The sequence below is a fragment of the Syngnathus typhle genome, linkage group LG13 (assembly GCF_033458585.1).
Source record: "Syngnathus typhle isolate RoL2023-S1 ecotype Sweden linkage group LG13, RoL_Styp_1.0, whole genome shotgun sequence".
NCBI classification, from domain to species: domain Eukaryota; kingdom Metazoa; phylum Chordata; class Actinopteri; order Syngnathiformes; family Syngnathidae; genus Syngnathus; species Syngnathus typhle.
The window spans coordinates 457,367-579,262 of NC_083750.1; the positions used below are offsets into that span (position 1 = coordinate 457,367).

Here is a 121,896-nt window from a genome sequence, read left to right on the forward strand (position 1 = left end):
ATTTATTTATTCATTCGTTCAGTCATTCATTTATTTATTTAATTTGGTGTTGCACACAATGGTCCACAGTGTGCACAGGGAGCCTGTGTGTTTGCACAGACACTTGAAAAATTAGAGGAAACATCGGTTATAACAAATGTTTATTAAAATAATAATGATAATAATAATAATAATATTAATAATAAGGTGACGACTCATGTAGTCGTCACCTTATCATGGTGGAGGGGTTTGCGTGCCCTTATGATCCGAGGAGCCATGTTGTCTGGGGCTTCACCCATGGCAAACGGGTCCTAGGTGAGGGGCCAAACAAAGCACGGCTTACACAAGCCCCTTATGAAGAAAAACGTAAATGGATTTCGTTTTCCCTCGCCCGGACGCGGGTCACCGGGGCCACCCTCTGGAGCCAGGCCTGGAGGCGGGGCTCGAAGCCGAGCGTCTGGTGGCCATAGTCGGACTTGCCTCCACGCACAGTTTGGGTTCTGGTACAAGCCCTCTCGAGCGGGGCTAGACTCTCGTCCACTCTGGAGTGGCCCATGGTGAGAGGCGTCGAGCAGGTGTGGGTATACTTATTGCCCCCTGGCTGGGCGCCTGCACATTGGGGTTCACCCCGGTGAACGAGAGGATAGCCTCCCTCCGCCTTCGGGTGGGGGGGACGGGTCCTGACTATTGTTTGTGTCTATTGTCAGGTTTAATTAGTTGACTGAATAACTAGAGCAACAGCAAACAAACCACAAGTGAGACGGAATATTAATTATTTTCTCGCGAGGAGTGCAGTACAGATCACTTACAACAATCTCACTACACTAACTATCTGTATGCACTCCTGCTCTTTTTATTTGGATTTGCCCTACCCACAAAATGAGACAAGGCCCCTAAAGGGGAGGGGGAAAGCACGTGGGCTTTGTCTCGTAAGAAGAAAAATCACAAGGTGTTACATACTGATATGGAACAGTGTGATGAGGAGTATGAGTGATCAGCAACCATTCTTTGTGTCTGTGATGAAATCAGGAAACATGATCAGTTGTAGGTTCATTGGGGGGTGCGAGATAGCGATGAGGCATGTTGTTGATCGGATCAAAAGGGTCTTTGTTAAAAAGGAACTGTCTTGGTAAATGTCTTCATTTTGCTGAGTTGTCAGCTGCGACCTGTCTGACCCAGTAACCTCTCTCTTCTGTGGTACATCATAAAAACAGCAAGGCCAAACAGCAAGCATATATTTCAGTAATATTGCGGTAAAGCATTGATTAGAGAACGCATGATAACATATATATACATTTTTCTAACATCTATGCACCAAACGGCAGCTCAGAGTGTTAGGGTTTACAGATTATCTTCATCGTATGATTATGTTGGAATGTAACCTGTAATAATTTACCTAGCTTGTTCTGTCTTAACAAAAGTAGTAGAACAAAGTGCTAAGATCTTTTGAACTGATTGACTAGCTGCAGAGGAAGCAATCAAAGTTGTTTTGTTTACACAATGTCGTAAAAGACCCCCTGCTATGCTTTGATCAGCAGGCCAGGGGCTTCAACCCCATCCTGTCCACTCTCACCCCCACTCTCAACCCCACTCTGTTTGTCTCGGTAAAAATGCTCCTGCATGCGGCCTGAGTCAGACCTCATTCTATCATCGCTGAACGCACAGCGACGAAATGGACTCTTCACCTGCAAGTGTCTAAAAGGACTTACTTGTCTCCCGTGTGGTTCTTGCAAAATAAGTTAGAGTGAGCGCCACCCTAACATTTTGGTGCCGAAACCCGGGACCTCTCATACCCGCCATCTGGCTGACGGAGGACGACACGCTGTACACCGTCGACGGGCCAGCGTCCATTAGGAGGACCTGGTAAAGAAAGACCTGGGAAGGAAATTCTTCGCTGGGCCAGCATCTTAGGTCTGCCTTCGTCTGACAGAGGTGGATTGACGGGATCCGGCAGTGCCACGAACCAGGGGACAAGTACCGTATTTCGCGCCCTATTAGGCGCACCGGGTTATAGGGCGCACCTTCAATGAACGGCCCATTTTAAAACTTTGTCCATCTATAAGGCGCACCGGACTATAAGGCGCATAAAATAGAAGCTATACTGCAACAAACTGAGGTTGACAAGGGTTGCGGTATGCACCCACTAGCCAATAACCAACGGTAATAACTAGGGGTGTCACGATACATCGATACATATCGATTAATCGATATAATGCTCTACGATTTATTGGCATCGATGCTAAACGTAAACATCGATTTATATCGCCGTGTTTGACCTCGGACATTAGACGCGACTTTATTTTGAAATCCAGTTCATTGTTGCTTGCTTCCTTTTTCCGGGAGCAGTGCGCCCGGCGTTGTTGTGTTGTGAGCAGAGCAGGCACGTGAAAGGGGAGTACGCGGCTCCTGGGCTGGTGCTATGGCTACTAGGGGTGTAACGATACATCGATACACATCGATTAATCGATATAATGCTCTACGATTTATTGGCATCGATGCTAAAGGTAAACATCGATTTATATCGCCGTGTTTGACCTCGGACATTAGACGCGACTTTATTTTGAAATCCAGTTCATTGTTGCTCGCTTCCTCTTTCCGGAAGCAGGGAGCAGTGCGCGGCGTTGTTGTGTTGTGAGCAGAGCAGGCACGTGAAAGGAGGGGGAGTCGACAACTAGTACGCGGCTCCTGGGCTGGTGCTATGGCTAGTGTCCAAAAAGACGAGGAAATTTGCTCCTCTTTAGGCTTCAAGTCATTCGTTTGGAAGCACTTTGGATTCCAAAGAAAAGATGGCTCAACGGACAAGACACGTGCAGTTTGTAAATCCTGCCATGCGGGGATCAAATATTCAGGGAGCACAAATCTCGCCGCACATTTAAAGAAAAAACACGACATCAAAGTTCAGTGTTAAGGTAAGCAATTTTACGGAAGAGGATTAGGGCCAGTGAAGAAGAAAAAAAACGAGGGGTGACAGGATTCTGACTTTTTTCTCAGAATTCTGAGAATAAAGTCGGAATTCTGAGAATAAAGTCAGAATTCTGAGAATAAAGTCAGAATTCTGAGAATAAAGTCAGAATTCTGACTTTAAAGTCAGAATTCCCACTTTAAAGTCAGAATTCTGAGAATAAAGTCAGAATTCTGACTTTAAAGTCAGAATTCCCAATTTCTGACTTTAAAGTCAGAATTCTGACTTTTTTTCTCAGAATTCTGACTTTAAAGTGGGAATTCTGACTTTATTCTCAGAATTCTGACTTTATTCTCAGAATTCTGAGAATAAAGTCAGAATTCCCACTTTAAAGTCAGAATTCTGAGAATAAAGTCAGAATCCTTTCACCCCTCGTTTTTTTTTTCTTCACTGGCCCTAATCCTCTTCCGTAATACTGTCATAAAGTCATGTTTTCAAAATGCCCACTGTTGTGTTTGACAAATTGTAATTGTTTTTACTTTGTTGTGCAGATAAAGTGACTGATGGAGGGTGCAACTCAACCAGTGCCTGAAAAGCTGGATTTGGATGACTTAATCAAGCTATGCTTTAGACTTGCATTCAGCAACAAGGAAATACTTGCAGTTTTAGCACATAATGCTCAGACTATTATAAGTATTCGGACTCTGAAGAAAACTTGTAAAAGACTTGGTCTGTTCCGAAGAAAGAATCAGTCGGACCTGGGAGATGTGTTGGCTTTTGTCCAGCATGAAATCCTGACTTGTGGCCAGATGCAAGGTTATCGCTGGCTTCATCTACGTGCGATACAAAAAGGATTTGTTGTCTCACAAGATGCAATAAGACAAATTATAAAATTGGTTGACCCAGTCGGCGTGGAATTAAGAAGAGCACGACGCCTTAGAAGACGCCAGTACAGCTGCAGAGGCCCAAATGCTCTTTGGCACATGGATGGCTATGATAAATTAAAACCCTATGGGATTTGCATCCATGGTTGTATTGATGGGTTTAGGCGGTATGTGTTATGGGCAGAGGCCTATACCACAAACAATGATCCCAGGGTGATTGCAAGTTATTTTATCAAAACAGTTTCGCGCATTGGTGGATGTCCAGAGAGGATCCGTGCAGACAGGGGCACAGAAAATGGTTGTGGTGAACAGATGCAAGTGTTTTTGCGACAAAACCACTGACAATTTTGCTGGGGAGAAAAGTTTTCTTTACGGGAGAAGTACTGCCAATCAGCGCATTGAAGGGTGGTGGTCCATCCTTTGCAAACAGAGCGCACAGTTCTGGATTAATTTATTTCAAACTCTTCAGGAGGATGGTCACTACACAGGAGATTTTCTGGATAAAAATCTTATCCAGTTCTGCTTTCTTAATCTTGTGCAGGTAAAATATTTTATCTCTCCCATCATGTTTTTGAAGTTGAAATGAATAAATTGAATAATAAAAAATAACAATGTACTTAAATACTTAACTATGCTGCTCTTGTGCAGGATGAGCTGGATGAAGTTGTGAACACATGGAACTCACACAAAATAAGACCAAGGTCGAACGGTGATACAGCTTCAGGCCGGCCAGTCGTCATGTATTCATTCCCTGCCATGCACAGTGCCGAGGATCGACTGAAACCCACTGAAATGCAAGATATCACTGTGTGTATGGAAGAGTGCACTCCAAAATGCCAGTTTCCTTGCGATGAAACTGTATTTGAACTGTGTTGTCTGCTAATGGAGGAAAATGAATGGCACGCTCCAACAGATCCATTGCATGCAAGTGACTTGTATCTTATGTTGAGAGAGGAATTACTGAAGATTGTTTGACAAGCGTATTGATGTAATACATATAAACTCCTCAGAAAATAATTGTTCTGATTTTTTTTAATCAGTAGTCTGTATACTCAGTTACTATGTTTTTTTTAGTCCTACAATGCCTTCTTGACCTTTAAATATTCCTTAATGACCCAAATTAAACAGAATAATTCATTGCAAAATTGAATTTTCTTTAACTATGCTTACCGGATCTATGGTTATTCTTTTCCATTTGTGACTAACAAAAACCAAGATGTTACATTTTGCTTGAAATGTCCTGAACTTGACTGCTTAAATATGTATTAAGTATTAATGTATTACTTGTATATTAAAAATTGTGTCTTTTCATAGAAGGCATCTGTACAACATAATACTTTATTTTTATATACCAACATTCAGGTGCAGTCTGGAAATACATAGTGGATGAAGAGTGAGTTTATTGAATGCAATAAAATATTACCACTCTTCATTACAGAAGCATTCACTTAATACTATGTAGCTGCTGAAAACAACCATCCAATGGTTATGCATAACATCTTGGGTCATTTTAAGAAAGCCCTAGAACTTTTATATAACTGGAACACAATGCCAAATGCAAGCTGTTTCTATAAAACTCTAAAAACAGTGAAGGAACGAATACAAAGTTTGTTTCTATTTGACCAATACGAACAGTGAACAAAATATGTTGTGTTGATGCAACTTACAACGGATAATTAACGGAGTTATGGTTATTGACAGAATTAAACAATATCCATGACCCAGATATTGCTTTCGAGAACGGCATTGAATTCTGATCGGAAGTCTGGGAAATTTTCATAGCTGTCAGCAATGTACAAAACCTTTCCACACGTGTGCCCCACTGGTCTTCTACTAAACTCTGTCATTTGTTGAAACTCCACAAGGATGGTGTCGGTGACAATAAGATCAGATCCAGTGCAAAACCGGAGAAATTTCTGAAGCTTGAGTTCATCCAACTCTCTGATGAACCTTTTCAGATGATTTACCACTTCCTTCTGCTTTGAGGTTAAATCATTTGGAAATTTCAGCAGTTGGCAGACCTTTTTGGAAGTAGGTTGCAAGTCAGAGCACAACTTGTTAAGTGCGTCAGGACTTATGAAGTCATGGTGAAAAGTAACCTCCCTCCAGCAGTCAATAACAAACATGGGCTTTTGGACAAGCTCTTTGTGCGCTATTTCCTGCAGTATTGTGGGAAAGGTTTCAGGTGTGATAATCTTTCTACACCCATAGCTGTCAAGAACTTCCACAAGATCATCTTGGTCCACTTCTGAAAAGTTTTTCATTGCGTCCATCAAAACGTCACGCTCCTGGCTGCTCACAAACTGCAGAAAGTGGGCCTTTGGATCACTGTAGACACAGTTGAAAAGCACTTGCTCGAGGAAAGGAAACGCAAGTTTGTTTGGGAAATAGCAACACTCTTGGTAACCTTTTATAAGTATTCTCCCAACTGCTTTCCACTTTTCTGCAGAAAAATCATGACGGATAAATGGCACCTTAATTGATGTACCAAGGGTGCATCGGTCATAGAATTCCTGCCAGAAACAGGTGAGAACATCTCTCAGTAATCCAGACCCAACACCTGCTTCTTCTCTATCACCTGGGAGTATGCGTTTCACACTGAGTGGTTTGTTCAGTATTTCTTCTTTGCAGAATGCTCTTATCATATCATTCAATGTGTCAGTGGAGTGGACAGTTATAGTCAACACATCTTGTGGATCAGATGGATTGAGGGGCATAGCAGGACCATTGTAGATCATTGTGACTTCTGTATCTTCCTGTGTGTCATATGTGGGACCAAAGGTAATTTCTGAATCAACAGAAATGTTGAATAGCTGGTAGACTTCATTTGAATAAACAGAGACCTCGTCACTTTCTGCGGCATTGTATTCACTGCCATTGTCTGACGTAACTTCCTCGTGTGTGTGGATATCATCTTGGTTCTCTTTTGGTCTTGTTGCAATGTAAAAACGCAACAATGTTAGCTTTGCAGCCTCGTACATATAGCCGATGGAATGGCAGGTGTCATCAGTGAGGCAGTTTTGTTTGAAATCCCAAACCTCAAACTCAAAGTCCAATTGTGATCCTTTGGGAGAAATTCCATCTGGGAAAAATAGTTTTTTTCCTTCCTTGAGAATGTCTTTCAACCCAGCTTCTGTGGACATATGAAGTTTTCTGGTACCCCCTCCCTGCTTCTCCCTCACCTGTTTGGTCATCTTTCCATCACTGTGTATCCATCCGATCGCAATATTTCTTGTTGTTTTCTGCTTCTTTGTCTCTTGTGGTTGTGTCTTTGAGGTGGTGTCCTCTTTGTCACTGTCTTTCCTGAGTTTCATTTTTTCACGTAGTTTTTCTAAAAGTCCGTTTTTTCTTTTGGATGTAGGCTGTTTCGTCTTGCAAAAATTAAAGAGTGCAATGCGGTCTCCATAGCGAGGGATGTAATTGGCAAGAGCGGCATCGTCCATCAGTGCGATGACATCACTGTCAATCTGCACGATGACAGAAAAAGAAATCTGTCACACACAATCACTTAATTTGAAAGAATGAAGCACAAATATAATACTTATTGTAAATCAAATCCACACTCGACAAACATGTTGCAACTGTTTAATCTTTAAGAATTTATTAAGCCACATTTATACCTGAAGTCTATGTGTTTTTTATTTCATTTTATACACTATTTCAATCATCAGTTGACTTAATGTGAGTGTGTAAATACTTAAAATGATCTAGCGTTGGATTGTGATATGGAGAGTCAGCAAGGCATAAGGGGTTTTATCGACGCTTTGTGACGTTGCCGTGACGTGTATATATATTTATAATCGTGCATTACGTCATCGGTTTAATGAAACTGAGTACTGAATGAACAAAAATACGCATAATGCTTCTTTACGTGTAAATGCGGCGCGTACCGTCAAGAGCTATCAATTAGCAACGGAGCCACATGCTACACGGAGCCAGTTATATACGCAACAGTCACCAAAAGGAACACAATGCTTTATTTACTCACCCCCTGCTCCTCCAAGTGTGAAATGATGTCCTCCGGCAATCTTCTGGCACGCAAAAACTCACTCGTTGACGACATAATGTCCTCTCTGGTCAAAACCACACCACACTGACTTTCCCTCCGCCACCCCATGCCATAAAGTCAGAATTCTGACTTTATTCTCAGAATTCTGACTTTATTCTCAGAATTCTGACTTTAAAGTCGGAATTCTGACTTTAAAGTCAGAATTCTGAGAATAAAGTCAGAATTCTGACTTTAAAGTCAGAATTCCCAATTTCTGACTTTAAAGTCAGAATTCTGACTTTATTCTCAGAATTCTGACTATTCTCAGAATTCTGACTTTAAAGTCGGAATTCTGACTTTATTCTCAGAATTCTGACTTTAAAGTCAGAATTCCGACTTTAAAGTCAGAATTCTGAGAATAAAGTCAGAATTCTGACTTTAAAGTCAGAAATTGGGAATTCTGACTTTAAAGTCAGAATTCTGACTTTATTCTCAGAACTCTGACTTTAAAGTCAGAATTCCGACTTTAAAGTCAGAATTCTGAGAATAAAGTCAGAATTCTGAGAATAAAGTCAGAATTCTGACTTTATGGCATGGGGTGGCGGAGGGAAAGTCAGTGTGGTGTGGTTTTGACCAGAGAGGACATCGGAATTCTGACTTTATTCTCAGAATTCTGAGAATAAAGTCAGAATTCTGAGAATAAAGTCAGAATTCCGACTTTAAAGTCAGAATTCTGAGAAAAAAGTTTGAATCTTGTCACCCCTCGTTTTTTTTTTCTTCACTGGCCCTAATCCTCTTCCGTAGCAATTTGTATACTACAATACTCTTGTAATTTCCTAAATAAAGAGTTTGCAGTACCTTGTTGATTTTGCGTATGAATTGTTATAAATCAGGAAATTGTTCTATATTTTTTATTAAAAAAAAAAAAAAATCGATCGTAGAGCACTATATCGCGATATATCGTGAATGAATCGCAGCAGGCTTTAAGATATCGGCAAATATCGTATCGCAGTTCTTTATATCGATATTATATCGTATCGTGACAAAACCCGCGATTTACACCCCTAATGGCTACTGTCCAAAAAGACGAAGAAATTTGCTCCCCTTTAGGCTTCGAGTCATTTGTTTGGAAGCACTTTGGATTCCAAAGAAAAGATGGCTCAACGGACAAGACACGTGCAGTTTGTAAATCCTGCCATGCGGTGATCAAATATTCAGGGACCACAAATCTCTATATTTATATTTAAAGAAAAAACACGACATCAAAGTTCAGTGTTAAAATAAGCACTTTGTATACTGCAATACTCTTGTAATTTCCTAAATAAAGAGTTTGCAGTACCTTGTTGATTTTGCGTATGAATTGTTATAAATCAGGATATTGTTCTATATTTTTTATTAAAAAAAAAAAATCGATCGTAGAGCACTATATCGCGATATATCGTGAATGAATCGCAGCAGGCTTTAAGATATCGGCAAATATCGTATCGTAGTTCTTCGTATCGATATTATATCGTATCGCGACAAAACCCGCGATTTACACCCCTAGTAATAACCAATAAGCTCTGTAAACAATCGCGTTTCTCAAATGATTTCCTGTAAAATGATTGGAACTGACTAAAGTTCGATTTAACGCATTGGTACTACTTACCTATGTTTCCCTTCCATATCGATCCGTAGATTTACTCGAAACATTAACAGAGCAGCCTATTTTGACATGAAATAGCCTCGCGCGTATAGCAGCTATTGTTATAGCATTAGCCATCCGCAAAAACCCATGAGCCTCAGCTCGCAATCTCCCATGAGCCTCAGCAAAGTGTTAACAATCGCGTTTCTCAAACGATCTCCTATGAAATGATCGGAACTGACTAAATTTCGATCTAACGCATTGGTACTACTTACCTATGCTTCCCTTCCATATCGATCCGTAGATTTACTCGAAACATTAACAGAACAGCCTATTTTGACATGAAATAGCCTCGCGCGTATAGCAGCTATTGTTATAGCATTAGCCATCCGCAAAAACCCATGAGCCTCAGCTTGCAATCTCCCATGAGCCTCAGCAAAGTGTAAACAATCGCGTTTCTCAAACGATCTCCTAGAAAATGATCGGAACTGACTAAAGTTCGATCTAACGCATTGGTACCTATGTTTCCCTTCCATATCGATTCGTAGATTTACTCGAAACATGAACGGAGCAGCCTATTTTGAAATGAAATAGCCTCGCAGGTACAACAGCTATTCGGTGAAGCCCCCTGACTACAGTTACCGTAATGTTGGGAAGCGATGCGACCTTGTAATCTACTAGTCGTACTAAAACGTACTAAAGCATTTTGGCAGAGCACTGTGTACAACCAGTATGGATCAACAAATTCATCAATTGATCCATATATAAGGCGCACTGTCGACTTTTGATAAAAATTTAGGTTTTTAGGTGCGCCTTATAGGGCGGAAAATACGGTAAGTTAAAGCCTTAAAGATGCGCTGATGCGGCTTTGGTTTGTCCGAGCTATGAGATACGGCTTTGCTTTGTCCGAGCTATGAGATACGGCTTTGGTTTGTCCGCGCTATGAGATACGGCTTTGGTTTATCCGAGCTATGAGATACGGCTTTGGTTTTTCCAAGCTATGAAACAGCTAGGATTCTAGTCCCAGTGGAAGGAACGGGCTAAGAAAAGGGTTAGTTTCTTTTTCCTAATTGAAGAAGGTCAAAGCGCTGGAGTTTGTGTGGTTTAGAGTGGATCGACTGGTAGGATAAATTGACTGCAAAGAGAATTTGTTGGAAGGTCAATTTAAACCTGCATTGAGGATCCTCAAAGAAAGATAAAAATTTTTGCAAAAAATTGTATAAACTTAAAATACCAAGTTAAGATGGGAAATAAAAACGGTAAATCCCTAGCTCTTGATGGAGATGAGAAGTACGTACATGGCGAGTAAATTTCTTAATTGTATCCAATACATGCCGAAGTAGAAGAAAAAGTATGGAGTAGAAGGGAAGTTGAAAGTTGAAGTGTGGAAGATAGTGGTTGATGTTTTGGAGGAGAGTGTAGGTAGGAACACAAAGGGACTGAAAAAGAAAAGAAAAGAGTGAGAGTTGAATTGTGCTAGACTGTGGTTGAAAGCTTCACAAGAGAGAAGAGAACAAATCCAAAAGACAAAAGATAGAAAGTTGAAAAGTGATGAGGCTGCGACTATGTTTGTCAGGCCGGAAGACAATGAGGCCACAGTGCGCAGGTGCACTGTCCCGGCCACGGCTCCAGCCGCAACTGGAAGCGCAGCTCAAGCAGAGGAACAAGAGGGACCTTCTGCTCGTATGCTAAACTTGTATCCAAGTTTAACAGACCTGCACCCTCCCCCATATAACAGAAAAAAAGTCAGGGTCACATTACTAGAAGTCCTGTACAAACAAGAGGTCTAACCACTGCTGCTAGATTTTCCCAAAATTTAGACAATGTGTGCCCAATGATACAGGTGCCAAACCATATTGTAGGAGAAGGCCAACCTCAACATACGTATCTTTTTCGGCCATGGACTTTGGAAGAGGCAAGGAAAGCAGTTGAAGGGGTTACCCCTGTTGCTGAAGACCCAGATAAATGGGCAGAAGACATGGCTGGAATCATACATTCCTATAGACCAGTGGTCGCCAAACTACGGCCCGCGGGCCGGATACGGCCCACGGGACCGTTTAATCCGGCCCACCAACCCTGAACAAATTGTATTATTAAACTTTTTTTTTGGTCATTTTGCCTGCAATGACTGCATTTCCCCAGTAGATGGGGAAGCGCTCGCCTGCGCATTTACTACCGGAAGCCGTGTCAGAAAGCTCGGTGCACACTCACAAGTGCGTGTATGTACTCAGTAGTACGGACATGGCGCACTCGCGCTCTATTTGTATCAGTCCCGAATTTAGAGCGTGGGCTGTGACGACAGCATTCTTGTAATTCGCGCGCAGAGCTTTCAGATGCAGTTTTGCGCTAAAGCCACCCACAAACCTTCCCCTGGAATCCTTCCATTAAAATGAGTCGCCCAAGGAAAAGCAAGGTGGACACAGTGCCGAGCGTTTAAAAGAGAGTGGCCAATTTGGCTCGACGTACACGACGTGACGTTCAGCCACATGAACGTCAACATCAACCCGTCACAGATCGAGGTAAACGGACCAACACCTCGGATCTCGCCTAAGAATTGCCACAACAAATTTTACTCTAGACTATGACGCACTAGCAAACTTTAACAAAAAAGACAGCGGTATCTACAAGCCTACTGGAACCTACAAAAGGATTATAAGGAAGGAACACAAGAACTTTAAGAGACTGCTCATGTGTGTCAGAGAGGTTCTGCTCTGACAACTGAGCTGAACTTTTATCTGTTAAGATTGTGCATGGCACAACAGAAAGTTAATGTTCCATGGCTTTTTTTTCTATGAAGAACCAAGAGAGAGTTATTTAGTTATTATTTATTTCCTGGTTTTTCTGTGAAGAACTCAGAGAGGGTTATTTAGTTATTATTAATCATTAATAGTGTTATTATTTGTTTCCTGACTTTCTTTCTGTAAAGAACCTGGAAAGGGTTCGTTATTTGGTTATGTGTGGCTTTCTGGAAAACAAATTTTTTAAGCTCCCCTACGATCGTCACACTTTTTCTGTTACAAACCGACACCGGCCCCCCATCAGAGAAGGGAAAAGTTATGTGGCCCTCACAGGAAAAAGTTTGGGGACCCCTGCAAACAAACCACAAGTGAGACAGAATATTAAGTCTTTTCTCGCGAGGAGTGCAGTACAGATAGCTTAATACAATCTCTACACACACTGAATATCTGTAGGCACTCCCGCTCTTTTTATTTGGATTTGCCCTACCCACAGTGTGAGACATAAGACACTAAAGGGGAGGAGGAAAGCATGTGGGCTTTGTCTCGTAAGCAAAAATCACTAGGTGTTTACATACTGATAAGAACATCTGGGAAGAGGAGTTTGAGTGGACTGGATACAGGAGAAAAAACCTTTGACCTCTAGTTAAAACATAGCAAGGGAAGTTTTACGACATTGTGTAGGATGCAACAAGCTAAGTTATTTATTACTGGTTATATACATTCCAATCTAATCCTACGATCAAGATAGTTGGGAAACCCTGACTTCAATGGTCACTTGGAGGTTCATCTGGGGTGCAGGACAGCAATGAGGCATGTTGTCTAACAAAGTGGTCTTTGTTAGAAAGGAACTGTCCTTCTGTGGTACATCATAAAAACAGCAAGGCCAAACAGCAAGCATATATTGCAGTAATATTGTGGTAAGGCATTGATTAGAGAACGCATGATAACATATATATACATTTTTCTAACACACTCCCACTTCAGAAGGGCTAACACCTTTTGAAATCATCCATGGGAGACCATATAGACTACCTGTGTTCCCTGCAGATTTACAAAAGGCAGATGAAGAACAGTCTTTGGCAGATTACATGATCAGAACGCTCAGACTGACAGAAGTGTCAAATGCAAATTTACTGCCGCCTGATCTTTCATCCTCACAGGTCGACAACCCCATCAAGCCAGGAGACTGGGTCTACATCAAAGTCATCAAAAGAAAGAACTGGGCCAGCCCACGATGGGAGGGACCATTCCAAGTCTTGCTGACTACCCCCACCGCAGTGAAAATTGCTGAACGGCCCAGCTGGATTCACCTCAGCCACTGCAAGCTACAGGGAGTGCTAGACCCCTCATTTCAGCGTGGTGGGGAAGCCTGACTTCAAACTAGCCTCATTGTTTAGGGTTAGGCGTCTCAATGTTGGTGAAGCGAACAACAATTCCCAATCCGCTAGGCGAGGCTACCGTTTTTTTCCGTGTATAATGGGCCCCCATGTATAATACGCACCCTAAAAATGGCATGGTGATGCTGGAAAAAACCCTGTACCCATGTATAGTACGCACCCAAATTTTTTTTTTTTTCTTTTTTTTTTTAAGTCCCAATGATCGTCACACACGCAGGGAGGCAATGGGTCCCATTTTTATAGTCTTTGGTATGGTCTTAACTAGGCTGGATGTATTTTTTTTTGTTGGCGTTGATTTCTCCGACTGCCCGTAAAGGCACCACCGCGATCAGTGCGGACATGTGAAAAAGGCGTGCGGACATGTGAAAAAGCCGGCTCTGTATGAGAGAGACGTTGAAGAGGAATAAAAACACCCTTGGAAACCAAAACTTGCCCCTCGTCGTGACTCGGAGCCGCAACAAATGTTTCGGATTTGTGTAGGGTACATTGTGACAGCAAACGAGCAGGTGATCGAGCAAGCGTCTGATACGAGAGCATTGCGTTCGTATGGAGCGTGTTTGAAGTGAACAGCAGAGACGAAAGGAACAAGGCAAAGTGTTGTGAAATAAAATATTACCTGTAATATGCATTTTGTTATTTGCTGATTGAAACTGCTAATTAAACTGTGAATTGAAACTAATAGGAAGAAAACTGAACTCTCGCTCTTTATATAGCTGACGTGTCTTGCGCATTCGTTCTGCGCATCGGATCCATAGTGCGCATGCGCAGTGATACTGCCTCCATATGACGTCCGGTCTGCGATGGAGATTAAAAAACAAACAATATTTGACAATAACACACCATCAAGGATCGCATCAAGCGATGTGTCGTCAATTATGAATTTTACTGACTAAGTGTGTTGGGCAGGATGGCTGAATGCGATGCGTGATTGACAACAAACAAGAAGAAAGGTGATTTCAAGTTTTATTTCGAGGGAGATTTGTCATGTCTCGTCCCCAGTTTTGCTATGTGTCTAGGTTGCCATAGTTGTTAGGGTGGTGCTCACTCTGACTTATTTTGCAAGAACCACACAGGAGTCAAGCAAGTCATTTTAGACACCTGCAGGCGGAGAGTCCATTCATAGCTGTGCTTACAGCGATGGTCAAATGGAGGTCTGACTCAGGCCTCATCAGGTGCTTATTTATTGAGAGAAACAGAGTGGGGTTGAAAGTGGGGGTGTGGGAACACACAGGATAGGGTGAGGCCGGTCCCCTGCTGATCAAAGCATAGCAGGGGGCCTTTTACGACTTTCTGTAAACAAAGCAACTTTTATTGCTTCCTCTGCGTCTAGTCAATCAGTTGAAAAGATCTTAGCACTTTGGTCAACTACTTTTGTCTAGACAGGACAAGGTAGTTAAATTAATACAGGTTACATTCCAACATAATCATACGATGAAGATATTCTGCAAACCCTAACATATCCCTCCTGTTTTATCATATGATTATGTCAACCCCGAACAGTCAAACATAAGTAAGAAAATACAATGAAAGCAATACCTTCCAGTGAAGATGAGGTTTTTCCTCAATACTCCAGTCCAAATTGTGTGTGTAATTTAAAAACCTGCGGCCAGATTAAATGCAGGAAAAGAGTTACACGGTCCCTCTGCCTTAGGCGACCAGAAAGCTATCAATAATAACAGTTCAATACAAAAATTGCTCGTGATTGTTCAGCCGTTGGGGGCTTGGCACGCCCACTGGTGGAGGGTGAGCACGATTCTCACCCCCTTCGCAGATCTGCTCCGTAAATTTTAACTTAATAGCATGACGCCAAATGTGTTAGAGAATCCATATGTCGTAAAGTGCTGTATTTTTACTATCTTTCACTATCTGTCCTACTCACTCCCCCCTTCTGAGGCTTGGCATCGCCAATGCCTCACACCTTGACAAACCTTTTTGGGAGAATGTGTTCTTTACTACATATGAGTCCATCATTTAATTTGACTTTCTTTCCAAAACGCTTCTCAATTTCCCAGTTCACACATCTTCTGCATGTGTTACTGGTTCTCCAGTTTTTTCTCTAGTTAATTATCACTCCAAAAGCAACCTTTACTTTTCTTTCATTTAACTTAAATTTCGTTTTACGTGTTACAATGACAAATAAAGATCTATATATCTACCGTTTTTTTCCGTGTATAGTGCGCCCCCATGTATAGTACGCACCCCTAAAAATGGCATGCTGATGCTGGAAAAAAGCTTGTACCCATGTATAATACGCACCCAATTTTTATGAATCTTTTTAAAAAAAAATGTACTTTTTTTTTTGTTTTTTTTTTTAAGTCCCAAAGATCGTCACACACGCAGGGAGGCAATGGGTCCCATTTTTATAGTCTTTGGTATGGTCTTAACTAGGCTGGATGTCATTTTTTTTGTTGGCGTTGATTTCTCCGACTGCCCCTAAACGCACCACCGCGCTCCGTGCGGGCACGGGAAAGAGGCGGCTCTGTATGGGAGAGACGTTGAAGAGGAATAAAAACACCCTTGGAAACCAAAACTTGCCCCTCGTCGTGACTCGGAGCCGCAACAAATGTTTCGGATTTGTGTAGGGTACATTGTGACAGACGGCAAACTAGCAGGTGATCGAGCGAGCGTCTGATACAAGAGCATTGCGGTCGTATGGAGCGTGTTTGAAATGAACAGCAGAGACGAAAGGAACAAGGCAAAGTGTTGTGAAATAAAATATTACCTGTAATACGCATTTTGTTATTTGCTGATTGAAACTGCTAATTAAACTGTGAATTGAAACTAATAGGTGGAGAACTGAACTCTCTCTCTTTATATAGCTGACGTGTCTTGCGCAACCGTTCTGCGCATCTGTAATGGCGGCCTCCGTATGACGTCCGGTCCGCGATGGAGATTAAAAAACAAACAATATTTGACAATAACACACCATCGAGGATTGCACCATCGCATCAAACGATGTGTCGTCAATTATGAATTTTACTAAGTGTGTTGGGCAGGATGGCTGAATGCGATGCGCGATTGACAACAAACAAGAAGAAAGGTGAGTTTCATTTCGGGGGAGATTTGTCATGTCTCGTCCCCAGTTTTGCTATGTGTCTAGGTTGCCATAGTTTCTGTTCGCGTCACCCCTCTCTTCCTGTGTCACCTCAATCGATGTAACGTGTTTTGTATTTAAGTCCTGTCTGCCCCTCGCTCACCGTTGGATCATTGCATGTGTTACTGTCATTCTGTTCTTGTCTTTGGTAATGTCACCCTGTCTTTTTGTTCCACGACTTTGTCGGTCAGTCCTGTTGTTGGTTTTGTTGTACCATGACTTTCTTTAAAAAAAAAAAAAAAAAAAAATTTTTTTTTTTGTACCCATGTATAATACGCACCCCAGATTTTAGGACAATACATTAGTTAAATATTGCGCACTATAAACGGAAAAAAACGGTACTCAAAATCACTCTTCCTTCAAAGGCGTGCCAAGCCCCCAACGGCTGAACAATCACGAGCAATTTTTGTATTGAACTGTTATTATTGATAGCTTTCTGGTCGCCTAAGGCAGAGGGACCGTGTAACTCGCTATGTCGCTATGGACAGACTCTCCCACCTCAGCTGTAGTTATCTGCAGTTCATCCAGAGTGATCATGGGCCTCTTGGCTGCATCTCTGATCAATCTTCTCCTTGTTTGAGATGAAAGTTTGGAGGGACGGCCGGGTCTTGGTAGATTTGCAGTGGTCTGATACTCCTTCCATTTCAACATAATTGCTTGCACAGTGCTCTTTGAGATGTTTAAAGCTTGGGAAATATTTTTGTATTCAAATCCAGCTTTAAACTTCTCCACAACAGTATCTCGGACCTGCCTGGTGTGTTCCTTTGTCTTCATGGTACTCTCTGCCCTTTAAACAGAACCCTGAGACTATCAAAGACCAGGTGCATTTATACCGAGACTTGATTACACACAGGTCCATTCTATTTATCATCATCAGTCATTTAGGACAACATTGGATCATTCAAAGATCCTCACTGAACTTCTGGAGTGAGTTTGCTGCACTGAAAGTAAAGGGGCCGAATAATATTGCACGCCCCACTTTTCAGTTTTTTATTTGTTAAAAAAGGTTAAATTATCCAATAAATTTGGTCCCACTTCACGATTGTGTCCCACTTGTTGATTCTTGACAAAAAAATTAAATTTTATATCTTTATGTTTGAAGCCTACAATGTGGCAAAATGTTGAAAGGTTCAAGGGGGCCGAATACTTTCGCAAGGCACTGTATGTGCAACAGGAAGTCCCAATGATGTGGCACACACTACCTTGTGCTGTAGTCATCAAGTCCAGAACCATCCTGTTTTGCAAGACCATAAGTCTAATAGCCTGAATCTCTCTATTTTGTCCATCATCGACTTGCAGTGAGAGATTCACAAAGGATTGAAAACGATAGTTCAGTGTCTCAATGAAGAGTGATTGTTTTCAAGAGATTCAAGAGTTTTTATTCGCCATGTTTGAGCGTGCCAAACAAGGAATTTGACTTCGGTAAAAACACACCCTCTGTTCAACATTTAGGTGACTAACAACACTCAGGACGTGTGAATAATGGCAAAAACAGTGTAGACAAATTTAAAAAGGTGTGAAGAGTAGGATGTTATTCCACAGTAATGACTCTGAGACTCTATGAGTGGTGTGAGTTCATCAGAACAACAGCCTGGGGGAAGAAGCTGTCTCTATGTCTGCTGGTTCTGGCGTACCGAGCTCTGTAACGCCGTCCGGAGGGGAGTAGTTCAAACAGACTGCAACCTGGGTGAGATGGGTCTGTAGAGATGTTCCTTGCACGTTTCCTGGTCCTGGACAGGTACAAGTCTTGGATAGACGGGAGGTTGATTCCAATGATCTTTTCTGCAGTTCTGATTGTCCGTTGTAGTCTGTGCTTGTCTTGTTTGGAGGCTGATCCAAACCAGACAGTGATGGAGGTGCAGAGGACAGACTGGATGATGGCAGTGTAGAAGGTCTTCAGAAGCTCTCGCGGCAGGTTGAACTTCTTGAGCTGTCTCAGGAAGTACAGCCTCTGCTGGGCCTTCTTCCGGACAGAGTATCTGTGGCCGGTCCATTTCAGGTCCCGGGAGATTGTGGTTCCTAGGAACTTGAAGGTGTCTGTGGAGAGAATAGTATTATTGCGGATAGTGAGGGGTAAAAGTGGTGAAGGGTCTCGCCTGAAATCCACTGTCATCTCCACGGTCTTGAGCGGGTTCAGCTCCAGATGGTTTTGGCTGCACCATTAGACCAGCCGCTCCACCTCCTGTCTGTACGCAGTCTCATCACCGTCCTGGATCAGTCCGATGAGAGTGGTGTCGTCTGCATACTTCAGGACCTTCACAGGAGAGTCACCTGAGGAGAAATCATTGGTGTAGAGAGAGAAGAGCAGTGGGGAGAGGACGCACCCCTGAGGGGCTCCAGTATTGGTGGTCCGGGTGTCAGATGTGATGCCCCCCAGCCTCACACGCTGTCTCCTGTTGGTCAGGAAGCTGGTGATCCACTGACAGGTGGAGGCAGGCACCGCAAGCTGGATGAGCTTCTGTTGGAGGATGTCAGGAGCGATGGTGTTGAACGCCGAGTTGAAGTCCACGAACAGGATCCTGGCGTACGTTCCTGGGGAGTCCAGGTGGTGCAGGATGTAGTGCAGTCCCATGTTGACCGCATCATCCACTGACCTGTTTGCCCGGTAGGCAAACTGGAGGGGGTCAAGCAGCGGGCCCGTGACCTCCTTCAGGTGGTTCAGCACTAACCTTTATGACCACAGATGTCAGTGCGACGGGTCTATAGTCATTCAGACCTGTGATGGCGGGCTTCTTGGCCACTGGAACGATGGTGGAGCTCTTGAAGCACGAGGGCACCTCACACAGCTCCAGAGAACGGTTGAAGATCCGTGCAAAGGTGGGCGCCAGCTGCTCAACGCAGACTTTCAAGCAGGAAGGTGACACGCCGTCTGGGCCTGGTGCCTTCCTGGTCTTTTGTCTCCGGAACATCTGGCGCACTTCCTCCTCGCGGACCTGGAGTGCGGGCGCGGCCTCTGCAAGAGAGAGAGTGGGTGACAACGATGATAGAGGTGTGGACAGAGCAGTTGTGGGGAGAGGTGAGTATGTAGATTGTGCTGCAGGAAGTCCCGTTGTGTGGGAGGACCGATTAAACCTGCAGTAGAACTTGTTTAGCTGGTTAGCAAGCCTTGGGCTCTCCACAGGACGCGGGGTTCGTTTCTTGTAGCCCGTGATGCTCTGCAGACCTTTCCACACCGTTGAGGGATCAGGATTGGCAGAGAGGTGTCTCTTCAGGTTCTCCCCGTAACACCTCCTGGCTTTCCTGACCTCTCGGTTCAGTGTGTTTCTGGTCTGCCTGAACAGGTCGCGGTCGCCGCTCCTGTAGGCCTCCTCCTTGACTTTGCGCAGCCTCCTGAGGTTCGGTGTAAACCAAGGCTTGTCGTTGTTGTACGTGCAGAAGGTCTTAGTCTGCACACACAGATCCTCACAAAAACTGATGTATGATGTGACAGTGTCACTGAGTTCATGCAAGTCTGAAGTTGCAGCTTCGAAAGCTCCCCAATCGGTGCAGTCAAAGCAGGCTTCGAGGTCCTGCCTTGACTCCACTGTCCACTTCCTCACAGTCCTCACCACAGGCTTAGAAGTTTTTAGTTTCTGCCTGTAGGCCGGGATCAGATGGACTAGACCAGGGGTGGGCAAACTACGGCCCGCGGGCCACATCCGGCCCACGGGACCGTTTAATCCGGCCCGCCAACCCTGAACAAATTGTATTATTAAACTTTTTTTTTTGGTCATTTTGCCTGCAATGACTGCGTTTCCCCAGTAGATGGGGAAGCGCTCGCCTGCGCATTTACTACCGGAAGCTGTGTCAGAAAGCTCGGTGCACACTCACAAGTGCGTGTACGTACTCAGTAGTACGGACATGGCGCACTCGCGCTCTATTTGTATCAGTCCCGAATTTAGAGCGTGGGCTGTGACGACAGCATTCTTGTAATTCGCTCACTGAGCTTTCAGATGCAGTTTTGCGCTAAAGCCACCCACAAACCTTCCACTGGAATCCTTCTATTAAAATGAGTCGCCCAAGGAAAAGCAAGGTGGACACTGTGCCGAGCGTTTAAAAGAGAGTGGCCAATTTGGCTCGACGTACGCGACGTGACGTTCAGCCACATGAACGTCAACATAGACCCGTCACAGATCGAGGTAAACGGACCAACACCTCGGATCTCGCCTAAGAATTGCCACAACAAACTTTACTCCAGACTATGACGCACTAGCAAAAAAAGGAGACCAACAACACTGTTCCCACTGAAAATGAAGGAGAGGCTCTCAAGTTTGTTGTAAAAAAATGCATTTTGAATATGATTTGTACACATAGCAGGGATTGAAACTAGCGACCATTCTCATTTTCAAACAATGCAGGATGCTCAAGGACATTGATGCACCACCTGTTTGCGACTAATCTTAACCTGTAAAGTTCTTAAGGCTTACTTTAAGGAAGTGTTTCTCGTTTCCTCGCCTCGGTTACCAGGTGTTTGTGAGTTAAAACTCTGCTCTGATTTTCAGATACCCCTCACCGTGTTGCCGTTTTGATTACTTTATTTGGATGTATGCTTTTACCGATTCTTCAAGATGATATATTTGGTCAGAATGTTTGCCGTTTGATGTGATCTCATAAAATAAACATCTTTCATTAATCCAGTGCTTCTCAATTATTTTCTGTTACGCCCCCCCCTAGCAAGAAGAAAACTATTCGCGCCCCCCACTCCCCACCGTGACTATCCTAACTTGTCTTGTAAGTCGTAAAATGTTGCACTGTCGCAAACGTGACAGAAGTAACAATGAGAGCGCCACTGCCGCCTACTGTAGTAGATGCGCAATTACACTTTATTCTAGTACTGCCAAAAAAAAGCCTGTTCCCCAGGGTCACACGCGCCCCCCCAGGTATGGCACCACGCCCCCCAAGGGGGGCACGCCCCACTATTTGAGAAGCACTGCATTAATCTGACCTGCAGGCACTGAAGTTATTCATAATAACAGTGTCGTATTTTATGAGAATCACTGATAGCAGTTTTTTAGTGGATTATTATTATAATTTTTTAATGCTGTTAATAAATGCATTTGTTTTCAGAAAACTTGTTTGGAATATCCATGCTTCACTACCTACTAAAGGCCAAAATCTTTTATGCAATGACCTTTACAGGTCGCTTATATTACTTCACACAAACACTACGTCCATCTTCTCCTGGTTCGGCCCTCCGGTCCAAATTTAGAACCCAGTTCGGCCCGCGAGTCAAAAAGTTTGCCCACCCCTGGACTAGACAGTGGTCCGAGAGTCCTAAAGCTGCACGAGCCGCAGAGTGGTGATACCGATACTAAGTGCTGTTAATTCTTTGGATACATTAAAAAAAAAAAAAAAAAACAAAGACAGAAAATTTCAAAGAAAGACCGACGTTTTTTTTTCCATGTATAATACGCAAAATTTAACTAAGTTATTGTACTAAAATCTTGGGTGCGTATTATGCATGGGTACAACAATTTTTGAAGAAAATCTCCCTCGAAATAAAACTTGAAATCACCTTTCTTCTTGTTTGTTGTCAATCGCGCATCGCATTCAGCCATCCTGCCCAACACACTTAGTCAGTAAAATTCATAATTGACGACACATCGTTTGATGTGATGATGCAATCCTTGATGGTGTGTTATTGTCAAATATTGTTTGTTTTCTAATCTCCATCGCAGACCGGAATATCATACGGAGGCCGCCATGACAGTATGCGCAGAACGGATGCGCAAAACACGTCAGCTATATAAAGATCTTTAGTTCTCTACCTATTAGTTTCAATTCACAGTTTAATTAGCAGTTTCAATCAGCAAATAACAAAATGCGTATTACAGGTAATATTTCATTTCACAACACTTTGCCTTGTTCCTTTCGTCTCTGCTGTTCACTTCAAACACGCTCCATACGAACGCAATGCTCTCGTATCACCTGCTCGTTTGCTGTCACAATGTACCTTACATAAATCCGAAACATTTGTTGCGGCGCCGAGTCACGACGAGGGGCAAGTTTTGGTTTCCAAGGGTGTTTTTATTCCTCTTCAACTTCTCTCCCATACAGAGCCGCCTTTTTCACATGTCCGCACGTCACTTTCCTCTCTTTTCATTTTAACCTAACTGATCGCGGTGGTGCCAACAAAGAAAATACATCCAGCCTAGTGAAGAAATCACCAGAAAGATCACCATGACAATTGTGAATAATAATAAATAATTATTATATATATTATTATTATTATTATTATTATTATAATAAATAGTTGTGATAAATAACTGGAACATCACTCAAATATTGGTGATTCTGTTGAGAGTCTCACATATTTCTTCGCTATCGAGTTTGCTACTGCATGCGCAGTGATGCTGACCGGCAGAATAACATCCGGTTGTTCCCAAAGATGATCTTTTTCTGAAATAATTTTACGTTTACGGACTTAAGTAACCCGACCGGGTCATACCAAAGACTATAAAAATGGGACCCATTGCCTCCCTGCTTGGCACTCAGCATTAAGGGTTGGAATTGGGGGGTTAGATCCCCAAATGATTCCCGAGCGCGGCGCCGCTGCTGCTCACTGCTCCCCTCTCCCGCAGGGGATGGATCAAAATCACACGGGGATGGGTCAAATGCAGAGGACAAATTTCACCACACCCAGATGTGTGTGTGACGATAATTGAGACTTTAAATAAAAAAAATTATAAAAAAGTCAACATTTGGGTGCGTATTATACATGGGTACAGGCTTTTTTCCAGCATCGACATGCCATTTTTAGGGTGCATATTATACATGGGGGCGCATTATACATGCAAAATAACTATATGTGTTTTACGTTGTTATACGAGATGGTGTCCCCCAAAATAACAAATCTCGGCATAACGTTATTTCTTTTTTTTCAACCTTTTATTCAAACACAAACACATTTGGTATAATAACACCATCAACTACAAGCCAACAAATACAAAATTAAAACATCAATGTTGGCATAACGTGTGTTGGCTGGCAATGGCATAGCAGCAATGCTGTCTGTCACTCAATCACTCATGAAGACCAATCAGCAGCGCCAGCGAGCGTTAGATGGAGGGACTTTACGATGGAGGGAGTTTACGGTGCAGTGACGTAACTTCCCGTTCACGAACGAGTCGTGAATTGCATTTCCCGTTCATCAATGAACAAATCTGTGAGTAATAATAATAAATAATAATACATTTTATTTGTAAGGTGCCTTTCGGGTCACTCAAGGTCGCCGAACACACATAAAAAATAGCAGGCACAATTAAAAGAAAAGAGAGTCTAAAAGCAAAGAACATCTGCAGCAGAGTAATAAAATTAGACATATGCCTGTCACGAGCGGAGTGGAGAAATGGAGCGAGGCGACCAAGTGCAGCTTGGACCAGGGTTTATTGCAGGAACTCAAAAGACATACTCGGCAACTAACATAACTTACTGACAAAATCAATAGCAGGAACCGAACAGCGCCGTGAGACAAAACGGACAGGGTAGCATTCCATGACAGCAGCAACAGCATGCCCAATGCTCCGACATCAAGTGGCACACAAACAGAACTTAAATACAATACAGGCAACAAGAGGCAGGTGAGTGTGATTACACTAATCAAGGGCACACAGGAAGGGAGGGGCGAGCAACGATGACACATAACCAAAATTGGGGACGAGGCATGACAATGCCTGCCTAAACAGGTGGGTTTTGAGGTGGTATATGAACAGTTGGATAGAGTCAATGTCTCTCATGTCCGTGGGAGGGAAGTCCAGAAGCGAGGTGCAGCGCAACTGAAGGCTTTGGCCCCATAGTTGACAGACAAAATGGGGGGACAGTGAGGGTGATACTGGAGGCAGACCTAAGAGACCGGGTGGGAATGTGTATGTGAAGGAGGTCTGACAGGTATGGAGGGGCAAGGTTATGGATCGCCTTGAATGTATGGAGGAGGATTTTATAATTAATGCGCTGTTTTATGGGGAGCCAGAGAAGTTGGTGTAGAACAGGAGTGATATGATGGTAGATAGGGGTTCCGGTGACAATGTGAGCAGTAGCATTCTGGACCAGTTGCAATTTATGGAGGAGTTTGTGAGGGAGACCGACATGGATGGAGTTACAATAATCCAGATGAGAGGTGACGACAAGAGAGTGGACTAGGATAGCAGCGCTGTGTGGAGTCAATGATGAACGGAGGCGATTAATGTTACGGAGGTGAATATAGGAAGAACAGATAGTGTTGTTTATGTGGGTACTAAATGATAGGGTACTATCAAGGACGACATCCAGGCTCTTTGCCTGAGGGTAAGGGGAAATCGAGGAGGTGTCAATAGTGAGTGTGAAACAGGGTTGTTTGTTGAGAGAAGCTTTGGAACCTATGAAGACTACCTCAGTTTTGTCACTGTTTAGTTTAAGGACGTTTGAGGTGAATCAGGATTTAATTTCTTGAAGGCACGCACTGAGGGAGGTGGGTGGGAGGCTGGAAGGGGTTTTTGAAGAGACGTAGAGCTGGGTGTCGTCCGTGTAACAGTGAAAAGTAATGTTATATTTACGGAAAATCTGACCAAGTGAGAAGAGATAAATGACAAATAGGAGGGGACCAAGGACGGAACCCTGAGGAACACCAGAGGACACGGGGGAGCGGTAAGATGTGAATGATTTTAACTGGATAAGTTGAGAATGGCCGGATAGATAAGAGTGAAACCAGTGCAGGGGTGTGTCAACCAGTCCAATAGAGGCTAGTCTACCTAGGAGAATGGAGTGAGAGATGGTGTCGAAAGCTGCACTTAGATCAAGAAGAATGAGTATGGATATGAGACCAGAGTCGGCTGCAATCAGGAGATCATTGGTGATTTTAATAAGGGCTGTTTCTGTACTGTGTCGAAGGCGAAAACCGGACTGGAACTGTTTGTATAGATTATTATTAGTGAGGTGGGTGTGGATTTGTGATGCAACGACTTTCTCGAGAATTTTGGAGAGAAATGGCAGGTTGGAGATGGGACGGCAGTTACTGAGGATATAGGGGTCTCAGCCAGGTTTTTTTTAAGAGTTGGTGTGACTGTAGCAGATTTGAAAGATAGAGGGACAGAACCAGAGGTGAGGGAAGAATTGATGAGCAGTAATCAGGGGGAGCAGAGAGGGGAGGGAGGCTAAGACCAGGGAAAAAGGCATGGGGTCAAGTTCACAATGTAGATGGCTTTAAATTTCGAATGAGTTTAGATAGGTCAGCAGCAGAGGGAAGTTGGAAGCAGGAAAGAGAGGGGGGGTGGGATGAGGAAGGAAAGAAGATGACTGCTAGACATGTTAGGGGTCAGTTGTTGGTGGATAGTGGCTATTTTACTGTCAAAGAAGGACATCAGGGTGTTGCAGTGATCAGTAGAGTAGAAGTGTTGGGGGAGAGAGTCACGGGTGTGGGTTGAATTATTAATTATGGAGAACAGGACTCTTGTGTTCCCCGCACCAGCTGTAATTTTCTCCGCAAAATAGTGTGATCTTGCGGAGGAAATTGCATCCTTATATTGCATTATGTGACTATAGTACAACTGTTTATGAATTGTGAGTCCAGTTTTGCGAGAAAGCCGCTCCAGCTGTCGTCCTTTGGCTTTCAGTTGACGTAGATGAGGGGAGAACCAGGGAGCAGAGTGGGGGAAAGAAACAGTTCAGGTTTTGAGGGGGGCAAATGAGTTTAGCAGAGTTTGTAGTCCATTGTCGTAAGTAGAAGCAAGCTGATCCGGGGTGTATGGGGGGGTGATGGTGGGGAGACTGCCAACGGCTGTGGTGAAATCTGCTAAATTGATGTTTTTGATATTGCGGAAGGATATGATACGTGACTGTTTGATTTTGGACAGAGTGAGACTAAGATTAAAATAAACTAACAAATGATCAGAGAAGCCTGTTCCCAGATCAACAGAAGAGCAGTCAAGAGGAGTGACACCGGAGCAGCAGACAAGATCTAAAATATGTCCTTTGGTGTGAGGGGGAAATCAAGGTGTTGTTTAAGTCCAAAGCTGTCCAGGCAGAAAGTAAAATCCTTAGTAAGAATAGTGTTGGAGTTGTCCATGTGGATATTTATGTCACCTAGCAGAATGATGTCGGATGAAAGTGAGCAGATGTGAGTGAGGAATGTGGTAAATTATATTAATAAATTCCTTATTTGGTTTGGGTGGGCGGTAGATATTTGCTAAAATAATTGGTGTGGGTCCATTTAGCTGCAGAGCCGCAGATTCAAAAGAACTGGTCTCTGGCACTAAAACGGACAAGCCCTTTGAAGGAATGGGGTCAAAATACAAAAAGTCCTGCCTAGCTACAAAAACAGATATGCTCGAACCTCATTGAATAAAGTACATAAGCAGAAATTTACTATATTCACATATTAAATCAATAAAAAAACAATTTTAAGCATATAATTATACCTACACACCAAATCAATAAAGAAGACATAACTAGACATTTCTGATAGGTGGTATTGACAAAGGTTTTTATAACTTCAAGATCTGATATGTATTTCTGAGCACTTTGAAATAACAAACGTTTTTTGATATATTGCCTGAATAGTTTAAATGACCATTAAGGAACTGTTTAATGCATGCCTGATGATTTTCTAAATCACGGACACTGCCAAAGTTGTCTAAAAATGTTCAGTATTTGACTGTATCTTATGTTTTGACTAAAGCTAGACGCCAGTTTTCAATTACTACTGAACATTCTGGACAGAGGGAAATATTTTGCCTAACAAAGAAAAGATATGGTTGAAAGCATGATTAAACTAAGAATATGATGACGTAAGCAAGTACATGGAGTATCAAAAGAACAAACAAACAAAAACATGGTAAGTGGTGAGTACAAACTTTGCATAGTCAGGGAACATTAATAAATTGATGATGTCACAGCCAAAAGCTCACATAATTCCGTACAAAATGATAAAATTGAAAGAATGATGAATGGATGAGGTGCGACAGTGTATGTGCAAGAATGGAGGAGAATGTTTACGGGAAGGTCACTTGGAGATAAAACCAGCAGTTGTCAGAGGGAGACAGCCAAGAACCCGGCCAAAGATAATCGTCAAGGCCGAAAGACGGAAGGAAAACAACAGCCCCCACATACATCGAATCGCCCATAATCACCCCCACCCCACGGAACCAGCTCTCACCGAACCAGCACCCACTCCCATGGAATCAAACTCTACTGCAAACTTGCCCCACCCCAAAGACTCATCACCCATCAAACTCGGCCCACACCGGCATGTGCAACTGAATATAAGCTGACCAAAGAACCTTGAACGTTGTCTTTTTTGAATGGAGACTTTCTGCTCTTGAGCATGGTCGCACGAAAGGCCCAGCGCTGTATTGTACTTTCCTGAAAACAGAGCTTTCTTAACAAGAATTGTGATTGAATTCAACCAACCTGTGTAAGTCTAGTTTCTGCTTCTGCTGAAGAAATCAAACGAGCACACAGTGAGTAAATTGCATAACAGGTGATTGGCAATGGCTTTTGCCGTGAGGCGCAGATAGCGCGCTCCCTAAATTGTGGACAAAATCCAACACCTTCCAAGTCTCACGGTAAAGTATTGCAAGACCTCCTCCTCGACCAGTGAGACGTGGTTTGCACATGTAAACAAACTTGTTGAAGTGAACGAATCACTCAGCAAGTGAATCACTCACTGAGTGATTCGCATTTCCAGTTCACCGCGAGAACGGATCAGTGAGGGAATGAATCCTGGCTTTCCCGTTCGCGAACGAGTCAATGAGTGAACTGGCTTCCTGTGCATCAACGGATCAGTCAGTGAATATGTTGTGTCTCCTGGCGTGAACTATGTAAGCCAGAATGTAGATTTACGATTTACTTATAGTAGGTTTTAAATAACGTGTATGCATATAGTACATACCTAAATGTTGTTATCCAATATATCGACTGCAGTTTCACATTAGGTTGCTGGTTTGAGATGTACTTTTATTATTATTATTATTATTATTATTATTATTATTATTATTATTATTATTATTGTTTTACGTTGTTATATGAGTTGGTGTCCCCAAAATTAACAAATGTCGGCATAACGTTTTTTTTTTCAACCTTTTATTCAAACACAAACACATTTGATATTATAATAACACCATCAACTGTAAGCCAACAAATACAAAATTAAATGTCGGCATAAAGTGTGCCGGCTGGCAATGGCATAGCAGCAATGTTGTCTGTCACTCACTCGTGAATCTTGGCGAACGACCAATCAGCAGCCCCAGCGAGCGTTAGATGGAGGAGGGACTTTACGAGTCAGTGACGTAATTTCCCGTTCACGAACGAGTCAGTGGCGCAACTTACTGTTCACGACCGGGTGAGAGACTGTTGCCAACGGATCAGTGTGTAGGTGTTGTATTTGTTAAAAACAACAACATTATTATATTGTATATTATAGAAAGAAATTTGTTAATTACCCGAGCCAAATGTTATTGTGTGAAGGCGAAGGCCTTCACACATTGATATTCTACTTTATTGTGTGAAGGCGAAGGCCTTCACACATTGTTATTCTACTTTATAATTGTGTGAAGGCGAAGGCCTTCACACATTGATATTGTACTTTATTATTAAACAACTTATTCCTCCCACTTTTTTGACATCCAACTACTCCCACATGCTTCAACCGATTCACCTCGTTCAAACTTTCACACGTTCCAAAAATTCATGGCACGCTTGCCAGTATTTTTCGCGTTCATAACATTTACCGTTTTTAAGTAATTAGCAAATTTGTGCCTTTTATTTCCCCATTCATTCTTAATAGAAATGTCAACCCGAGCCAGTTTCCTGTAGTGGGTTCGATTCCCACATTGGGCGTCATTAATTATTTTACTCTTTATTCTTCCCGCTTATCATTTTCAACGCTTATCATTTGTAACTAACATTCACATTCAACATTCATTACATTAAGCAATTTCCACCACTTTGATTACGTATTCGCATTCAACAAACACATTCATTACATTAACCAAATTCAACCGGTATGTAGACAGGGACACAATTAGCTCGTGGGAAACACAAGTGATTCCAGTACACGAGCATCTTTCCCGAGTGGTATCAAAACCCGCGTCAGTTCGATTCCCACATTGGGCGTCATTATTTATTTTACTCTTTATCCTTCCCCTTATCATTTTCAACGCTTATCATTTGTACCTTTTTTGTAACATTTGTAACATTTCATTTTTAACGCTTATCATTTGTACCTTTTTGTAACATGTATTTGTAACATTTTCCCATTTATTTCACAATAATTTATTTTCCCTTTCTATTCTTCCCGCTCATCATTTTTAACGCTTAACGTTTGTAAATTAACATCTGCCTTCGCCTTCACACGCAATTTCTTCCGAAATTGCAATTCTAGTTTTTATTAAACAACTTATTCCTCCCACTTTTTTGACATCCAACTACTCCCACATGCTTCAACCGATTCACCTCGTTCAAACTTTCACACGTTCCAAAAATTCATGGCACGCTTGCCAGTATTTTTCGCGTTCATAACATTTACCGTTTTTAAGTAATTAGCAGATTTGTGCCTTTTATTTCCCCATTCATTCTTAATGGCAATGTCAACCCGAGCCAGTTTCCTGTAGTGGGTTCGATTCCCACATTGGGCGTCATTAATTATTTTACTCTTTATTCTTCCCGCTTATCATTTTCAACGCTTATCATTTGTAACTAACATTCGCATTCAACATTCATTACATTAAGCAATTTCCACCACTTTGATTACGTATTCGCATTCAACAAACACATTCATTACATTAACCAATTTCAACCACAACATAGTAAGGGACTCAATTAGCTCGTGGGAAACACAAGTGATTCCAGTACACGAGCATCATTCCCGAGTGGTATCAAAACCCGCGTCAGTTCGATTCCCACATTGGGCATCATTATTTATTTTACTCTTTATCCTTCACGGTTATCATTTTCAACGGTTATCATTTGTAACTTTTGTCATTCGCATTCAACATTCATTACATTAAGCAATTTCCACCACTTTGATTACGCATTCGCATTCAACAAACACATTCATTACATTAACCAAATTCAACCAGCAAGAAGGAAGGATCCTCGTTAGCTCAGTCGGAAACACAATGGAAATGTCAACCCGAGCCAGTTTCCTGTAGTGGGTTCGATTCCCACATTGGGAGTCATAAATTATGTTACTCTTTATTCTTCCCCCTTATCATTTTCAACGCTTATCATTTGTACCTTTTTTGTAACATTTGTAACGTTTCATTTTTAACGCTTATCATTTGTACCTTTTTGTAACATGTATTTGTAACATTTTCCCATTTATTTCACAATTATCTATTTTCCCTTTGTATTCTTCCCGCTCATCATTTTTAACGCTTAACGTTTGTAACTTAACATCTGCCTTCGCCTTCACACGCAATTTCTTCCGAAATTGCAATTCTAGTTATTGTGTGAAGGCGAAGGCCTTCACACATTGTTATTCTACTTTATTATTGTGTGAAGGCGAAGGCCTTCACACATTGTTATTCTACTTTATTATTGTGTGAAGGCGAAGGCCTTCACACATTGATATTGTACTTTATTATTGTGTGAAGGCGAAGGCCTTCACACATATGTTATTCTACACCATTCTCTATTATTGTGTGAAGGCGAAGGCCTTCACACATATGTTATTCTACTCCATTTACTTTATTATTATTATTATTCTATTTTATTCCCGCCACTTTTTTGTCCCGCTTCTTTTTCCACAAAATTCATCCGATTCACTCCATTCCACTTTTCACGTATTCCAAATATTCACGACATGAGCGCTTGTATTTTTCTCATTCCGAAAATTTTCCGATTCCGCAAGATTCCCAAAATTCCGACAAATTTTTCCCCATCCATTCTTAATGGCACATTCCACATTTCACAAAATTTCGTGTTTCACCTCTAACTTCTACATTTTTCAACCGATTCAACCCATTCCAACTTTCAACTGTTCATCTTTTGCCTACCTATTCCACAACTTCCCACTTACCAAAAATTCCAAATTCTCAAATTTGAAATTCAACCAAAATTCTCTCAAATTCCGTTATTCCACTCTAATTTCTACATTTTTCAACCGATTCAACCCATTCCAAATGCATTCACCTTATGCTTCCCACATTCACTCCCATTCACCCCCACTTCCACTACGCCTACACATTCAACCCTTGACCCCCAATTCCAGTGTGGCGGCCATCTTGGATTGACCCTCAAGTGCCCCCAATGAACCCAAAATGAACCGGAAGTGCCCCAGATCAAACCGAAAGTGACCCCAAATAGACCGGAAGTGACCTCAGGTAAACCGGAAGTGACCCCAAATCAAACCGGAAGTGACCCCAAATGTACCGGAAGTGGCCTTTTTAGACCGGAAATGACCCCTAATAAACCGGAAGTGACCTCAGACGAACCGGAAGTGACCCAAATTAAACCGGAAGTGACCCAAATAAACCGGAAGTGACCCCAAATAGACCGGAAGTGACCCCAAATAGACCGGAAGTGACCTCTGGTAAACCGGAAGTGACCCCAAATCAAACCGGAAGTGACCCAAAATGAACCGGAAGTTACCTTTTTAGACCGGAAATGACCCCAAATAAACCGGAAGTGACCTCAGCTAGACCGGAAGTGACCTGTTTTAAACCGGAAGTGACCCAAATAAACCGGAAGTGACCCCAAATAGACCGGAAGTGACCCCAAATAGACCGGAAGTGACCTCTGGTAAACCGGAAGTCACCCCAAATCAAACCGGAAGTGACCCAAAATGAACCGGAAGTGACCTTTTTAGACCGGAAATGACCCCAAATAAACCGGAAGTGACCTCAGCTAAACCGGAAGTGACCTATTTTAAACCGGAAGTGACCCAAATAAACCGGAAGTGACCCAAATTACACCGGAAATGACCCGAATCAAGCCGGAAGTGACCTTATTTCAACACTAAGTGCCCCAAATGGCTACATTTGCGCTAACGTCTTCGTTTTTTGTCCGATTTAACCCGTTTCAACATTTTTACCCCAAAAGTGAACCTCCTGAGGCCGTTTTTTTTGGTTTTGTTCCAAATTTAGAAAGATTTTGGCGCAATTGCTTTTTTTTATTTTCCCATTCATTCTCTATGGGGATTCAACATTTGCTCTAACTTCTACATTTTTTAACTGATTCAACCCGTTCCAACTTTAAACTGTTCATCTTTTGCCTACCTATTCCACAACTTCCCACTTACCAACAATTCCAAATTTAAAATTCAACCAAATTCTCCAAAATTTCGTTTTTCTACTCTAACTTCTACATTTTTCTACCGATTCAACCCATTCCAACTTTCAACTGTTCATCTTTTGCCTACCTATTCCACAACTTCCCACTTACCAAATATTCCAAACTTTCAATTTTGAAATTCACCACAAATTCTCCAAATATTCTACATTTCTCAAGTAATTCAACACGTTTCAACATCGTTCGGCAGCATTCCCCGAAAAAGTTATTCATACATTTCGCCTTCACACGCAATTTCTCCAGAAATTGCAAAATTCTAGTTATATTTTATTCTCCTCACTTTTTTGTCCCGCTTCTTCTTTCACAAAATTCACCCGATTCACTCCATTCCACTTTTCACGTATTCCAAATATTCAGGAAAGGGTGGCTTGTATTTTTCTCATTCCGAACATTTTCCGATTCCGCAAAATTCCCCAAATTCCGACAAATTTTTCCCCATTCATTCTTAATGGCACATTCGACATTTCACGTTTACGTCGTTCCAATTTGAAATTCACATCATTCAGCACATTCTAATCACATTCGGAAGGATTCTCGACATTCCCAAAATTCCCAAATTCAGAAATTTCACGTTTTCACGTTAAAAATTCCGACAAATTTTCACAAAATTTCGTTTTTCAGCTCTAACTTCTACATTTTTCAACCGATTCAACTCGTTCCAACTTTCAACTGTTCATCTTTTGCCTACCTATTCCACAACGTCCCACTTCCCAAAAACTTCACATCTTTTATTTTGAAATTCAACCAAAATTCTCTAAAATTTCGTTTTTCCACTCTAATTTCTACATTTTTCAACCGATTCAACCCATTCCAACTTTCAACTGTTCATTATTTTTCTACCGATTCCACAACTTCCCACTTACCAAAAGCTTCACATCTTTTATTTTGAAATTCACACCCAATTCCTTTTCCCTTCTCATTTCTACATTTTTCAACCGATTCAACCCATTCCAACTTTCAACTGTTCATCATTTTTCTACCTATTCCACAACTTCCCACTTACCAAAAACTTCACATCTTTTATTTTGAAATTCACACCCAATTTCCTTTTCCCTTCTCATTTCTACATTTTTCAACCGATTCAACCCATTCCAACTTTCAACTGTTCATCATTTTTCTACCTATTCCACAACTTCCCACTTACCAAAAACTTCACATCTTTTATTTTGAAATTCAACCAAAATTCTCTCAAATTCCGTTTTTGTACTCTAATTTCTACATTTTTCAACCGATTCAACCCATTCCAACTTTCAACTGTTCATCATTTTTCTACCTATTCCACAACTTCCCAAATACTTCACATCTTTTATTTTGAAATTCACACCCAATTCCTTTTTCCCTTCTAATTTCTACATTTTTCAACCGATTCAACCCATTCCAACTTTCAACTGTTCATCATTTTTCTACCCATTCCACAACTTCCCACTAACCAAAAACTTCACATCTTTTATTTTGAAATTCACACCCAATTCCCTTTTCCCTTCTCATTTCTACATTTTTCAACCGATTCAACCCATTCCAACTTTCAACTGTTCATCATTTTTCTACCTATTCCACAACTTCCCACTTACCAAAAACTTCACATCTTTTATTTTGAAATTCACACTCAATTCCCTTTTCCCTTCTCATTTCTACATTTTTCAACCGATTCAACCCATTCCAACTTTCAACTGTTCATCATTTTTCTACCTATTCCACAACTTCCCACTTACCAAAAACTTCACATCTTTTATTTTGAAATTCACACCCAATTCCCTTTTCCCTTCTCATTTCTACATTTTTCAACCGATTCAACCCATTCCAACTTTCAACTGTTCATCATTTTTCTACCTATTCCACAACTTCCCACTTACCAAAAACTTCACATCTTTTATTTTGAAATTCACACCCAATTCCCTTTTCCCTTCTCATTTCTACATTTTTCAGCCGATTCAACCCATTCCAACTTTCAACTGTTCATCATTTTTCGACCTATTCCACAACTTCCCAAAACCTTCACATCTTTTATTTTGAAATTCACACCCAATTCCTTTTTCCCTTCTCATTTCTACATTTTTCAACCGATTCAACACATTCCAACTTTCAACTGTTCATCATTTTTCGACCTTTTCCACAACTTCCCACTTACCAAAAACTTCACATCTTTTATTTTGAAATTCACGCCAAATTCTCCAAATATTCTACATTTCTCAAGTAATTCAACACGTTTCAACATCGTTCGGCAGCATTCCCCGAAGAAGTTATTCATACATTTCGCCTTCACACGCAATTTCTCCAGAAATTGCAAAATTCTAGTTGTGTGAAGGCGAAGGCCTTCACACATATGTTATTCTACACCATTCTCTATTATTGTGTGAAGGCGAAGGCCTTCACACATATGTTATTCTACTCCATTTACTTTATTGTGTGAAGGCGATGGCCTTCACACATATGTTATTCTACTCCATTTACTTTATTATTATTATTATTCTATTTTATTCCCGCCACTTTTTTGTCCCGCTTCTTCTTCCACAAAATTCATCCGATTCACTCCATTCCACTTTTCACGTATTCCAAATATTCACGACATGAGCGCTTGTATTTTTCTCATTCCGAAAATTTTCCGATTCCGCAAAATTCCCAAAATTCCGACAAATATTTCCCCATCCATTCTTAATGGCACATTCCACATTTCACAAAATTTCGTTTTTCACCTCTAACTTCTACATTTTTCAACCGATTCAACCCATTCCAACTTTCAACTGTTCATCTTTTGCCTACCTATTCCACAACTTCCCACTTACCAAAAATTCCAAATTTTCAAATTTGAAATTCAACCAAAATTCTCTCAAATTCTGTTTTTCTACTCTAATTTCTACATTTTTCAACCGATTCAACCCATTCCAACTTTCAACTGTTCATCTTTTGCCTACCTATTCCACAACTTCCCACTTACCAAAAATTCCAAATTTTCAAATTTGAAATTCAACCAAAATTCTCCAAAATTCAGTTTTTCCACTCTAATTTCTACATTTTTCAACCGATTCAACCCATTCCAACTTTCAACTGTTCATCTTTTGCCTACCTATTCCACAACTTCCCACTTACCAAAAATTCCGAACTTTCACATTTGAAATTCAACCAAATTCTCCAAAATTTCGTTTTTCCACTCTAATTTCTACATTTTTCGACCGATTCAACCCATTCCACATTTATTCCCTTTATTCATCTTATGCTTACCACATTCACTCCCATTCACCCCCACTTCCACTATGCTTACACAATTCAACCCTTGACCCCCAATTCCAGTGTGGCGGCCATCTTGGATGACCCTGAAGTGCCACCAATGAACCCAGAATGAACCGGAAGTGCCCCAAATCAAACCGAAAGTGACCCCAAATAGACCGGAAGTGACCTCAGGTAAACCGGAAGTGACCCCAAATCAAACCGGAAGTGACCCCAAATGTACCGGAAGTGACCTTTTTAGACCGGAAATGACCCCTAATAAACCGGAAGTGACCTCAGACGAACCGGAAGTGACCCAAATTAAACCGGAAGTGACCCAAATAAACCGGAAGTGACCCCAAATAGACCGGAAGTGACCCCAAATAGACCGGAAGTGACCTCTGGTAAACCGGAAGTGACCCCAAATCAAACCGGAAGTGACCACAAATGAACCGGAAGTGACCTTTTTAGACCGGAAGTGACCCCAAATAAACCAGAAGTGACCTCAGCTAAACCGGAAGTGACCTGTTTTAAACCGGAAGTGACCCAAATAAACCGGAAGTGACCCAAATTAGACCGGAAATGACCCGAATCAAACCGGAAGTGACCTTATTTCAACACTAAGTGCCCCAAATAGCTACAATTGCTAACTTTTTCGTTTTTTGTCCGATTTAACCCGTTTCAACATTTTTACCCCAAAAGTGAACCTCTTGAGGCCGTTTTTTGTTTTTTTTCCAAATTTAGAAAGATTTTGGCGCAATTGCTTTTTTTATTTTCCCATTCATTCTCTATGGGGATTCAACATTTGCTCTAACTTCTATATTTTTCAACTGATTCAACCCGTTCCAACTTTCAACTGTACATCTTTTGCCTGCCTATTCCACAACTTCCCACTTACCAAAAATTCCAAATTCGAAATTCAACCAAATTCTCCAAAATTTCGTTTTTCTACTCTAATTTCTACATTTTTCAACCGATTCAACCCATTCCAACTTTCAGCTGTTCATCTTCTGCCTACCTATTCCACAACTTCCCACTTACCAAATATTCCAAACTTTCAATTTTGAAATTCACCACAAATTCTCCAAATATTCTACATTTCTCAAGTAATTCAACACGTTTCAACATCGTTCGGCAGCATTCCCCGAAAAACTTATTCATACATTTCGCCTTCACACGCAATTTCTCCAGAAATTGCAAAATTCTAGTTATTATTATTATTCTTCTATTTTATTCTCCTCACTTTTTTGTCCCGTTTCATCTTTCACATAATTCATCCGATTCACTCCATTCCACTTTTCACGTATTCCAAATATTCAGGAAAGGGGTGCTTGTATTTTTCTCATTCCGAAAATTTTCCGATTCCGCAAAATTCCCAAAATTCCGACAAATTTTTCCCCATCCATTCTTAATGGCACATTCGACATTTCACAAAATTTCGTTTTTCACCTCTAACTTCTACATTTTTCAACCGATTCAACCCATTCCAACTTTCAACTGTTCATCTTTTGCCTACCTATTCCACAACTTCCCACTTACCAAAAATTCCAAATTTTCAAATTTGAAATTCAACCAAAATTCTCTCAAATTCCGTTATTCCACTCTAATTTCTACATTTTTCAACCGATTCAACCCGTTCCAACTTTCAACTGTTCATCTTTTGCCTACCTATTCCACAACTTCCCACTTACCAAAAGTTCCAAATTTTCAAATTTGAAATTCAACCAAAATTCTCTCAAATTCCGTTATTCCACTCTAATTTCTACATTTTTCAACCGATTCAACCCGTTCCAACTTTCAACTGTTCATCTTTTGCCTACCTATTCCACAACTTCCCACTTACCAAAAATTCCAAATTCTCAAATTTGAAATTCAACCAAAATTCTCTAAAATTTCGTTTTTCTACTCTAATTTCTACATTTTTCGACCGATTCAACCCATTCCACATTTATTCCCCTTATTCACCTTATGCTTACCACATTCACTCCCATTCACCCCCACTTCCACTATGCTTCCCACATTCACTCCCATTCACCCCCACTTCCACTATGCTTACACAATTCAACCCTTGACCCCCAATTCCAGTGTGGCGGCCATCTTGGATGACCCTGAAGTGCCACCAATGAACCCAGAATGAACCGGAAGTGCCCCAAATCAAACCGAAAGTGACCCCAAATAGACCGGAAGTGACCTCAGGTAAACCGGAAGTGACCCCAAATCAAACCGGATGTGACCCCAAATGTACCGGAAGTGACCTTTTTAGACCGGAAATGACCCCAAATAAACCGGAAGTGACCTCAGACGAACCGGAAGTGACCCAAATTAAACCGGAAGTGACCCAAATAAACCGGAAGTGACCACAAATAGACCGGAAGTGACCCCAAATAGACCGGAAGTGACCTCTGGTAAACCGGAAGTGACCCCAAATCAAACCGGAAGTGACCCCAAATGAACCGGAAGTGACCTTTTGAGACCGGAAATGACCCCAAATAAACCGGAAGTGACCTCAGCTAAACCGGAAGTGACCTGATCTAAACCGGAAGTGACCCAAATAAACCGGAAGTGACCCAAACTAGACCGGAAGTGACCCGAATCAAACCGGAAGTGACCTTATTTCAACACTGAGTGGCCCAAATAGCCAATGTCTGATTTAACCCGTTTCAACATTTTTACCCCAAAAGTGAACCTCCTGAGGGCGTTTTTTTTGTTTTGTTCCAAATTTAGAAAGATTTTGGCGCAATTGCTTTTTTTTGTTTTCCCATTCATTCTCTCTGGGGATTCAACATTTGCTCTAACTTCTACATTTTTTGACTGATTCAACCCGTTCCAACTTTCAACTGTTCATCTTTTGCCTACCTATTCCACATCTTCCCACTTACCAAAAATTCCAAATTTGAAATTCAACCAAATTCTCCAAAATTTCGTTTTTCTACTCTAATTTCTACATTTTTCAACCGATTCAACCCATTCCAACTTTCAGCTGTTCATCTTTTGCCTACCTATTCCACAACTTCCCACTTACCAAATATCCCAAACTTTCAATTTTGAAATTCACCACAAATTCTCCAAATATTCTACATTTCTCAAGTAATTCAACACGTTTCAACATCGTTCGGCAGCATTCCCCGAAGAAGTTATTCATACATTTCGCCTTCACACGCAATTTCTCCAGAAATTGCAAAATTCTAGTTGTTATTATTATTATTCTCTTTTATTCTCCACACTTTTTTGTCCAGTTTCATCTTCCGCATAATTCATCCGATTCACTCCATTCCACTTTTCACGTATTCCAAATATTCACGACATGAGCGCTTGTATTTTTCTCATTCTGAAAATTTTCCGATTCCGCAAAATTCCCAAAATTCCGACAAATTTTTCCCCATCCATTCTTAATGGCACATTCGACATTTCACAAAATTTCGTGTTTCACCTCTAACTTCTACATTTTTCAACCGATTCAACCCATTCCAACTTTCAACTGTTCATCTTTTGCCTACCTATTCCACAACTTCTCACTTACCAAAAATTCCAAATTTTCAAATTTGAAATTCAACCAAAATTCTCTCAAATTCCGTTATTCCACTCTAATTTCTACATTTTTCAACCGATTCAACCCGTTCCAACTTTCAACTGTTCATCTTTTGCCTACCTATTCCACAACTTCCCACTTACCAAAAATTCCAAATTCTCAAATTTGAAATTCAACCAAAATTCTCTAAAATTTCGTTTTTCTACTCTAATTTCTACATTTTTCGACCGATTCAACCCATTCCAAATGCATTGACCTTATGCTTCCCACATTCACTCCCATTCACCCCCACTTCCACTACGCTTACACATTCAACCCTTGACCCCCAATTCCAGTGTGGCGGCCATCTTGGATTGACCCTCAAGTGCCCCCAATGAACCCAAAATGAACCGGAAGTGCCCCAAATCAAACCGAAAGTGACCCCAAATAGACCGGAAGTGACCTCAGGTAAACCGGAAGTGACCCCAAATCAAACCGGAAGTGACCCCAAATGTACCGGAAGTTACCTTTTTAGACCGGAAATGACCCTTAATAAACCGGAAGTGACCTCAGATGAACCGGAAGTGACCCAAATTAAACCGGAAGTGCCCCAAATCAAACCGAAAGTGACCCCAAATAGACCGGAAGTGACCTCAGGTAAACCGGAAGTGACCCCAAATCAAACCGGAAGTGACCCCAAACGTACCGGAAGTGACCTTTTTAGACCGGAAATGACCCCTAATAAACAGGAAGTGACCTCAGACGAACCGGAAGTGACCCAAATTAAACCGGAAGTGACCCAAATAAACCGGAAGTGACCCCAAATAGACCGGAAGTGACCTCTGGTAAACCGGAAGTGACCCTAAATCAAACCGGAAGTGACCCCAAATGAACCGGAAGTGACCTTTTTAGACCGGAAGTGACCCCAAATAAACCGGAAGTGACCTCAGCTAAACCGGAAGTGACCTGTTTTAAACCGGAAGTGACCCAAATAAACCGGAAGTGACCCAAACTAGACCGGAAGTGACCCGAATCAAACCGGAAGCGACCTTATTTCAACACTGAGTGGCCCAAATAGCTACATTTGCGCTAACTTTTTCGTTTTTTGTCTGATTTAACCCGTTTCAACATTTTTACCCCAAAAGTGAATCTCCTGAGGCCGTTTTTTTTGTTTTGTTCCAAATTTAGAAAGATTTTGGCGCAATTGCTTTTTTTTATTTTCCCATTCATTCTCTATGGGGATTCAACATTTGCTCTAACTTCTACATTTTTTAACTGATTCAACCCGTTCCAACTTTCAACTGTACATCTTTTGCCTACCTATTCCACAACTTCCCACTTACCAAAAATTCCAAATTCGAAATTCAACCAAATTCTCCAAAATTTCGTTTTTCTACTCTAATTTCTACATTTTTCAACCGATTCAACCCATTCCAACTTTCAACTGTTCATCTTTTGCCTACCTATTCCACAACTTCCCACTTACCAAATATTCCAAACTTTCAATTTTGAAATTCACCACAAATTCTCCAAATATTCTACATTTCTCAAGTAATTCAACACGTTTCAACATCGTTCGGCAGCATTCCCCGAAAAAGTTATTCATACATTTCGCCTTCACACGCAATTTCTCCAGAAATTGCAAAATTCTAGTTAAACAACTTATTCCTCCCACTTTTTTGACATCTAACTACTCCCACATGCTTCAACCGATTCACCTCGTTCAACCTTTCACACGTTCCAAAAATTCATGGCACGCTTGCCAGTATTTTTCGCGTTCATAACATTTACCGTTTTTAAGTAATTAGCAAATTTGTGCCTTTTATTTCCCCATTCATTCTTAATGGCAATGTCAACCCGAGCCAGTTTCCTGTAGTGGGTTCGATTCCCACATTGGGCGTCATTAATTAATTTACTCTTTATTCTTCCCGCTTATCATTTTCAACGCTTATCATTTGTAACTAACATTCGCATTCAACATTCATTACATTAAGCAATTTCCACCACTTTGATTACGTATTCGCATTCAACAAACACATTCATTACATTAACCAATTGCAACCACGACATAGTAAGGGACTCAATTAGCTCGTGGGAAACACAAGTGATTCCACTACACGAGCATCATTCCCGAGTGGTATCAAAACCCGCGTCAGTTCGATTCCCACATTGGGCGTCATTATTTATTTTACTCTTTATCCTTCCCGGTTATCATTTTCAACGGTTATCATTTGTAACTTTTGTCATTCGCATTCAACATTCATTACATTAAGCAATTTCCACCACTTTGATTACGCATTCGCATTCAACAAACACATTCATTACATTAACCAAATTCAACCAGCAAGAAGGAAGGGTCCTCATTAGCTCAGTCGGAAACACAATGGAAATGTCAACCCAAGCCAGTTTGCTGTAGTGGGTTCGATTCCCACATTGGGAGTCATAAATTATTTTACTCTTTATTCTTCCCCCTTATCATTTTCAACGCTTATCATTTGTACCTTTTTTGTAACATTTGTAACGTTTCATTTTTAACGCTTATCATTTGTACCTTTTTGTAACATGTATTTGTAACATTTTCCCATTTATTTCACAATTATCTATTTTCCCTTTGTATTCTTCCCGCTCATCATTTTTAACGCTTAACGTTTGTAACTTAACATCTGCCTTCGCCTTCACACGCAATTTCTTCCGAAATTGCAATTCTAGTTATTTTTATTAAACAACTTATTCCTCCCACTTTTTTGACATCCAACTACTCCCACGTGCTTCAACCGATTCACCTCGTTCAAACTTTCACACGTTCCAAAAATTCATGGCAAGCTTGCCACCTTTTTTCCCGTTCATAACATTTACCGTTTTTAAGTAATTAGCAAATTTGTGCCTTTTATTTCCCCATTCATTCTTAATGGCAATGTCAACCCGAGCCAGTTTCCTGTAGTGGGTTCGATTCCCACATTGGGCGTCATTAATTATTTTACTCTTTATTCTTCCCGCTTATCATTTTCAAAGCTTATCATTTGTAAGTAACATTCGCATTCAACATTCATTACATTAAGCAATTTCCACCACTTTGATTACGTATTCGCATTCAACAAACACATTCATTACATTAACCAATTTCAACCGCCACATAGTAAGGGACTCAATTAGCTCGTGGGAAACACAAGTGATTCCAGTACACGAGCATCATTCCCGAGTGGTATCAAAACCCGCGTCAGTTCGATTCCCACATTGGGCGTCATTATTTATTTTACTCTTTATCCTTCCCGGTTATCATTTTCAACGGTTATCATTTGTAACTTTTGTCATTCGCATTCAACATTCATTACATTAAGCAATTTCCACCACTTTGATTACGCATTCGCATTCAACAAACACATGCATTACATTAACCAAATTCAACCAGCAAGAAGGAAGGATCCTCATTAGCTCAGTCGGAAACACAATGGAAATGTCAACCCGAGCCAGTTTCCTGTAGTGGGTTCGATTCCCACATTGGGAGTCATAAATTATTTTACTCTTTATTCTTCCCCCTTATCATTTTCAACGCTTATCATTTGTACCTTTTTTGTAACATTTGTAACGTTTCATTTTTAACGCTTATCATTTGTACCTTTTTGTAACATGTATTTGTAACATTTTCCCATTTATTTCACAATTATCTATTTTCCCTTTGTATTCTTCCCGCTCATCATTTTTAACGCTTAACGTTTGTAACTTAACATCTGCCTTCGCCTTCACACGCAATTTCTTCCGAAATTGCAATTCTAGTTCTACTTTATTATTTTTTTTTTTATTAAACAACTTATTCCTCCCACTTTTTTGACATCTAACTACTCCCACATGCTTCAACCGATTCACCTCGTTCAAACTTTCACACGTTCCAAAAATTCATGGCAAGCTTGCCACCTTTTTTCTCCTTCCATAACATTTACCGTTTTTAAGTAATTAGCAAATTTGTGCCTTTTTTTTCCCCATTCATTCTTAATGGCAATGTCAACCCGAGCCAGTTTCCTGTAGTGGGTTCGATTCCCACATTGGGCGTCATTAATTATTTTACTCTTTATTCTTCCCGCTTATCATTTTCAACGCTTATCATTTGTAACTAACATTCGCATTCAACATTCATTACATTAAGCAATTTCCACCACTTTGATTACGTATTCGCATTCAACAAACACATTCATTACATTAACCAAATTCAACCAGTATGTAGACAGGGGCACAATTAGCTCGTGGGAAACACAAGTGATTCCAGTACACGAGCATCTTTCCCGAGTGGTATCAAATCCCGCGTCAGTTCGATTCCCACATTGGGCGTCATTATATATTTTACTCTTTATCCTTCCCCTTATCATTTTCAACGCTTATCATTTGTACCTTTTTTGTAACATTTGTAACATTTCATTTTTAACGCTAATCATTTCTACCTTTTTGTAACATGTATTTGTAACATTTTCCCATTTATTTCACAATTATTTCTTTCCCTTTTCATTCTTCCCGCTCATCATTTTTAACGCTTAACGTTTCTAAATTAACATCTGCCTTCGCCTTCACACGCAATTTCTTCCGAAATTGCAATTCTAGTTATTTTTTTTATTAAACAACTTATTCCTCCCACTTTTTTGACATCTAACTACTCCCACATGCTTCAACCGATTCACCTCGTTCAAACTTTCACACGTTCCAAAAATTCATGGCAAGCTTGCCACTTTTTTTCTCGTTCATAACATTTACCGTTTTTAAGTAATTAGCAAATTTGTGCCTTTTATTTCCCCATTCATTCTTAATGGCAATGTCAACCCGAGCCAGTTTCCTGTAGTGGGTTCGATTCCCACATTGGGCGTCATTAATTATTTTACTCTTTATTCTTCCCGCTTATCATTTTTAACGCTTATCATTTGTAACTAACATTCGCATTCAACATTCATTACATTAAGCAATTTCCACCACTTTGATTACGTATTCGCATTCAACAAACACATTCATTACATTAACCAATTGCAACCACGACATAGTAAGGGACTCAATTAGCTCGTGGAAAACACAAGTGATTCCAGTACACGAGCATCATTCCCGAGTGGTATCAAAACCCGCGTCAGTTCGATTCCCACATTGGGCGTCATTATCTATTTTACTCTTTATCCTTCCCGGTTATCATTTTCAACGGTTATCATTTGTAACTTTTGTCATTCGCATTCAACATTCATTCCATTAAGCAATTTCCACCACTTTGATTACGCATTCGCATTCAACAAACACATTCATTACATTAACCAAATTCAACCAGCAAGAAGGAAGGATCCTCGTTAGCTCAGTCGGAAACACAATGGAAATGTCAACCCGAGCCAGTTTCCTGTAGTGGGTTCGATTCCCACATTGGGAGTCATAAATTATTTTACTCTTTATTCTTCCCCCTTATCATTTTCAACGCTTATCATTTGTACCTTTTTTGTAACATTTGTAACGTTTCATTTTTAACGCTTATCATTTGTACCTTTTTGTAACATGTATTTGTAACATTTTCCCATTTATTTCACAATTATCTATTTTCCCTTTGTATTCTTCCCGCTCATCATTTTTAACGCTTAACGTTTGTAACTTAACATCTGCCTTCGCCTTCACACGCAATTTCTTCCGAAATTGCAATTCTAGTTATTAAACAACTTATTCCTCCCACTTTTTTGACATCCAACTACTCCCACATGCTTCAACCGATTCACCTCGTTCAAACTTTCACACGTTCCAAAAATTCATGGCAACCTTGCCACCTTTTTTCCCCTTCATAACATTTACCGTTTTTAAGTAATTAGCAAATTTGTGCCTTTTATTTCCCCATTCATTCTTAATGGCAATGTCAACCCGAGCCAGTTTCCTGTAGTGGGTTCGATTCCCACATTGGGCGTCATTAATTATTTTACTCTTTATTCTTCCCGCTTATCATTTTCAACGCTTATCATTTGTAACTAACATTCGCATTCAACATTCATTACATTAAGCAATTTCCACCATTTTGATTACGTATTCGCATTCAACAAACACATTCATTACATTAACCAATTCCAACCACAACATAGTAAGGGACTCAATTAGCTCGTGGGAAACACAAGTGATTCCAGTACACGAGCATCTTTCCCGAGTGGTATCAAAACCCGCGTCAGTTCGATTCTCACATTAGGCGTCATTATTTATTTTACTCTATCCTTCCCGGTTATCATTTTCAACGGTTATCATTTGTAACTTTTGTCATTCGCATTCAACATTCATTACATTAAGCAATTTCCACCACTTTGATAACGCATTCGCATTCAACAAACACATTCATTACATTACCCAAATTCAACCATCACTGACGTAGGAACCTGATTAGCTCAGTTGGAAACACAATGGCTATGTCAACCTGCGTCAGTTTCCTGTAGTGGGTTCGATTCCCACATTGGGCGTCATAAATTATTTTACTCTTTATTCTTCCCCCTTATCATTTGTACCTTTTTTGTAACATTTGTAACATTTCATTTTTAACGCTTATCATTTGTACCTTTTTGTAACATGTATTTGTAACATTTTCCCATTTATTTCACAATAATTTATTTTCCCTTTCTATTCTTCCCGCTCATCATTTTTAACGCTTAACGTTTGTAAATTAACATCTGCCTTCGCCTTCACACGCAATTTCTTCCGAAATTGCAATTCTAGTTATATATAATAATTTGGTGTGGGGGGAGGGGGGATGTGTAGTTTTATTGTTTGAGGTGTACGTGTTCCACTGGATGTTGGATGTTGGAAAAAAAAAAAAAAGCCGGATCCGTGTATGTGTGTGGGTGGGGGGTGGGAATTTATGAACGATTTGTTTGAACGAATCTTTTGAGTGAACTGATTCTAAAGATTCAGTTCACCTAAAAGAACTAGAATGCACATCACCACACGCTTTATTCTGCCAATGGCAACGCAGCTCAACGGCAGCGCACGTCAGTTTGGAGTTTATGTTAGGAGCACTCGTTTTAATGCTTATGTTAACCCGGCAGGGGTAGCTATTTGCAAAGTGTATCAAGAACCTGAATCGGTGACCGTCAGGTATTAGAATTTAACGGACTTCCTATCAATACATCGAATTGTTTGATTGGAAGATCCAACCAAAACATTATGAGCAAAAAACACATTACCTGTTGAGGTTTACAACAACAACAACAACAATAATAATAATAATAATAATAATAATAATGATAATAATAATAAAAATACAATACTTCATTGTGGGCTCAGACTGCAGTCTGCAGAATTTCAGCCGTTAATGCAATAATGTATGATTGTGTTTTCAACATGCGATTTATTCTTAGTGTCACTAGATGGCTTAATAATAATAATAATAATAATAATAATAATAATAATAATAATAATAATAATAATAATAACAATAATAATAATAAATTATATGGGCGGCTCGGTGGCGCACTTGGGTAGCACGTCCGCCTCACAGTTAGGAGGGTGCGGGTTCGATTCCACCTCCGGCCCTCCCTGTGTGGAGTATGCATGTTCTCCCCGGGCCCGCTTGGGTTTTCTCCGGGCACTCCGGTTTCATCCCACATCCCAAAAAACATGCTTGGTAGGCCGATTGAGCACTCCAAATTGTCCCTAGGTGTGAGTGCGAGTGCAAATGGTTGTTTGTCTCTGTGTGCCCTGCGATTGGCAACCGGTTCAGGGTGTCCCCCGCCTACTGCCCGATGACGGCTGGGATAGGCTCCAGCACGCCCACGACCCCAGTGGGGACTAAGCGGTACAGAAAATGGATGGATGGATAATAAATTATATTTATAACGCACTTTATATACGGAGGAATCTCAAGTATAAAACAACTGGACGACAACCAGGATATGAGAGAAATTACGGAAATGCTAAGGTAAAGAGGTGAGTTTTAAGTCCAGTTTTGAAAGAGTCAGTGGATTGGGGTGCTCTTAGGTGGTCGGGGAGGAAGTTCCACAGTGTAGGGGCTGTATGGCAGAAGGCCCGGTCCCCCATGGTGCGCAGCTTGGTTTGGGTTGTGTCAAATAGAGATCAGCAAGATAAGGGGTCGCATCTACCGTTTTTTTCCGTGTATAGTGCGCCCCCATGTATAGTACGCACCCCTAAAAATGGCATGCTGATGCTGGAAAAAAGCTTGTACCCATGTATAATACGCACCCAATTTTTATGAATTTTTTTAAAAAAAAAATTTAATTTTTTTTTTTTTTTTTTAAGTCCCAATGATCGTCACACACGCAGGGAGGCAATGGGTCCCATTTTTATAGTCTTTGGTATGGTCTTAACTAGGCTGGATGTAATTTTTTTTGTTGGCGTTGATTTCTCTGACTGCCCGTAAACGCACCACCGCGCTCCGTGCGCATGGAGCGTGTTTGAAGTGAACAGCAGAGAAGAAAGGAACAAGGCAAAGTGTTGTGAAATAAAATATTACCTGTAATACGGATTTAGGTATACTGAACTCTCGCTCTTTATATAGCTGACGTGTCTTGCTCATCCGTTCTGCGCATCTGTAATGGCGGCCTCCGTATGATATCCGGTTTGCGTGTGTGCGAGAGCGAGAGAGAGCGAGAGAGAGAGCGCGCGAGAGAACGCTCAACCGTAGCGCGCCGCCGACCGAGCCGTCAGACAGAGCCGTCGCTGAAATTTAGAAGATATTTTTAAAGTCCTGATGTACTTTCTAAAATTTAAGTGGACCTCAGTGCGCACTGCGCAGGGAGCTTAATTTGGTGCGGTCGCGCAACCGCAGCGCGCCGGGCGCTCACTGTCGCATTGCTTAAAGAGCGCCTTTGTGTTTTAGGATGAACAGCAGAGACCAAAGGAACAAGGCAAAGTGTTGTGAAATAAAATATTACCTGTAATACGCATTTTGTTATTTGCTGATTGAAACTGCTAATTAAACTGTGAATTGAAACTAATAGGAAGAAAACAACTCTCGCTCTTTATATAGCTGACGTGTCTTGCGCATCCGTTCTGTGCATTTTATTTCACAACACGTTGCCTTTCTTCTCTGCTGTTCACTTCAAACACGCTCCATGCGACCGCAATGCTCTCGTATCAGACGCTTGCTCGATCACCTGCTCGTTTGCTGTCCCGTGCGCGCACGAAGCGCGGTGGTGCGTTTACGGGCAGTCGGAGAAATCAACGCCAACAAAAAAAATTACATCCAGCCTAGTTAAGACCATACCAAAGACTATAAAAATGGGACCCATTGCCTCCCTGCGTGTGTGACGATCATTGGGACTTAAAAAAAAAAAAAAAAAAAATTAAAAAAAAAAAGATTTTTTTTTTTTTTTTTTGTACCCATGTATAATGCGCACCCCGGATTTTAGGACAATAAATTAGTAAAATTTTGCGCACTATACACGGAAAAAAACGGTATGTAGAATTTATGAATCGAACCTGCATGCTTTTACCGAAACCGATGCGTGCTGTTGAGAAGTACAACATTTTTATCATAATTATTTTATTGAGCAACATTACAGAGACACAGAAAATAACAATAGATGTGTTTTCCATTATGCTCTCTGACAAACATCTTACTACAAATGGAATCCTTCATTGTTGTTCTTTAGTTTATTATAGTCTGTAATTCTCTATATATTTATTTAGCTTTGGCAATATAGAATTGTAATCCATGCCGGTAAGGCAGTCTAAATTGGATGTTGAGTGAATGGACAGAGAACCATTAAAGCGCTAGGATTCATTGTGAAGTCTTAATAGTCCAGAGGTACAGTATTTCCTTAACAATACAATACAGTTTCTTAACAATACAGCAGAACCCGAACACAGTTTAGGACCATATCCACATGAACAAACTGGCAGAGAAGCACTTGAACACCGACAATAGTTGCTTAAGATCTAACACAGATGCTGACTGACCGACCTTATGAGTGTGTGATTCAAAGAAAGAATATCGGGGATTGAGTAGTAAATAAATAGAGTACTCGTCTTTCATGTGCATTAGGTTGGTTGCATGTTTCAAACCTGAGATAAAGGCTGAAAGGGAAGATGTCAAATCATGCTATCTGTTAATCCACAGGTAAACATCGTCCCAGCCACAACAACAGTCAGCATCTGAGTCTGAGCTTAAGGCATCGAGGGTCACAACTTTGACTATTGATACAGCACAGGTGGACATCTATGACAAGGTTAAACATCGTATTGAGGCTGTTTCATATACTGATACCGATGGTGCTCCTCAGCCTTGCTATGTGCATATGGCTGCTACTACAACACATAAACGTCTCACAAAAGTCCAATAGTAATTTTACCCCGAGGGTTTATGAGTCATCATTAACAGCTTTGAACATGAAAACAAATACAACTGAAACGGCAACAAACGTGGAGACAGCCTGCGTATGCATACGTGTTCTCGCACACACACAGTATTACTTGCACACAAACGCACGCGTACTAAGATACGACTTGTGCTCTTATAGAGAACATTAGGCTTGTAATTAACATTTATGAGAGGGTTGTACAATAAATTGATACTAAGTGAATTGGAGTTTACATATAGGCAATTTAGTCCCTCCCCCCTTACACGCAAAGCACATTCACACACATACACTCCCATGCAATAAGAGACGCTCATGTGCCATGCTGCATTTTGAAATGAATACGGCAGCACATATTTTCATGTGGAAGCAGCAAGTTCTGGTGGTGGCTGACTTGGTGAGGGGTTGGGGGAAAAGAGGTATCGGTGGATGATACTATGAGGTGGTTCTGTTAAAGCATACCTGGACCACAGGCGAGCAAGAAGCGCACATAAACACACACACCACAAGACAAGTACATTAATATATGAACATGGTCAATTGGCAGGAAGGTCAAGGGGACACCATTTGCACGAAGGAGAGTGAACAGGGCAGCAGAGCCATGGCTAAGAGAGAAGTGAAAAGGAATGAGGAAGAAGAGTGACCCTTGAGGATGATTATGGCGGTACTTGTCTTGTAGGAGATGGCGGTGGTCGTCGACTTAAGTGAGGAGCAAACAGCCAACGAAAGACGGAAGGAGATGGGGAAAAAGAAAAAAACGAAATTAATCAAAGTGTTTGTTGAAGCGCGATAAGGTTATAAATGGAATGTTTGAATATTCTAAAGGTCATAAAATTTGGACGGTTAATGTCACAGAAAAAAACTGTCATCATGCATGCTATCAAATACTAGGACAATAACCATAGAAAATCAAAGTATGATATTACTCATATGAACAATGCACAGCAAAATCTGTTCTCTACATTTAACTTTTTTTGGGGGGGGTTTAAGAATATCTTGCATTTTTCATTGGCCCTTACATCTTATGACGGCGTGACGTTGTTCAGCTCTTCTTTTACTCTTGCATGGTAATTAGAAATGTATGAAATACTATTCAAAACATGTCTTGACTCAAATTTTATCATGTCAACAGTTTGACTTGGAACCATGTGAACAAAAAACCTGCTTTGAAATAAAATGGTTAACCAGCATCCTGGAACAATTGAGCTTCAAAAAAATGCTCTGTAGAATTTGCCTTGTTTACGAGTTACAGTTGCACAAAATGTTATAGTATTGACTGGAACGTTTGTTTCTGAGAGCAAATAACGCTTTGTAAAAATCCAGGATACCATTTATCATCACTAAATTAGTGACGTGTGCTGAATGAAGCTAATTATCGGCGAGCTAGGCTAATGCCAATACAAGACAGTCAATTGTCATTTCCCCATCACATGGCTCTGCAAAAATGTTTCCTTGCCTCGTAAAGCGCAAAGCTCAGCGTAAAACAAACACCACATAGATTCTTGTAACTCACCTGGGAATGCTCGGAGGGGCCCTATTTGGGCGGCTGGGAGCCTGGGGGCTCTCAGCACTGTTGTTGAAGGGCCCCAGGGGACCTGGACGGTTTGGTGGTGGTGGGGCACCTCGAGGGCCTGGGCGCTGGCCTGCAGACATCCTCCTTGGGGCAGTGGGACTTGGAGGAGGTGATCTACAGTATGGGAGGTTTCCAATGTCAAGACAAAATAGTGCTGCATTTTCTCCAATTGCTTCCAAAATATATTTTTTTCTTAGTACCTGCGACCACCGCTTGTTCCCCCAACCCAGGAGTTGTCAACAGGGGGTGGCAGAGGAACGGTGATGGTGGTGGTAGAGATATCCCCAATGATAGCCAAGGCTTCTTTTAGGGCCTGGTGGGTCCTGAGCACCTCATCCCTCCTCTGGGCCTGCTCTTGGGACTCATCCATCAGGGCATTCTGGTCTCCTGCAGAGTACAACTGGGCCAGCAGGTCTGCATTGATGAACTCTTTCACCTAGTGGTAGAGAGAGGAAATGTAGGTCGAGGATTAAGCTGCAGACTAAAGTGCAAATAAAGTTTAGGAAGTTTGGTCCTTGTTTACATTATTGATCATGAGATGCATGATGGCTTTGGGCATGAGATCCCGGATACACTTGTTAACAATGGCCATGTAGGAGTCGACCAGGTTACGAATAGTTTCTACTTTACGCTCCAGCTGAGGGTCCATGGAGAAGTTATCTGAGGTGGTGGTGGAGGATTCGCTTTCAACCTTTGAGAATTTTGGAAAAAAATAATGAATTAAAATTCAAACCACCCCATGCTGTCAAATTAAATGACAGAGTTTAGATATGACCAAAACACTCAAATATTATGAAAACTGGCACAAAGTAAATGAATGCAGATTACAACAGTTTTTTTTGGGTCGGATATAACAATCACTAAACAAAAGTGTGCTAACCGTGGTGGTCTTCTCAGGGTAGACCCCAGCACGTAACAGAGAAGACTTCCAGCTGTCCACATCATCCTGTGAGTCACAAGCCAGTTCCAGAGTACGATTGTCCTTGTACACATTCCTGGATGCCACGGCAGAACGTGCATAAAAATAAGTCGTTTGTGTCAAAGGACACTTGTGTCAATAATAAATCTTAACAAAGTACACACTCAACCAAGTTCTATTAGCTGCAAAAATTTAATTCAAGTTTAAATTTTGGAGATGAACCAACAGATTTTGCTGTTGTAAAAAAAAAAAAAAGTACTCATAATCCAAAACAATTGCTTCAGAACTGGATATAACTACAATCACTATTTAGTTTAAGAAGCAGAGGTCGCTGACCTTGACTCTGTATTAAAAATGCAGAAAATGTGCTTGCTGGACATGAAACTTTTCTCGACGTCACGGACTTTCAGGTTGTCCAACGGGAGCATGTACTTTTTCTCTTTCTCCTGTAAACCAGAGCAAGGCCATTTGTTATTGTCTCACTTGTCAATTGCGCAATGACATTTGGGCGCACAATATTCTTGGGTGATGTTGGCAAGTGGCAGGCAAAATTTTGGTTTTGGGGGAAGGCGGGAAGTAGACAGGGAGTGGGTGACGGGAGGGAGGAGGAATGGGGGAGAAATGAGAGTGGGAGGTAAAAGTGGGTGTGAGAGGGGGAAGAAAGAAAGAGAGAAGGAGAGCACATGTGGAAGTCATTATAAAGCGGGTCAGGACGCAGTCGTTGTTCACGGTGCGTTATAGAAAAGAGCTGGTAGATAAAAGCTGGACCAACTCGGATGGTCAAGTCAAATGCAGAAAAGCGGCGGAGCCCCACAATGTTGATCTTTTAAGGTGCGAAGCTCAAGCACGGCTGTGGAGACACAAGTGGGATCATGACCGATGCTTTACATTCATCATTTTTATAATTTATCCTCACCTCTTGTCTTTGATTTGATTATTTGTCTTTTTTTTTACTTTTATCCCTCCCTCCCTGCCTTACTCAATAGTTTTTCAATAGTTTTTCTTTCCATTCCAGAGGGGCCCACTTCCTGCCTGATTTTTTGGGGGAAGAAGGCGGGAGAGAGCGAGCTTAAATGACAGCCTGGCGTTAAAATTCAACATCTGGTAGTGCTTAGCGGCGCTTGGAAAAGCAGAGGAAGAGGAGTGTGTTTGAAGTTAGAGAGAGATGGCAGGGCAAAGGAGGGAAGACTGAGTGGGAGAAAAAGTACCAAACTGGATTTGGAGATTCGCTGATGGGCCAAGAAGTAATGGTAAATTCTCGCATATTTGAATTTAAATGAAAGAGGAGAGCGGGAGAAGACTAAAAGTCAGTTGAGCCATTCCGGGTTGTATTTCCAAAGGGGTCACCGGATTCCATATATGGTCACGCTGGTCCCCTCCCTCTTCCTCTTGCTTTCTCTCTCCTTCTCACTCACCCCTCTTTCCCTCTTTTTTGAAATATCCCCTCCCTGAACGTGCAGCTAGTCTGTCCCAGTCGTCTGGAGCGAATATGCCACGTCAGGACTGGATACTCAAAATGGACCGTGAGGGGACCAGAGGTGCAGACAGACCTCTACTGACAAAATAAAGCCACCCACCTAAAAGATGTGACAACTCTGCCGAGCCAATTGAGCGTTTAAGCGTTTTTGGTTGATGGGATGCTCAGTGCCAACATGGGAGGGCGCAGACGACACGAGCCGGCTGAAGCAACTGGAATGGCAGAAAACAGCAAAAAGGCCTGACACCATACTCCGGCTCCGTCCACCCAGTGTTCAGACTACCTGTTCATTGTCATACTGGTGTACAGTAGTCTGCACATTGGTTAGACTGGGCATGGACCTTCTTCTGTCAGTCTGTCTGTCTTTCCGTATGTGTGTGTGGGTGTCTGTCTCCAAGCTACTTATCCGTTTTCCATGCTGTACCTTTTAACTAAATTAATGTATATTTTGACCTCACATCTCCTTTTTCATTTATTTAGGGCTAATAAACATTAATCTGTTAACTCTTTCAGGAAATGGACACGAGGGTTAACATCTGGCTACTGCGTGATAATAGTCGAGTGTTGATATTCCAAACAGTTTTAGGAGAAATGAATGTGCAGGCTCATAGCCTAGCAGTCTGAGAAAGAGGTGTGTGTGTGTGTGTGTGTGTGTGTGTGTGTGTGTGTGTGTGTGTGGTGTGTGTGTGTGTGTGTGTGTGTTGGGGGCTGCAAAGCATCAAACAAGAGCCAAAGGAGAGAGGGACAATCAGTCAAGTGGAGCTTGAAAATAGAGTCAGACTCAAACAAAATGATTTCAGTGGGTGGCTAAAATGAACTTGGGTGATTTCACATAAAAGCACATGGATTTCTCGGGCACCAATGAGCTTTGTAGCCTAGCAAAGAGAATTTTGTACAATACTCAGAATTTAGAAGTCCATTGATAGTTCTTTAGAAAGTTTGTAGAATACTGAAAAGGTTCACGTAACTGTTTATACTTTGTTCATGAAGGAGTCTTCCTTTATATTGAATTTTAAAATGTGGTGTTTTTCCTAACAGAATTTTTAAAGGCTGATGTTCTACAAGAATTTTCAGTTCCACTGCCAACCATACCAAGTGGAGACAAACACATGCATGTGTATGTGACTGTCCAAAGTTCACAGAGTGTAAAACAGAAATATACAAGGCCAATCTGGTGGAGTCTATAATTTCCTGCATTGCCACACTTAGGTATCAAATAACAATCTGAAGCCGCAATGCTGCGAAGCCTGCGTCCATAAATTTGGAGTGTCCGTGAGTGAACATGTGGTTGAGATTGGGTTGTATCCAAATTTGCAAAGATGAAACAAATGCCTGAATTCCCAGTGCGGGGAAGAAAGAACTTATGGACCGTCAAAGAAAACCATGTCATGTGAGACTATTTTAATACTCAATGATACTTTCACAAAAAGCCGATTTAACATAGTGCCAATAAATGACGCCATTCTGGGTTTTTTTTGTAAAGAATGTTATTATTCTAGCTCTGCATCACAATCTGAAGAGGTTGCAGTGTGTCCGCCTATCTACACTTGCTGTGCAGAATCTCCTCCAACCTGTACAGCAGGCACAGACAGGCAGATAGGCAACAGCCAGCCAGCCAAGCGAGGCATCCAAGCATCTGGCTTGAGTCATTGCTGCTATTTCGACTATACTGTAATTACAGATGGAAATCATTAAATACACTTTTTAACTCAGATGTGAGTCATTTTATTTCAGGCATGTGCCATATTGTACTTAGATACTTTTAGGATTTTAAAATGGGTCATTGGGGATCATTGGAGGCTCGAAATGCATCATCGTTGTGTGTCCACCTCAGCGGCGACAAAATATAGCCCTTGCCAAATAAATGTTTTGTCCACTGATTGACCTCCATCACCTTTGTGTTACGACGCCATTTTAGCGCTACGATGTCCCCACCCCCACACATTTGATCAAATATGTCACCTCATCGTCCTTGAACCAGGAGAGGCTCTCAGCAGTAAGCACAAACCAATACTCCTTGGCTCCTCCCTTCATGATGCTGATGTTGTTTATGGTCAGCCAGCCTTTACGAATGACCTGAAGAGGGCAAGAGGGTCAAAAGTTGTAATGAAAAAAAGAAACTCTTGTTATTAAAAATGAAAAGCTGGAAGACAAGAAAAGGGATGAAGGACAAAAGCTCTTCATTTGCTTGTAATTGCAATGAAATGTGCACCGTGCTAATGGTTAACTGTGTCAATGTGTGTTTGTGACTGTACAACAGAGCACATTCAAAGAGGGTGTGTTCCTCACAAGAAAAAGGAGTGTGAGCTTATTATTAAGTCATACTTGTGTTAAGTGCTTCAGACAAACAATAGGACAAGAATTGTGGGTGTTAACTGTGTTAGAGACCCCACAAGGCCTGTGTAAACACGCCTGCAGGCACAGGGCCAAAGTGGTTATTGCTGTCAGTCTAGCAAGACACACTAAGGAGGTTACCCAAATCATTTCAAAGCTGCTGCTGCTGCTGCTTCTGTCATTGGCCTATATGAAAAAGCTGCAGCAACACTCTGTGGACATAAGTCTTGCGACACCGTTTTTGTAGGTGTCCCAATACCTATATGTCATATGTCATGCCCATTTGCATGACATATGTCAAACACTAAGATTAGTTGATAAGATATTTTAATCAGCCCAATTCTTGGATATTTGTTTATTAGGCACTGCCTTATCGTCTGTGAGATTTGCTGGGTGAGAGTGTTAGACAGCAAATTATTATTTGGTAATATCTTACAATTAGGCCTGATGCAGGAGGAGAGGAGGCCTGCAACAAGGACCAATGGGGGGCTTTTAGAATAGAGTAGAATAGAATAGAATAGAATTGAAATTAGTCCTGTAATGAGGAAATTCAATTCGTCAATTCATATAGTACTCTCTTCAACTTAAAATTACCTTCTAGAAGATTTAATCCAGTTAGATCAAGTTGCTATGAAGGCAACAGTAGCAGAGAGCACCATACTTTGGGTAAATGCGTTATTGCAGGCACAAAGGATATTGCATAGCAGAACCCACAATGAGCAATACTCACCAACAGACACCCAAAAGAGGGCAGCTGACATTCTCACTAAAGGATGGGGATGAAATGCAAAGTGGCACCTTGATGACACAGGAGGGGTTCAAACAAAGGGAAAGGTCTCAACAACAACAGTGATGTTGATGGTGGTGGCAAAAAGCAAATCCCGTGTGATTCGTAGAAACTGAAATAATAAGGCTAAACAAAAGCTGTCCAGTGCCCAGTTAAAGACATAATGTAGTATAGTGCAAAATAACACACACACATCTAAAAAAGAAAATAAATGCATATATGTTGTGTAAAATACAGCAGATGAAATCCAAGAAGAAAATATATGACAACATTTCCATGTTTTTCTGTCAATTAAGTAGCCATCCTACCCTATATGGAGAAATGTTGGGGAAATCCCTCACCTGATTTGTTGCTGAACTTTGACTCTTGTTAGTCTGACTGCTTCTCTGCTGCGCACTGCAAAGTAGAAGTAGATGAAAGCGACAATAAAGAGAGCTATCGAATCTTTTTTACTGTCTAATTTGCACAATTTCTATTAAAGGAGAAGTCAATCCCAACACAAGAGGCAAGTTTACCCCTACACCATCAGAGACTCCCAAAGGCGGCCATTTTGGCACTTGCTGTTGACAGAAAATGACATCACAGTTTCACAACCAATCACGGCTCACAATTTCTCTGAAGCGGAGTCGTGATTGGTTGACAGCAAGTGACAAAATAGCTGCCCTCTGAGATGGATAAAAAACAGGGGAATTGTGCTGTATAAGTCAGAATGCTCAAACGCAACATTAATCAGAATGCCGTGGTTAGACTAGTGGGCCCAAATACAACATTTAATTGTAAAACAAATGTTGGGGTTGACTTCCTCTTTAAGGCTGATGTAAATCTGTACAGTGTGAGTCTTTACTTTGCAAAGCCAATGAAGTCCTCATGGTTAGTGTTGATGTAAGAGAGCTGAATGTCTATCATCAGCAGAACCTGAAACAATAAAAGAGACTCATTTATTTATGCTTTCTAAGGAATAATGACATTTATTTGTACATAGTGAGGTTAATTTAGCAAGCTATGGATTACAAAACAAATCATGTTGTTACCTGTTCCTTTGCTCGACTTTCTCTGTCTCGGATATGAGAAGTCACAATTCTCTCTGTTTCCTCACGAAGCATTGGGAAACATTCCAACTGTAAACACATAACACACAGCATGTCATTATTTCCATCTAATGACTGCTGATAAAGCACTTTTTTTCCAAACCTGTCATCCCTGTTTTGGGTTCAAATTAAAATTTCAGTCTTTATGTTGTGGACAAACTGCATTACGGCAGACTATAGAAATGTATGAATCACCTTGTTGGAACACTGGCGTACAGTGTTGATGAGTTCCTGGATGACCATATCCACACACTTGACACAAGGCTCCTTTAACTTGATGATCTGTTTCTTCACAATAGCTTCAAACGCCATGTCTGGAGTGAACAGCCCCGTCCTGCCACCCAACAAAAGACAGAGGAGAAAAAATCAAATGTGTCTTTCAAAAATGTGGCTGCAGGAGAAACCAAAGAGAAAATGAAGCTTTTCCCCATGGAAATTATATTTTTAGGTGTCTGGCTTGCACCTGATTCCGTGGATGTTCTTGATGGCATAACTGATCTCACGACGCATCTCCTTCTCATCACACTCCATCTACAAAGAATATTCAGACGGGTCCAGCGTGTGACTGACTGCCATTAAACAAAAAGCTCGAACGGTATGGCTGGAGCCATGTGTGGCACAAAGAACAAGGAGAGAAATGATTTTAAAAGAATATTAATAACTTCCATTCAGCTTGGCATTCAGTATAATCATTTTGTCAAGGAATTACACAAGCAACCTTGTGGGAGTTAGAGCATCCAATCTTATTCAAAAAGAAAAATCTCAAGGCCTTTTTATAGCCCGAGCAAAGTAATAAAAAAAACCATGCAATTAAAACACAAGGTGACAAAAAATATGAACATCTAATATTGTTTGCCATCATTGTTTTATTCCAATGAATAAAGGTTACCTTGACCAGTTCAAAAGGGAAACGCTCATGGAAGATGCGGTTGATTTTGGCTCCACCTGACAGCTCCACCGTGTCCACCTGGTCTCCTGACCCCTCGATCCTCTTCTCAAAGTCCACAGAGAACTGCTGCACCATCCTGAGGGAAAAAAATGCATGAGCAGCAGTAGCGAACGTATCCTGTATAGACGGATTTTTTTTGTCCATTAATAATATGATGGAAGTTATTTCATGTGTACTGACTGCAACAGCTGCTTGGTTTTGCGGGATGGGTCATCTGGTCGGTATCCCCGGTATTCCTCGGCCTCCTTGTCCAGGGCCAACAGCTGGGACTGCAGTTTACTGCGAAAGGATGGCAGGGTGTCTCGGATGTGGTTGGTCAGTTGCTATGGGAACATCATTCCATGAATATTCATTTTCAAAATGTTGTACATGTTTATGGTCAACAATGTATATCCAATAAAGATTTGATTTGTTTTGCATTCCCCACAATGATGCCTCATACAACGGTAGTGAGAAAACAAATCTAGGCCAGCATCTTATTAATCATGCAAAGTGCAATGCATTAAATCTATGATCACCTCGTTGAGCACTTTCTGCAAACGCGGGGTGCCCATTTTGTCCGCCATGTGTCTGTACGACGGATGAGAGAAAAAGAACTTTCTCTCTGCCTCCAGAGCTGCTTTGATATCTTTCTTCCCATCGATGTCCTTCTGACTGCGGTTCACCACACCAATGTAGCCTGAAAACAAAAACACACAAATTGGACAAAATAATGACTGAGCCAGGAGGGGTGAGAGAGAATTTTTAAAAAAGAAAAAAAAGTAGCTTGGGTTGTGTGAAGGTTGTTGTTAACAAACCTCTTCTCAGTGGCAGCAACTTGTTCTCCAGCACATCACGGGCATCTGTGCCCTCGTCCATCAAGTCCAGTTTAGTGATCACCCCTATAGTCCTCAGACCTGTAGGACAAAATTAAACACGGCCTTGTTTACATGTTCAAAAAAATAATAATCTGCTCCTCATCATCATTTATATTTTCCCGTTTAGCTAGCACAGTATAAGACAAGGTTATCATCGTTAAAGACAACTAAAATTAGGGGGGAAAAAAATAATTTAAAATGCTTTGAAAATCCAAAATTTTAATGGAAGAGAAACTTCAATTTACATTTATAACACTGACTAAAATGCTATGGTTAAAGCGTAATACTCCTCCATTTCTGACAATTCCTATTATAAATGAGCTTTAAAAGTTTCTTTTCGATTTATTTATTTTGGTATTGACGTGTCATCATGCACTCAATAAACACTTCATGACCCCCCCCCCTCACTTCGTCATCCGTATCCGCCTCCTCTTCTCGTTCATTCTTTTTTTTATGTCCTTCTTTCATGGCCTCACCTTGAGGATCAACATCCTTTGCCAGTTTAAGGGCATCCGAGTTAGCGAGATCAGTATTAGCCGGAGTGACGGCCAAAACAAGGCAGCTCTCCCTGGTGATGAACTGCATGATCATCTCCCGGATTTGCTGCTCGATGTCAACAGGCTGGTCTCCAACCGGCACCTTGGTGATCCCCGGCAAGTCGATGAGAGTCAAGTTGAGCACTGTTCAGCAGGAAAGGATAAGAACAAGACATTTGGAACACTTGCTGAAAGTCTTCCAAGATGGTTTGCAATATCAACACATATACTTTCAAATACATCAATAAAGCTGACTTTGACTTTGACTTTGATCAATTCAATATGCAATATGAAAATGCAATACAACAACCTTCATCTTAGACTAACTATTATTGACTTGACCATTGTAAAGCAAGAAATGTATTATTAAAACCGATGAGGTACAGTTACTATCTTATTCATTTTAAATGAAGTGTGACTTCAAATCAGGTATCATTTAGTGCACCCTCATAAGTGCACTTAATTGAGGTCAATCCTGACGCACTCTTTTATCACCACCTTTCCATTCATAACAACAAAAGACTGATCAGGGCTGCGTGACAGTCCTCTATATTTGTACTGTTGAATCAAGAAATCTTCAAAATAAAAAAAAGACGAGAGCACGAGTTGGATGACTCATAGCGCAGTCAACAATGCCGTAACTAGTGAAATTGAAGGAATTGTGGTTTCGCACCATTTGGGGAATACACGCGTAAGTTGATGGGAACAGGAGATATGCCTTTGTTGGCACCGGTGACGCGGTCTGTCTCGGCTTCAATCTCCTGGCGAACCTCATCGAAATCTGTGAACTTCTTTCCTTTGCAGTGGAGAAATTCAGCCCATTCTGCGAAGACCATGACCGATTGGTGGTGAGGGAGCCGTGTGTGAGAGGGAAAGATTGTCAGAGCGAGAGCAGGGAATAGAAAAAAAATGGCAGCATATAAATGACAAAAAGGGGGAGGAAGGGGCGTGCATTTGTCATTTTGTGAGGGTGCCAGCAGCATGTGTGAGTGCATAAATGTGTGGGAACCCACCTGCAGAAGCGCTGATAAGCTGCAGAACCAGGGGCCTGCGAGTGACGATACCAGATCCACGAGGCAGAAAGTCCCTGTGGACATCAGAATGCATCATGTCAACACCAAATATCTTTAGAATGAACTCCTGCATTTCTGAGTTTTAGGCAAGAGGCATCCACCCATTCACACTCACATTCACACCACCACAGAGTGGGAAGTGAACCCACGCAGCCTGACTGGAAGTTAGTTGAGTGAACCACGCAAGAATACAAGACATCATTTATACCTCTCCGACAATGTCAATCAATATTGAGAATCATTACATTAATAAAAGCAGACAGAAAGAATGTGAAGAATTAGAGAAAAAAATGTACAAAAATGTTGTTTATGTAATCTAACAGGAGTGGCCCAAGATGCTGCTGCTGCTGCATCCTAAATGTAAATCCAGCATGGCTCTCGTAGTCAAAAGATTGATCGTAGTGGGTGTGGTTAACGCACTTTCAACCTGTGCTGTCTCTATGCTGACTGTGAATGCTTTGAGCTCTGTAGGGCACAAGAGATTGGTCCCCACAGGCTTCTTATGTCACAAGGTCAAGAGATTATCCTATTTGCCGCGCTCAATTTTACCTGCCCACAAAGTTCTCCAGCACAGAGCTTTTTCCTGCACTCTGGCCGCCCACCACTGCGATTTGCGGCAGGTCCAGGTTGCATGCCTGGCCAATGGAGCTGAATGCATCTTGCAGCTTGTTGACCAGCGGGATCAACTCCTCCATGCCACGGTTTCCCATGGTGCCTTTGGACGGAGGGATCAGCGATTGGAGAGAGAAAGAGAGAGAGAGAGCTCCAGAGAAGCAGCCAGGGGGCAGATAGAGAGAGAGAGAGAGAGAGAGAGAGAGAGAGAGAGAGAGAGAGAGAGAGAGAGAGAGAGAGAGAGAGAGAGAGAGAGAGAGAGAGAGAGAGAGAGAGAGAGAGAGAGAGAGAGAGAGAGAGAGAGAGAGAGAGAGAGAGAGAGAGAGGAGGGGGATGTGACGCTGCTATATTAGTCCAGGATACCGCGGTGCTTGTTGATGTAGTAAAGTCATCTAGCCACACGTTGTTCTGAGCCAAGAGAAGGTCGAACTGACTGCAGAAGAGGGGAGGACTGCAAGAAAGAAAGAGGGGGGAGAGAGAGAGTGAGAAAGAGAGAGAGAGAGCGAGAGAGAGAGAGACAGAGACAGAGACAGAGACAGAGACAGACAGACAGACAGACAGACAGACAGACAGACAGACAGACAGACAGACAGACAGACAGACAGACAGAGAGAGAAAGATAGATATGAACAGAAAGTGACAGACAAATGCGCAGTTGCATAACAACAACCCCCACCCACCCCACCCACAGCCCCCATTTCGCCTCCACACACGCACACTCACGCGTAACGAGAGGCCTATCGATTCAAGGGCATTCGGTGGATGACGCTCTATATCTTTTCATTCATCGAGCTCATGCATCCTGCAAGACCATGCCTCAAACGCCAAGTGAAGTGCCTTCATCAGCATGCGCACCTCGTCAAATTGTTATGAAGTGTGCGAAGTGACCACTGCGAGTCAGTTTACCTCGCCTCAGGACCTCCTCGTTGTTGCTGTCCAGTGCTGAAAGGACGCTCAGATCAGGAGGCGAAGAGGCTGCGAGCCTGCCTGCACGATTACACAAACAGCGCCACCTGCTATGGCGGCACTACGACGGCGAGATGTGCGCCTCCTGCGCGGTAATGCTACTCTCCGGGCTGTGTTTCGTCACGCTCGGGGCCCCAATGTCTATCAGCGGGCTATCATTGCGGGCACAAATTCGCCGTCGACAGATTAATCATTTTACCCTTCTCTCTCCCTCTCTCTGCCAGAATCGCAGAGCGTCGCCTCTATGCAGCATATCGACGCGGCGCTGAGCCAATGAGAAACGTCGAGAAGGGAGCGGAGGCGCGGAGCGGCGCCTTCTGGTTGGCTGGGAAGGTGCAGGTTAGCCCTACCTGAGTCCGCCCCCTGTTTACATCCGTGCGAGTGGCTTGGCTTGTGAGTCATGCGGCACCGCTGCACACCGCCGCAACGACGGGACGAGCAAAAAGCAGCTCGAGTATATTGTAGTAGGTTACTTACTAGGGGTGTAAATCGCGGGTTTTTCCACGGTATACAATATCATATCGATACAAAGAACGAAGATACGATATTTGCCGATATCTTAAAGCCTGCTGCGATTCATTCACGATATATCACGATATAGTGTTCTACGATCGATATATATTATTTTTTTTAAATAAAAAATATAGAACAATATCCTGATTTATAACAATTCATACGCAAAATCAACAAGGTACTGCAAACTCTTTATTTAGGAAATTACAAGAGTATTGTAGTATACAAAGTGCTTATTTTAACACTGAACTTTGATGTCGTGTTTTTTCTTTAAATGTGCGGCGAGATTTGTGGTCCCTGAATAATTGATCACCGCATGGCAGGATTTACAAACTGCACGTGTCTTGTCCGTTGAGCCATCTTTTCTTTGGAATCCAAAGTGCTTCCAAACAAATGACTTGAAGCTTAAAGGGGAGCAGATTTCCTCGTCTTTTTGGACACTAGCCATTAGGGGTGTAAATCGCGGGTTTTGTCACGATACGATATAATATCGATATAAAGAACTACGATACGGTATTTGCCGATATCTTAAAGCCTGCTGCGATTCATCCACGATATATCGCGATATAGTGCTCTACGATCGATTATTTTTTTTTTAATAAAAAATATAGAACAATATCCTGATTTATAACAATTCATACGCAAAACCAACAAGGTACTGCAAACTCTTTATTTAGGAAATTACAAGAGTATTGTAGTATACAAATTGCTTACTTTAACACTGAACTTTGATGTCGTGTTTTTTCTTTAAATGTGCGGCGAGATTTGTGCTCCCTGAATATTTGATCACCGCATGGCAGGATTTACAAACTGCACGTGTCTTGTCCGTTGAGCCATCTTTTCTTTGGAATCCAAAGTGCTTCCAAACGAATGACTTGAAGCCTAAAGGGGAGCAAATTTCCTCGTCTTTTTGGACACTAGCCATAGCACCAGCCCAGGAGCCGCGTACTAGTTGTCGCCTCCCCTTTCACGTGCGTGCTCTGCTCACAACACAACAACGCCGGGCGCACTGCTCCCGGAAAGAGGAAGCAAGCAACAATGAACTGGATTTCAAAATAAAGTCGCGTCTAATGTCCGAGGTCAAACACGGCAATATAAATCGATGTTTACCTTTAGCATCGATGCCAATAAATCGTAGAGCATTATATCGATTAATCGATGTGTATCGATGTATCGTTACACCCCTACTAGCCATAGCACCAGCCCAGGAGCCGCGTACTAGTTGTCGACTCCCCTTTCACGTGCCTGCTCTGCTCACAACACAACAACACCGCGCACTGCTCCCGGAAAGAGGAAGCAAGCAACAATGAACTGGATTTCAAAATAAAGTCGCGTCTAATGTCCGAGGTCAAACACGGCGATATAAATCGATGTTTACGTTTAGCATCGATGCCAATAAATCGTAGAGCATTATATCGATTAATCGATGTGTATCGATGAATCGTTACACCCCTATTACTTACAAATGCACCAGCAGTGTGTTGAAATAGCACTAGAGGGCAGCAGCGACCTGCCTGGAGCCGGTCGGTAACTGGTTTTCTGGTTGGTGTTGAGCATTAATTTATTAAATGGTTAATCGTTTATTCAGAAAAATTACCAAAGCGAAGGAAAACTATTTTCAATTCGAAAAAACTTTTCATACAAGTATTCTTATTTCTAATAATAAAAAGACACGTTCATTTTTAGTGTCAAGTTTTATTTTTTCAAGAAAAAGTTTAGTTTTTTGTTTATTTGTGCTTGTGCGTGTTTCCTCCGGGTTCTCCGCTTTCCTACCACATTCCAAGGACACCCATGGTAGGTCGGAGAGAGAGTGAGTGCGAGTGTTTGTCTATGTGTGCCCTGGCAACCAGTTCAGGGTGTCCCCACCTTTCCTCAACTCCTTTTTGCTGCGGTATGTGGTGTGACAGCAGATGGGGTTCCTGGTCAACGTTTGAGGTTAAAAAATAAAAGATCCAACTTGACCACCTCAACCTGTTTGAAATGCATGACTCAGGGGTCACATACACAGGACCTCCTTGGGTCACATTTAATGGTGTTTGACGTGTTTACAGGCGGTTGTGGGGGGGGGGGGGGGCACAGGTTACGGGTGACGTGCTAACATCTAACTTGAACGAGGAATTTCTTATTGTATCTATGTGTACAGATGGAGGATATCAAATTGAAACAAAACAGTATTTGATCAACAATTCCGTTGCTCTATTAAGTATTCAAGGTCACAGTGAAGCCTATCCCAGCAGACTTCACAGGAAAGGCAACTTTCAACCGCAATCAAATAAAATAAATAAAGTCTGAAGCCCTTTTGTTAGGTCCAGTGGCGCGGTGCAGTTACGAGGTGCTGGAACACTGAGTGCTTGACAACACACTTGGTGAAAACCAAAAATCCAGACTTGCACCCAAGTAAAACTTTACGCAATTCTTCATACATGCAAAAGCATGTCTGGTGGCTGTTACTAATACTTCATCGGTCACTGAAAACAATAAAACAATAAAATAAATAAAAGCAAAAATATCTTATCAAAAAGTGACATATTATACAACTGTACTAGTTAGCATTTTACTGGACTGACTTGAGTTTTTCCTCTGTTTTTGTGAAACGGTAATGTCCCCAGATGCCCTTCTTTCTTTTTCCTTTCACGTGAGATGATATAACTCATTATTCATACAAATACAGGCAATGAAAGGTCCCTGCAGCTTAAAATAGTCTCATTGCAGGTTTTGTCATTGCTGCCACTATAATAATGAGGGCTTCAATTTCTCCATCTGGTATCATCATAATAGCCCAAATGTTCAAAACAATGACATCGGTCAGATGTCGACTGACGATTTTACCAGGGCGAGCTGGACTGGATTATTTCCACATATTGGTATCATCGTGGTCCAAACCTGCTCTGGTTGTTTGTGTCATATTTTGAACAGAACGCAGGGATAGGGTCGGGCGAGTAGCGATACCCGGTATTGGTGTCACTGCCGATACCAGCCTTATTTCAAGGTATCGGTACTCCAATGTCATTTGACACCCCTCTCCTCCCCCACCGTCTGTTGTCTTCCGGGTTAGAGCACGCTGGCGTCAGATTTGTTGACTGCCGCTTCTGTCCCGGACCGTGTCCGGACCGTGTCCGTTACTTGTTTTTCATTTTCCTGTTTTCAGTGCACCTGTCTCTTCTTTTATTTTTCTCGTGTTGTCTTCCATCCGCCTCGCATCCCCGCAGCTCCGCTCTCACCTATCTGTTTCCTTTCCCTCGGACTACCAACTACGTTAGCCAGCTAGCCAACAGCCAACTGGCCAAAACCACCACTGGACCCTCCTGCCTCCCGACTCGGAGCCTGTGGCCGCCTGCTGTGGACTGGACGGCAGCTTTGGCCCGGCTCTCTGGCCTTCCGTCCGGCAGCTTTGGCCCGGCTCTCTGGCTTTCCGTCCGGCGTCCTCGGGGGACGGGCTCCACTCCCTGTGGGCTCGCCAACCGTGGCTCTGCTGTGTGCCGCCGTGGTGCGCTGGGGCCTGCCGTTCGAGCGGGTGCAGTCGAGGTCGACCGGCATCACCACCTGGTCCACTGCTGCTTCCACACGAGGCTGGGATCCTTCGCCGTCGCTGCTACATCTGACCGGCATTTCCCCGATGGCTCACCCATCTCCTCTTTTTGGACTACCAACCCCCCGTCATCCCCACCTCCCGTACTGGCAACCTCAACAACCGCCGCTCCTGCTCCTCAATCCATCTCCTTTGCATTGCTGACCGATGTCCTGTTAACTATAATCTACTGTCTCTCCTCCCCCCCCCCGCCGCTCTTATTTTTATTCCATGTAAAGCGTCTTTGGGTTATTGAAAAGCGCTATATAAATTGAATGTATTATTATTTATTATTATTATTATTTGCCCTCTTATCAAGAACTAGAAAGTAGTACCGTTTTTTTCCATGTATAATGCGCAAAATTTAACTAATTTATTGTCCTAAAATCTGGGGTGCGCATTATACATGGGTACAATTTTTTTTAAATTTCTTTTTTTTTTTGAAGAAGAAGAAAATCATGGTACAACAAGGCGCTCGGTAGCACGTCCACCTCACAGTTAAGAGGGTGCGGGTTCGATTCTACCTCCGGCCTTCCCTGTGCGGAGTTTGCATGTTCTCCCCGGGCCCGCGTGGGTTTTCTCCGGGCACTCCGGTTTCCTCCCACATCCCCTTATTTTTATTCCATGTAAAGCGTCTTTGGGTTATTGAAAAGCGCTATATAAATTGAATGTATTATTATTTATTATTATTATTATTTGCCCTCTTATCAAGAACTAGAAAGTAGTACCGTTTTTTTCCATGTATAATGCGCAAAATTTAACTAATTTATTGTCCTAAAATCTGGGGTGCGCATTATACATGGGTACAAGTTTTTTTAAATTTCTTTTTTTTTTTGAAGAAGAAGAAAATCATGGTACAACAAGGCGCTCGGTAGCACGTCCACCTCACAGTTAAGAGGGTGCGGGTTCGATTCTACCTCCGGCCTTCCCTGTGCGGAGTTTGCATGTTCTCCCCGGGCCCGCGTGGGTTTTCTCCGGGCACTCCGGTTTCCTCCCACATCCCCAAAACATGCTTGGTAGGCCGATTGAAGACTCCAAATTGTCCCTAAGTGTGAGTGCGAGTGCAAATGGTTGTTTGTCTCTGTGTGCCCTGTGATCGGCTGGGATCCGGTTCAGGGTGTCCCCCGCCTACTGCCCGATGACGGCTGGGATAGGCTCCAGCACTCCCGCGCCCCCCGTGGCGACTAAGCGGTTCAGAAAATGGATGGATGGATGGATCATGGTACAACAATTCTTGAAGAAAATCTTGTCACGGATGGAGTGTGGAAAGGAGCAGGGCAACCAAGTGCAGCTTGGACCAGGGTTCATTGGAGGAACTCAAAACACAGACTTGGTAAACTAACATAACTCTCTAACAAAACCAACAACAGGACTGACCGACAAAGACGTGGAACAAAAAGACAGGGTGACATTACCAACGACAGGAACAGAAACCTGTTTATTGTCAAATATTGTTTGTTTTTTAATCTCCATCGCGGACTGGACGTCATACGGAGGCAGTATCACTGCGCATGCTCACTATGGATCCGATGCGAATAGTCCTCTTATTTCACAACACTTTGCCTTGTTCCTTTCGTCTCTGCTGTTCCCTTCAAACACGCTCCATACGAACGCAATGCTCTCGTATCAGACGCTTGGTCGATCACCTGCTCGTTTGCTGTCACAATGTACCCTACACAAATCCGAGACATTTGTTGCGGCTCCAAGTCACGACGAGGGGCAAGTTTTGGTTTCCAAGGGTGTTTTTATTTCTCTTCAACTTCTCTCCCATACAGAGCCGCCTTTTTCACATGTCCGCACACCTTTTTCACATGTCCGCACTTTTCATTTTAACCTAATTGATCGCGGTGGTGCCCTTACGGGCAGTCGGAGAAATCAACGCCAACAAAAAAAATACATCCAGCCTAGTTAAGACCATACTAAAGACTATAAAAATGGGACCCATTGCCTCCCTGCTTGGCACTCAGCATTAAGGGTTGGAATTGGGGGGTTAGATCACCAAATGATTCCCGAGCGCGGCGCCGCTGCTGCTCACTGCTCCCCTCTCCCCCAGGGGATGGATCAAAATCATACGGGGATGGGTCAAATGCAAAGGACAAATTTCACCACACCCAGATGCGTGTGTGACAATCATTGGGACTTAAAAAATAAATAAATAAATAAATAAAATTTGGGTGCGTATTATACATGGGTACAGGCTTTTTTCCAGCATTGACATGCCATTTTTAGGGTGCGTATTATACATGGGGGCGCATTATACATGGAAAAAACGGTAAATGGAAGAAGAGAAAATTACAAATATTTCTTTCATGAAAAATGCTATATTTGGATATACAGTCAAACCTCGGTTTTCAAACGTCCCGGTTCTCAAACAAATCGGAATTCGAACAAAGAATCGGAGACTTTTTTGCTTTGGTTGTCGAACAAAATTTGGAGGTCGAACCTCGCAAGATGAGCCAGGAGGACCCGAGAAAACCCGACCGCGCGGCCCGGATGCCGACTGACTCCGTTGTTATTGTATTTTCGTTACTTTGAGGATTGTATTAACCCCTAATCATGCCTACAAAGAAAGCAAGTGGGAGCAATAAATCCATCCTGAAACACAAATACGCTCTTAAAGCAATGCGACAGTGAGCGCCCGGCGCGCTGTGGTTGCGCCATCGGACCAAATAAGATGCAATAATGAGATGCACTTAAATTATGGAAATATCGTGTTTTTCCATGCATAATGCGCCCCCGTGCATAATACGCACCCTACAAATGGCATGTCGATGCTGGAAAAAAGCCTGTAGTCTGTTCTGCGCATACTGTCATGGCGGCCTCCGTATGATATCCGGTCTGCGATGGAGATTAAAAAACAAACAATATTTCACAATAACACACCATCAAGGATTGCACCATCGCATCAAACGATGTGTCGTCAATTATGAATTTTACTGACTAAGTGTGTTGGGCAGGATGGCTGAATGTGATTCGCGATTGACAACAAACAAGAAGAAAGGTGTGATTTCAAGTTTTATTTTGAGGGAGGTTTTCTTCAAAAATTGTTGTACCCATGCATAATGCGCACCCCAGATTTTAGGACAATAAATTAGTTAAATTTTGCGCATTATGCATGGAAAACACGGTACATAAGGACTTGAAAGATATTTTCTAAATTTCAGCGACGACTCTGTCACAATAATGCAACCAGCGCGGTGCAGTTACGCGGTCGGCGACGCGCTATACGGTTGCGCGTTCGGCGGAGTCTCTGCAGTTGCGCGATCGGACAAAAATGCGCAAATGAAAAAATGCTTAAAAGAGGCGGGGTTTTTAGTCATCCATCCATCCATTTTCTGTACCGCTTAGTCCCCACTGGGGTCGCGGGCGTGCTGGAGCCTATCCCAGCCGTCATCGGGCAGTAGGCGGGGGACACCCTGAACCGGTTGCCAGCCAATCGCAGGGCACACAGAGACAAACAACCATTTACACTCGCACTCACACCTAGGGACAATTTGGAGTGTTCAATCGGCCTACCAAGCATGTTTTTAGGATGTGGGAGGAAACCGGAGTGCCCGGAGAAAACCCACACGAGCCCGGGGAGAACATGCAAACTCCACACAGGGAGGGCCGGAGGTGGAATCGAACCCGCACCCTCCTAACTGTGAGGCGGACGTGCTACCCAAGTGCCCCACCGAGCCGCCGGTTTTTAGTCATGTAACAGATTAATTTTTTTTCTATTATTACTAATGGGAAAACCAGATTCGGAATTTGACCGATTTGCTTCTCGAACCGCCTTCTGGAAGGGATTGTGGTCGAAAACCGAGGTTTGACTGTATACCGTTTTTTTCCATGTATAATGCGCCCCCATGTATAATACCCACCCTAAAAATGGCATGTCGATGCTGGAAAAAAGCCTGTACCCATGTATAATACGCACCCAAATTTTGACTCTTACTTAAATTCGTAAACGTAAAATTATTTCAGAAAAAAGATCATCTTTGGGAACAACCGCATGTTATTCTGCCGGTCAGTATCACTGCGCATGCAGTAGCAAACTCGATAGCGCAGAAATATGTGAGACTCTCAACGGGATCACCAATATTTGAGTGATGTTTGTTAGGGTGGTGCTCACTCTAACTTATTTTGCAAGAACCACACAGGAGACAAGCAAGTCATTTTAGACACCTGCAAGTGGAGAGTCCATTCATAGCTGTGCTTACAGCGATGGTCGAATGGAGGTCTGACTCAGGCCTCATCAGGTGCACTAAAGGGAGGGAAGATTGTGTTTGTAGCAACGCTGATTAGCTAAGGAATGTAGTGTGGTGTGAATTAGCACTTTATTGTTGGCCCGTGACCCCCGCAGAAACTCTTCCGCTGCCCCTTTGGGAACTTCGGAAGAAGATTGTTGCATCTTCATTTAGATCATTATCAGCATCTAGATGAAATACATCAGAACATATGCCTTTCTCAATCGTCACAACACAAGCAGTGTCTGCTTCCACCAAGTGTTTCCTCACCCAGTTGCCAAAGTGAAACAGTGAGGAGCGCATTTTTAAGATGTTGCTGCTGACGTCATATGATGGCGCCGCGGATGGCAGCCACTGTGAGTTGCTCTCTGTTTATTTGTCTTATTTTGTGTTTTCTGTGTCCTCTGCTGTCCATCCCGGATCACTTTTACCAGAGAAGCTCTGTTAAACATCGGAGAGACTTCTTCTGGTATTTTCTCTCCTGTTCTCTCCGATTCAGACTGTTTGTCGGAGATTCTAGCCGGAGCGGCGGTGCTGTACAAGCTAGCGCGACGACGGCGGCGCGGAAAGCGAGCCGGAGCACTCGTAAGGCTGAGGCAGAAAGGGTTCCGTTCTGCCCTACCGTCAATTCATCTGGCGAATGTCCGCTCCCTGGCGAACAAGATGGATAAACTGCTGCTCCTCACTTCAAGGAACACGGACTTCAGCAGATCTGCCGCGCTGTGCTTTGTGGAAACGTGGCTTAGCGAACGAACCCCCCACCACGCCGTGGAGCTAGCCGGGTTCAGGCTAATGCGAGCAGATCGCAGCGCGGAGCTCTCCGGAAAATCAAAGGGCGGTGGTCTCTGTTTCTACATTAATGAACGTTGGTGTACTGATGTCACGGTGTTGAAAGAGTTTTGCAGCCCTCTCCTAGAAACGCTTTTCATAAACTGCCGGCCGTTCTATTCACCACGGGAGTTCTTCTCGATCGTCATGGCGGCTGTTTACATCCCACCACACACACGTGCGAGTGAAGCCACGCAGATGCTTGCTGACCAGGTGACAGACATGGAGAACCTTCTACCAAACTCACTAATCATTATTCTGGGTGATCTTAACAGGTCGAACCTCGCACACAAACTCCCCAGATACAGACAGCACGTAACGTGTCCCACCAGAGGGGCACAGACTCTGGACCACTGCTACACCGTGATCAAGGATGCATACCACTCTGCGGCTCGTGCAGCTTTAGGACTCTCGGACCACTGTCTAGTCCATCTGATTCCGGCCTACAGGCAGAAACTAAAAACTTCTAAGCCTGTGGTGAGGACTGTGAGGAAGTGGACAGTGGAGTCAAGGCAGGACCTCCAAGCCTGCTTTGACTGCACCGATTGGGGAGCTTTCGAAGCTGCAACTTCAGACTTGCATGAACTCACTGACACTGTCACATCATACATCAGTTTTTGTGAGGATCTGTGTGTGCAGACTAAGACCTTCTGCACGTACAACAACGACAAACCTTGGTTTACACCGAACCTCAGGAGGCTGCGCAAAGTCAAGGAGGAGGCCTACAGGAGCGGCGACCGTGAGCTGTTCAGGCAGACCAGAAACACACTGAACCGAGAGGTCAGGAAAGCCAGGAGGTGTTACGGGGAGAACCTGAAGAGACACCTCTCTGCCAATCCTGATCCCTCAACGGTGTGGAAAGGTCTGCAGAGCATCACGGGCTACAAGAAACGAACCCCCTGTCCTGTAGAGAGCCCAAGGCTGGCTAACCAGCTAAACAAGTTCTACTGCAGGTTTGATCGGTCCTCCCACACAACAGGACCTCCTGCAGCACAATCTACATACTCACCTCTCCAAACAACTGCTCTGTTCACACCTCTATCCTCGTTGTCACCCACTCACTCTCTTGCAGAGACCGCGCCCGCACTCCAGGTCCGCGAGGAGGAAGTGCGCCAGATGTTCCGGAGACAAAAGACCAGGAAGGCACCGGGCCCAGACGGCGTGTCACCTTCCTGCTTGAAAGTCTGCGCTGAGCAGCTGGCGCCCACTTTTGCACGGATCTTCAACCGTTCTCTGGAGCTGTGTGAGGTGCCCTCGTGTTTCAAGAGCTCCACCATCGTTCCAGTGGCCAAGAATCCCGCCATCACAGGTTTGAATGACTACAGACCCGTCGCACTGACATCTGTGGTCATGAAATCGTTCGAGAGGTTAGTGCTGAACCACCTGAAGGAGGTCACGGGCCCCCTGCCTGACCCCCTCCAGTTTGCCTACCGGGCAAACAGGTCAGTGGATGATGCGGTCAACATGGGACTGCACTACATCCTGCACCACCTGGACACCCCAGGAACGTACACCAGGATCCTGTTTGTGGACTTCAGCTTGGCGTTCAACACCATCGCCCCTGACATCCTCCAACAGAAGCTCATCCAGCTTGCGGTGCCTGCCTCCACCTGTCAGTGGATCACCAGCTTCCTGACCAACAGGAGACAGCGTGTGAGGCTGGGGGGCATCACATCTGACACCCGGACTACCAACACTGGAGCCCCTCAGGGGTGCGTCCTCTCCCCACTGCTCTTCTCTCTCTACACCAATGATTTCTCCTCAGGTGACTCTCCTGTGAAGCTCCTGAAGTATGCAGATGACACCACTCTCATCGGACTGATCCAGGACGGTGATGAGACTGCTTACAGACAGGAGGTGGAGCGGCTGGTCCACTGGTGCAGTCAAAACCATCTGGAGCTGAACCCGCTCAAGACCGTGGAGATGGATATAATCAATCTGTCTGTCTCCTCTGGGATAGTGCCAACAGCCTTTAAAACCGCTATCATTAAACCGTTACTTAAGCGACCAAATCTTGACCCGGACTGTCTCAGTAATTATAGGCGAGTTTCAAACCTCCCATTCATAGCAAAACTTCTTGAAAAAGTAGTAGCGCAGCAGCTTATTGATTACATGGTCGCCAATAATCGATATGACACTTTTCAGTCTGGTTTTAGAGCTAATCATTCCACTGAGACAGCACTTGCTAAAGTGACTAACGATCTCCTGATAGCTATGGATTCAAACACTTCGTCTGTACTGTTACTACTCGATCTTAGTGCTGCCTTCGACACTGTAGACTTAGATATTTTATTAGGGCGTCTTAAAAGTTGTGTTGGTATTTCAGGGTCAGCACTAGGCTGGTTCCATTCCTATCTATCAAACAGGACGCACCGAGTGGTCCATGGCAATGCGTCCTCGGAGCTCTATAATGTTACGTGTGGTGTCCCACAGGGATCGGTTCTCGGACCAATTCTTTTTAATATTTATATGATTCCGCTTGGCGACATAATACGTAAATATAATATTAGATTTCAATGCTATGCGGATGACACCCAATTATATATGCCGTTATCGATGACAGATCCGCGGGATTGTTGTAATCTTGAGGCGTGCCTTGCGGAGATCAAGCAATGGATGTCTTTCAACTTCCTTTGTCTTAACCCAGATAAAACTGAGATGTTGATAATTGGGCCAACTCGTTATCAACACTTATTCAAGGAAACCGCTATAACTATAGATAACCGTACTATCACTCAAAGCGATACTGTAACTAATCTCGGGGTAATATTTGACCAAACTCTCTCCTTTCAAAAGCACATTAAGAATATAACCAGAATTGCGTTTTTTCACCGTCGTAATATTGCAAAGATTCGTCCGATCCTCTCGACCGGTGATGCAGAAACTATTATTCATGCGTTCGTCACGTCGCGCCTGGACTACTGTAATGTACTATTATCGGGTCTTCCTAAGTCCCGCATCAAAAGTCTACAGTTAGTACAAAATGCTGCTGCAAGGCTGCTCTCTCGGGCAAGAAAATTTGATCACATTACTCCAATACTAGCCAACTTACATTGGCTCCCGGTCCATTTAAGATGTGATTTCAAGGTTCTTCTATTAACCTATAAATCACTGCATGGCTTAGCGCCTTCATATCTCGTCGACCTAGTTGTTCCTTATGTTCCGTCTCGTAACCTTCGTTCGCAAAACGCTACCCTTTTAGTGGCACCGAGGGCCAAGAAAATGTCTGCAGGCTCTAGAGCATTTTCTATTCGGGCTCCAGAGCTTTGGAATGCCCTACCAATGGATATTAGAACTGCTACCTCAGTAGAAACATTTAAGACACGTCTAAAGACACATTTCTATGACATGGCCTTTAACTAACCTGTAGTGGCCGATTCGGCTGGAGTTTGTTTTCTCTCCCTCTCCACTCCCTCCCTCCCCGGCCGGGGAGGTGGTTAGGTGGCACCCATGCTGACAGCGGCTATCTGGATTCTCGTGGGTTAATTCAGGATGGGGGAACTGCAGCTCAACCTCCTCGTAGACACTGCCAGGACAATTGAGGGCTCCTTCGGCAGCCCTCTGCTCTGACATGGACATCCACTTTTTATTTCATTGATGTTCATGTTGTATCATTTGTGCCCTCTCTGCATCCATTCCAACCTGGTGATCCTGAAAGGGGGATCCTTCCATCTGTGGTCCCTTCTCAAGGTTTCTTATTTTCCCCCAGTAGGGGTTTTTAAGTTTTTCCTTGCCCTTTTGGGAGCTTAAGATCAGGGGATGCTTTGAGAATAATTGTCAATTTCTGTCTATGTGAAGCCCTTTGAGACTGCTTGTGATTTAGGGCTATACAAATAAACTTGACTTGACTTGACATGACAGTGGATTTCAGGCGAGACCCTTCACCACTTTTACCCCTCACTATCCGCAGTAATACTATTCTCTCCACAGACACCTTCAAGTTCCTGGGAACCACAATCTCTTGGGACCTGAAATGGACCGGCCACATAGACTCTGTTCGGAAGAAGGCCCAGCAGAGGCTGTACTTCCTGAGACAGCTCAAGAAGTTCAACCTGCCGCGAGAGCTTCTGAAGACCTTCTACACTGCCATCATCCAGTCTGTCCTCTGCACCTCCATCACTGTCTGGTTTGGATCGGCCTCCAAACAAGACAAGCACAGAGTACAACGGATAATCAGAAGTGCAGAAAAGATCATTGGAATCAACCTCCCATCTATCCAAGACTTGTACCTGTCCAGGACCAGGAATCGGGCAAGGAACATCTCTACAGACCCTTCTCACCCAGGTTGCAGTCTGTTTGAACTACTCCCCTCCGGACGGCGTTATAGAGCTCGGTACGCCAAAACCAGCAGACACAGCTTCTTCCCCCAGGCTGTTGCTCTGATGAACTCACACCACTCATAGAGTCTCAGAGACATTACTGTGCAATAACATCCTGCTCTTCACACCTTTTTGAATTTGTCTACACTGTTTTTGCCATTATTCACATGTCCTGAATGTTGTTAGTCACCTAAATGTTGAACAGAGGGTGTGTTTTTACCGAAGTCAAATTCCTTGTTTGGCACGCTCAAACATGGCGAATAAAAACTCTTGAATCTTGAATAAGAACTCTCAGCTGCATCATCGAATGGGATGCCACTGTGCACCCAGAATTCTTTTCCAAATCTTAATTGAATGGTGGTCTCATCACTTTTTATTTTTCCATTTTTTGTCTCTTGAATTTGTTTTCTTCTCTCTTGTGAAGCTTTCAACCACATTCTAGCACAATTCAACTCTCTCTTTCCTTTTCTTTTTCAGTCCCTTTGTCGTCCTATCTACACTCTCCTCCAAAACATCAACCACTATCTTCCACACTTCAACTTCCCTTCTACTCCATACTTTTTCTTCCACTTCGGCATGTATTGCATACAATTAAGACATTTACTCGCCATGAACTTCTCATCTTCTTCAAGAGCTAGAGATTTACCGTTCTTATTTTCCATCTTAATTTGGTATTTCTTTTTCAGGTTTATACAATTTTGTTTTTCAAAATTTCTTCTTTCATTGAGGATCCTCAATGCAGGTTTAAATCGACCTTCCAACAAATTAAAAGCCTGTGTTATTGCCGTGGATCAATGCTAGAACTGCTATTTAGTCAATTTATCCTACCAGTCGCACACTCAACCACACAAATTTCATGCAAACAGCGTGGAAAAACAAACAAAAAAAAAGAATCTACGCCCTTCTTCAATTAAGAAAAATAAGCTGTTTTTTCTTAGCCCGTTCCTTCCACTGGGACTTGAACCCAAGCTGTTCTTTGGCCGGAAAAACGTACAAAGAAAAATCTACACTCTTCTTTGATTAACAAAAAAGAAGCTCCGTGTTTCTTAGCACGTTCCTTCCACTGGGACTCTAACCCAAGCCAGATCCCTCAGCTTGGAAAAACAGACAAAGAAGAATCTACGCACTTCTTCGATGAACGAAAAAGAAGCTCTGCTTTTCTTAGCCTGTTTCTTCCCCTGGGACATGAACCCAAGCTATCTCCCGTGCACCTTTTACGCGTTTCACCACACAATCTTTAACTTACCTGACCCCTGGTTCGTTGCACTGCCGGATCCCGTCAATCCACCTCCGTCAGACGAAGGCAGACCTAAGATGCTGGCCCAGCGAAGAAATTCTCTTCCCAGGACAGTCTTTTCCAGGTCCTCCTAAAGGACGCTGGCTTGTCGACAATGCAGCATGTCCTCCTCCGTCAGCCAGATGGCGGGTATGAGGGATCCGGGTCACGGCACCAAAATGTTAGGGTGGTGCTCACTCTAACTTATTTTGCAAAAACCACACAGAATACAAGCAAGTCATTTTAGACACCTGCAAGTGGAGAGTCTATTCATAGCTGTGCTTACAGCGATGGTCGAATGGAGGTCTGACTCAGGCCTCATCAGGTGCATATTTATTGAGAGAAACAGAGTGGGGTTGAAAGTGGGGGTGTGGGAACACAAGATGGGGTGAAGCCGCTTCCCTGCTGATCAAAGCACAGCAGGGGGCCTTTTACGACGTTCTGTAAACAAAGCAACTTTGATTGCTTCCTCTGCAGCTAGTCAATCAGCTGAAAAGATCTTAGCACTTTGGTCTACTACTTTTGTTAAGACAGGACAAGTTAGGTAAATTATTACAGGTTACATTCCAACATAATCATACGATGAAGATATTCTGCAAACCCTAACAATATTCCAGTTATTTATCACAATTATTTATTATTATAATAATAATATATATATAATATATATAATATTTATTTATTATTCACAATTGTCGTGGTGATCTTTCTGGCGATTTCTTAACTAGGCTGGATGTATTTTTTTTGTTGGCGTTGATTTCTCCGACTGCCCATAAAGGCACCACCGCGATCAGTTAGGTTAAAATGAAAAGTGCGGACATGTGAAAAAGGCGTGCGGACATGTGAAAAAGGCGGCTCTGTATGGGAGAGAAGTTGAAGAGGAATAAAAACACCCTTGAAACCAAAACTTGCCCCTCGTCGTGACTTGGAGCCGCAACAAATGTTTCGGATTTGTGTAGGGTACATTGTGACAGCAAACGAGCAGGTGATTGAGCAAGCGTCTGATACGAGAGCATTGTGTTCGTATGGCGCGTGTTTGAAGTGAACAGCAGAGGCGAAAGGAACAAGGCAAAGTGTTGTGAAATAAAATATTACCTGTAATACGCATTTTGTTATTTGCTGATTGTATTAAACTATCACATTCATTGTCAGTCAAGAAGAGAAGAGGACTATTCGCATCGGATCCATAGTGCGCCTGCGCAGTGATACTGCCTCTGTATGACGTCCAGTCCGCGATGGAGATTAAAAAACAAACAACATTTGACAATAACACAGGTTTCTGTTCCTGTTTTTGGTAATGTCACCCTGTCTTTTTGTTCCACGTCTTTGTCGGTCAGTCCTGTTGTTGGTTTTGTTAGAGAGTTATGTTAGTTTACCAAGTCTGTGTTTTGAGTTCCTCCAATGAACCCTGGTCCAAGCTGCACTTGGTCGCCCTGCTCCTTTCCACATTCCATCCGTGACAAGATTTTCTTCAAAAATTGTTGTACCAAGATTTTCTTAAAAAAAAAAAATAAATAAATAAATTAAAAAAAAATTTTTTAAAATGGTACCCATGTATCAGGGCTGTGGACTCGGTTGGATTTTTGCACCTAGTCCGAGTCTGAGTCCGGCCTCTTGACCATGAGTCCGAGTCCGGCTGTCCATTTTTTCTGTTAATTCATGTGACTGCTTAGTCTTTATTCAAGGCTAATTTAGATCAAAATCTAAATAATTACAACAGTTTTGTGATGGCTTTGTCTTTATTAAACATATAAACGAATACAATAAACAGATACTTTAAAGTTTTAATCATTAATTACACCATTAGAGCTCAGACATATATCTAAACACAAATAATTAGTGACGACCCCTTATTTGGAAAGCGAAAAACCCATGTCGTACGGCGTCAGCACTATGTTGTTTTCAATAAAAACATGAAGAACTCACGTTTGCGTCAGTCAATTTTAATTTTTACAAAGGATTATTCTCATTTGATGTATTTAAATTCATCCGCGTTCTGCCATTGAAGCGGGGTGCATTCAAAGACCAGTCGTACAGACGGAACACTCATTCACTTTACCAAAATGCAACAATATACCGTTTTTTTCCATGTATAATGCGCCCCCATGTCCATGTATAATACGCACCCAAATTTTGACTCCTACTTAAGTCCGTGAACGTAAAATTATTTCAGAAAAAAGATCATCTTTGGGAACAACCGGATGTTATTCTGCCGGTCAGTATCACTGCGCATGCGCTAGCAACCTCAATAGCAAAGAAATGTTTCGGATTTGTGTAGGGTACATTGTGACAGCAAACGAGCAGGTGATCGAGCAAGCGTCTGATACGAGAGCATTGTGTTCGTATGGAGCGTGTTTGAAGTGAACAGCAGAGAAGAAAGCGCATCTGTAATGGCGGCCTCCGTATCATATCCGGATTTAAAAAAATTAAAATAAAAAAAAAATATATATTTTTTTGGTACCCATGTATAATGTGCACCCCAGATTTTAGGACAATAAATTAGTTACATTTTGCGCATTATACATGAAAAAAAACGGTAATTGTGATCATCATTCATCCATCCATCCATTTTATTTTATTACTCAGGTATTTTCAAAGCAAATTAATATTGTTCCATTTATTAATTTGCTTTAACAGCGCAATATAATTAAAAGCTGACACGATAGCAATGTCAAACGTGTTCATTTAAGAAAAAGCCACACACGTTTTGTGATTAAATCTTTCATAACGAGATTGATTTGAGTGAATTGATTTTACAATTTTTTCCCTCCTTCCCACCATCTGTCACTTTGCTTGGGACAAAAGGAGCCTTCAGAACTGAAATTTCTTCTCAATTATTCATTCAAGAGGAAAGTTCATTTGTTTGCAGATTTCTTTATATCCAGGTTAAGTACATTTCCATATGTACTTTTTTTTACTTTTACTTATAGAGTTGTCCCAAAAGTGTTCATGAGGGCTTGGTACTCCCTCTGGTGGGCAACAAGGCACCGGAACACTTGGTACTTTCTTTGGTAAAATCTGCAAAAGAGATGATATTTATTCCATGTTTGATGGTTGCAATTATTTTATATTTGTTGAATCACTTAACTGACTAATAAGGAAGAAAATCATGATGTCCAAGTTCCACCTTACCTCTGAAGGCTGTGATCAGGCTCAACAACTTTTCCCACTTTAGCCATTTTCACCATCGCCTCCTAAAGTAATAATGAACAACAAATCATTGTATGCACTTTCAGGCCCAAACATGATCCAGTTGGAGAAAGAATCGGGCTACAGTGCTTAAGCCTCTCTCGTGACTTATGCAGAGCACGGGCACCCCTGCAGTCTAAAGCTGCACAATCCGGCGGGCGGATCAGAAGAAACAACTGTTTGCTGCACTCGCCTTTGGTAGAGGGGCTTGACAGGTGCAGCCTAGTCCAAATAATAATGTCTTATTTTTAGTGTATCTGGCTTAAAGGCTCATCATTCTCTGGTGGTATGAGATCTGTTGCTGGAAGATCACAGGGATGATAATTTGACCAGGCAAAAAGATTACCGTATTTTCCGCCCTATTAGGCGCACCGGGGTATAAGGCGCACCTTCAATGAACGGCCCATTTTAAAACTTTGTCCATATATAAGGCGCACCGGCCTATAAGGCGCATAAAATAGAAGCTTTACTGCAACAAACTGAGGTTGACTAGGGTTACGGTATGCACCCACTAGCCAATAACCAACGAGCCCTCTGTAAACAATCGCGTTTCTCAAACGATCTCCTATAAAATGATTGGAACTGACTAAAGTTCAATCTAATGCATTGGTACTACTTACCTATGTTTCCCTTCCATATCGATCCGTAGATTTACTCGAAACATGAACAGAGCAGCCTATTTTGACATGAAATAGCCTCGCGCGTATAGCAGCTATCGTTATAGCATTAGCCATCCGCAAAAACCCATGACCCTCAGCTCGCAATCTCCCATGAGCCTCAGCAAAGTGTAAACAATCGCGTCTCTCAAACGAGCTCCTATAAAATGATCAGAACTGACTAAAGTTCGATCTAACGCATTGGTACTACTTACCTATGTTTCCCTTCCATATCGATCCGTAGATTTACTCGAAACATTAACAGAGCAGCCTATTTTGACATGAAATAGCCTCGCGCGTATAGCAGCTATCGTTATAGCATTAGCCATCCGCAAAAACCCATGAGCCTCAGCAAAGTGTAAACAATCGCGTCTCTCAAACGAGCTCCTATAAAATGATCAGAACTGACTAAAGTTCGATCTAACGCATTGGTACTACTTACCTATGTTTCCCTTCCATATCGATCCGTAGATTTACTCGAAACATTAACGGAGCAGCCTATTTTGAAATGAAATAGCCTCGCGGGTACAACAGCTATTCGGAGACGCCCCCTGACTACAGTTACCGTAATGCTGGGAGGCGATGCGACCTTGTAATTTACTAGTCGTACTAAAACGTACTAAAACATTTTGGCAGAGCACTGTGTACAACCAGTATGGATCAACAAATTCATCACTTGATCCATATATAAGGCGCACCGGACTATAAGGCGCACTGTTGACCTTAGATAAAAAATTAGGTTTTTAGGTGCGCCTTTTAGGGCGGATAAAACGGTAGTCAGCATCTTGGGTCATAAACACACAGAAATCTGACTTTCTTCTGTGGGGGTAAAAAGTGAAATAATGCAATGTGCTACAGTGACGTGCGGTGAGGTTCACGACTGGGGAGGCCCTGACGTTTGGTTAAAAATTATTCAAAATTATTGAAATTAAAAGGGGCGGGCTGGCTCCCTTGCCTCCTCTGACCCCACGTCCCTGATGTGCTATAATATTTGTGTTTTGTGTAGTGTTAATGAAGTGACGAATCAGCGCTTCAGAGAGTGAGTGAGTGAGTGAGTGAGTGAGTGAGTGAGTGAGTGAGTGAGTGAGTGAGTGAGTGAGTGAGTGCGTGAGTGCGTGAGTGCGTGAGTGCGTGAGTGCGTGAGTGCGTGCGTGCGTGCGTGCGTGCGTGCGTGCGTGCGTGCGTGCGTGCGTGCGTGCGTGCGTTCGTTCCACCTGTATAGTGCCATGGTCATGGGATGCACACGCTCCAAGAATTGCTGTTCCTACCAATACAGCCTCGGTCTGTTCAGGCAACACCACAGGCAACCCTTAAAGTGACCAAATTATTTAAATAACAGTATTTAGTACCATGAAAATTTAGCAGGAAATCATGCTCAAGTCCATATTTGCTGTGGACTGAAAACATTTAGATTACACATCTAAAGACAAATATGAGACAAGCGACCTGGATCTGATAAACTCTGACGACACCACATTTTGTTACAATTTTTCCAGTTTGTCATTTCAGCAAGTTCTATTTTGTTTTATCTTGCTATATTGATTATTGGAACAACACACAGCGTTGCTCAGTTTCAATTTTTAAACTGACTATGAGGACGAGAGCAAAACTGAAGGAACCGTCTCAATACTTTTAGAGTGCTGTGCACGTTTATTTTGTGATACAAATAGTTGCTGTTTCCAAATACAAAACCATGTCATGGTCTCTTGTTTGCACTTTGTACCTGTTGCGTTGGCATGAGTCTGCACAAACAAGCTGTTCTTGCTCAATCCTCCACATAAAAAAATGGTCTTAATGTCATGGCCAGCTTCTTTCATGGCCTCCAGTATATGCAGAGTACCAAGCTGAAAATAGAAAAGGATACAGTGCGAAAACAAGGAAATACAATAAAAAAATCGTTACTCGTCAAATGGTACGCGAAGGTCTCAGCGTCGGTCATGTGAAACAAACAAAAAAAGCAGTGGACTGACCGCCAGAGCTTGTATGGTCACCAAGTAGAGTAAAGCCAAATCATCCAGAGTTTGAGAAAGAGACAATCCCACCACCTGTAAAAGGGTCATCACTCCATTACACACAATTAAACAGTTGTGGAGCCTCTAAGGTTGAACACAATCTGTTCCAAACTGCTAGTTGCTAGGTGATGAAAATCAGACTGAATTCCAATTCTTTCTGGCTTTGCAATGGCTTGTGTGCATTGCACGAGTAAGGCCCAAAATAATTTGGACTCACCATGCCCCTTAGAGTGGGGTCAGCCAATGGTGACCTGTTCCCATGAAAGTCTGGCCACACGTGAAGACTCGAGCCTAGCAAATCAACGGCTGAACACGATGAAGCCATTAGATGTAGGTGGCTGTTCAGGTAGCTGTAGATGCCCCCACCTGAGGTATAACAACTGAGAAAAAGAAAAATATCCCAAAAATTCATTTGGGATTATGGTAGAAGTTGCTTTCGTCTTGCTTCATTATCATATTACCATGTGTTGGCTAACGTGTTTCAGATATTTTTGAAGAGCCAAATCCTCAAATCATCGACTAACCTCTGGCGCACCTTTTCCTGGAGCTGCGTGTAAGCGACATGACCGTTCACCATGTGGTCAATCTGGAGGAGAAAGTTTGTGTCAGGAGAACGTCACATGATGACAATAAGAAATGCAAACATTGGATGCATGATTTTCTGTTTAAAAAAATAAATAAAATCACCTAGCTAACATCCAATTATGAGTAAAATAGTGTTTAACCTTATCTACTATCGGATTTTGTCGGACAGGATACATTGCAGTGGAATTTATCTGCTGGGCTCAATGAATGACTAATTCAAGGACATTCAAGGAGCGACACAGCAGAATAGACTGACCAGACGTCCCGCAACACTCTGTCCTCCCTCGTTAAGCCACAAATCCGGTACCATGGCAGACAAGTAGGGACCCCACACTCCTGGCACAAACAGCGGCTGCTCACTGATCTGGTGAAAGTAAAAAATGTCAAAAATAAACATAAAAATGAAAGGTTTAAAAGAAACGACATCAACGGAGTAACACGGACTCACCGCCATGTGACATGATGATGTCCCGCAGATCATGGCCATGCGCGTGGTGATCGGCTGGTTCTCACATGGCAGTCGAAAGCCTTTTACGTCTGCTCCAATCATACCTGGAGAAACAAAGCCAGTGACTCATCATAGAACAACGATCCATATGTCACGAAATTGTTAGGTGTCGCGTTATTGTTTTGGTCTACAGTTGTAGAAAAACAACAAGAAGAAATAAATGTGTTCAGCATGAGATACCAAGGCCACCAGCATGAGCGTCAAGAAGCGAAGCCCCCACAGCAGTTCCTGGATCTAGACCCAAATCTGCTGCTGCACCCTGAGTCAGCCCATCCCCAAGAGAACTACCGGGAGAACACGTCATGCTGCCTGGAAGACAAACAATCAATTATTTAACTAGAAATCAAACTACCGTTTTTTTCCATGTATAATGCGCCCCCGTGTATAATACGCACCCTAAAAATGGCATGTTGATGCTGGAAAAAAGCCTGTACCCATGTATATTACGCACCCAATTTTTTTAAAAGATTTTTTAAAAATATTTTTACATTTTTTTCTTTTTTTAAGTCCCAATGATCGTCACACGCGCAGGGAGGCAATGGGTCCCATTTTTATAGTCTTTGGTATGGTCTTAACTAAGCTGGATGTAATTTCTTTTGATGGCGTTGATTTCTCCGACTGCCCGTAAAGGCACCACCGCGATCAGTGCGCACATGTGAAAAAGGCGTGCGGATGTGAAAAAGGCGGCTCTGTATGGGAGAGACGTTGAAGAGGAATAAAAACACCCTTAGAAACCAAAACTTTCCCCTCGTCATGACTCAGAGCCGCAACAAATGTTTCGGATTTGTGTAGGGTACATTGTGACAGCAAGCGAACAGGTGATCGAGCAAGCGTCTGATACGAGAGCATTGCGGTCGTATGGAGCGTGTTTGAAGTGAACAGCAGAGACGAAAGGAACAAGGCAAAGTGTTGTGAAATAAAATATTACCTGTAATACGCATTTTGTTATTTGCTGATTGAAACTGCTAATTAAACTGTGAATTGAAACTAATAGGAAGAAAACAACTCTCCCTCTTTATATAGCTGACGTGTCTTGTGCATCCGTTCTGCGCATCGGATCCATAGTGCGCATGCGCAGTCATACTGCCTCCGTATGACGTCCGGTCCGCGATGGAGATTAAAAAACAAACAATATTTGACAATAACACACCATCAAGGATTGCACCATCGCATCAAACGATGTGTCGTCAATTATGAATTTTACTGACTAAGTGTGTTGGGCAGGATGGCTGAATGTGATGCGCGATTGACAACAAACAAGAAGAAAGGTGATTTCAAGTTTGATTTCGAGGGAGATTTGTCATGTCTCGTCCCCAGTTTTGCTATGTGTCTAGGTTGCCATAGTTTCTGTTGGTGTCGCCCCTCCCTTCCTGTGTCACCTCAATCAATGTAACGTGTTTTGTATTTACCGTTTTTTTCCGTGTATAGTGCGCCCCCATGTATAATACGCACCCTAAAAATGGCATGCTGATGCTGGAAAAAAGCCTGTACCCATGTATAATACGCACCCAATTTTTATGAATTTTTTTTTATGAAATTTTTTTTTTTTTTAAGTCCCAATGATCGTCACACACGCAGGGAGGCAATGGGTCCCATTTTTATAGTCTTTGGTATGGTCTTAACTAGGCTGGATGTAATTTTTTTTGTTGGCGTTGATTTCTCCGACTGCCCATAAACGCACCACCGCGCTCCGTGCGCGCACGGGAAAGAGGCGTGCGGACGTGAAAAAGGCGGCTCTGTATGGGAGAGACGTTGAAGAGGAATAAAAACACCCTTGGAAACCAAAACTTGGTGATTTCAAGTTTCATTTCGAGGGACATTTGTCACGTCTCGTCCCCAGTTTTGCTATGTGTCTAGGTTGCCATAGTTTCTGTTCGCGTCGCCCCTCTCTTCCTGTGTCACCTCAATCGATGTAACGTGTTTTGTATTTAAGTCCTGTCTGCCCCTCGCTCACCGTCGGATCATTGCATGTGTTACTGTCATGATGTCTGTTTGCTTTCTGTTCCTGTCTTTGGTAATGTCACCCTGTCTTTTTGTTCCACGTCTTTGTCGGTCAGTCCTGTTGTTGGTTTTGTTGTACCACGACTTTCTTAAAAAAAAAAAAAAAATGTAAAAAGAAAATAATTTAAAAAAAAATTGTACCCATGTATAATGCGCACCCCAGATTTTAGGACAATAAATTAGTTAAATTTTGCGCATTATACAAGGAAAAAAACGGTAACTTCAAATAAATACAAAAAACTGGACAGTTTTATTGTTGATATTATACTTTTTTTAATGTACCTATTTTGGAAAAGTTGTTTTGAGTCAGATCCTCCAATCCTATTGAAGTCCAAAAACTCACATCCCAACCCTCAGGGGGACAATATGTCCATTTACATACCAGAGTACAAAGGGATCTGTTAAACCAAAAAGAAAGTAGAAAGAGCATCTGCAGCTTTTCCATAAAAGTAGAATTTCCCCAGCACAGGATTAGTAAAGGCTTATTACATGAATCAATTCCATCATAATTATATCTGTGTATATACAAACCTGGTCAATGAGCCAGTGGCCTTCCATGAAAGAAAGTCTGACAGGTCAAAAAAGTGAGCAGCTTTGTTCCAGCAATTTTCCCAAAGGTTCTGCAGAAGTGGGAAGACAAATATTGTTAAAAGGCACAACACAAGTGTGCGATTACAAGCATGAAGAAATCTGCGCATCAAGAACAAATGCTCACGTGTGGGAGAAAAGAGAATTTCACAAAAAATACTCAACTAAATCATTGCACTTCTGCTCACCTCTTTGAGCCAGAGTAATTTAGGTGGTTGCATCTCAGGTGACATGACACCTCCAACCCTACTTAGGACGCTGTGGCCTGCGCTTGTGATACGAGCAGCTTGCTCAGCAGCACGATGGTCCATCCACATCACCACATTTCTCAGATTGTCTCCTAGATGACGAGGAAAGACACTCACTGCGGTTGTTATTGTTGTCTTGCCATATTAGGATGGATGATGACATGACATTCGACGCATGATGGGGTGAAATAACGTTACCATCCTGATTAACTGCTACAGGCTGGAAGCTTTGGTCCAACACCACAAGGGAGCAGGTAGCATCAAAACCGACCCCTCTCACCTGTTTCTTGTTCACACCCAGTGTCACTTTCTGACCAAAACAGACAAAATTGTCAGTTGGATGAATGACCAAGAGTATCAAAATATTATGATTAATTTATTTCAGTATTTATTTAATTTGACTTTATTTCGCTATTTATATTTTTCATTATTGATCTAAAAGGTATTTATTTCAATATTTTGGGTGATTTCAACCTATAATTAACTATTTTATATTTATTTCACAATTTGTTTTTAATTTCATTTCGGCATACTTGCTCGTGTTCCTCTTTGCGTCGTGAATTAACACTATTATTGAATCCCACTCTTCATACAATTGATCTAGTCTATTTCGCACCTCTTTATTAGTCATCCTCGTATTGCAATCCTCGCTCCTACCTTGACAACGGAGCAGCATTTCTCCCAAATCTCAGAAGAAGACTGTACATAATGGTCACTGTGAGGTTCCCAGATGGTAATGGGCTCCTGAGCAGAGGTCTTCAAATGACCGTCTCTGGTCACGAGAGCAGCCCTCACACTGGCAGTGCCCACATCCACTCCGACATAGAATACTTCAGCCGAATCAGCCATGAGGGAGGACACAGCCTTCTGCACCTCCACGTAGATTTAAGAACGGTTACATTGCAAGTGTCCACATATTAGCAAAAACGTGTAAAAACACATAACGCGTTTCTCCGCGGTACATATGTATGAATCGAGTTCTTGCAGACTAAAGAAAGGCTTTCGGTGCAGCAGCGTCAGTAGCAGATAAATTGGACGTAAGTTAGAAAGTTTAAATTATAGTTTATCCATAGACACAGCATTCCCGAACTCACCCAGTGATTGAAACTTGCTGTAGTTTTCGCCTTTTTGTTGTTCTTTTTTTATTTGCCAAAAGAAACGCACCTTCTGCTTGGGACACTCTTGGAGAACGGAACGCGGAAGAGGCCAAAAAGTAGCAATTTGCGCAGCGCATCAAGCGCTCAATCGTATTTACTTGCTGTATATTTTGTAAAATTATTTTCTACATTTCAGTGGCGGCTCTGTCACAATAATGGGACCAGCGCGGTGCAGTTGCACGGTCGGCGACGCGCTACCGTTGCGCGTTCGGTGGTGAGCTGCAGTTGTATACAGGACTGTCTCAGAAAATTAGAATATTGTGATAAAGGTCTTTATTTTCTTTAATGCAATTTAAAAACCAAAACTGTCATACATTCTAAATTCATTACAAATCAACTGAAATATTGCAAGCCTTTAATAATTTTAAAATGGCTGATTATGGCATACAGTTTAAGAAAACTCAAATATCCTATCTCAAAATATTAGAATATCATGAAAAAGTATACTCGTAGGGTATTCATTATAGGAGTGTAACGATTTATTGGCATCGATGCTAAACGTAAACATCGATTTATATCGCCGTGTTTGACCTCGGACATTAGACGCGACTTTATTTTGAAATCCAGTTCATTGTTGCTTGCTTCCTCTTTCCGGGAGCAGTGCGCCCGGCGTTGTTGTGTTGTGAGCAGAGCAGGCACGTGAAAGGGGAGTCGACAACTAGTACGCTGCTCCTGGGCTGGTGCTATGGCTAGTGTCCAAAAAGACGAGGAAATTTGCTCCCATTTAGGCTTCAAGTCATTCGTTTGGAAGCACTTTGAATTCCAAAGAAAAGATGGCTCAACCGACAAGACACGTGCAGTTTGTAAATCCTGCCATGCGGTAATAAAATATTCAGGGAGCACGAATCTTGCCGCACATTTAAAGAAAAAACACGACATCAAAGTTCAGTGTTAAAATAAGCACTTTGTATACTGCAATACTCTTGTAATTTCCTAAATAAAGAGTTTGCAGTACCTTGTTGATTTTGCGTATGAATTGTTATAAATCAGGATATTGTTCTATATTTTTTATTAAAAAAAAAAAAAAAATCGATCGTAGAGCACTATATCGCGATATATCGTGAATGAATCGCAGCAGGCTTTAAGATATCGGCAAATATTGTATCGTAGTTCTTTGTATCGATATTATATCGTATCGTGACAAAACCCGCGATTTACACCCCTAGTATTCAACTAATCACTTGAATCGTCTAATTAACTCGAAACACCTGCACGGGTTTCCTGAGCCTTGAAAAACACTCAGCTTGGTTTACTAAACTAAATCACAAGTATGGGGAAGACTGCTGATCTGACTGCTGTCCAGAGGACCATCATTGACACCCTCCATCAGGAAGGTAAGACACAAAAAGAAATTTCTCAAAGAGCAAGCTGTTCACAGAATTTGGGGGAGCTTCAAAGACAATGGACTGAAGCTGGAGTCCAGGTATCAAAAGCCACTGTTCACAGACGTGTCCGGGAAATGGCCAACAATAGCCTTATTCCCATGGTCAAGCCACTTCTGAACTCAAGACAACAGAAGAAGCGTCTGACTTGGGCTATGGAAAAGAAGCACTGGACAGTTCCAGAGTGGTCCAAAGTCCTCTTTTCAGACGAAAGCAAGTTTTGTATTTAATTTGGAAGTCAAGGCGCCAGAGCCTGGAGAGGAGCAAAATCCAAGTTGCTTGAAATCCAGTGTGAAGTTCCCACAGTCAGCGACAAGGCCGGTTCTAGGAATGCACGTAAGAGGGGGCAGTCAGAAATGTGAAGGGGGCATGTTCTTTTTTTTTACACATTTTTAACACCGTTGGTGTTTTCTTCACGGCAGTTGTTAGCTGTGTGTCCAGATCTCAACCTGGAGAAGTGGATTGCTGTCAGGCCTCTACACTAAGACCTGTCCAGCTTGGGTGTCCCACCTGAAGATTAAAGCTTCTGCTGGTATTGCTCTTAGGGTCACTGAGGCACGCAAATCCCCTGACCACAATAAGGTGGCAATCTCTCATACATATAATATGAATGTTATATTAACTATTATTTGAGTTGTCGTTAATCATTAGTTATATCACGGGTCATTACGACGAGTTTGGTGGAGTTTTTACTGCTTCTTCCAACTCCTACCACGCTGACTGTAACCCAGTGCTTCTCAATTATTTTCTGTTACGCCCCCCCCCTAGCAAGAAGAAAACTATTCGCGCCCCCCACTCCCCACCGTGACTATCCATCTCTGCATAACATTTTATCCTTAACATTAAATAAAGAAAAGACAGACATATGGTCAAACTTACAAAGAATAACTTTATCAAATCGTGTTTTAAGTCTGCAACAGAAAAGATTTTAAGTGCACCAATGCCTGAAATTAAAAAAAAAAAATCCTTGTTTAAACTGTAAACATGTTTGACCAACTAATTGCACCATTGCAAAATTAAATCAAATCAATAAATAATAGGGGTGTAAATCGCGGGTTTTGTCACGATACGATATAATATCGATATAAAGAACTACGATACGATATTTGCCGATATCTTAAAGCCTGCTGCGATTCATACACGATATATCGCGATATAGTGCTCTACGATCGATTTTTTTTTTTTTTTTTTTTTAGTAAAAAATGTATAACAATATCCTGATTTATAACAATTCATACGCAAAATCAACAAGGCACTGCAAACTCTTTATTTAGGAAATTACAAGAGTATTGTAGTATACAAATTGCTTACTTTAACACTGAACTTTGATGTCGTGTTTTTTCTTTAAATGTGCGGCGAGATTTGTGCTCCCTGAATATTTGATCACCGCATGGCAGGATTTACAAACTGCACGTGTCTTGGCCGTTGAGCCATCTTTTCTTTGGAATCCAAAGTGCTTCCAAACGAATGACTTGAAGCCTAAAGGGGAGCAAATTTCCTCGTCTTTTTGGACACTAGCCATAGCACCAGCCCAGGAGCCGCGGACTAGTTGTCCCCTCCCCTTTCACGCGCGTGCTCTGCTCACAACACAACAACGCCGGAAAGAGGAAGCAAGCAACAATGAACTGGATTTCAAAATAAAGTCGCGTCTAATGTCCGAGGTCAAACACGGCGATATAAATCGATGTTTACCTTTAGCATCGATACCAATAAATCGTAGGGCATTATATCGATTAATCGATGTGTATCGATGTATCGTTACACCCCTAATAAATAATATTCTCCAACTGTACTCACAGTGAAGCCAAGCGCTAAATACGCTTCGTCGTATTTCCTTGTCTTAGCTTTCGGCTGACTTTCTTTTGTTTCATTATCTTTGTTTCTCTCCGCTTTTCTTTTCATCCCTGTTAAAAACTTTTTCATGTTGGTGGTTATGTTGAATAACGGAGGCTATAGACGGGACGCAGTCGGAGCTTTCTGTTGACTCAACACTGCTAACCAAGGCAAACCTGTTGTCTTGTAAGTCGTAAAATGTTGCACTGTCGCAAACGTGACAGAAGTAAAATGAGAGCGCCACTGCCCCCTACTGTAGTAGATGCGCAATTACACTTTATTCTAGTACTACCAAAAAAAAAGCCTGTTTCCCAGGGTCACACGCGCCCCCCCAGGTATAGGGGCCCCACTATTTGAGAAGCACTGCTGTAACCTGACACTCTCTGGCTGCGTCTTGCCTCATTTGCATACTCACAGTGATTGGATGTTTACGGAGGGGCGGGGAGTCTTGACAGAAGGCTGTGTGAGGACACACACTGCACCGACATGAGAGAAGAGAGGGGGCTGATTAACGTGCGTTTCTATCAGCGGATTTTTCACTTCTAAAAGTTTGATTCGAGGGGGCAGGACATCTGTTTGAGGGGGCGTTGCCCCCTCTTGCCCCTGCGTAGAGCCGGCCTTGGTCAGCGATGGTTTGGGGAGCCATGTCAGCTGCTGGTGTTGGTCCACTGTGTTTCATCAAGTCCAAAGTAAATGCAGATGTTGGAATAATTTAAGTAAAGCCTTGTCCTTTACGAGTTTATGGCTTTCCTTTTATCTAGGTTCTTTCTCTTTAGTGACAGGGATGTCTTTTGATCCCTGTCAGCCATATGTATCCTTCCTGTCCTTGTGTTATCTGTGTGTTTTTGTTCCTGTAAGAGGCCTTCACTAACAATGAGCAGAGCTTATTTGCATAGGCGAAATGTTCTTATTTGGTTGAAAGAAACTTCATTCCTTTTAGTTAACTGTAGGTTTCGTTCATAGATTGTTGTTGATCAGAACTGGTTTTCTTTGTTAAGTGTTAAACACAGTTTGAAGTAATTGCGTACAAGTTATCCCATATTTTCTCAATGTTTGTTCAAGTGTTTAGGACAAGTCACTCATTGTTATTGCGTGTTAATTTACTAAGTAGATAAAGTCTAGCAAAGGTCTAGTTGCATTGTTCCACAGGAAAGCGGCAATTGAAGTTATCTGATCTCACTCGCAGACGACTCGGCCAACAACTGGAGAAGAACAGTTGGACAAACTCTGCGGGGGCCACGGGCCGACAATGAAGTGCTAATTCACACCACACCACATTCTTTTGCTAATCAGCGTTGCTACAGACACAATCTCCCCTCCCTTTAGTGTAGCAACGCCTCTGTAACCAGGGCAACCAAAACATTAAATAGAGGAGCACGTGGAGGGAGAACTCAGAATTGATGGAGATTGTAACTGAGTTTCCTCTCTCTATCGATCTCCTCGCGAGTAAACCTGTTCTGGTTCTTTTCTCTTCTTCCTTCCAGCGTGTGGTTAAATGACTGATGGTATTTAGACCTGACAGCAGATTTTAGAGCACTACATGCTTCCGTCTGCTGAAAAGCTCTATGGAGATGATTTTATTTTCCAGCATGATCTGGAACCTGCCCACAGTCCCAAAACCACCAGTAAATGGTGTACTGACCATGGCATTACTGTCCTCGATTGGCCTGCCAATTCCCCTGACCTGAACGCCATAGAGAATTTGTGGGGTATTGTGAAGAAGAAGCTGAAAGACACCAGACCCAACAATGCAAATGAGCTAAAGGCCGCTATTGAAGCATCCTGGTCATCCATAACACCTCAGCAATGTCACAGGCTGATCATCGCCTCCATGCCACGTCGCATAGGTTGCAGTAATCCGTGCAAAAAGATTACTAACCAAATACGGAGTGCATTAATGGACATTTTCAAATGTTTGATTTTGTTTTGCTGTTATAAATCTTTTTTTTTTACTTGGTCTGAGGAAAGATTCTAATATCTTGAGATAGGATATTTGAGTTTTCTTAAGATGTATGCCATAATCAGCAATATTAAAATAATAAAAGGCTTGCAATATTTCAGTTGATTTGTAATGACTCCAGAATGTATGACACTTTTGTTTTTTAAGTTGCATTACAAAAAATAAAGAACTTTTTATCAAAATATTCTAATTTTCTAACACAGTCCTGTATACTCATTACATAATAGGACAGGATCGTAAGAAAATCGGACAGACTTACGCTCACAGATTGGTACAGAGACCCATGATCAATTGACACACTGTGCTATTGCATCCCTGTCTTTGTATGAGTAGCGCGGCGTCACGTTATCCTAATTAGTCTTTCTCATACCAACCCATCAAGCTTGAAGTGAATTTTGCATGAGCAATAGCTGGTGGAATGCAATTCTTGATATCTGAATAATAAAAAAAAGAACCTTTAGACCAAGGGTCCCCAAACTTTTTCCTGTGAGGGCCACATAACCTTTCCCTTCTCTGATGGGGGGCCGGTGTCAGTTTGTAACAGAAAAAGTGTGACGATCGTAGGGGAGCTTAAAATTTTTATTGTTTTCCAGAAAGCCACACATAACCAAATAACGGTTATTTAATAACCCTTTCCAGGTTCTTTACAGAAAAAAAGTCAGGAAACAAATAACACTATTAATGAAATAAATAATAACTAAATAACCCTCTCTGAGTTCTTCACAGAAAAAACAGGAAATAAATAATAACTAAATAACTCTCTCTGGGTTCTTCATAGAAAAAAAACCATGGAACATTAATTTTCTGTTGTGCCATGCACAATCTTAACAGATAAAAGTTCAGCTCAGTTGTCAGAGCAGAAACTCTCTGACGTATATGAGCAGTCTCTTAAAGTTCTTGTGTTCCTTCCTTATGCTCCTTTTGTAAGTTCCAGTAGGCTTGTAGACACCGCTGTCTTTTTTGTTAAAGTTTGCTAGTGTCAAGTCAAAGTCTGCTTTATTGTCAACATCTTCACATGCCGAGACACACAAAGACATCGAAATTACGTTTTCCCTATCCCACGGTGACAAGACATATTACACGATAGACACACAAGTAAACAACGCAATATAAAAAACAAGAAGGCACAAACAATAAATAAGAGTAACAATAAATAATAAATAAATAGATAACACAACGAGTAAAAGCCAGTGTGCATACAGACAGTAAAAGTACAGGACGCTACGCAGAACGGGGAAGCAAGTTCAGGATCCTGACTGCCTGGAGTATGAAGCTGTTTGAGAGTCTGGTGGTGCGGGAGCGCAGGCTTCTGTACCTCTTCCCAGAGGGCAGAAGCTCGAACAAAGAGTGAGCGGGGTGACTCACATCACTCACAATCGTGGTCGCCTTGCGGGTGAGATGGGAGGTGTAAATGTCCTTCAAGGAGGGGAGCGAAGCACCAATAATCTTACCAGCCGTGTTCACTATGCGCTGCAGGGCCTTCAAGTTGTAGTCAGTGCAGCCGCCACCCCAAACAGCAATACAGCTGAAGAGGACGCTCTCAATGGTGCTGCGGTAAAATGTAGTCATGACGGCCGGAGGGGCGCTCGCTCGCCTGAGTTTCCGCAGGAAGTACAGGCGGCGCTGGGCTTTCTTTGTCAGTGATGCGGTGTTGGTGGACCAGGAGAGATCCTCACTGATGTGCACCCCCAGGAACTTGGCGCTGCTCACTCTCTCCACCACAGCACCGTCGATGGTCAGCGGCAGGTGTTGGGTGTGACCCTTGCGTCATAGTCTGGAGTAAAATTTGTTGGGGCAATTCTTAGGCGAGATCCGAGGTGTTGGTCCGTTTACCTCGATCTGTGACGGGTTGATGTTGACGTTCATGTGGCTGAACGTCACGTCGCGTACGTCGAGCCAAATTGGCCACTCTCTTTTAAACGCTCGCCACTGTGTCCACCTTGCTTTTCCTTGGGCGACTCATTTTAATGGAAGGATTCCAGGGGAAGGTTTGTGGGTGGCTTTAGCGCAAAACTGTATCTGAAAGCTCTGCGCGCGAATCACAAGAATGCTGTCGTCACAGCCCACGCTCTAAATTCGGGACTGATACAAATAGAGCGCCAGTGCCCCATGTCCGTACACGCACTTGTGAGTGTGCACCGAGCTTTCTAACACGGCTTCTGGTAGTAAATGCGCAGGCGAGCGCTTCCCCATCTACTGGGGAAACGCAGTCATTGCAGGCAAAATGATCAAAAAAATAAGTTTAATAATACAATTTGTTCAGGGTTGGCGGGCCGGATTAAACGGTCCCGTGGGCCGTATCCGGCCCGCGGGCCGTAGTTTGGTGACAATCTCAGATTTTTTGTTCGAATTCCGATTTGTTCGAGAACCGGGACGTTCGAAAACCGAGGTTTGACTGTATATATGTATATATACATAAACACGAGATTAATTTGTGCACTTGAAGTTTAGATTTCACCTTACATAATCAAGTGAGTCAAAAAGCAATTTAATTCACTTTTGTGTAATTGTTATGATTCTCTCAAAATGTTATTGTTTTCCCACATCTTACCAGTTAGGCCCGAATTGTTCCTCTTTTGATGTAGGACATTGGTTTCAATGTGATGATTTAGCTACCTTTGACTACTTAACTGGAGCAAAGTATAATTTCTTCAGTGTATAAAGATATAGTTATCCGTGTACTCACTTTTGTTAGAGGTGATTTAGACATTAATGGCTGTGTGTTGTAATACAAGCTGTCTGTGCACTTTGTAGCAAATGTAATTTCTCCACTATCACACGAAAAGATGGAAAAGCACATTTGCAATAATGCAAGGGGGTGTACTCACTTTTGTTGTCTTGCTGTGTCCGACTGCAAACATCTGTCATTGATTTTGTTTTTGTGCCAGGAATTCTGTCTTTCTCAATGCAAGCCTCTATTTACATATGTCATCATTAGTTGGACAAATGAACAATTCGGGAAATTTCAAATTTACGTTTTCCAAGACTCAAGAAACAAACCTGTTTGTACATTTCTGTTTTGACTTGTAACCCTTAAATGACGCTTGACTCAGTAATGTTTGCTATTTCTTCATCCCCAAGCTGATATGGGGAAGGTCACAAGCAGATGCATTTACGGACCCTGACCGCAACCACACTCACAGCACTACATTTACCAACTCAAAATATTATTTTTAATCATGGTGCTGCTGGGAATGTCCAAGAAGTACATTGGATATTTTTTGCTGATTTGGTTCTATGGAGCACATCGCTGTGTTTCAACGAGTTACTTTTGTCGTGCGCCCCTTCTGAATGGAGGTTATGTGGTTCCTCAACAAGATACATATTCTCATGGGACTGTGTTGCCCTATGCGTGTGAAAATGGACTCAAGCCAGCAGTGAATGGCTGGTGGGGGACCACGACATGCCAAAATGGTAAATGGTCCCCTCAACCGCAATGTATCGGTAAGTGTTGGACTAATGATATGTTAAAGGTGAAAAGAACGTATGTGCTGATTTTTTAATGGGACAGATGGGCCAGGTTAAAAAAAAAATAGTGTGCATCTAAAATGTGCAAAATATTCTATTGAAAATCACAAGATAGTTATTTCTCATCATGATTTATTATGCAGTTATAACAAAAAATGACTAAAATAATTACTAAAATGTACTACAGTCAAACCTCGATTTTCGACCACAATCCGTTCCAGAAGGCGGAAGTGAATCGGTCGAATTGCGAATCTATTTTTCCCATTACAAATATTGGAAAAAAATGTAATCCGTTCCAAGCCTAAAAAAGAAAAAACGCCTTTTGTTAAGCATTTTTTTATTTGCGCATTTTTGTCTGATCACGTAACCGTAGCGCGCCGCCGACCGCGCAACTGCACCACGCTGGTCGCATTATTGTGACAGAGTCGTAGCTGAAATTTAGAAAATATGTTTAAAGTCCTGATGTACTTTCCAAAATTTAAGTGGACCTCAGTACGCAGGGAGCTTAATTTGGTCCGATCGCGCAACAGCAGCGCGCCGGGCGCTCACTGTCGCATTGTTTTAAGAGCGTCTTTGTGTTTTAGGATTGCTTTACTGCTCCCACTTGCTTTCTTTGGAGGCATGATTCAGGGTTAATACAATCCTCAAAGTAACGAAAATACAATAACGAACGGAGTCAGTCGGCATCCAGGCCGCGCGGTCGGGTTTTCTCGGGTTCTTTCGGCTCATCTCGCGAGGTTCGACCTCCGAATTTTGTTCGACAACCGAAGCAAATAAATCTCGAATTTCTCGTTCGAATTCCGATTTGCTCGAGAACCGGGACGTTCGAAAATTGAGGTTTGACTGTATTTAAGGTCTAAAGGTTCCTTTTTTTTTCTTTTTTTTTATTACTCAGATGTCAAGAATTGCATTCCACCAGCTATCGCTCATGCAAAATTCACTTCAAGCTTGATGGGTTGGTACGAGAACGACAAAGTAATTAGGATAACATGTGACGCCGGCTACTCGTACAAAGACGAGGATGGGATAGCACAGTGTGTCGATGGATCATGGGTCTCTGTACCAATCTGTGAGCGTAAGTCTGTCCGATTTTCTTAAGATCTTGTCATATTATGTAATGCACATATCCCTCATTTGACTTGTTTTCACAGGAAGTATCCAGGCATGTGATGAGCCCCCTATAATTCCCCATGCTGTAATTATAAATCAAGGCCCTCTCCAAGATGTGTATGCTTCTGATACTGAAATACCGTATGAATGTGAAGATGGATATGATTTAGAGGGAAACAACAAAAAGTCGATTTTTTGCATCGGTGGAACCTGGTCAGTCGCTCCGCCCTGCAGTGAGTAGAATGAAGCAGAAAATATATATTTTTTTGTGTTCAACAAAACGGACATAGATTCCACACTTCTGAGCAAATTTGTGGATAATTTTTGATGAGATCATTATTTTAGTAGCATATACTTTTATGATATTGTTTGGTGTGGTGCTTAAGATTGACTCATTAATGCGTGAGAAACACTAGACACCACAGCATGCAACTGCCATAAACTTCTATTTCTACTCAAATTGAGATTTCATTTGTGAATGTATTTATTTATTCCACAGTCAAACAAGCAAAGCCAACTCCTGGTAGCACTACAACATCTACTGGAAGTGAAACAAGGCCTGCAGGTGGAGGTACGGATCGACATGGACAAAATTATTGGTACCAATTTGTTAAAGAGGGGGGAAAAAAAATACAGTCACTGAAATAACTTGAAACAGAGAAATTAATTTGACCAAAAGAATTAACCTTACGTATTTTGTGATTCTAAACTAAGTTGCGCACAAAATGATAGGTTTACATCATTTATCCATGTTTAGTCATCATCCTATTTCAATTCAGGGAGAAGACCGAGTAGTGGGTCTGGAAGTGGAAACATTGGGGGTGGGTTATTGAGCTGGCTCGTTACTACTTACTGTTAATTTCATTCTTTATAAATGTAATCTCATGGTGTGTTCCTTCTACTTTGTAGGATCGTCAGGCAACACCGGTTCTACTGATCCACAAATTACTACAAGTAGTTATTGTCTGATGGTTTCATTATCATGTTTGAGAATTTGAGTTTATTTTTTCTAATTGACCATTTTAGTTGATCAATGTGGAACAACTCCCGTTGTCACCAATGGGGAGATTGTGGAAAGGGATGCAATGTTTTTGAAATACCAATGTGGCAGTTACTACAAACAATTGGGTCCGGACAAAGTGTTCTGCTACACTAACAGCCAGTGGTCAACAACGCCCACCTGCAAAGGTATTTTTATATATATATATATATATATATATATATATATATATATATATATATATATATATATATATATATATATATATATATATATATATATATATATATATATATATATATATATATATATATATATATATATATATATATATATATATATAAATAAAAAATGGCTACAGTGGACTTAACTTATTGTTAACTAATTTGTTGCTTCTTGTGTACAGCTACCTTCTGTTCCGTAGACACCCACCAATACCCCCAGTTAAAATACGATGGAGTTAAATATATCAAAACTGGTGAGACTGTGAGACTAGAATGTGTCAAGCTGAGCCACTGGCTAACGGATCATTATTCAGTGGTGCAGTGCAACAATGGAAGACTAAAGCTAGGCCAATGTAAGCATTATTTTTAAATTATTTTATGCCATAGTCTAAGTAATCAAGTGTATGAATATATGAATGCTCAATTCTGACTAAAACTTGAACATATTTTTATTGTTTCAGGTTGTAATTGGTGGGAACTGAAATTTGTAAGTGACACTTTTGTTTTCAATGTTAGTTTTGGACTTTTTTTGCTGACTGATTAAATGTTGTCTTTGTCATCAGACTTCATGCTAAAAGGTGAAGATTGAGGATGCAACGCACAACAGTTCAAATGTTTGGATTGTCGGCCCTCAAGGACATCAGCATTTTCATAACGCAGGCGACTGTCGCTGTCTTTTTTTTAGTTCAATCTGAAGCACACTATTGCAATAAGCAGAATAAACACTCTTAAGTGAATTTGCCACTATCATTATTAGCGGTTCTAGAATGGCGTTACTATTGTTCCTTTTTCATTTTGCAAGATCTACCGTAATCTTCGGACTATAAATTGCTCCGGAGTATAAGTCGCACCAGCCATAAAATGCCCAAAAAAGTGAAAAAAAACATATAAGTCGCTCCGTAGTATAAGTCGCATTTTGGGGGCAATTTATTCGACAAAATCCAACACCAAGAACAGACATGAACGAGCAACAACAGACTAAACGATACAGTATGCTAACGTGACAAACACAAACAAGGAGCTGAGAACGGGCTTGACGTAACATTCAGTTATTTAAAAAAAACTATTACATAAATAACACGTTTATAAAACCATCTGTGTCACTCCAATTCATTAGATCCATCGATCGTCCTTTGTCAACAATGCCGTGTGCCGCGCCGCAGTTCCAATTATTCCACAGGCCCATACAACGATATATAAACTATATTTTAAATAACTATCACATAAACAACAATATTATCAAACCATTTGTGTCACTCCAAATCATTAAATACATCGATCAAATTTCTCGTCCTTTATGTCATCCTGGTGACAGAGGACATGTCCAGAGGATATGGCGCTTTAAAGTGTTAATTACTTTATTTGACTTATTCTCTCCATTTTTCATGTTTTGAATATGTTCAAGATAAAGATATCAAAGCATGTGAAGTGATCAACTATACTAAAAATAACATGTGAAGTGGTCAACTATACTTGTAAGTAAGTGATGTGTTAATGATCAAGTAAAGATTTGTGAAAAAAAACATATAAGTCGCTCCTGAGTATAAGTCGCCCCCCACCCACACTATGGAAAAAAAAAAAAACGATTTATAGTCCGAAAATTACGGTAAATTAATCCCTAACGCTTCACTGGTGACTTTGGTTAGCATTTGTAATGTTTGCAACGGAGGAAGCGGAATCTAAACCAAGCAACGTTCCCAGGTATGTCTGCTCTCGGGTATCTAACATCTGATCGGGCCTCACAGGTTGAACAATGTCAACCGACTGGGAAACCAGGGTGTATTTCTCTAAAAATGCCAGCTCTGAGTTCTGGTAACCTGAATTGGGCTGCGATTCTTCACCTTGCATGCCCGCATGAGCGTCCAATTGACCCAGACCGGGTCTACCCGCTATTTGGACGGGGTCTAAAGAGTCAGGCACACATATGCCCGTAGGTGTCGACTTGGGTTCCGTACTAAAAGGATCCGGGCTCATTTTGTCCTGGCCCAGTGGCTGCTCAAGAAAGCGGCTGCTGTGGACGTGATCAATGTGATACTTGAGCTTGTCTTTTCTCTTGAAGGCGGCGTTGCACTGTTGGCAGTTGAAAGGACGGACGTCCGAGTGGATCACCATGTGCTTAGTCAAGGTCTTTTTGATCCGAAACGTCTGGTGGCATTCTGGACAACTGAAGGGTTTCTCACCTTCCACAGCAACATCAAATAGATGACAACATTAAAATACTCTACAGCGGTTCACTATGTAGACAATTATTGTAGACCTACCGGTAACAAACTGTGAGTCACCCTAGTAATAGCAATAGCAATAGCTCCATCCATCCATCCATCCATCCATCCATCCATCCATCCATCCATCCATCCATCCATCCATCCATCCATCCATCCATCCATCCATCCATCCTTGGTCCCATACTCGCCTCGCACAAACTGTCATGAAATCACACTGACCAAATGGCACACAAGCACCTTACACAAACGCTATTAAAACGCACCAATCGTGTGGCATTTACGCGTAATGAATTTAATTCAAGCTAATGACACTAAGAAGCCATAAGAGGGCGTTAAAGTAATGTTTTTAATCAACCTGGCCTGAGCTCTAAATCGCAAATGGCTTTTTTTTTGCTACCAGCAAATAGCAGAGGATTAAAAAAAAAGGATGTGAATATGCAAATTCTGAATCACAAATATGCAAGTTAAAAACCTGTTACACGTTGCTGGCATCAATAGATAGACATTATTTGTAGTAAATCAATAATCATTTCTAGACCAATTTGGTGAAACTGGATAATTTCCAGTAATGTGCAGTATTTGGGAATCACTACTCATGTTCATGGGTCAAAAAACAATAAAGTAATTACCTGAGTGAGTCCTGAAGTGCATTTCCAGACTGGATTTACCCTTGAATTCTTTCTTGCAAACCTCACATTGATGCATGGCTGCTTTATACCTACAAGAATATGAATGATAGATTTTTTACACATTTGTTTTACAGATTTACAAATGAGAGAGTAATATGTATATAATAAATGCAAACAAAGTAAAAATGTCGACAACATACTTCTGCCACACTTTCTCTCCCAAATGAACACTCCTGTAGTGGATCGCGAGGTGATCCTGGCGTCGGAAACACTTCCCACATTCTTCACACTGATGCGCTTTTTCACCTGGAATTAGGCAGGTACCGTAAGATGTTGCTGTTGTTGTAGTAGTAGAGGTTTAATGTCAAACAGATCATCAAACCAATTGCAATATTATGAGGATCATTATGAAATATATTTGGGGTGTAAGAAGGATTGTACCAGAGTGCGTTTTCTGATGTTTGGTCAGGTGATCATGGCGCACGAAGGTCTTCCCACATTCGTCGCACTCATAGCGCTTGTCATTACGGTGCATTCTCAAGTGGAGCCTGTCAGCAAAAAAAAAAACCCCAAAAAACAAAGAAATTAATTGCAAGAAAACTTAAATTCAAAACAATAAATAGAAGTCAAATCTCTTTTGAGCAACCTGTATGAGCTCTTGTGACGGAAAGTCTGCCCACAGACACCGCAGATGTGCGGCTTCTCGCCACTGTGGATACGCATGTGCTCTCGTAACGTTGTTCTGCAAAAGAAAAATGTTTTCAAAGGCAGAATTCAAAAGAAAGGTCAGCAGGAGGTTCATCCTCTCTCACCTTTCCCTTACTGATTTTCCACACACAAAGCATGTCCATTTTCTTTTCCCTCCATGTGTGCATTCAATGTGTCGCCTCCTGTTCCCGGTGTCGTTAAAATTTCGTCCGCAGATTTCACAAGGAAAAGGTCCTGAAAAGGAACATTTTGATAATGGTGTAATTCATGCTCAATCGCTACTGCATAACTTCTGTTTTTTATTAAACATTTGATTTAAAAAAAACAACAAAAAAAAAAAACAGAAGGGGCAGGTCATTCATAAATCAAGTTTAAAAAAAAAAGTTTAAAAATCATGCTAATTTGTTTTTTTATAATTCATTTTTATTTAATCCTTTCTTCGTCAGTTATTTAATAAAAACATATAAAAACATAATCTAGGTATTTTATTTGTCTAAAATAGTTTGCTTGAATAAATGCATGCAATTTTTCATTTAAAATGAAAGTAGTACTAATTATGAAGAAAATTGGTATATTTTAAAAGTCAAATTATTCATGCTCATTTGTTTTCCTCATAGGACTCACCCAGGTGGTACTTTTCTTGGTGCTTGAGCCTGGCAAACCTGGATCTGAAGAACTCATCGCAAAATGCGCATTTGAACGGGCGATCTTGGGTATGCAGGATCATATGCTCCTGCAAGTGAGTCCTGCGGGTAAAAGACTTCAGACAAATCTGGTTCAGCAAAACAGAGAAAAAGATTAGTCATTTGATTTTGTTAAATGTACTTTCTTATTGCTAGACAGTGGTGTGCTCAAGTTCAGGCCTTAAGATATGATTTTAAAAATTATAATAAACGAGAGCAGTCCTCACAGGACATTTCCAGCCTTCAGTCTTCGTCTTCTTACTTTTACTGAAAAACTCTTGAAGGTGTTCTGGGTGGAATCTGGCAGGTCACAAGAGAGCAACATATCAACCAGCATGTTATTTGGGCAAGTGTGCTTGCTCATACTACGGAGGTGAACAATTGAACATCTACACAATCATGGTGTTGAACCCGGTCTCACCTCCGTACATGCTTGGCAAGGGTTTTTGTGCTCGCGTGGAATTTATTACAGAAGGGACACTTGTGTTCTTTCATCTGCAAGGGAGCGTTGTTGGTGTGCTTCTTCTTGTGAACCGTCAAATTGGACTTGGTGGAGTACCGCTGCTGGCAGATGTCACACTGGAAGGGTTTCTCTTTTGTGTGCACTCTCGTGTGACTCTCATACTTTCCTGGTAGACACAGAAATCACCACTTGAGTCATAAAACATAAATCATAAATAAACTTATTCCTTAATTATTCCCAACTGTCTTGTCTCTAGAGACTTAGTGACTTGAAAAACGTTATCATTCCCACCTGCTCGATCAAAGGTCTTGTCGCATTTGGGGCACTTGAGAATCTTCTTTTTGGCGATATGGGTGATGACAGGAGTCAGACCTTCAGGATACTTGGGACCTGCGGCTGGTGCTTTGCCACCCACCTCATCCTCCTCACCCAATAAATATTCCACATGTGATGGTCTTGTTTCATCCACTACCAGTTTATATTCTCCGACTTCTTCATCGTTCCATCTTTCTTCAAACTGCTCCCTTGGTGGAATTTGTGTTTCCTCAGTGTTGTCCACATACTCCACGCAGTCTTTCTCATACTTGGTTGGAGGTTTCCTCCTTCGAGCAGATCTCCGCATGGTAGTTGCCTTATCGCCACACGTTTTCTGGCTTTCACTTGGCGGTTGTGCATGACCGTCATTCAGACTCTGGTCCTGTGATGAGGTTTCTATGTACAACTGCTGATCAATTGAGCCTTGAGTGGACGTCTTTAGTGACTCGTTCTCGTCCCCACTTACGGGGTTATGGTTTAGTCTTTCTCCACACAGCAGCTTTAATACATCCATCATGTCCAGGAAGTGGGCTGCTTCAGTTACAGCCTGAAGCTCAGTCTTGGCAATAACACACTCCGATGTGTATAGCAAGGCAAGCAGGTGCTGGAAAACGGAGTCCTCCACATGATCCAGAATCACGTGGGTCATGGCTGGGTTCTTGGACAGCTCAGCATGGAAGTAACTGCTCCCGTGGGCCAATACCACTTTATGGGCACCATAGAGCTTTCCACACACGGATACGGACACATCGCAGAACCTCTGTCGAGTTCGATCCTCGTTTAAGAAGTTTAATAGGTTACGACTGTGATGCGCCATGGTCAAGTGGATTTGTGGGGCTGCTTTTTGGGCATTTAAAGACCTGGTTGATATGCCAGGTGCGGTTGCGTATTTTTTCATGGCGTTGCTTTTCCTGCTGTGTTTGGCAGGTGATGAATTGCTTGTTCTTTTCTTCATTGGAGTGCTTGAGGATACCACGAATTAAATCTGAAGAGCAACAAAATATTTGAACACCTAAAACAATTTAAAACACGTCATAATATGATCAGCGCAATTGTGCAGCACTGTAAACTAAAACCACAATAGGAAATTCATACTTATTTCAATTCAAACTAGGCCTTCTGTTGCATGAATCAAATCAATGCAATGCTGAGGAAGTCAGTGGGGGTACATTACGATAGCTATGAAGGACGTTGTACGAGTGTCTCCGGTGCATTATTACGACGCAGTCATTGGCGTTAACCCAACAATGAAAAACTGTTATTTATAAGATGCAGTATTGTTACAGCCCATTTTCAGTTAAATTAAAGCGCTGTCGTTGTCCACCTAAGAGGGTCCTCCCCTGATGCTACCAGCCGCAGGACAAACAGGGCCCCCCTCCAAGGAGATGTTGACATACGACCTCACGGCTCTAACGGAAATTAGCATTTCAATGGGGATTTGTTTTGTCCCCCAACAAAATCATACCTCATATATGTAGACCGTATTCACAAAAACGTGTCCGGACGTAAATTCATGTTGTCGGGGTACAAAAACAGGAATGCTCATTTCCTGTACGTCTGAAAACACCCCTCTTCCTACCAATTTTACTGACGTCGTAACAAACAGCTCGCCCATAGGGCTCGGGGACCGCGTTATCGTGACGTCGTCGGTCAACATTTGGTGTTTGAAAACTATTGTTTTGAAAAAGGGTAATGACTTGTAAAATCCAACAAACAATAGAATGTGGTGTGCAAGGACCCACTACAAGGACATATTAGATTAATGGTTGTATTTACAATACACCAAATATATTTCTACGTATACGAAGGAAAACGCACACAAAGACGGATGTGTGACGCCGTTTTCACTACTATGGAATCTTGGGAAATGTAGTAGTTGTAGTTGAAATGTAAATACTGACAGGGTCAGTGACTAAACAGTTTTAAACAAATGCAGTGCATGGTATAGTATAGTGCATGCGACTAAAGAAAATATGAGAAATTAAAAAATCTTGCATTTGGATTTTCTCAGCTTGACTGCATATAAAATTTTCACATTCAACCCCCTGACTAAATACTAGAGTGCAATACATTCATATTTGCTTAAAAAATTTAAGTAAAAAGGGAAATACTGCTAATCAATCAAACATTTGCCTTTATTGCTTTATAATTTAAAAAACTAGTTAAACTAAAATGCAATTGTGTAGGTGACGTTAAAAATGATACCTTGAGTCAGTTTTTAAATTTATTTTTTAATTGTACATTAATTGTTTCCATTGAACTAGACCCTGTTTTCTAATACAGTTCACACTCAGATCTTCCTCAGAGGGATCACTCAAATTAACCTCCTGGTTGGAGCACTCCCTTTGCCAACACAATTAAAGTGTAAGACATTGTAATTGCATTATCTTAATCTCTCCAATCTTGGCTTGCAACAATACCAGTGTGCCGCTGAGCACACATGCATGCATGGAGGAGCAGCCAAGATGATGGTGCTACATACAATTCCCCTGCTGGATTTGATGTAAAATGAAAATATTACTGAATAGCTATTAAATTGGACGATTGAGGACAATGTTAAAATTCATCGTGCATGTTTGGATTTTATGGTGGCTTTTCAAAGGTAGGCAGACATGGATATGCCTTGGTATACACTTGATACTGTTCAGTATGATGTGTATCGCTAAGAAAGGTGTTTATTTTGTAAGGAAAAGGAAAAATAAAATGTTTTGATTTAATCCGATTCAACGCACTGGCACCTTTTAAATCAAAGCCAATTTTATGATACAAATCAATTTTTGTTACACCCCTAACAAACAAGAATATATAATGTGACTTAGTATTTACTCATCCAAGGAATGACCAGACTCGAAATGCCTAAAATTTAGTGAGGACTTGACCTAATTTCCTTTGATTTACGAGCACAAACTTGAGATACAAACACTGTATGGTGGCAGCAAACCCCACTCAACTGAACTCACTTCAGAATGTGTTAACGATGCAATCTTGTCTTTCTAGGCGTTTTCTCTGAAGGCGATATCACCACCGGATGTGAACAGGAGCCATGCAAAAACAGTGGTGTGTGTGAAAGTCACCTTGGCGGTGGTTTCACATGTCTTTGCTCCCAACAGACCCAACATGGCCGTCTATACGGCGGGCAGACCTGCATTGTTCCCCTTTCAGGTTGCGATGACAACCAATGCGAAAACGATGGAATATGCTCGCCCTTACTCGTACATGGCAAACACACGTACTCATGCATCTGCGCTGCCGGTTTCTCGGGCTCCAAATGTCAGACCTCCACGTTTTTTTCATTTGAGAGTCAAGGTTACATGTACATAGAGACTCATCTGGTTGACCCAGAAGCCCCTCTGAATGTTACACTCAGCTTTCGGACGGAAAGACTCGTTGGGACTCTGTTGCAACGCAGAGTGGCTGGCCTCCTTCTTAGCGTTGAGCTAACGGATGGACATCTGTGCCTCCGCAGTCTGAAGAACCGAGGATCAAGCGTATTGGTTCAGCAGCTACCAGAATTTATTTCCAACAACAAATGGCACACACTGGAGGCATCACTTGGTGGAGTGGTCAGTTTGATCCGCCTCCTCTGTACTGAAGGAAACTGTTCCAGGGAAAGCAAAACGGAGGTCCAAGTTCTCAAGGCAGCCTCCACTCTCCCTCAACCCGGGACAGTACATCAAAGCCTCTTCATAGGAGCAGCTCCAGATTACAAAACAGAACCCCCGCATGCTTTTCTGGGTTGCTTAAGAGATGTGCTCGTGGACTCCCATCTTGTCGTGCCAGTTATGCTGGCGAAGGTTTCCGACGCTCAAGTAAACGTGACAACAGGGTGCAACGATAACGACAAATGCAACGACGGACCGTGCCAGAACCGAGGCCATTGCGTGAGCCAGGGCTGGAGGAGTTACCTGTGTGAGTGTCACAGACCCTACGAGGGCAGGAACTGTGCAGATGGTAAGGTGTTACAACAGATTCTGTTTTTTGCTTTGGAACTTTCCTACCCCAGTAAGATTTTGCTCCTCTTATTTATTATGTTATTTGTTTATTTACTATTTATTCATCACTCTTATTTATTCTTTGTTTGTGCCTTCTTGTTTTAACTTTTTGTGTTGTTTACTTGTATGTATATTGTGTACTATGTCTTGTCACTGTGGGATAGTGGGAACGTAATTTCGATCTCTTTGTGTGTCTTGACATGTGAAGAAATTGACAATAAAGCAGACTTTGACTTTGACCTAAGACTAGCGAAAAAGTTACCGTTATGTTACAAAACGAGTTAGAATGGAAATATTAGACATGATGGTTATTTTTTGTGTCCTATAATTAATTCCATAAGAAAGTCAGCCTAGGTGAGCAGGATGGGCAGAAAGCCACACCACAGGATCGTAATGTTTGTCAGAAGGCATTAAAGAAGCTTACCGGTAGAAATAGCATAGACTTTAGTCACATGCAATGAGGAGGCATTCGTGGAACACCTGAGGATTTACAAAAACGTGCCTTTGAGTAGCTTATCCGGAATAAATTAAGAGTCTTACCGAATCACGCTACATCTGAGATCTTGGAAAAATAAATTACTGTTTATTGTGCCATTTCGTTTGTGTTGGGTTAGGGTGCGCTCTTGTGAAATATTGTATTTTGTGAGCAATCTTTTCTCCATGCTACAGAATAATGTGCATCTGTTTCCCTTCAGAGTACATCACTGCACGGTTTGGGAGCAAACACTTGGAAAGTTATGCCGTCTTCTCAATAGACGATGACCCCGGAGAGACTTTGACTGTGTCAATGTTCGTTCGAACCAGGCAGCCCAGAGGCCTCCTCTTGATCCTAGCCAACAGCACCAGTCAATACCTTCGACTCTGGCTGAATCAGGGCAGAGTCAAAATTCAAGTCAATAACTTTGAGACTTTGCTTGGACAAAGTGTGATCAGTGACGGCCATTTTCATCTGGTGACTGTGCATATGGATGGTCTAGAGGCAACCATGATCCAGTCGGCCCAGGTTCAAGGTTCTCGACCCATAAGACATATCTGGGCCAATCGAGGGGACCAGGTCTTTGTGGGTGGACTGGCGGACCCGAGGGCCTCAGCCACATTTGGAGGCTACTTTAGAGGATGTATCCAGGATCTGAGGATGAACAATAAGCGACTTCAATTCTATCCCATGACAACTGCTGTGGAATCTTATAAATTGGAGCAGCTGACAAGTGTTGCGCCAGGATGCAGCAGTGACAACGCCTGTATGGTAAATTACGGACAATAAAGGAGATTATCGTCAATTCCTGGTATTGGTCATTTACCTCAAGATTGATTTGATCTTTTTATCTGCTGTAGGTTAACCCCTGTCTCAATGGTGGAGTGTGTTACTCTATGTGGGATGACTTCACCTGTAACTGCCCGCCCAACACGGCAGGACAGCGCTGTGAGGAGGTGAAATGGTGTGAGCTGTCTCCCTGTCCCACCTCTACTGTATGCCATCAGAGCTCACGGGGCTTTGAGTGTGAGTGACAGATAAAGAAAATATGTTATTAACAGCAAGACACTGTTTTAGAAAGACAAAACACTTCAATGAAGGCCAAACTTTGTACAAGTGTATCTCATCTTGGGTTGTAAACAGGGCTGTGGACTCGATTCGGACTCGGGGACTCGGTCGGACTCGGTCATTTTTGCCGGACTCGGACTCAGTGCTGATTTTGACCGAGTCCACCGAGTCCGACAATAAAAAAAAAGAGGCAAGACGCAGCCAGAGAGTGTCAGGTTACAGTCAGCGCGGTAGGAGTTGGAAGAAGCAGTAAAAACTCCACCAAACTCGTCGTAATGACCCGTGATATATGTTATATCCTTACTATTTTCCAGGTTCTTAGATAGCAATAATAGGTCGGACAACGACGTGAATGATAACTGCTTTATTCCTTACTCACAGTGCGTTCACAGGGCGTACCACAACAACACAGAATGCGCCCATCCCACTTCCGGGGTTTTTCTACTACGGAATTTGAGTTAGCCCAAAATACACAACATCTCTTCCCCTCTTACAATGAACGTGCTATATGCACCTATAACTTGACAACTTCAAGATCTATCAATAACTACCATTAAACAATTATCATATATGGTCCAGACAATTATGACAATAATATTCCCATGAAACCTTAACTTTGGGTGAGCGTGGACTACGTTGAATTATACCGAATTATAGCGAAAACCCGATGTCGTACGGCGTCGTACGGCGTCAGCACTATGTTGTTTTCAATAAAAACATGAAGAACTCACGTTTGCGTCAGTCAATTTTAATTTTTATAAAGGATTATTCTCATTGGATGTCTTTAAATTCATCCGCGTTCTGCCATTGAAGCGGGGTGCATTCAAAAACCAGTCGTACAGACGGAAAGGTTTTATGATCAAATCTTTCATAACGAGAATGATTTGAGTGAATTGATTTGAATGAATAATTGAGACGAAATTTCAGTTCTGAAGGCTCCTTTTGTCCCAAGCAAAGTGACAGATGGTGGGGAGGGGGGATAAAAAATGTAAAATCAATTCACTCAAATCATTCTCGTTATGAACGATTTGATCACAAAACGTGTGTGGCTTTTTCTTAAATGAACACGTTTGACATTGCTATCGTGTCAGCTTTTAATTATATTGCGCTGTCATGTTAAAGCAGATTAATAAATGCAACAATATTAATTTGCTTTGAAAATACCTGAGTAATAAAATAAAATGGATGGATGGATGAATGATGATCACAATTAAGTATAAAGTCTCCTTTGTAATATATACTCCTTGTAGCCTGTACCCAAAAAGAGGAGTTTCTTTGCATCGAGGTTTATGCAAAGAACTCACGTAATTATATTGTTGTGTTTTGGTGAAGTGACTGAGTGTTCCGTCTGTACGACTGGTCTTTGAATGCACCCCGCTTCAATGGCAGAACGCGGATGGCATCAAATGAGAATAATCCTTTATAAAAATTAAAATTGACTGACACAAACGTGAGTTCTTCATGTTTTTATTGAAAACAACATAGTGCTGACGCCGTACGACATGGGTTTTTCGCTTTCCAAATAAGGGGTCGTCACTAATTATTTGTGTTTAGATAAATGTCTGAGCCATAATGGTGTAATTAATGATTAAAACTTGAAAGTATCTGTTTATTGTATTCGTTTATATGTTTAATAAAGACAAAGCCATCACAAAACTGTTGTAATTATTTAGATTCTGATCTAAATTAGCCTTGAATAAAGACTAAGCAGTCACATGAATTAACAGAAAAAATGGACAGCCGGACTCGGACTCATGGCCAAGAGGCCGGACTCGGACTCGGTGCAAAAATCCGACCGAGTCCACAGCCCTGGTTGTAAACTCTAGAATGAATTGTATATGGTCTCCACGGTCCACTAACAGGTGGAACGATACCAATTAATTACAGAATGGCTAATTCCGGGAGGGAACGGAGTTGAAACAAAGATCCTACATAGGATTCCTCTAAAACACGCGAATCCCTGGTCAGATTAAGGCTACCCACACATGCCAGTGGAGGTTTGCGCTGACGAGTCCTGCAGGAGATGTCACATGTTCATCTGGCCAACTCATTCTAATTTTGGGATATTGGGTTTTGGGATGGAATTTCAGGATGAACCTAAACTGCACCAGGTGAACTTCCTTTGAGCTTCTCCAAAGTTTCAGAGCACAGTGTTTGATGAATGAAAATTTCCAAGGTTTTAATGTTCCCCTTATTTCCTCCCTTCTATAGGTCTTTCAAATGTAACAATTCGTCCAGAAAGTGGAATTTTGCACTACCGGAATAATGGGAAGAACAACCATTCCGTCAGCCCCACCAGTGTCTCTTTCAGTTTCCGCACAAGACAGACCACTGCTACTATTTTGCATGCACAAAGGGGCTCCAAATATATCACGGTCTCCCTTCAGGACTCCCGAGTGGTTGTGGAGCACCATGCTGGAGTGGACCAGAACAATTCCGTTGGGCACAGTGAGAGTCCAGTCAGTGATGGAGAGTGGCACTATGTGACGCTCAGCAAGGATACTGGATTATCGAAGTGGATCATAAATGTGAATGGAAGTAGAACAGAACTGTCCAAGTTAGGTGTTGAGGATTTGGATTTTCTTTCACAAGGAGCTGACATTTTCCTAGGTGGTCTGAGCTTGGACTCCACAGTGAGTTTCTCTGGATGTTTAGGTCCTGTAGAAATCGGAGGCCATCTTCTTCCTTTCCACTTGGACACAGACTTGAAACTTCTCAGGCCTCAGGAAGAGAGGTTTTCACAGTTAAACGTCAACGCCCATCCACACTACGGCTGCTGGGGGGCGAGCGTATGCGCGTCCAACCCTTGTCAGAACCAGGGTTCATGTGAGGATCTGTTCGACCTGCATCGCTGCAATTGTCCCTGGACGTGGAGCGGTCCGTCGTGCCAAGAACCGAGCGACCGGTGCACGAATGAGCCGTGCGCTCACGGAAACTGTAGCAACGTTCCTGGGGGATATCGGTGTGTGTGTGAGCAAGGGTACAAGGGGCCACTGTGTGAGATGGAGCTGGATATTTGTGAGACCAGCAATTGCAGCAACGGTGCGACGTGCCTCAGAGGAGTCCAGAACTACTCATGTCTCTGCCCCCAGAACCTGACGGGCCAATATTGCAAGTTAGTTCAACAACAGCAACATTTGAACATGATTAGGAAGCCATTTGAGGATATTTTTAAATATCCATTTTAGTCTTACATACCGGTCATTTCAAATTTGTCTCTTGTTTGACTATTGCGGAGAAATGCCAGAGAGGCGGAAACATATTGGATGAAATCATTGTATACTAAAATTGGCTTAATAACGAAGACATGAAACTAAAATGGATATGGAATAAAAGCTCAAACGACATTCCATCCGTCTGAAATATCTTGACCACTCTTGTGCTAATGAAAATGTGTCTCTTACAGTGTGAATATTCCAGAGATTCCATGGTACATCCAGACAAAGCCGTAAGTGCCTCAACATTAACTACTAAAAGTAATACTTTTCATATTTTAGCTTTTAGCACAACTGTTAGCCCAGTTAGCGCTTACTTTAGTAGCTCTTGAGTAGGTTTTTTCCAGGTACTCTGACTCCCTTCTATATCCTAAATTTTTTGGAAAGAAAATACGACTGTGCACGCTAACAGATAATATAAAATGTTGTGTTGTTTGTATTTCTTTTTTTGGGGGGGGGGCTGTCAAGTCTTCCTCTTCTGCCTGCGACAAAATGTAGCGGTACAAGATGGCACTTCAGCTGCTATAATGGAGGGAATTGCTCGATAGAAGACAACAATTGTCTCTGTCTACCGGGCTTCTCAGGACAATGGTAAGTTAAAGTTAAAAAAGTTAAAGTCCCAATGATCGTCACACAAACATCTGGGTGTGGTAAAATTTGTCCTCTGCATTTAACCATCCCCGTGTGATTTTGACCCATCCCCTGGGGGAGAGGGGAGCAGTGAGCAGCAGCGGTGCCGCGCTCGGGAATCATTTTGGTGATCAAACCCCCCAATTCCAACCCTTAATGCTGAGTGCCAAGCAGGGAGGCAATGGGTCCCATTTTTATAGTCTTTGGTATGACCCGGCCGGGGTTTGAACCCATAACCTTCCATTCTCGGGGCGGACACTCTACCACTAGGCCACTGAGCTAGCATAAAAAAAATAAAGTCCCAATGATCGTCACACACACATCTGGCTGTGGTGAAATTTGTCCTCTGCATTTAACCCGTCCCCATATGATTTTGATCTATCCCCTGGGGGAGAGGGGAGCAGTGAGCAGCAGCGGTGCCTCGCTCAGGAATCATTTGGCGATCTAACCCCCCAATTCCAATGCTGAGTGCCAAGCAGGGAGGCAATGGGTCCCATTTTTGTAGTCTTTGGTATGACCCACCCGGGGTTTGAACCCACAACCTTCCAGGCTCAGGGCGGACACTCTACCACTAGGCCACTGAGCTGAAAAGACCTGTGTCAGTAGGATTAACTAAGGTTTTGCAAAATTTTGAGGCAAAGGAAATTTTGGGTGAATCATTGATTCGATGGCGCCATTATCTGATCAATAAAGATTGTGGTGAAACAGTGACACGATACTCTTGTTTGGGCTGCAGGTGCGAGAAGGACATGGACGAGTGTGCCTCGGACCCGTGTCTGAACGGTGGCTTCTGTCTCAACTACATTAATAGATTTGAGTGTGTTTGCGATTTGAATTACTCGGGTATCTATTGCCAAATAGATATCAGTGACTTTTACATATACGTCTTCCTGGGCCTGTGGCAGAACCTGTTCCAGCTGGTGTCCTACCTCATCATACGCCTGGACGACGAGCCCGAAGTTGAGTGGGACTTCCAGTTTAACGATTAGTTCACATTTTTACAAATAGTTAAACTAATTAAATGCAAACGCAAAAATGGATAATCTTGGGCTGGGTGATAAGGCATTAAAATAAAATCTCAAATATTTGTGTTTTTCACATCAAAATCTGATTTCTAACACTTTTTTCCACTTTGAATATAGAAACAGCAGATTTTAAAGTCAGTAATGTGATATTTAGAGGTGTAATACCTTTCATTTGAATGTGGATAAAAACAAGTGTGTTTTGTGCCTTAGCTCCACATTTTGAATGCGGAGCCCTGCTTTCCGATTAAGGCATGTTTCGACTGTTTTGTGAGGTGTTGGATTTTGGTCCACAATTTGGGAAGCGCGCTATCCGCGCCTCACGGCAAAAGCCATAGCCAATCACCTGTTATCAAATTTACTCACCGCATGCTCGTTTTATTTCTTCAGTTTTAGGAAAAGGCTAAGACACCGAAACAAAATTTAGACTTACACAGGTTGGTTGAGTTCAATCACAATTCTTGTTAAGAAAGCTCTGTTTTCAGGAATGTACAATACAGCGCTGGGCCTTTCGTGCGACCATGCTCAAGAGCAGAAAGTCTTCATTCAGAAAAGGCAACGTTCAAGGTTCTTTGGTCAGTTTATATTCAGTTGCACATGCCAGTGTGGGCCAAGTTTGATGGGTGATGAGTCAGGGTGTGTGGCAAGTTCGCAGGAGGGATTGATTCCATGGGAGTGGGTGCTGGTTCGGTGAGAGCTGGTTCCGTGGGGGTGGGTGCTGATTATGGGCAATTCGGTGTGTGTGTGGGGGCTGTTGTTTCCCATCCCGTCTTTCGGCCTTGGCGATCACCTTAGGCCGGGTTCTTGGTTGTTTTCCTCCTGCCGCTCTTCCTCTGGAACTTCTACCAGTTTTATCTGCAAGTGTTCTTCCTGTAAACCATTCTTGCACATACGTACATCCACTTTGCCCACTGTCGCACACCGCCCATTCATCATTCTTTCAATTTTGTCATTTTGTACGATATTACCGTAATTTTCCATGTATAATACGCCCCCATGCATAATACGCACCCTAAAAATGGCATGTCGATGATGGAAAAAAGCCTGTACCCATGTATAATACGCACCCAAATTTTGACTCTTACTTAAGTCCATAAACGAAAAATTATTTCAGAAAAAAGATCATCTTTGGGAACAACTAGATGTTATTCTGCCGGTCAGTATCACTGCGCATGCGGTAGGAAACTCAATAGCGAAGAAATATGTGAGACTCTAGACGGGATCACCAATATTTGAGTGATGTTCCAGTTATTTATTATATTTCTGTGTGTTCACAATTGTCATGGTGATCTTTCTGGTGATTTCTTAACTAGGCTGGATGTATTTTTTTTGTTGGCGCTGATTTCTCCGACTGCCCAGAAAGGCACCACCGCGATCAGTTAGGTTAAAATGAAAAGAGAGGAAAGTGACGTGCGGACATGTGAAAAAGGCGGCTCTGTATGGGAGAGAAGTTGAAGAGGAATAAAAACACTCTTGGGAACCAAAACTTGCCTCTCGTTGTGAGTCGGAGACGCAACAAACGTTTCGGATTTGTGTAGGGTACATTGTGACAGCAAACGAGCAGGTGATCGAGCAAGTGTCTGATACGAGAGCATTGTGTTCGTATAGAGCGTGTTTGAAGTGAACAGCAGAGACGAAAGGAACAAGGCAAAGTATTGTGAAATAACATCTTTTGATGTTGAAGCTTTTGTCTTCCGGGTTAGAGCAACGCTGGCGTCTGGACTGTTGACTGCCGCTTCTACCCCGAAAACCGTGTCCGCTATTTGTTTGTCCCCCGTCTGTTTTGTGTTTTCCCGTTTTAAGTGTGCTCGTTTCTTGTTTTCTTTTATTTTCTCGCCTTTTCTCCTGCCCACCGCGTATCTCTGGAGCTCTGCTCGCACTTCTTCGATCCCGCTCCCTCTGACTACGAGCTACGCTAGCCAGCTAGCCAACCCACCACCGGACCCTACTACCTCCCGGCTCTGAGCCTGTAACTGCTTGCTCTTGGCTCGGCAAGCGGCTCCAACCCAACTTGCTGGCCACTTGGCCGGCGTCCTCGGGGGGAGCACCCGCTCGCTGCGAGCTCGCCGGTCGTGGCTCGGCTGTGGGCCGCCATGACACACTGAGGCGTGCCGTTTGCACGGGTACAGTCGGGATTGACCAACACCACCACCCACTCCACCAACATCACGACTCGGTCCACTGCTGCTTCCATGCATTTCACTGCCTACAAACTTCTAGTTAACCAGCTACTAGCCATTTCTACCATTTTATCTGGATTATTCCCTGCTGCTTTCACGTCTCATCTCCTGCATGAACTATCACTTCTGCTTCTCCGGCCTTCCATTCCACTAACTTCTCGTCCATTTGTCTACACTGCTGCTGATCTTCATCATTTCAACAATAATCACCGTCTCCCTGCTGCTGCTGCCTCAGCTGCCAGCAAGGCTGGGATCCTCCGCCGTCGCCGCTACATCCACCGTAGCTCCGGACTATCTTTTAAACGACATTTCCCTGATGGCTCACCCATCCCCTCTTTCTGGACTAACTCTCGCCCCCCCGTCACCCCCACCTTCCGTACTGTGAACTTCAACAATCTCCGCTCCCCCACCCCCGCTCCTTCATCCATCTCCCTTGCACTGCTGAACTGTCGCTCCCTCTCCAACAAATCACTAGTTATTTTCGAACTAATATTGGACAATAATTTGGATCTGCTCCTTCTCTGTGAAACATGGCAACAGCCTCTGGACTATTTTTCTCTCAACCAAGCCACTCCGTCTAACTACAGCTACATCGCCAAACCCCGCCTCTCTGGGCGAGGAGGTGGTATCGCTGTTTTCCATAAGCGGTCCCTATCAATCACTGGATTGGACCTCAACCTCCCATCTATTTCATCCTTTGAATATCTCGCTTTTTCCCTCCCCAACTCTACTACTGCCGTTCTTATCTACCGCCCCCCCAAGTCACATCCGTCTTTTCTCTCTGAACTCTCTGAACTTCTCACCATCGTATCCTCAGTCTCCTACCGCCTCCTACTAATCGGTGATTTCAACATCCACATCGACCAGCCAACTGCTCCACTGACATCTGACTTCATCTCCGTTCTGGAATGCTTTCATCTCACCCAGCACATCACCTTCCCCACCCACACCAAAGGGCACACCCTGGATATAGTATGCTCCTCCTTTCCACTCACATCCAGCCCCCGTCCTCTCACCTTTCCACTGTCAGATCATCTCTGCATCCTCTTCTCCGCCCCTCTACCCTCGCCTCATAAATCCACAAAGCGCACCATCTCCTACCGCAACATCAAGACTGTAAACCCAATCACGCTTTGCCAGCTCTTATCCTCTGCTCTTCCCTCCGACCCCACTTCTTCCTCCCCTGATGACCTTGCCACCACGCTCAACAACATCCTTTCTGACTCCCTTGATTCCCTAGCCCCCTGGAAAACTTCCTCTGTTACATTCACTAACTCTGCCCCTTGGTACACACCGGAACTCCGCACCATGAAACAAACTGGCCGTCAACTGGAACGCCTCTACAAAAAAACCCGCCTCACCGTCCATGCCGAAACCTTTGAACAACACATCTCCTCCTACCGTGACGCTCTTCTTGCTGCCAAATCTGCTTACTTCTCATCTCTCATTAATAACACCAACCGAAACCCCCGCATACTCTTCTCCACCATCAACAAATTGCTCCAGCCACCGGTCACCAAGCCACCCTCCTCACCCGCCCTCTGTAACTCCTTCCTTGTCAACTTCAACAACAAAATCGCCCAAATCAACAGTTCTCTGACCGACATCATCAATAACTCCTCCTCCCCTGCCCTCCTGCCCCCACTTCCTGACCGCCCGCCCTTTCCCTCTCTCACTGCCTTCTCCCTTGTTGACTCCTCCACTATCCTAGACATCATTACCTCATCCAAGACAACCACCTGCTCTCTTGACCCTCTTCCAACGACCTTAACTAAGGCCTGCCTCCCTGTCCTCCTCCCCCACCTCACCACCCTTTTTAATCAGTCTTTATCCCTTGGTCACTTTCCCGCTGTCTATAAACTTGCAGCCATCACCCCCATTCTCAAAAAGCCCACCTTGGACCCACTCAACCTCTCCAACTACCGTCCCATCTCCAACCTTTCATTCCTTTCCAAAACCCTTGAACGCATTGTCTCCGCCCAACTCCACACCCATCTCCAGTCCAACAACCTCTATGAACCCTTCCAGTCCGGATTCCGCCCACTTCACAGCACTGAAACAGCTCTAGTTAAAGTCACCAACGATCTCCTCATTTCTGCAGACTCTGGTGCCCTCAACATCCTACTACTACTTGACCTTAGCGCAGCCTTTGACACTGTGAACCATTCCATCCTCCTCCAAAGGCTGCGCCAACTAGGTGTTGAGGGCACTGCACTCGACTGGCTCACCTCCTACCTCACCAACAGAAACCATTTCATCTCTCTCTCCGGTCACACATCCATCCTCTCCCCAGTTACACAAGGGGTCCCCCAAGGCTCAGTTCTTGGCCCCCTCCTATTCATCTGCTACCTCTTTCCCCTTGGTACTGTCATCCGCAAACTCAATCTGGACTTCCACTGCTACGCTGATGACACCCAGATCTATATACGTACGACACCAACCCGCAACCCTTCCCTCACTCATTTTGAAACCTGCATCTCTACAATAAAAGCATGGCTGACCCACAACTTTCTCAAACTCAACAGTGACAAAACAGAGCTCCTCCTCATAGGCACTAAATCCTCCCTTAATAAAACTGGATCCATCACACTCACCATTGACTCCTCAAACATCACTCCTTCCCCTCTGGCACGCAATCTTGGCATTATTTTTGATCCCACACTGTCCTTTCAACCTCATGTTAGCTCAGTTGTCAAGACCTCCTACTTCCACCTCCGACGCATCGCTAAAATCCGGCACTGCCTTTCTCTCCCTGCCGCTGAATCTCTCATCCACGCCTTCATCTCATCCCGGCTTGACTACTGCAACTCCCTTCTCACTGGAATCACTGCTCACTCACTCCATAGACTTCAACTAGTCCAAAACTCTGCTGCCCGCCTCCTTACCCACACCCGGTCCCGTGAACACATCACTCCTGTTCTCCACTCTCTTCACTGGCTCCCCATGAAGGAGCGTATCATCTTCAAGATACTCCTCCTCACCTTCAAAGCCCTTCACCACCTGGCTCCCACTTACCTATCCGACCTCCTTGTCCCCTACTGCCCCAACCGTCCCCTCCGATCCTCCAATACTTCACGTTTGACAGTCCCAAAATCCAAACTCAAATCCTTCGGTGACAGAGCCTTCTCCTGCACATCACCCCGACTCTGGAACTCTCTCCCCCAGTCTGTCTGTGACTCACCCACACTTCCCATATTTAAGTCCCGTCTAAAAACATACCTCTTCTCCCAAGCTTATGACCTCCCCTACCCATAACTGCTTTCCTCCTCTTAAGTTTATCCGATTGTTTCCTCCTCCCCCCCCCCCCCCCCATGTATGTCTTTGCATTGTTCCCTGTAAGCGTCTTTGGGTTCTTGAAAAGCGCTATACAAATATAATGAATTATTATTATTATTATTATTAAAATATTACCTGTAATACGCATTTAGGTTTAGAACTGAACACTCGCTCTTTAGTATATAGCTGACGTGTCTTGCGCATCCGTTCTGCACATCTGTAATGGCGGCCTCCGTATGATATCCGGTTTGCGATGGAGATTAAAAAACAAACAATATTTGACAATAGCACACCATCGAGGATTACACCATCGCATCAAACGATGTGTTGTCAATTATGAATTTTACTGACTAAGTGTGTTGGGCAGGATGGCTGAATGCGATGCGCGATTGACGTGTCTTGCGCATCCGTTCTGCGCATACTGTCATGGCGGCCTCCGTATGATATCCGGTCTGCGATGGAGATTAAAAAAACAAACAATATTTGACAATATCACACCATCAAGGATTGCACCATCGCATCAAACGATGTGTCGTCAATTATGATTTTTACTGACTAAGTGTGTTGGGCAAGACGGCTGAATGCGATGCGCGATTGACAACAAACAAGAAGAAAGGTGATTTCAAGTTTTATTTTGAGGGGGATTTTCTTCAAAAATTGTTGTACCCATGCATAATGCGCACCCCAGATTTTAGGACAATAAATTACCGTTTTTTTCCGTGTATAGTGCGCAAAATTTAACTAATTTATTGTCCTAAAATCTGGGGTGCGCATTATACATGGGTACAAAAAAAAAATTTAATTTTTTTTTTTTAATTTTTTTTTTTTTTTTTTTTTAAGTCCCAATGATCGTCACACACGCAGGGAGGCAATGGGTCCCATTTTTATAGTCTTTGGTATGGTCTTAACTAGGCTGGATGTAATTTTTTTTGTTGGCGTTGATTTCTCCGACTGCCCGTAAACGCACCACCGCGCACGGGAAAGAGGCGGCTCTGTATGGGAGAGACGTTGAAGAGGAATAAAAACACCCTTGGAAACCAAAACTTGCCCCTCGTCGTGACTCGGAGCCGCAACAAATGTTTCGGATTTGTGTAGGGTACATTGTGAGACAGCAAACGAGCAGGTGATCGAGCAAGCCTTGTCTGATACGAGAGCATTGCGGTCGCATGGAGCGTGTTTGAAGTGAAGGTTCATCATATTCTTAGTTTAATCACTCCTGTTCTCCACTCTCTTCACTGGCTCCCCATGAAGGAGCGTATCATCTTCAAGATACTCCTCCTCACCTTCAAAGCCCTTCACCACCTGGCTCCCACTTACCTATCCGACCTCCTT

The 121,896-nt window shown here is 42.4% G+C and overlaps 6 protein-coding genes and 1 long non-coding RNA gene across 15 annotated transcripts; 3 read left to right on the plus strand and 4 right to left on the minus strand.

Moving 5' to 3' along the window:
* Positions 1-3,080: 3,080 nt before the first annotated feature.
* On the plus strand, positions 3,081-5,205 carry LOC133166040 (uncharacterized). Its single transcript, XR_009717686.1, has 2 exons — positions 3,081-4,306; positions 4,414-5,205. It is a non-coding gene; the product is annotated as an uncharacterized LOC133166040 (long non-coding RNA).
* LOC133166039 (uncharacterized) lies at positions 5,142-7,977 on the minus strand. The gene is made up of 2 exons (XM_061296020.1): positions 7,754-7,977; positions 5,142-7,232 (listed from the first exon to the last, which is right to left on the minus strand). The coding sequence occupies exons 1-2, from the start codon at positions 7,880-7,882 to the stop codon at positions 5,469-5,471; spliced, it is 1,893 nt and encodes a 630-aa protein (XP_061152004.1). The 5' UTR covers positions 7,883-7,977; the 3' UTR covers positions 5,142-5,468.
* A 41,050-nt stretch (positions 7,978-49,027) lies between these two features.
* On the minus strand, positions 49,028-63,264 carry dnm3b (dynamin 3b). 3 transcript variants are annotated; one of them, XM_061295895.1, is made up of 22 exons: positions 62,970-63,264; positions 62,001-62,514; positions 61,392-61,465; positions 61,052-61,201; positions 60,319-60,522; positions 59,783-59,881; positions 59,504-59,664; positions 59,166-59,308; positions 58,926-59,061; positions 58,500-58,567; positions 58,232-58,370; positions 57,980-58,066; positions 57,793-57,863; positions 57,290-57,344; positions 56,598-56,627; positions 55,790-55,903; positions 52,687-52,796; positions 52,312-52,426; positions 51,955-52,122; positions 51,632-51,867; positions 51,372-51,545; positions 49,028-50,557 (listed from the first exon to the last, which is right to left on the minus strand). In XM_061295895.1, exons 2-22 carry the CDS (start codon positions 62,159-62,161, stop codon positions 50,515-50,517), a joined length of 2,538 nt encoding a protein of 845 aa, XP_061151879.1. In that variant the 5' UTR covers positions 62,162-62,514; positions 62,970-63,264; the 3' UTR covers positions 49,028-50,514. The 3 variants fall into 3 exon arrangements, with proteins under 3 accessions (XP_061151879.1, XP_061151877.1, XP_061151878.1); XM_061295893.1 differs by lacking the exon at positions 56,598-56,627; XM_061295894.1 differs by lacking the exons at positions 49,028-50,557; positions 51,372-51,545; positions 51,632-51,867; ... (2 more) ...; positions 52,687-52,796; positions 56,598-56,627 and adding an exon at positions 54,526-55,496.
* Positions 63,265-79,877: 16,613 nt separating this feature from the next.
* On the minus strand, positions 79,878-96,796 carry fggy (FGGY carbohydrate kinase domain containing). 5 transcript variants are annotated; one of them, XM_061294741.1, is made up of 16 exons: positions 96,710-96,796; positions 88,207-88,422; positions 87,748-87,859; positions 87,490-87,641; positions 87,245-87,333; positions 86,996-87,111; positions 84,893-85,021; positions 84,653-84,756; positions 84,461-84,568; positions 84,144-84,205; positions 83,837-83,999; positions 83,578-83,652; positions 83,331-83,451; positions 82,822-82,916; positions 80,895-80,956; positions 79,878-80,780 (listed from the first exon to the last, which is right to left on the minus strand). In XM_061294741.1, the coding sequence occupies exons 1-16, from the start codon at positions 96,740-96,742 to the stop codon at positions 80,687-80,689; spliced, it is 1,731 nt and encodes a 576-aa protein (XP_061150725.1). In that variant the 5' UTR covers positions 96,743-96,796; the 3' UTR covers positions 79,878-80,686. The 5 variants fall into 5 exon arrangements, with proteins under 5 accessions (XP_061150725.1, XP_061150726.1, XP_061150727.1 ...); XM_061294742.1 differs by lacking the exon at positions 96,710-96,796 and adding an exon at positions 88,644-89,014 and having other exon boundaries at positions 88,207-88,416; XM_061294743.1 differs by lacking the exon at positions 96,710-96,796 and adding an exon at positions 88,644-89,014.
* A 264-nt stretch (positions 96,797-97,060) lies between these two features.
* Positions 97,061-100,420, plus strand: LOC133165245 (complement factor H-like). Of its 2 annotated transcripts, XM_061294747.1 has the most exons (10): positions 97,061-97,325; positions 98,245-98,424; positions 98,501-98,692; positions 98,959-99,030; positions 99,239-99,280; positions 99,369-99,413; positions 99,486-99,647; positions 99,866-100,036; positions 100,145-100,170; positions 100,247-100,420. In XM_061294747.1, exons 1-10 carry the CDS (start codon positions 97,061-97,063, stop codon positions 100,256-100,258), a joined length of 1,167 nt encoding a protein of 388 aa, XP_061150731.1. In that variant the 3' UTR covers positions 100,259-100,420. The 2 variants fall into 2 exon arrangements, with proteins under 2 accessions (XP_061150731.1, XP_061150730.1); XM_061294746.1 differs by having other exon boundaries at positions 100,145-100,420.
* Positions 100,421-100,586: 166 nt separating this feature from the next.
* On the minus strand, positions 100,587-106,332 carry zbtb41 (zinc finger and BTB domain containing 41). Of its 2 annotated transcripts, none has more exons than XM_061294739.1 (11): positions 106,172-106,332; positions 104,683-105,691; positions 104,350-104,557; positions 104,156-104,228; positions 103,870-104,017; positions 103,350-103,479; positions 103,184-103,279; positions 102,979-103,085; positions 102,738-102,843; positions 102,538-102,626; positions 100,587-101,863 (listed from the first exon to the last, which is right to left on the minus strand). In XM_061294739.1, the coding sequence occupies exons 2-11, from the start codon at positions 105,659-105,661 to the stop codon at positions 101,310-101,312; spliced, it is 2,490 nt and encodes an 829-aa protein (XP_061150723.1). In that variant the 5' UTR covers positions 105,662-105,691; positions 106,172-106,332; the 3' UTR covers positions 100,587-101,309. The 2 variants fall into 2 exon arrangements, with proteins under 2 accessions (XP_061150723.1, XP_061150724.1); XM_061294740.1 differs by lacking the exon at positions 106,172-106,332 and adding an exon at positions 105,802-106,145.
* A 927-nt stretch (positions 106,333-107,259) lies between these two features.
* Positions 107,260-115,075, plus strand: LOC133165870 (protein crumbs homolog 1-like). Its single transcript, XM_061295763.1, has 8 exons — positions 107,260-107,308; positions 107,704-108,657; positions 109,394-109,944; positions 110,034-110,199; positions 112,453-113,356; positions 113,648-113,689; positions 113,925-114,047; positions 114,823-115,075. Exons 1-8 carry the CDS (start codon positions 107,260-107,262, stop codon positions 115,073-115,075), a joined length of 3,042 nt encoding a protein of 1,013 aa, XP_061151747.1.
* The last annotated feature ends 6,821 nt before the right edge of the window (positions 115,076-121,896 follow it).

What these genes read in the sequence shown, in the direction of transcription:
- LOC133166039 (XM_061296020.1), bottom strand. Translation starts at nt 7,882, where the DNA reads ATGGGGTGGCGGAGGGAAAGTCAGTGTGGTGTGGTTTTGACCAGAGAG. An exon ending in CACACTTGGAGGAGCAGGGG is followed by an intron (nt 7,233 to 7,753) that starts GTGAGTAAATAA and finishes GTCATCGTGCAG; the next exon opens with ATTGACAGTGATGTCATCGC.
- dnm3b (XM_061295895.1), bottom strand. Translation starts at nt 62,161, where the DNA reads ATGGGAAACCGTGGCATGGAGGAGTTGATCCCGCTGGTCAACAAGCTG. An exon ending in GCTTATCAGCGCTTCTGCAG is followed by an intron (nt 61,202 to 61,391) that starts GTGGGTTCCCAC and finishes TGGTCTTCGCAG; the next exon opens with AATGGGCTGAATTTCTCCAC. An exon ending in GACTTCATTGGCTTTGCAAA is followed by an intron (nt 57,345 to 57,792) that starts GTAAAGACTCAC and finishes TCTACTTTGCAG; the next exon opens with TGCGCAGCAGAGAAGCAGTC.
- fggy (XM_061294741.1), bottom strand. Translation starts at nt 96,742, where the DNA reads ATGTTTGCAGTCGGACACAGCAAGACAACAAAA. An exon ending in AGAGTGTTGCGGGACGTCTG is followed by an intron (nt 84,206 to 84,460) that starts GTCAGTCTATTC and finishes TTTCTCCTCCAG; the next exon opens with ATTGACCACATGGTGAACGG. An exon ending in CCTGATCACAGCCTTCAGAG is followed by an intron (nt 80,781 to 80,894) that starts GTAAGGTGGAAC and finishes TCTCTTTTGCAG; the next exon opens with ATTTTACCAAAGAAAGTACC.
- LOC133165245 (XM_061294746.1), top strand. Translation starts at nt 97,061, where the DNA reads ATGGTGCTGCTGGGAATGTCCAAGAAGTACATTGGATATTTTTTGCTG. An exon ending in CTCTGTACCAATCTGTGAGC is followed by an intron (nt 98,425 to 98,500) that starts GTAAGTCTGTCC and finishes TTGTTTTCACAG; the next exon opens with GAAGTATCCAGGCATGTGAT. An exon ending in AAGACTAAAGCTAGGCCAAT is followed by an intron (nt 100,037 to 100,144) that starts GTAAGCATTATT and finishes TTATTGTTTCAG; the next exon opens with GTTGTAATTGGTGGGAACTG.
- zbtb41 (XM_061294739.1), bottom strand. Translation starts at nt 105,661, where the DNA reads ATGAAGAAAAGAACAAGCAATTCATCACCTGCCAAACACAGCAGGAAA. An exon ending in CCAAGAAAAGTACCACCTGG is followed by an intron (nt 103,480 to 103,869) that starts GTGAGTCCTATG and finishes GTTCCTTTTCAG; the next exon opens with GACCTTTTCCTTGTGAAATC. An exon ending in GCACTTCAGGACTCACTCAG is followed by an intron (nt 101,864 to 102,537) that starts GTAATTACTTTA and finishes TTGCTGTGGAAG; the next exon opens with GTGAGAAACCCTTCAGTTGT.
- LOC133165870 (XM_061295763.1), top strand. Translation starts at nt 107,260, where the DNA reads ATGTTAAAATTCATCGTGCATGTTTGGATTTTATGGTGGCTTTTCAAA. An exon ending in TTTATGGTGGCTTTTCAAAG is followed by an intron (nt 107,309 to 107,703) that starts GTAGGCAGACAT and finishes TTGTCTTTCTAG; the next exon opens with GCGTTTTCTCTGAAGGCGAT. An exon ending in TGGTACATCCAGACAAAGCC is followed by an intron (nt 113,690 to 113,924) that starts GTAAGTGCCTCA and finishes GGGGCTGTCAAG; the next exon opens with TCTTCCTCTTCTGCCTGCGA.